The 144,179-nt window shown below is 43.5% G+C and overlaps 1 protein-coding gene across 2 annotated transcripts; it reads left to right on the top strand.

Moving 5' to 3' along the window:
• Nucleotides 1–59,036: 59,036 nt before the first annotated feature.
• LOC139582729 (pleckstrin homology domain-containing family G member 1) lies at nucleotides 59,037–143,594 on the top strand. Of its 2 annotated transcripts, none has more exons than XM_071413005.1 (17): nucleotides 59,037–59,533; nucleotides 95,659–96,194; nucleotides 107,933–108,033; nucleotides 108,793–108,862; nucleotides 123,349–123,395; nucleotides 126,923–127,073; nucleotides 127,468–127,599; nucleotides 128,699–128,881; nucleotides 129,014–129,109; nucleotides 129,818–129,904; nucleotides 130,344–130,377; nucleotides 130,493–130,585; nucleotides 130,696–130,754; nucleotides 132,101–132,292; nucleotides 132,479–132,601; nucleotides 132,756–134,682; nucleotides 140,052–143,594. In XM_071413005.1, exons 2-17 carry the CDS (start codon nucleotides 95,796–95,798, stop codon nucleotides 141,074–141,076), a joined length of 4,719 nt encoding a protein of 1,572 aa, XP_071269106.1. In that variant the 5' UTR covers nucleotides 59,037–59,533; nucleotides 95,659–95,795; the 3' UTR covers nucleotides 141,077–143,594. The 2 variants fall into 2 exon arrangements, with proteins under 2 accessions (XP_071269106.1, XP_071269105.1); XM_071413004.1 differs by lacking the exon at nucleotides 59,037–59,533 and adding an exon at nucleotides 73,624–74,087.
• Nucleotides 143,595–144,179: the final 585 nt, after the last annotated feature.

The raw sequence follows: 144,179 nt of genomic DNA, 5'->3' as shown, positions 1-144,179 counted from the left end.
TGTCCCAGTCTCAAATCTCTGGAAGACTGAAACAGGTTGCCCTCAAGGATTTCCCTGTATTTAGCGCCATCCATCATTCCTCCAATTCTGACCAGTTTCCCAGTCCCTGCTGATGAAAAACATCCCCACAGCATGATGCTGCTGTAACCGATGTGAAATGGCTAGCTAGTTAGCGGTGGTGCGCGCTAATAGTGTTTCAATTGGTGACATCACTCGCTCTGAGACCTTGAAGTAGTTGTTCCCCTTGCTCTGCAAGGGCCGCGGCTTTTGTGGAGCGATGGGTAACGATGCTTCGTGGGTGTCAGTTGTTGATGTGTGCAGAGGGTCCCTGGTTAGAGCCCAGGTAGGGGTGAGGAGAAAGATGGAAGCTAAACTGTTACACTGCCACCACCATGCTTCACTGTGGGGATTATGTTCTTGGGTTTTCCTTGATTGCCAAAAAGCTCAATTTTAGTCTCATCTGACCAGAGTACCTTCTTCCATATCTTTGGGGAGTCTCCCACATGCCTTCTGGCAAACACTAAACTTGTTTGCTTATTTTTTTCTTTATTAAGCAATGGCTTTTTTCTGGTCACTCTTCTGTAAAGCCCAGCTCCTTGGAGTGAACGGCTTAAAATGGTCCTATGGACAGATACTCCAATCTCCGCTGTGGAGCTTTGCAGCTACTTCAGGGTTATCTTTGGTCTCTTTGTTGCCTCTCTGATTAATGCCCTCCTTGTCTGGTCCGTGAGTTTTGGTGGGCAGCCCTCTCTTGGCAGGTTTGTTGTGGTGCGATATTCTTTCCATTTTTTAATCATGGATTTAATGGGGCTCCGTGGGATGTTCAAAGTTTCTGATATTTTTTTATAACCCAACCCTGATCTGTACTTCTCCACAACTTTGTCCCTGACCAATTTGGAGAGCTCCTTGGTCTTCATGGTGTCGCTTGCTTGGTGGTGCCATTGCTTAGTGGTGTTGCAGACTCTGGGGCCTTTCAGAACAGGTGTATATATGTCATTTATGAACATTTTGAACATCTTGGCTCTCTCTAATTCTGTCCTTCTCTCTTTCTTTCTCTCTCTCGGAGGAACTGAGCCCTAGGACCATACGTCAGGACTACCGGCATGATGACTCCTTGCTGTCCCCAGTCCACCTGGCCTTGCTGCTGTCCCAGTTTCAACTGTTCTGCCTGCGGTTATGGAACCCCTACCTGTCCCAGACCTGCTGTTTTCAACTCTTAATTATCGGCTATGAAAAGCCAACTGACATTTATTCCTGATTATTATTTGACCATGCTTGTCATTTATGAACATTTTGAACATCTTGGCCATGTTCTGTTATAATCTCCACCCGGCACAGCCAGAAGAGGACTGGCCACCCCTCTCTAGGTTTGGCCTGGTTCCTCTCTAGGTTTCTTCCTAGGTTTTGGCCTTTCTAGGGAGTTTTTCCTAGCCACCGTGCTTCTACACCTGCATTGCTTGCTGTTTGGGGTTTTAGGCTGGGTTTCTGTACAGCACTTCGAGATATTAGCTGATGTACGAAGGGCTATATAAAATAAACTTGATTGATTGAAACTTGATTGATATATACTGTATACTGAGATCATGTGGCAGATCATGTGACACTTAGATTGCACACAGGTGGACATTATTTAACTAATTATGTGACTTATGAAGGTAATTGGTTGCACCAGATATTATTTAGGTGCTTCATAGCAAAGGGGGTAAATACATATGCACGCAACACTTTTGCGTTCTAAAATCTTTAGAATGTTTTGAAGCAAGTCATTTTTTTATTTCACTTCACCAATTTGGACTATTTTGTGTATGTCCATTACATGAAATCCAAATAAAAATGTATTTAAATTATAGGTTGTAATGCAACAAAATAGGAAAAACTCCAAGGGGAATGAATACTTTTGCAAGGCACTGTATATGCCTGTGTACACTTGAATATTGTTTTACACTGGCTGTGTATCAATTGGAATATAATTTTCAGTAAAGGTGTTTTGTTATCCTTTAGATAAGAAGCCATGATGTCATATTATGCACCTCATGCCACAAATAGAAGCGCTAAAAACCCCATTTCCTTCAGGAAATAACATCATCATCACTTTCATCAACTTTGTGTTTCAGCTTCCCATGTTTTCCACTTTATTTTGGGATTTTCCATCTGCCTTTTGCTTGGTCCTCATTCGTTCTTATTCAGGTCCGAAAAATGGGTTTTCGACACTGGGGAAATCTGGTGCGCCTCTGCTCCTCTCACTGCTAATTAACGTGTGAACTAATTGCAACGCTAACTTTAGCCTAGCGACAGCCTAGTTCCATCTGTCAGCTCTATAAAAAGGATGTTGAGGGAGCTAGCCTATCAGTGACACGGTATCTGTTTTTAGAATGTTCTAGCTAGTTCTATTGCCAGGGGAACTGGTTATAGTGGGTCTTCTCCTAGTTGAACTCAATCTGTGTGAGTTGGACGAATGTACACTGACGGGGGAGAGGGAGACCCACGACTTGCACAGACATAGTTGCAGAATATGCGAAATCCCACGAACGGTTGTATTCAATACAGAAACTTCACGTTTTCCTATTCCCATCGGCCTGATTTGATTTTTATCAAGACAATCAGCAAATTAACCGGATTCTTCTAACTTCCCATAAAAAGTGGGGAATATTTAATACGCCTCAGCGTTGCAAATTGCAAACAGTGCAGTATTGTAGCTAATAAGAGCCGCCTTCCACACTCACCCAGACACCTAATGTCTCAATTTACACACATCTCCCTGTCTCATTGTGAATGGAATGGCATTAAACACGAGTCTCTTTGTGACAGACAGTAGTCAAAGTTGGTCTGAGGTGATCTAGCCCCGGGGAAGTCTGTGACCTAGCCTGCCCGACGTCCCCCTCTCCTGACTGGGATGATGGAAAAAGCAGAGCCCCCTCCCCTGGCCCCCTCTGATGCTGAGAGGGGCTTGACAGCCAGAGCGTGGCGGGACGGGGGAGGGCGGGCGGGAGGGGTGGGGGGATTCCTCATATTGTGGATAATGGGAAATGCAGATGACATGGAAGAGAGGAGAGGGAGGGAGACAGAGAGAGAGAGAGGAGAGGTGGGTACAGGTCAGGTTGAGGATAGTATATCAGATATCTGGGTTGAAGAGAGGGGGTCAGTGGGAGAGAGAAAGGATGGGAAGAGGGAGTGAGTAGCATCCAGTAGCACTCTACTTTTAAATCGCTAACTGTATTTACGTGAACATGCAGCATACAGTGTCACAGGAGATTCTGATCTGAGGTAGTACTCTGCTGGGAAGTTTTCATAGCAGGTGTAAATTGAGACTCTCCCACAGCAGCACTCAGGGCAGGGTTACTGTTGGACACTGATCTCATACAGTAAAACTAAAGGAGTGGTCACTGTAGCTCACCGGCCTGTTGTTCCAGATAAACTAATCTGTGGCCTCTCACGACCAGGGAGGGAGAGTAAATAATAGGATGGTAGGATAGAAGAGACAAGAGGTATGAAGGAGAGAGGGCTAGAAAAGAGGAGAACGGGGGAGAGGGATAGGTACTTCTCATGGGAATCTCTGTCTGTATCACTTTCCCGTTGTAACTGGAAATTTTGATGGTGATGATATCATCATCTGTGGACAGTGCTTGGCACCAGCTGATGATGTAAGACACAGTGTATGAAAGCAAGGGGGCTGGGGCGGCAAGCATGCATCCCCAAGAACAACAATGATCTGAGGATTAGATATGACTTTATTACCTAATGTTCTGTTTGGAGGTTTGATGGATGATCAAACACTTACGGAAGAACACCTGCCCTCAGGTGTGTGTGTCTGTGGTCTCTTGTCCGCTCATGTTTCACACACACACACACACACACACACACACACACACACACACACACACACACACACACACACACACACACACACACACACACACACACACACACACACACACACACACACACACACACACACACACACACACACACACACACACACACAAACTTCAACCCTAACACCATATTTCAAAGTTTAGCACTGTTGATGAAATCACTTCATCATATTCTCACCCTCTCTGACAATATTGACATTGTAAGGTGTTACCGTGTTGCTTTGCCTTTCAAGTTAGATTTAAAACAGAAAAGGATACGTATTATTGTTGAAATGCCATAGAGAGTGGATTTACAGTATGACCACTTGTTCCAATAGCAATCACCTCCCAGGAAACACAATATTCACAGACATATTTTTCCACCAACACCACCAGTATGTGGAGACAATAGTGGAGCTACAGGAAGACCAACAATGCCATCCTTTCACTACCACTGGGATGAAAAGAAGATCATTTAGTTATTGATCAATGCACCCCCAACAAGGCCAATCATAACGGAAAACTGTCTGAAGATTGTTGTATATGGGCACAATGATGGTGATGACAGGGGTAAGGTATCTGCTTCCTGTGTCAATCAGATAGGACCTGTTTTCTCTCTTTCTGCTCCACTGAGTGTGAGATACACATAGAGGACGGGAACAGGGTTTAGTTGTATTACTGTTTGTTACAGACACCTGGGGAATATGGGGGTAAAAGAGCACACGATAGAGTTTCTGTTGATCAGTTCAACTTCAGGCACAACAATCTGAATTGAGCAACTAGAGACTAATAAATATGTCAGTCCCGTTGACTTGAGTATAGCTTAATCAAATACCCCCTCATGGGTGAGCATTTAAAGGGATAGGCCCAGTTATGTCACACCGTGTCAGTCATATTAACAAGCCGAATGATAACAAACACTGATATCTTATGCAGGGTGTACACCATTACCTGTCTATAAACACTCCAGTCCTATCAGGATAATATAACCATCCTTAACCATAAAAATGCTTGGGGTGTGAAGATAACTCTTTATATGTATGGCCCATACACATGGCATTTCACCCTTGCTCGTATGCCACCCTATCTGCAGGCAGAATGGTGTAGTGGGTAGTATGTCCCAGCATTCATCAGAGATAGCATTACACGCCCTCTAAGGCATTTCCTGTGGTGTTTCCTGCTCTCTCTCTCTTTCTGAATTAATGGTCATCAAGCCTTACTAGCCTCTCTCTCTGACGGCTCTCTCTGTATCAGACGCTGATCTCACAAAGGCTCTCTCTTACTGAAAGGCTCTCGCTGAAAGCGTTGGGCTCCCAGTGTTTCTGAGCCGATGGTGGAGATAAGCTTCCCCTGTGTGTGTGTGTGTGTGTGTGTGTGTGTGTGTGTGTGTGTGTGTGTGTGTGTGTGTGTGTGTGTGTGTGTGTGTGTGTGTGTGTGTGTGTGTGTGTGTGTGTGTGTGTGTGTGTGAACTACAAATGTTACAGATCCCACAGCCCATGGCTATACAGTCTGGCAGCTGTGGGTGTGTGTGTGTGTGTGTGTGTGTGTGTGTGTGTGTGTGTGTGTGTGTGTGTGTGTGTGCGTGCGTGCGTGCGTGCGTGCGTGCGTGCGTGATAGAGTTAAATAGTCTAAATGTATTTGTGTGTGTGGAATAATCCAAATATCAGATACCATTTTTCTCTGACTTAGTTCACCCAGAGGTCCTTTCTTTCTACAGTCTCCATAGTCTGCTACAGATAATCTGCATCTTAACCCACCATTTCACCACAACTACACTAGTAAGCACAGGCACACACGCGAAGCACACACGCAAGCACACAGACACACACACAAGCATACACACACACACACACACACACACACAGAACGCTCTGATAATGGTTGTATGGAGTCTGGACTAAGCTTTACAGGCTTTCGGGATTTTATAGCGTCACTGCACTGCCACATTCACTTCAACCAGTGTCTCAGACAACACCTCGTGAGTTTCTGTGTCTTTCAGACAACACGTCATGAAGTTAGAATCACCTTTTGCAGCGATTACACCTGTGAGTCTTTATGGGTAAGTCTCTAAGAGCTTTGCACAACTGGATTGTACAATATTTGAAAAATAAATGATTCAAGATCTATCAAGTTGGTTGTTTATCATTGCTAGAAAGCCATTTTCAAGTCTTGCCATAGATTTTCAAGCCAATTTAAGTCAAAACTGTAACTAGGCCACTCAGGAACATTAAATGTCATCTTGGTAAGCAACTCCAGTGTATATTTGGCCTTGTGTTTTAGGTTATTGTCCTGCTGAAAGGTGAATTTGTCTCCCAGTGTCTGTTGGAAAGCAGACAGAACCAGGGTTTCATCTAGGATTTGGCCTGTGCTTAGCTCTATTCCATACATTTTTATCCTAAAAAACTACCTAGTCATTGCCGAGGACAAGCATACCCGTAACATGATGCAGTCACCACCATGCTTGAAAATATGAAGAGTGGTACTCAGTGATATCTTGTGTTGGATATATAGAACATAACACTTCGTGTTTAGGACATAAAGTTAATTTCTATGCCATATATTTTGCAGTTTTACTTTAATGCCTTATTGCAAATTCATGTTTTGGAATATTTGTATTCTGTACAGGCTTCCTTCTTTTCACTCTGTCATTTAGGTTAGTATTGTGGAGGAACAAAAATGTTGTTGATCCATCCTCAGTTTTCTCCTATCACAGCCATTAAACTCTGTAACTGTTTTAAAGTCACCATTGGCCTCATAGTGAAATCCCTGAGCGGTTTCCTTCCGCTCCGGCAACTGAGTTCGGAAGGACGTCTGTATTTTTGTAGTAACTGGGTGTATTGATACACCATCCAAAGTTTAATTAATAACTTCACCATGCTGAAAGGGATGCTTTTTTTTAAATGTACAGTATATATACCAATAAGTGCCCTACTTTGCGAGGCATTGGAAAACCTCCCTGGTCTTTGTGGTTGAATCTGTGTTTGATATTCACTGCTCGACTGAGGGACCTTACAAATAATTGTACTGTATGTGTGGGGTACAGAGATGAGGTAGTCATTCAAAAATCATATTAAACACTATTATTGCACACAGAATGTGTCTATGCAACGTATGTGACTTGTTAAGCAAATTTCTACTCCTGAACTTATTTAGACTTTCCATAACAAAAGGTTTGAATACTTATTGACTCAAGACATCTCAGCTTTTCATTTTTAATTAATTTGTAAACATTTCTAAAAACATAATTCCACTTCGACATTATGGGGTATTGTGTAACATGCGTTGTTTGAAGGAGACCAAGGCGCAGCGTAAGTGAAACCAAAACGAACGTACTGTTCCATAGGCTAGAAGAGCTGTACAAAAACAAGATCCCACAACATAGTAGGGAAAAAGGGCTACCTAAGTATGAATCCCAATCAGAGACAACGATAGACAGCTGCCTCTGATTGGGAACCACACTCGGCCAAACACAAAGAAATACAAAACATAGAATGCCCACCCCACATCACACCCTGACCTCACCAAATAGAGAAATAAAACGGCTCTCTAAGGTCAGGGTGTGACATATTGTGTGTAGGCCAACAACACAAAATCTCAATTTAATCCATTTTAAATGCAGGCTGTAACACAACAAAATGTGGAAAAAGTCAAAGGGTGTGATAACTTTCTGAAGGCACTGTAAATTACCTAAATGGTGATAATCCTGTGTAACTGTCAGACTCTTCTTCCAGCAGGGCCTGGGTAATGCAATATGCTATTGAATGAAAGACTGTGTGCATTATGGAATAACAACAGTATGTGTATCATTCTGTTCTTAGTTCTACTGACATGTTCTTTGTTGACAACCTGCACTACCCTCTTAGAAAAAATAATTCCAAAAGGAGAACCCTTTTGGGTTCGATGTAGAACCCTTTCCACAGATGATTCTACATGGAACAAAAAAGGGTTCTTCAAAGGGTTCTCCTATGGGGATAGCCAAAGAACCCTTTTAGGTTCTAGATAGCACCTTTTATAGTGTAGTTACATTATGAGATGAAGTCATGAAGTCACTTAAAAGCAAAGCCCTCTGGTCCATCTAATCCTATACAGTACTTGTTTTGAATAGACAAGTGGTATATATGGATAAGTGTGGATGAAAAAGAATCAACAAAAACAAGAAAACACTCAACTAATGCATAACTCATCCATATATTTACATGTACATATTCTCATTCCAATCCTTTAGATTTGTGTGTATTAGGTAGTTGTTGTGGAATTGTTAGATTACTTGTTAGATATTAATGCATTGTCGGAACTAGAAGCACAAGCGTTTCGCTACACTCGCATTAACATCTGCTAACCATGTGTGTGACCAATAACATTTGATTTGATTTGAGAACACACTGATATTAACAAGGGAGCATAAACCAGTGGTGGAAAAAGTACCCAATTTTCATACTTGAGTAAAAGTAAAGATACTTTAATAGAAAATGACTCAAGTAAAAGTGAAAGTCCCCCAGTAAAATACTACTTGAGGAAAAGTCTAAAACTATTTGGTTTAAAATGCACTTAAGTATCAAAAGTAAATGTAATTGCTAAGATAAAAGTAAAAGTATAAATAATTTTAAATTCCTTATATAAAGCAAACCAGACTTGTTTTTTTAAATTTAGGGATAGCCAAGGGCATGGTCCAACACTCAGACAAACGAAGCATGTGTTTAGTGAGTCCGCCAAATCAGAGGCAGTAAGGATGACCAGGGATGTTCTCTTGATAAGTACGTGAATTATACAATTTTCCTGTCCTGCTAAGCATTCAAAATAGTAAAAAGTACACAATTGTCTTTAGGAATGTAGTGAAGTGAAAGTAAAAGTTGTAAAAAATATTAATAGTAAAGTAAAGTACAGATACCCCCAAAAACGACAAGTATTTTTACTTTAGTACTTTACACCACAGACATAAACATTGGTAAACGCACTGCAGGAAGTGTTTATCTCCAATCCAGGAAGTAATCATTGAGTCCCACGGTCCGACTCATCTGAGATAAAGGCCCATATGTACAGAGCCTCATTTCCCTCCATTATGGAATGCTGCCTATTCAGGTTCTAGGGGAATCTAGCTACATTATAGTGTCTGTAGCCATACACTTTGTTGTGTATGACTCAATCCACGTGCCATTACACTTCTATTATATTATTTTCATCCGAATGTCCTTCATTCCTTGTATTTGGATAGTGATTCCATTGCTTAATGTATTTAGGCCTATCCATGACTGGAATGCAATACGGGGTAATATTCCACTGTGGAAACCTCATATTAAAATGAAATATGTGTTAATCATCGGTTATGTTAGCATGCTAGCAACTGACAATTATAGTAGATAATATCTGCTGACTTTCTAATTTACAGATTTACCTGCTAGCTGGATGATCGCTACAGGTTGGAGTTTGTGCCTTTGTGACATATAGCCTATTAGCTCAGCAATATGACTTTCAGCTTTCTGAGGTAGCAGAGTAGATGTCTAATTGCTAGCCTGCTTTTAGCTTAGCAGTTATCTGACTGTTAGCTTTCTTCTTGGGAGGCTACATCCTGTCGAGAAGGAGGACACACAGTACAACAACAAGCTTTTGTCTGACTGTTACCTGAGTAGGGCCTCTAACTGCTTCTCCTTCACAGAGACTTCTGGTTATTTCCATGGATCCACCTGTCTCCAGTTGACTATGAGGTCATCCCTCGACAGGAAAGATAATATGGAGTTGAAAAGGTTGTGAGGCCAGGTTCTGAGGATTACTCCCTGTGGAGGAATCACATCCTCCACCGTCCAGCCCAGATCCTCCGGAACACATTACCCACTAGCCCAAGCTTACTCCTGGCTGTCGGCAGAGGGCATGGGACCTAGACCGTAAATCATGTGATGAAGGGGAATGCTTTCCCGACCTCTTCTTCATCATCTTCATCTGTGAAGAATGAACCAGAAAGGTCAAGGATTTTCTCAGACCTACAAATATGCCACCTAACAGAGCATTTGATCCTTCCGATGGGACCCCCTAAATTGTTCTTAGTTCTTAAACCATTATCAGACCCTAGGGAGACTATGAATAATGTTGTCTTAAGTGCAATGAATACTTCGGGAAACAACCATTAAGATATATTTGATTCAGCTGATCTCTCACCAAAACACTTGAAGATAATCCTATAACCTAGGATCTGTAGCGTAATACACCGGGAGTCAGGAAGCAGGTGCAGAAGGTGAGTTTAATATTGAAATGATACAGATGACCAAACATGAGCCGTGTACAGAACGTGAGAGAAAACAATACTACCTAATGACTGATTTAATCTGAGGGCTAAATAAAGGGGGAATAATTAAGTCCAGGTGTGCGTAATGATTTGGGAGCAGGTGTGCGTAGTCATAGTTGCCAGGACCGGTGGTTAATAGACTGGCGACGTCGAGAGAGGGAGCAGGAGTGACAGGATCTAAGATCAGTTTTGCCTTTCAAATCATAATGAATAATATGATGTGAACAGGGGGAGTCTGATCCTAGATCAGCACTTCTACTCTGAGACGCTTTGTGAATGCAGGCCCAAGTTCAATGTTGTGACCCAGTTTCCCACAGCTAGATCAGTGATGATAGACATGTCCTTCCCCTCATACTGACACTGTTTTCATACCCTTTAGTCTACAATCAGACCACTTGAGTTCAGGAAGTAGGCTAGTGGACTAGGTTTAGCTCTCTTTTTCTCACTGTTCTCCTTTATAACACTATGTGCTCTCTGTTGGCAGTGAAATGAGTAAGTGAGTTTGATTTAATACATAATGTAACAAAAAAGCACAATCAGTAAATCAGATGAAAAGGTTATGATAAAACTGTTTCTGTTATTCCAAATGTTAACAAAGGAATTCTCCAATAACTGCAACGTGTGCACTGAGAGTCAGGAAGCAAGTTCAGGGAGTGAGTGTTTTAATAAATAAACGTAACATAATACCAAACACGAACAACGCACAGACATGACACTGGAACAGAAACAATAATGCCCGGGGAAGGAACCAAAGGGAGTGACACACAGTTGAAGTCAGAAGTTTACATACACCTTAGCCAAATACATTTAAACTCAGTTTTTCACAATTCCTGACATTTAATCCTGGTAAAAATTCCCTGTCTTAGGTCAGTTAGGATCACCACTTTATTTTAACAATGTGTAAAGGAGTGGACCAAGGCGCAGCGTTGTGAGCGTACATACTTGTTTATTTAACGATGTCGCCAACAAAACAATAAATATCCAAACGACACGTGACGCCAATGTAGTGCATCCAGGCAACTAAACATGGACAACTACCCACAAAACCATCATGGAAAATGGCAACCTAAATAGGCTCCCCAATCAGAGACAACAATAAACAGCTGTCTCTGATTGGGAACCCATTCAGGCCACCATAAACCTACATACCCCTAGACAATACAAAATCCCCATAGATAACCAAAAAACCCTAGACAAGACAAAACCCCCCTAGACAATACAAAAACTAAACAAACCACCCCAAACAGTTCAATTTTTCTTTCATCAGACCACGGGACATTTCTCCAAAAAGTATGACAAATGCAGTTGCAAACCGTAGTCTGGCTTTTTTATGGCAGTTTCGGAGCAGTGGCTTCTTCCTTGCTGAGCGGCCTTTCAGGTTATGTCGATATAGGACTCGTTTTACTGTGGATATAGATACTTTTGTACATGTTTCCTCCAGCAACTTCACAAGGTCCTTTGCTGTTGTTCTGGGATTGATTTGCACTTTTCGCACCAAAGTACGTTCATCTCTAGGAGACAGAACGCGTCTCCTTCCTGAGCGGTATGACGGCTGCATGGTCCCATGGTGCTTATACTTGCGTACTATTGTTTGTACAGATGGACGTGGTACCTTCAGGCATTTGGAAATTGCTCCCAAGGATGAACCAGACTTGTGGAGGACTACAAATAGTCTTGGCTGATTTCTTTTGATTTTTTGATTTTCCCATGATGTCAAGCAAAGAGGCACTGAGTTTGAAGGTAGGCCTTGAAATACATCCACATGTACACCTCCAATTAACTCAAATAATGTCAATTAGCCTATCAGAAGCTTCTAAAGCCATTACATAATTTTCTGGAATTTTCCAAGCTGTTTAAAGGCACAGTCAACTTAGTGTATGTAAACTTCTGACCCACTGGAATTGTGATACAGTGAATTATAAGTGAAATAATCTGTCTGTAAACATTTGTTGGAAAAATTACTTGTGTCATGCACAAAGTAGATGTCCTAACCAACTTGCCAAAACTATAGTTTGTTAACAAGAAATGTGTGAAGTGGTTGAAAACGAGTTTTAATGACTCCAACGTCCGACTTCAACTGTATATAGGGAAGGTAATCAGGGAGGTGATGGAGTCCAGGTGAGTCTGATGACACGCAGGTGCGTGTAACAATGGTGACAGGTGTGCGCCATAATGAACAGCCTGGTCACCTGGAGGCCAGAGAGGGACACGTGACAATAACATCATGTTTTTCTTCCACTGTGCAATGACCTTAGCAACGTACCTGGACTGCATATCTAATCAAATAGATTATAAAATCAGATATAAAAAAATCTAGACAGTTGATGACATTGCTGTCATCATTCTAAATTCACGTGGGTGCATTTGATTATCTACGTAACCCATTGTTTAGGCCAAACAAAGGAACAATGGAATAAAACCATGATGCACTTGCTAATATAATACGTTCCAATCATTTGGTTTAATGTTTTTACTTTTTCTTTTTTTAGCTTTGAAAATGAAAAAAACAAAAGACAAAATACCTTTCCTAGGTTCATCCCCTGTTTGTGCATTTGACAAGGCCAACCACAAACACTGAAAACACTGAGATCATATAGGACAGTTTTCCTGTGTACATTCAAAATGAGCATGTACCTCACATGAATGATAGCACTCAGACAGAAGAGTAGCAATGTGTAGTAACGTAGAGGTAATGTGATGGCTCAGTAGTGTGAACTCAATAAAGACTGTCTGTCTATACGATTACATAGGACCATTGAGAATCTCATTGATGTAATTGGTGTGTCCGTCTCTGCCCGTGCCTAGTGACAGTTGGAGTTACTGAAGCCTCAACACGCCCTCAGGCTCAACATGGATGGTCCTCTTAACTCAGTGTTTTCCGAAACTCTCTTCCAGTACCCCCAGCCAGTTCCACTTATTTAATGTAATGCTCCGTCGATGTAATCTAGTACACACCCTTAGGCACTACATGGATGGATGGCCCCAATGGACTGGCCATGAACTGAGGCTAGCCAGTTCTGCTTGGGGGTTGGTTTGGGGCATTGTGGTAGTGTATTACTGACCTCTGTATACCAAAGTCCAAAACTAGCCATCTAACTTTTGAACTGATAACAATACAAATGCAGTATAGGCATTGACTTCTTCAGGGGGACATACAACTGGTAAACATGAAAGAAAATGTCATATCCATATTCCTGATCTTTTGAGCAAAATTGAATCACAATTGAACAACTGGTGAAGCGGAACACACAAATAATAGAATAATATGATAAACAATAATCTGTAAATCAATCAATCAAATTGATTTATAACGCCCTTTTTTACATGTCACAAAGTCCTTATACAGAAGTGGAAGTGTCATCAATTCTAACATGAAGAGACCTTGTCATAAAATATTCTCTCTAGACATCAGAGGAATCAGACGTCACTGTGATGTCATGTTGAAACCCTCTGGATCTATGTCTTGTGTCCACATCTACATTGAGTTAAAGGCATTCCAGAGGCTCAAGTTTATTTTTTAAAATATTTTTTTTCACCTTTATTTAACCAGGTAGGCTAGTTGAGAACAAGTTCTCATTTGCAACTGCGACCTGGCCAAGATAAAGCATAGCAGTGTGAACAGACAACAACACAGAGTTACACATGGAGTAAACAATAAACAAGTCAATAACATAGTAGGGGGGAAAAAGAAAATCTATATACAATGTGTGCAAAAGGCATGAGGAGGTAGGCAATAAATAGGCCATAGGAGTGAATAATTACAATTTAGCAGATTAACACTGGGATGATAAATCATCAGATGATCATGTGCAAGTAGAGATACTGGTGTGCAAAAGAGCAGAAAAGTAAATAAATAAAAACAGTATGGGGATGAGGTAGGTAAATTGGGTGGGCTATATACCGATGGACTATGTACAGCTGCAGCGATCGGTTAGCTGCTCAGATAGCAGATGTTTAAAGTTGTTGAGGGAGATAAAAGTCTCCAACTTCAGAGATTTTTGCAATTCGTTCCAGTCGCAGGCAACAGAGAACTGGAAGGAAAGGCGGCCAAATGAGGTTTTGGCTTTAGGGATGATCAGTGAGATACACCTGCTGGAGCGCGTGCTACGGGTGGATGTTGCCATCGTGACCAGTGAACTGAGATAAGGCGGCGCTTTACCTAGTATAGCCTTGTAGATGACCTGGAGCCAGTGGGTCTGACGACGAACATGTAGCGAGGGCCAGCCGACTAGAGCATACAGGTCGCAGTGGTGGGTGGTATAAGGTGCTTTAGTAACAAAACGGATGGCACTGTGATAAACTGCATCCAGTTTGCTGAGTAGAGTATTGGAAGCTATTTTGTAGATGACATCGCCGAAGTCGAGGATCGGTAGGATAGTCAGTTTTACTAGGGTAAGTTTGGCGGCGTGAGTGAAGGAGGCTTTGTTGCGAAATAGAAAGCCGACTCTAGATTTGATTTTGGATTGGAGATGTTTGATATGAGTCTGGAAGGAGAGTTTGCAGTCTAGCCAGACACCTAGGTACTTATAGATGTCCACATTGATGTGATGCCACTGGGAAGAAAGGTTTGTTTCATAAATGGAAGAAATGGAAATGCCACTCATACCAGTAAGCAATAATGTCATGTCATTCTTGGTCCTTATCTCTTGTTTAGTTGAACTCCAGATTGTACTTTCCCCATTATATTTGTGCCTTTCGATATTATTTAATGTCCTGAATAAATCATAAAATATCAAGTGAATCATTATTGGAAAGAAATGGAATACAACAAGAATGTCAATTCAAGGATGGTATTTAGACTTTTTTTAAAATTCAGCTTTGGGTGTAGGCTACATGAATGATTGAATAAGGCTGCATTTGAGACAGTGGACCTAGGACCTATTTGGATCTTTAATTGAAGCTCGTTCCTTCAGCACACATGACCCCTGAGCTAGACACCTGCAAATAATTAATGTATGCATGCGCGTATTCAACGGAATATTACATGTCAAAGTACATACCTTGATTATGAACTTCTATTCATGAAAATGGCCAATTCATTTGATGAAAAAACATTGTTGTTTCCTCAGAGCGTCGCTGCTGGCGGTTGTTTACCGAAGTTTTGCAGGTAAAACGGAAGCTCAATGAAGAACAGCTTCTCTCCCGTGAGAGTGAATACGTTTTCACGGACAGGATGTCGAAGGTTAGGACGGTCAAATCCTTTCAAAGCGTCAAAGAAAGCAAGTAAGTGCTGAATACGTGTTTAATCTGAAATGCTATTCTGCACATGATTGGGGAAAGACATTACAAACTTGTTCACTGTTCTGAACCTATGAAGACATCGCTAGTTGCCTCATCAGGACCCAGTGACGGTTAGATGATTGACACTTCATCTCAACATTCTTGCAGACGTCTGAAATATCGTCATAGCCAGTCCACTCTGCATGTGGTCGTGGATAAAAAGTTTCGAGGCGCTTTCCAAGGGTGTGTTTGAAATGTACTCAAAGACAAGTTAAAGTTACACACATGGCTATTATGTTGAGTTTATGTCCAGAGGGTCTGTCATTGAAGATTTAGATCAACACCCTGTTGTCGTTTTCTCTAACATCCCAGGAATTGTCATGGAACACTGAAGGCTATACAGCAGAATTGATCTTTGGTACCTTTTGCTGACCATGTGCAGGCAAAATGTGTGACTGGGAGATGGGTGCCATGTGCAGTATAGGTTTGTTGGCTTTGTGTGTGTGTGTGTTAATGTAATAATACTTGGCACTGGATTCAGAAGGGTAGTTTCTGTACATGACATACATAGTTTTTTGATTGTTGTTGTAGTGGAAATATTGTCAATTTTTGTGCCATTGACAAGATTTGCAGAGAAATGGCCTTTTCTGCTTTCTCTGAAGAGTGCTAGAGGTGACTTCATCAGCATAACAGATCAGAAAGAAATCCTACACATAGTACCAGGCCTGAGTAACCATAACTTTCCTTCATTACCTCTGGCTTGTAAAGTGATTGGATAGGTTTCGTCAACATAAATTACACCTATCAAGTCCTTGTATATCAATGGATATGAAGGGAAGGAGTAGGAAACCTGCCTGTCACACCACTGGGATACAGCACCACCTGCCCAGGGAGCCCTACAGCTCTTCAGTCCAGGGTGCAGGTGTTTACACTGGCACTTAAATCTCGTGAGAATGTAACCGGAGAGGAAGTGACCTCACCCCCCCCCCCCCCACTGATCCCCCAGTACTCCCAGTGACACCTCCCTAGTGATTTACTGGTGCTCTAATGACGTGCTCGGTTTATACGAGGGGGCAGTGGGGGTGTGGGAGGGGGGTGCGCTTCCAGTGGTTTGTGACAGTTTCACATGGTGGGGGGGGATAGGCGGTAGGTGGACGCGAGAGTGTGTTCAACAACTCTGCATTCTCCAGGCCCCGCCCCTCTTATTCTCGAATGTACAACACCTGATCTAGAATAAGCCCTTCTATCACCACTCCCTGTTCTTTTACTTAGTGGTCACTGTCTGGTGGGAAAGTTGGGAAGACTATGCTGCGCTGTAGCCTGCAGGGCAGATTTAAGAGAGCACAGCCGTCCCTCACTGTGTTCTGTAGCTGTTACTAGGTTGGCTCTTTACAGGGATGGCTCCACTTCCACAGTATGCCTTTGGACCTGTTCCTGTCTGTGTTGTATAACATTTAATTTCTCACTCTCAGAATGACATCCTCAATTAAATGAAATCCACAACCTGCCCTCTGTGTACTGCACTACAGATAGAAAACCTGCTGGAAGCAGAGCTTGAAGTTGAGCTTTTGTGTGAGGGTTGTGTGCGTGTTAGTGTGTGTGAGATGACGGCACCCTGATGTCCACTGAAACCCTACACTTTTATCTCCGCTCTTCTCTAAGGAGTTCCAGATTGTGCTTCAAGTTCAAACACACTGTAGACGGAAGAGACCCAACTGTGACTCTGCCATCAGACATGAAAGGCATATCGCAAATATTTTCCAACACGGGGTAGTATACTTACTGAAGGTAGAGATACTGCAGAGAGATGGGGGGGGGATCGTTTGTAGGTGAATGAATAGGGAGATGGCCTTTGGGAGATTAAACGGAACTGTTGTTTATTCTTCCTGACTTTTTCCTGTATAATACTACTACTATAATCTGTTGCCCAGTGTGATCACCAAATCCTCAGTAGCTTTGGTCTTGGCTGTTTGACACTGTTTTGGGGAGCGTGGGGGGTGGGGCTTAGACCCCCCCCTCTACAGGAGCAGTAGAGGGTCTTTTGTATGGTGGTTCACGACCTTTCACCTGCTACTGGCTAGCCTCCCTGCTGTGAGGTCACGTTTGGGAGCTGAGGCATGGAGTGTACAGGAGGGGGAAGGGAAGTCTGGAGGGGGAAGGTAGGAGAGAAGGGGAATGTAGGGCTGGGCGATATGGCCAAAATATCATATGGTATTTTAAAAATATTTGATGGTATTTTATGTTTTTGATTAATACATTTCTAAATTTGCTTTGTAAGTAGTGCGTGACCCTGGGGTGGCAATATATATATATGTGTGTGTAAACGTCCTCACTGTCAACTGCGTTTATTTTCAGAAAACTTCTTATGCCTGTAGGGGCAGTATTGAGTAGCTTGGATGAAAGGTGCACAGAGGTGCCCATAGTAAACTGCCTGCTCCTCAGTCCCAGTTGCTAATATATGCATATTATTATTCGTATTGGATAGAAAACACTCTGAAGTTTCTAAAACTGTTTGAATGTCTGTGAGTATCTGTGAGTATAACAGAACTCATATATATGGCAGGCAAAAACCTGAGAAAAAATCCAAACAGTAAGTGGGAATTCTGAGGTTGGTCGATTTTCAACACAGCCCCTACAGAACACACAGTGGGATATGGATGAGTTTGCACTTCCTACGGCTTCCACTAGATGTCAACAGTCTGTAGAACCTTGTCTGATGCCTCTACTGTGAAGTGGGGCCGAAGGAGACAGGAAATAGTCAGGTCTACCATGACCTGGCCATGCTCTGACCATGCACGTTCACATGAGAGGGAGCTCTGTTCCATCGCACATCTGAAGTCAATGTAATTCTCCGGTTGGAACGTTACTGAAGATTTATGTTAAAAACATTCTAAAGATTGATTCAATACATCGTTTGACATGTTTCTACTGACTGTTACGGAACTTTTTGACATTTCGTCAGCTTTTAGTGAACGCGCTTTCTGACTTTCGATTTGTTTACCAAACACGCTAACAAAAATAGCGATTTGGACATAAATGATGGACATTACCGAACAAAACAAACATTTCTTGTGGAAGTGGGAGTCCTGGGAGTGCATTCCGATGAAGATCAGCAAAGGTTAAGTGAAGATTTTTGTTGACTGCACAATTTGGCGGGTAACTGTATGGCTTCCTTTTGTGGCTGAACGCTGTTCTCAGATGATTGAATATTGTGCTTTTGCCGTAAAGCTTTTTGAAATCTGACACAGCGGTTGCATTAAGAACAAGTGTATCTTTAATTCTATGTAAACATGTATCTTTCATCAAAGTTTATGATGAGTATTTATGTTATTTAACGTGGCTCTCTGCAATTTCTCCGGATATTTTGGAGGCATTTCTGAACATGTTGCCAATGTAAACTGAGGTTTTTGGATATAAATATGAGCTTTATCGAACAAAACATATATGTATTGTGTAACATGAAGTCCTATGAGTGTCATCTGATGAAGATCATCAAATGTTAGTGATTAATTTTATCTCTAATTCTGCTTTTTGTGACTCCTGTCTTTGGCTGGAAAAATGACTGTTTTTCTGTGATGTTGCGGTGACCTAACAATCGTTTGTGGTGCTTTCGCTGTAAAGCCTATTTGAAATCGGACACTTTGGTGGGATTAACAACAAGATTACCTTTAAAATGGTATAAGATACATGTATGTTTGAGGAATTTTAATTATGAGATTTCTGTTGTTTGAATTTGGCGCCCTGCACTTTCACTGGCTGTTGTCATATCATCCCGTTAACGGGATTGCATTAACATGTGTAAATATTTGTATGAACATAAGATTCAACAACTGAGACATAAACGAAACAAGTTCCACAGACATGTGACTAACAAATGGAATAATATGTTCCTGAACAAAGGGGGGATCAAAATCAAAAGTAACAGTCAGTATCTGGTGTGGCCACCAGCTGCAATATGTACTGCAGTGCATCTCCTCCTCATGGACTGCACCAGATTTGCCAGTTCTTGCTGTGAGATGTTACCCAACTCTTCCACCAAGGCACCTGCAGGTTCTCAGACATTTCTGGGGGGAATGGCCCTAGCCCTCACCCTCCGATTCCTACAGGTCCTAGGGTTCAGGTCCTCCGAGAGAGAGAATTAGAGAGAGCATACTTAAATTCACACAGGACACCGGATAAGAGGAGAAATACTCCAGATATAACAGACTGACCCTAACCCCCCGACACAAACTACTGCAGCATAAATACTGGAGGCTGAGACAGGAGGGGTCAGGAGACACTGTGGCTCCATCCGATGATACCCCCAGACAGGGCCAAACAGGCAGGATATAACCACACCCACGTTGCCAATTATAGGACTTTCTCTCTTTACCATTTGTATATCATATACCTTTGACTATTGGATGTTCTTATAGGCACTATAGTATTGCCAGCCTAATCTCGGGAGTTGATAGGCTTCAAGTCATAAACGGCGCAATGCTTGAAGCACAGCAAAGAGCTGCTGGCAAATGCAGGAAAGTGCTGTTTGAATGAATGCTTACGAGCCTGCTGCTGCCTACCACCGCTCAGTCAGACTGCTCTATCAAATATCAAATCATAGACTTAATTATAATATAATAACACACAGAAATACGAGCCTTAGGTCATTAATATGGTCAAATCCGGAAACTATCATTTCGAAAACAAAACGTTTATTCTTTCTGTCAGGACCCGGTTATGAACTCGGGTCTCCGGTGTGAGAAACAGTCACTTAGCAAACTGAGCCACTAATAGTCGGCAGAACCCAGAAGATGAGGCAGACACAGCAGTACTTGAGACGGTGTTTTAATAAAGTAAAAAAGGAAAGTCCTTCAGGCAAAAGTAATTCCAAGAGAAAAAGGTAATCCTCCAAGTCAAAAGGTAAATCCACAAGTTGGTAGGTACAGCAGGAAAAAACCTCAAAAGATAATCAAAAAATAAACGAGATCAAAAACAGAGTACCTCAAGAGTCCAACTGGAGTAACAAATGTTCACAGCATCGCTGGGGCTGGGTGCTAACATTCAAACACAGAGCAAAGAACTGAGGAAAACTAAGGGTTTAAATACATTCAAGGGAAACGAGGCACAGGTGCAAATAATAACTGGAAACAAGGGAAAACAAAAGGGTCAAAAAAGCACAATGGGGGCATTTAGTGGCGAAAACCGGAACAATCCTGGCCAAATCCTGACACTTTCAGTGAAATACGGAACCGTTCCATATTTTATCTAACGGGTGGCATCCGTAAGTCTAAAGATTTCTGTTAAATTGCACAACCTTCAATGTTATGTCATAATTATGTACAATTCTGGCAAATTAATTACGGTCTTTGTTAGGAAGAAATGGTCTTCACACAGTTCGCAACGAGCCAGGCAGCCCAATCTGCTGCATATACCCTGACTCTGCTTGCACAAAACGCAAGAGAAGTGACACAATTTCCCTAGTTAATATTGCCTGCTAACATGAATTTCTCTTAACTAAATATGCAGGTTTAAAAATATATACTTGTGTAATGATTTTAAGAAAGGCATTGAGGTTTATGGTTAGGTACACATTGGTGCAACGACAGTGCTTTCTTTGCGAATGCGCTTGTTAAATCATCACCCGTTTGGTGAAGTAGGCTGTGATTCGATGATAAATTAACAGGCACCGCATCGATTATATGCAACGCAGGACACGCTAGATAAACTAGTATTATCATCAACCATGTGTAGTTAACTAGTGATTATGTTAAGATAAGTTTAATGCTAGCTAGCAACTTACCTTGGCTCCTTGCTGCACTCGCGTAACAGGTAGTCAGCCTGCCAGGCGGTCTCCTCGTGGAGTGCAACGTAATCGGCCATAATCGGTGTCCAAAAATGCCGATTACCGATTGTTAAGAAAACTTGAAATCAGCCCTAATTAATCGGTCAACCTCTAATATAGACAGGTGTGCCTTTCCAAATAATTTCCAATCAATTGAATTTACCACAGGTGGACTCCAATCAAGTTGTAGACACATCTCAAGGATGATGAATGGAAACAGGATTCACCTGAGCTCAATTTCGAGTCTCATAGCAAAGGGTCTGAATTCTTAGGTTTTTCTGTTTTCCATTTTTAATACATTCGCAATAATTTAATGCTGGATGATTTTATATAATGCTCAGTAACAGGGATGTAAATACATTTGTGCTCAAAATTTGAATAAGCTTTTTGTGCTATATCTAGTTTATGCTATATCTATTTTATATTTTGCCTTCCTTGTTGACTAAAAATAAATAAAACAGAGTCGGGCAGATTACTTGAAAAATTGCATCTAAGTTAACCTACTAATAGGAGTTAGCCACTGTGCAGAATATTTAATATCCTGCATAAGTTATTTTGAACTTTTTTAATAATTCGTTATTTCAATTTGCTCTAAAATCTAACTATTGTATGTCAGCAACATACTGAATATCTCTAATAGATTGGATAAATATTACTAGGCTACTAGTGATCGGCACCAAAATGGAAAGTCTGTCAGTTAATAGGCTGCATTTCTTTCGATATGAAAATCAGAGATAGAAATGTGACTGGCCTGCACAGGTAGGAAAGTGTCCAGACTTTGTGCTGGTTGAACAGTTTCGCTGTTATGGAAGCTTAATTCGAATAAAACATCTGAAAATCATCCCATTGACACCTGATGGGATGATATTCTGATGGTGCACCAAACGGCTGCTGACAAACATTTATCAGCAAAATGGTGTATGTGATTGCAATATCGAACGTTTCTATAGCCTACGCTAACTGAAAGTCACCTTTAACTTGATTCATCATTAACGTGGTTCTTCAATAATTATACATGGACTAACGGACTACTTGTTAGATGCGCTTTTGGTGGCCAGTTGTTTAGTCTGGCATGTATTGTGATAGGCCTATTGTTGACCATCATCAGCTGATCCAGTAAATCATTTTCTGAATGAGTCAAGTGATTAAATTGATATTGTCTGCTTTATTTACAGCAGGTTCTAGTAAGAAAGCATCAAGGTAATGATTTAAAGGAGAAGTGTTCTTTTTTACAACCACATCTAAATGTTTTATGGAAACAGATGTTATAGAAGGGTCCAGGCACATTGTTTTGTGAAATCAGGTTTTTGAGAAACTTACCACAAACAGCGAATCACTTCCTCATTCTCAATGTGTAGTATGGGGGCCTTGAACAAAAACATGAACAAAGGCTTCAAAAACACCCAAATACTTATTTTTAGAAATGGCAAAGCTCACAGTATGGTGATGAAATTGTCATTCCGAACTTCACATGTTTCTGTGTGTCGGATTGGACACCTAGTCCACTGTGTGCAATTGTGTAGGCTATTGTGCAATACCCAATGGTATTGTCCTTTCCATTATTCAGGACATTTTATTTAGAATGACCGCAAATTAGTTGCCGAGTGTGCTTTATAAACAAAAATATCTGCTAATCAGGTTATGAAATGTCATGACAAAGAAATATTAAATTATAGTCCTAGATCAGTGGTCACCAACCTTTTCTGAGTCAAGATCACTTTCAGAGTCCAAAAGCAAGCCGAGATCTACCGCTCAGATAAAAAGAAAAAACATGACTTAATAAACATAAGCCTATGCAACATTAACCAATTAAAAACAGTTCTGTAGCAATGAGGTGTCTGCAGTAGGCTATAGGCCCAATACATTATCACTGCATACTGTCTATGCTTGAATTGCCCTGCCAATGTTGTTCTTCTCAGACAATTTTGAAATTATATTTAACAATGTAAGTATATAATGATAATAGATTATTTGTATTACTTGTGAGGCACAGCTGAAGGACCCTAATTAGCTTTTTTATTTTACTGATGTTCAGTCTGAGGGGAGGGAGCAGCGTTGAGGCTGCCTCTCACCTGACTCACTTCCCTCCGCTCTCCCTCCCTCCGCTCTCCCTCCCTCCGCTGAGAAAAGGGGACACTGTCTTCCAGCTAATGGTGAAACTCAAGTCGCACTGCATTATTTCTGCCTCATGCACCAATTCATGTTGTTTCTCCTATGACCAGAGACTGAAATATTCCTCTATTAAAAAAGACACAAGCTGCTAATAATAACAACGCAAGCTTATCGAAACAACACTTTGCTTTACTCATTCATTGCAGCTGCAGTGCTGGTTGTAGCGTGAGTGGAATTAGGGAGAACTCACATTTAACTTCTTATAAAAAAGTGTTTAACAAAGTGTTGACAGTGTTGAATAACAACTTAACCATGAACTTACTTATAAAAATAGCAGCTGTTTCCTGAGTCACACATCGGTCTAAGGCACTGCATCTCAGTGCTAGAGGTGTCACTACAGACCCTGGTTCAAATCCAGGCTCTATCACATCTGGCTGTGGTTGGGAGTCCCATAGGGCGGTGCACAATTTGCCTAGTGTCGTCCGGGTTAGGGGAGGTTTTGCCCGGGGTAGGCCGTCATTGTAAAATAAGAATTTGTTCTTAACTGACTTTCCTAGTTAAATAAAGGTTACACACACACACACACACACACCACACTGACCCAAAAATTAATTTGTTGGCATTTACGTATGTCCCCATTAACAGTAAAACATAATCAAAACCTATGTCTTTCACTTACTTACTGTGCTGTTTCGTTCATTTCTTCAGTCGTTTCATTCTCAAGCAGGATTTCTATGGAACGCCGTTTGGGTCTTTGCGTGTCAAAAAAGATATATGTCAAATAAGCTTGTTGACCAATAAGGATCTGAATATGACTGCACGTCACAATAATTTAACACGTTCATAAATTTTTTACATAGTAATTACACATTGATTACACTATTACCTGTATTTCATATGTCACAATGGTTCATCGATACGTATGCTATGATGTCGGTAAAGTTGTCTCGCGCACCTATAGTGCTGGTCATTAAAAAAAAGCTAGCTAGCTCATGGATGTAAACAATGTTCTTCCCCAAAAACATAGCAAAACGACATAAGCTACTGAAACGGATATCGTTAGCTAGCTAACTATATAACTAGGTGTCATCACCTAAAATAACCCTAATATATAAGACAGTTCTTATTTGATTACTGGTGGTCGGACCCATCTATCTGCCACAATGAGGATTAGGCACAATAGTGGACTTTGCGGTTTGCCTTCAAAATAAAAGTATGTGGGTCAGATCCAAAACTGGGTGATACCGATGTTGGCATTTTTAGCTAACATCGTCCGATTTCGATATGTTCACCGATTTAAAATAAATAAATATATATATATTTTTTAAATAACATTTATTTGTAAATGTTTTTATTTATTTTATTTTTGTATTTTTTAAATATTGTGCATCCCTAGTTGTTACCTACCCTTACCACCTGGGGGCGGCCCGTCAGGAAATCTAGGATCCAGTTGCAGGAGGAGGTGTTTAGTCCAAGGGTTTTTAACTTAGTGATGAGCGTTGAGGGCAGTATGGTGTTGAACGCTGAGCTGTAGCCAATGAATAGCATTCTCACATAGGTGTTATTTTTGTCCTGGTGGGAAAGGGCAGTGCAGAGTGCAATAGAGATTACGTCGTCTGTGGTTTCTGGGATGATTGTGTTGATGTGAGCCATAACCAGTCTTTCAGACGCATGAAATGGTTAAAAATGGGAACCCTTGTCCTTCCCGCCACTAGGGCAGCTGAATCAAGTTCACCTACCGCCAACAGCACTAAACTGAAAATAAAAAGTTGTATTTTTCATTTTTACATCAAAGTTTGGTAACCGACTACGAATGCCTAGGAGATCGACCAGTCGATCGTGATCGACCGGTTGGTGATCACCGTATAGATCTATTGTTGTTAGACCCAATGTGTGTCTCCTCACTTATATCAATGAATACATGGTGGGGATTGAGATGCACATGTGAGTTGATTCAATTTGAATTATGTGAATATCCTAATGATGATGACATTGATGATGGTGAGAGCCCAGTTACAAATTGACTGTAGTCCCTTAAATCATAGGCTATAGTTACTTACTCTCTAACATCACAATGTTTACATTTCTATAGGCTAGTCATGTGACCGAGTATAATTGAAACTTCCAAACATCTGTACTTTACAGGATCTGTTTTTTTTCACTCTCATTAACTGTTTTATTTTCATAACTGATCAACATTTGGTATGCTATAGCCTATAGATAATATTCTGCCCATATGAACAAACTTATTTTAGGTCAAAAAAGAAGAGCTATGCATGATTTAATGAAAAGCAACAAACAGACACATTGTTTCACATTCCTTAATAAAAGTCTCAGAAACAGGCGACAGGCTATAGAGCTCGCTTCAGTTTCCCCGCCAAATAGGCCTACAAGAAGAACTCAACATATCTGGACGACGTTTAATGTACCAGAGGGGTCTGCGCAGCGTTGTACCTCCACGAAAAGTTTTGCTTGGCAAAAAGACACAAGCGAGAAATTGTCTGCGCTTTAAGGTTCAGATTTGACTTTATATTTGATTCTAATACTATACAACATACTGCCTGTGTTGTGATGTTTTGTGTGTTGGGGTATGGTTGGTATTGAATAGGAGGAAATCAGACTCACCTGTCTGTGTTGTTCCAGGCAAATCCATGACTTCAGCCATGACTTTCTCTTTTAGAAGGAGAAAATAGGAGCAACAAGATGAGGAAGTGAACTTTTGTAAGATATCGCTAACTTAAGATATCTCTGCGCCTAGCCAGAGCACTGTGTGCTTGTTTTAAACCAGAAAGGGGTGGGGGGGGGGCTTCGCTGTTTGTCCTTGCTGATGAGGAAAACACCAAATTGGCCCTGTCAAACTGGCATGTGTTTGTCTTCCTGCACAGCTGAATGGCCTTTCCTGCTTGCCGTACAGCAAAAGGAAGTGAGCTGTGCCAACAAGCAAGACGTTCAGCTTGAACCTGAGCTCGTCATTTTCCTTGCCACAATCAGACATTTTGGCTATTGCACACAATAACACAAAATGCACAAATACAAACACTTATGCATGCACTCACACACTGACTTGTGTACAGAGCATTATAATTTGAGATATGTTGTGAGAATGTAAAGGCCATACTAATACCCCTCTCATTAATTCCATTCATCTGAAGACTAAATGGCAGATATCAGTTTGGAAGCTCCAGGTACTGAAGGCTCTGGTGCCTTTTGAAGCAGAGAACATCCCTACCCTCCCCTCTCTCCTCTCCCTCTGCTCCTGTTGGGATTTTGCATGCAAAAGGGCCTCAATGCAAAGGGTGCTCTTAACCAACATGCAAATCAGTGTGACTTGGTTCATGGCCCTGCTACTCACTCTCCATTGCAACCAGATTGTGTATTAATAATGATGTGGATGTAAAGATTGACAGTTTATGGACAGGAGGGTGTTTGTTTTGTTTGTGTTGCATTAACGTTTGTTAGTGTTGTGTGTGTTGTAGTGGTCACCTGCAGCCTTGATAAGGGGACATCTGCTGTGAGTGCTGCTTCCTGTTGCTCTTTATGGAAACTCTGTCGTCTGACCCACGTGTTTGTTTGTCGAAGGATGGCGGACTGACGAGCATCAGCATTTGTTTCCTGAAGTCCTCAGAAATGTATGTGCCTGTGTGTGTCCAGCCACTGTTTCCGTGGCCCAAACTGGAGGCAGAAAGGGGCAGGCAGGGACCTGTTGGACACTGCTCGGTGCTCGCTGATATTTTTGGTTTGTTGTGTATGAGCGCTGAGCAGTGCACTGCTAGAGGGAGGGTTTGCCCCCACCCCCATCCCCCGTACAAACATCCCAGGATTTCCTTTTGGAGAGCAAATTATTTTGGGGGCCTAGAGTCTGGAATGTCCCTGCAGGAGGGAGCTTTGTGTCAATAATTGAAGTATTTATGCTGTCATAAGGACTGACGGAAATCATTGTCCACTATAGAACAGCTTGCTGTCATAAGGACTGACGGAAATCATTGTCCACTATAGAACAGCTTGCTGTCATAAGGACTGACGGAAATCATTGTCCACTATAGAACAGCTTGCTGTCATAAGGACTGACGGAAATCATTGTCCACTATAGAACAGCTTGCTGTCATAAGGACTGACGGAAATCATTGTCCACTATAGAACAGCTTGCTGTCATAAGGACTGACGGAAATCATTGTCCACTATAGAACAGCTTGCTGTCATAAGGACTGACGGAAATCATTGTCCACTATAGAACAGCTTGCTGTCATAAGGACTGACGGAAATCATTGTCCACTATAGAACAGCTTGCTGTCATAAGGACTGACGGAAATCATTGTCCACTATAGAACAGCTTGCTGTCATAAGGACTGACGGAAATCATTGTCCACTATAGAACAGCTTGCTGTCATAAGGACTGACGGAAATCATTGTCCACTATAGAACAGCTTGCTGTCATAAGGACTGACGGAAATCATTGTCCACTATAGAACAGCTTGCTGTCATAAGGACTGACGGAAATCATTGTCCACTATAGAACAGCTTGCTGTCATAAGGACTGACGGAAATCATTGTCCACTATAGAACAGCTTGCTGTCATAAGGACTGACGGAAATCATTGTCCACTATAGAACAGCTTGCTGTCATAAGGACTGACGGAAATCATTGTCCACTATAGAACAGCTTGCTGTCATAAGGACTGACGGAAATCATTGTCCACTATAGAACAGCTTGCTGTCATAAGGACTGACGGAAATCATTGTCCACTATAGAACAGCTTGCTGTCATAAGGACTGACGGAAATCATTGTCCACTATAGAACAGCTTGCTGTCATAAGGACTGACGGAAATCATTGTCCACTATAGAACAGCTTGCTGTCATAAGGACTGACGGAAATCATTGTCCACTATAGAACAGCTTGCTGTCATAAGGACTGACGGAAATCATTGTCCACTATAGAACAGCTTGCTGTCATAAGGACTGACGGAAATCATTGTCCACTATAGAACAGCTTGCTGTCATAAGGACTGACGGAAATCATTGTCCACTATAGAACAGCTTGCTGTCATAAGGACTGACGGAAATCATTGTCCACTATAGAACAGCTTGCTGTCATAAGGACTGACGGAAATCATTGTCCACTATAGAACAGCTTGCTGTCATAAGGACTGACGGAAATCATTGTCCACTATAGAACAGCTTGCTGTCATAAGGACTGACGGAAATCATTGTCCACTATAGAACAGCTTGCTGTCATAAGGCTGCTGCAATAACATTTAACTGCACTGTTTAGTTTGTCATTCACTCTCTTTCATCCTCATTTTAAACAGGTATTTCCCAACAAGCTAAAAATCTATTTTAAGACCTGAGTATTAAGAGTTTTTTTCCGCAGGATAAAGTCTGTAAATACCTTCTTAACCTTTTTTTTCTCATAGTGACAGCAATGAAGACGTTTACTGTTGTGACATTTTTGAACGTGTTGACGGTTAAACTGCTCCAAAGACATGATCTAGAGATGCATGACTACCAACTGACCTGAGCTCTTTACCCACGGGCCTATATTCAGATCACCTACATACAGAACCTTGCCCTGATTTAAATACAATGCGCACACACACACTGAGGGAGTCTCAAGCTCCAGAAAGCAGGGAAGTCTCAGTTTTAACCCACAAAGCTGAGTGCTAGTATGAAACTTGTACACTATATGAACAAAAGTATGTAGAAACCTGCTCGTCAAACATCTCATTCCAAAATCATGGGCATTAATATGGAGTTGGCCCCCCCCTTTGCTGCTATAACAGCCTCCACTCTTCTGGGAAGGCTTTCCACAAGATGTTGGTAAATTTCTGCAGGGACTTGCTTCTATTCAGCCACGTGCATTAATGAGGTCGGGCACTGACGTTGGGCGTTTAGGTCTGGCTGGCAGGTCAAGTTCTTCCACCAATCTTAACAGATAATTTCTTTATGGACCTTGCTTTATGCACGGGGCACTGTCATGCTGAAACAGGAAAGGGCTTTCCCCAAACTGTTGCCACAAAGTTGGAAGCACAGAATCGTCTATAATGTCATTGTTATGCTGTAGCGTTTAAGACTTCCCTTCACTGGAACTAAGGGGCCTAGCCCGAACCATGAAAAACAGCCCCAGACCATTATTCCCCCTCCACCAAACTTTACAGTTGGCACTATGCTTTTGGGCAGGTAGCGTTCTCCTGGAATCCACCAAACCCACATTCGTCCGTCAGACTGCCAGATGGTGAAGCGTGATTCATCACTCCAGAGAATGCGTTTCTACTGCTCCAGAGTCCAATGGAGGCGAGCTTTATACCACTCCAGCTAACGCTTGGCATTGCACATGGTGATCTTAGGCTTGTGCGGCTGCTCGGCCATGGGAATCCATTTCATGAAGCTCTCAACGAACTCAGTAATGAGTGTTGCAACCGAGGACAGATGATTTTTACACGCTTCAGCACTCGGCGGTCCCGTTCTGTGAGTTTGTGTGGCCTACCACTTCGCGGCTGAGCTGTTTCTCCTTGACGTTACCACTTCACAATAACAGCACTTACAGTTGACCGGGGCAGCTCTAGCAGGGCAGAAATTTGACAAACTGGCTTGTTGGAAAGATGGCATCCTGTGACCTATATTGTGTGTGTGTGTGTGTGTGTGTGTGTGTGTGTGTGTGTGTGTGTGTGTGTGTGTGTGTGTGTGTGTGTGTGTGTGTGTGTGTGTGTGTGTGTGTGTGTGTGTGTGTGTGTGTGTGTGTGTGTGTGTGTGTGTATATATATATTGTAAGTACATATGGTAGCTATTTGGGAGAGAGTCGATTTACTGGTGGAAACTTCAGTCTGATGCACTTTTAAGGCATGGACACACCGGTAGTGTTTGCCAGCCGGGAGTACACATAGAATCGCGTGAAATTGACGGCAGTCAGACATCCACCAGTGGGTGGTCCCTTAGTCTCGAGGTGAGAGCTCACACTGCCCTGACATGGCTGGAATTCACTGGTCAAAGGTCAGAGGTGACTACAGTACTGAAGAGGTTCAGACACAAATCTCCTGACTCATTTTATTTAACATTATGTCAAATCTCAGTGGTTAGTGACTGTTTATCTCACAACTGTAAATAAGTATGTGTGTTCTACACAACAACTACCACTTATAGCATGTAGGAGGGGTTTACAGTAAAAACATGTCACAAAATTACATGGTTAGAAAGAAGAGAAAGTTGTAGCTATTCTTCTACCGTCTCAAATCGCTACCTTTGCGAATACTTTAATACATACCTTGATGATTAGCCTACCTAAATACTTCTCTTGTTAAACAACAATTTTTGAAGAGGCACATTTTTATAACTGCAACTCTTAAATGTATTTGAAATTGTACACACTCTCTCGCTTACAAACACACAATCTGCAGATCTTCAACTTTCTTGAGGCGTGTTCGTGCCCGTGCATGGTGTGTGCGTTTTGTGATGGCCTTGACAAGGGTTTGTCTATACACTTGCCTCTCGTTCATCCCAAAAGGGTGGTGGCATGGCCATGTACATTCAACCCTGAAAGGTCAGAGGTCACCTACTGGGTGAGACTGAAATACCCTGTGGGTGAACTGTAGCGTACTCAATAGGCTAATTCAGGGAACAAGAAGGCAGGCATGATTATTTGAAGGTCTATGTGCTTGTCTGTTGATGGCCACTTAGCCTACTATACAGTAGTGGGGTTGGGGTGGTAGTACAGTGGACTTAGTACATGTTAACATGTAATTTTACAAAATGGAGGATAAACCCAGCCCTGACATTTGAGAGAGGGAGAGAGTGTCTGTTCGGCATGCACAGACAGGTCTTGGACAAGCTCTCTTGTTCTGTTGTCCCTAATTAAGGGATCCTGCTCAGTTCCAACCATGTCACGCCATGCCTACTGGCTAACAGAGCTGTGTTCTGTCCCAATGTACTGGTGCGTCTGTGTGCTTCTCTGTGTGAGGGATGTATGCCACAGGTCTGAGGGTTTGGGATGTCTTAACCCCTGTACAGCACCCCCCCCTCCCCCTCTCTATAGGAGGCCACTTGGCCTATACAGAACAGTGAGTGCTTGTCAGGGGGACGGGTTATACCCCTGTAATTTACCTCTACTTCTCTCTGCCTGAGCATGAAACGTGGCGGGCTTTAGACACTCTAATTGTGTGCGTGCAGTATTTCCCCTATATTAATTTACCCCCGGATCCCCCCAGCAGTGGCCATCCTAGGCGTACGTTTAGAACTGTTAAAGGTTGGCACAGACAGCTGAAGATTAACACCCATATGGTGTGTGTGTCTACTGTGTTAGTCAGGCGATGGGATTTGACACAGCAGCTTAAGCCAATTAAATGTTTCTTTGAGATCCGCACTGTTCAGATGTCCGCTTGTGAAAAGACACCCTTTGTACTCTACTCTTGAGTCTCATGCCATCTCTCTACCATTTTCCCACTGAAAACCTGCCCTCCATCCCAGTCCAGTTACATACCCACAACACACTATTTTAATCCACAAACATTCCTAATAAAACATTTGTGTATGATAATAAAAACAGTCATTAAACAGACATTTTTATATTTGTGCGTCCACAGAATGGCAAACCTATTCCACACTGCAGAGTTCTCAAGACCCACTCTTACCAATGATTAATCTCAATCCCTATGGGGCCTATCGTATTGGCCTCATCATGTTGATAAGTAGTAGTTTTATGGCTATTTAATGACCAATAAGATCTGACCCAGAGAGAGGGTCACCGCCCGACTGGACTGGCAGTTGGAGAATGTTCCCATGGGGCGATTCCACGCCAGCATAGCCCAAAGAGCTTTTGGTAACTCAGATTGTTCTTTCAATTCCCACATAGAAACGTAATCGGGAGGAAGACTTCAAGCACGTAGAATTACCAGAGTGGGCTTTCTGGTATTTTTTAAGATATGACAACATTTTATACATAGATATTGACAATATAGGTCATTAACCAATCACAGCCCCCCTTTAGGATTGAACATTCACCAGTAGAGGGAGTTCCCTTTGAATCCATTTCCCATTCACTGTTTTGGTGGTGCTCATAACATTTATCATCAACTTCAAAATTAGTACAGAGCCCACTCTAAAAAATTATGTACTTGTTGAGTATATTGTTCCAAACAATGTGTCTTTAAAAATTAACAAAATAAAAAAAGGCACTTTTTTGTTGTTGAGTAAATGAATGTGAAATATTGTATTTCAGAATCTAGACATACTCCTTATTTTAGACCACACTAAGGAGTATAATGAAAGCAAGATGTTGTCTGTATTATGTACGGTTCACGGATCATAGGGTCTTACAAGACGCATGTATAGGTCTAAGAAAGGCCTTAAATGGCTACTTTCATCATGATTTCCTAAAATTGTTTGTGATAAATGTAAAATCATGTCTAACATTATTCTTGCCAATGAAGTTTCTATGTTAGAAGTGCCAGAACAATCTGAGATGGGGCAAATATATTTTGGTTCTCCTGGCGTGGAATCTCCCCATGACGACTGGTGGCATTTTTATGCAAGTAGGGCAGATTCCAGCGTTCTAAATTGATCAGTTGTAGCTGAAGTCAAACTGGGAAACTGTGGGTTTTAATGTTGTGGGGAGAACGCATTCCTTCGTCCCAAAAATATTAACTCAGACCTAAAGTGACCATGGGATGAAGCTGTTAGTGGTAGAGGAGACTGCAGAGATGGGGTTATCAGGGATCTTGACCATCACAAGCTGGTTTGATCCAATGGAAAGTCTCGTTTTGATTGTATTCATGTTATTAAGCTGGGACTGACCAGACATAATAAACCCACTTGTCATGTTCACCCCCAAGCCATCAATTTATGGTCTCAAACCTATATAGTTTAGTCTGCTCTGTCCCTAAGCAGGAACCGTAGCTTGCTGGTCCTTGGTACAAAAACCATTTGAGAAACACTAACTGACCCCACAGTTGTAGGGAACCTAGGTTTCTGATGAAAAGCTCTGGCCTACAGTATGGGAATGTCCACTCACTCACTCACTGCTGTCCATAAGGCCTGTATTTGTCTGGCCTCTTTCCATCTCTCCTGTTATGTCTACAGTCTCCTACACATTCTGCACTATTTTTGGCAACCTGTCATTTTAATGTAAATTTGAAAGGCCCTGCCAGGAGAGCGGGGGAAAGCGAAGGGGAGAGAAAGGGGGAGAGTAGCCTCTAAAACAGAAATAAACAGTGGGGCGTGGAGGTTTGCTGTTCTGCGACAAACCATTCCTTTTGGCCCTCCTGTTGCAAGCCTGTTTTGTGGCGCTGCTCGGTTTGGTTAGTGGGATCCATGCAGCAGTAACAGCTGTATTTGGACAGTGCTCAGGGCTACAGTACCAAACAACCACACCAGGCCTGTCACCCCCCCCCCCTGGTCACACCAGCGGTCTGTCTGCTACATAGGGGTTTAGCCTACCTAACGTACACACTTTTTTTTGCATATACTTTTTGGGGGGCCCGTCGCACACTCGTTTTAACACGCATACTATACCTAACACATACTATATTACCTAAACATTTTATACCGGTTCTTAGGGACTGGAAGTTATTTATATTGAGGGATGCCTGGAGGTAATCTGACCTCTTTGTAATGAAAATGGATGTCCCTCCCCCTGAGGAGGAATATATATTTTTACCTAGCATCCTATACAGCATCCGCTGTAGGCCTATTAATAAGGTGGTCGCACAGATGCTTTAGGGTGTGTTCATTGTCTTAGTGACAACTGCAAATAGTACTTCAGTGTAGGCTTCATGTAGCCGAATGGAAAAAATCTAGAAACTCGTATTTTAATTTAAAAATGTAGAAATTCAACAACAAACTCTGTTTAGCCTGTGTATCTTTTTACATGTTGCTCAAGTGGTTTGCAAATGATTTCCATTTTTCGATTGGATGTCAATTCATTTGGCTCTTTTTCACTGTGCTCATCAGTCTGTCCTCTGAAACCATTTTAATAGGCTACACAAGTGCAACAATGTTATTATCACTGGCCTGTGATGCACTCTCTCTCCGCCACTTTCCCCGACAGTTCATTTGGCCTAGGCCTATTTTACATTAAGCAATTAGTAAGAGCAAGCCTGCTTCTCTCCACACATCCTATCAGGCCTAGTATTAAAAATGCAGAAAAGTTCATCTCCTGTAGCTTTTATAGCCTATGACTTTTCCTAGGATTTCATGAGAAGAGGAATAGCGGAGAGTCTTGTAGCCTATAGCCTAATGCTCACGGGAATAGCTAGAAGAGTGAGGCTAGAGTTGTGAAGCCGAAATGAGCAAAATATTAGCTTGATATGAGTGGCCTAATTAGTTAAATATTTACCTGTCAAAGTGTAAGAAAAAAAAGTTGGATTATGAAATGGTAGAGTTGTGCATTCCTCCAGGCTGCGCTCTGCAGCAGTCAGGCACGCAAAACTCCACTATTGATTAGGCCTATGTTTTTAGACAACATTATTCTACCTAGGCTACAACAACACAGTGCAATGAGGAGAATATTATTGTTATCAAGTGAGTACACAATTATTGTCTAGGACTGTAAACTGCATGGTTGTAGGCTAATTTCGGTTTGTATTTTTTTACTCTACTTAAATTCCAAAATGCTGACACATACTGACATTTGAATTGATTTACAAATTACATGACCCTCCCATGGTGAAAATAAATATATAAAAATGTAACCTTTTCGCTGACTGAAATTGAAAAAGCAGGACAGTCTCCCATTTTCTTCGGGTAACAATTGCATAAGTTTCGACAGGTCCCTTCTAAGTAACACATGTGCATTTTACTACTAATACGGAAGGCCATATTACTCCAGCACGCCCGAAGGCCCTGGTACTGTGTACCATACATGTAAAGGAACATTCCAGGTTTAGAACGGGGCTAAAGGTGAGGGTCCCACCTGTACCCTCCCTCCTCCTGGTTTCATGTTAAAAGGCAGTCTAGGGCTGTCATCGCCATCTGTGTTAAGCAGAGCTGTCAGCGCTGTGTGTGTCCCAGCTCTGGAGTGACACCAGCATTCTAATAAGGAACATTCCACAGACAAGGGAATAGAATAGAATTAATGGGAGGTGGGGATTCAATGTGGACATGTAGTGTATCTTTGAGAGCTGGGAATGTGATAAGACGAAATGTGCGCTGTCGTCTGGATTTTAAAAAAAGAAGTTAATTTTATTTAATTTTCAAGATACTGTTTTCAGTATGTTCTGGAGAGGATACTTTGCTATGAGTTTCAGTTGTGCTTCTCAGAGCAGGTGAGTGTATTGAATGTGTTTGTGACAGTGTTCTGGGGCCTAGAGTGTTTTCCAAGTCGGGGTTGGTCAACCTTAATAAAGTATCCTAGACGGGGCACAAACATAAAAGTAATTTATTTCACTGGCATAGAAAAGAAAGAGAGGAACCCCCTCCCTCTAATTTTTTTCTTTGGCTTCCCCTTCACCCTCCCCTACCACTCAGCAGCTGTTTCCCTCACTTTCTTTTGCCCCCGCCAACCCCCTTTCCCTAAATCCCCCTTCTCTCCCCCTCTGCCTGATGGCTTTGTGTGTTTGGCTGGAAACCCCCTCACTACGGCACAGGGGTCCAGTAACCCTCAGAACACTGGGCTGTAGCTAGTCTGTAACTGTGTTTATGGAGAGATAAGCAGAGGATTAGCACAGGGATGGAGGTTTGGCGTCTCTGTGGTCTGTTGGAGATGTTACATGTAACCCCTCCTTGGCTTAAACACCTGCTTTATACTTTCATAGCTGGATTCATGATATTGATATTGTTGTATAGTGTTTTTGTTCACTCTAATTTCCGGTTACATTTGTGCACCAGAAATGTCAGTTGAAACAAGAAAAGCGAACGTGTTTTAAAATGTCTGGCCCTGGGCCGTATCCAGAAAAAGCGGTTTGAAACAGGGAGGTAACCTACTATTCAACTTGTCCAATATGAAACACTTGATTTCTGTTGTAAATCATTTTAAAACATCTTACTACGCTGTGCAGCCTACTGAACACAACCCTGATGTTGACTAGATGTTAGTGTTTGTCACCCAGCTGTGTGGTTGTTTCAGTGTTGTTTATGGAAAAAGGGACTCATGAGTTCTGCTAGTCAGTGCCTAAATTGGAACCATTATAGTGGATTGGCTCAACTGATAAGACTGTTACACATTATGCCTAAATATCAACTCAAACCCAATATTTTTTAGTACGACTTTGATGAGGAAAGATGTAGCATATCCATGGATGTATCACTTTTCATGCCTCAGACTCAAACACATGGTTGAAAAATTCACTACAAATGTTTTCCTGATCGCCAAAAACAGACTAAAAAACACTCTCTCAGTTGAGGACAGTAAATACACAGTGGCTTCATCTGAAATGGAAGCCTATTCCCTACATAGTGCACTACTTTTGACCAGAGACCTGTCTGTGTCCTGGTCAAAGTATAATGCACTACGTAGGGAATAGGATGCCATTTCAGACACACCCAGCTATTATTTGATGCGTTGACGAATGACCATTTCCTGTACGGGGGAGGCAGAAAAATTGCCAAAAACAGCAGCCCTTCCTGTAGTGCCAGCCGAGCAAAGTATCATCATGAAACACGAAATGGTGTCTGTTGTGCTAGGGGAGATGGGAAGGTACAGCATTCCCTCAACAGCTGATCTAGGGCCTGTTTGACTTGTTCTGCTCATAGTCGTTGAGGTTAAGTTTGCAATGAAGAGAGCTGATCCTGAAGTTGGCAGAGCTGATCCTAAATCAGTTGTTAAGGTCCCTAGAGCGGTGTTTCTCAATCCTGGTCCTGGGGACCCAAAGGGGTGCACATTTTAGTTTTAGCCCTAGCACTCGCACACCTGATCCAAATCAAAGTCTTGATGATCAGTTGATTCAAGTGTGTTTAGTTCTATGGCAAACTAAAATGTAGGTCCTCATGCGTCCCCAGGAACAGGATTGAGAAACACCGCCTTAGAGGGTATCGGAAGCATTGTGACATGCCTAAAGACGCCACTCATTTACTGAGGTGAGTAGGGGCTTGGTTGGTGGGGATTCAGAGATAATTTAAAAAAATGGCATCCTTCCTGCACTCAGACCCTGTCCCACCCCTGGCGGTCGTAATGACCCTGGTGTTTACCCCACAGGGGCCATTTTGGGGCAGTTGCTTCTCACAGGAAATGACAGAGTGGGGGGTGAACCGGGGCAGATGCCGTTTTGGTGCTAATTGCTGGTTTTGCCACATTCACCTGTGCTTGTGCACGGCTGTATGCGTATGTATTTGCATAGTGACTGTGTACCTTGTATTAAATGTGTGTGTGATCCCCTAGGTGAAGGCTAAGCTGACATCCTGTAATATTAAGACTGATATGAAACAGACTGGGTGTATAAACAACTGTAATTTGTGGCACTTAGCTAGGTATCCTACTGTACTAATACTAGCCACTGCTTAGCTAGGTATCCTACTGTACTAATACTAGCCACTGCTTAGCTAGGTATCCTACTGTACTAATACTAGCCACTGCTTAGCTAGGTATCCTACTGTACTAATACTAGCCACTGCTTAGCTAGGTATCCTACTGTACTAATACTAGCCACTGCTTAGCTAGGTATCCTACTGTACTAATACTAGCCACTGCTTAGCTAGGTATCCTACTGTACTAATACTAGCCACTGCTTAGCTAGGTATCCTACTGTACTAATACTAGCCACTGCTTTGCTCTGTGTGTGTGTGTCAGAGAGACCGAGACGGGGAAAGGGAGTGAATGGTCAGTGTCAGTATGTAACAGGTGGCATCAGCTTCTGGAGTTTGTCAGTGTAGCTGAGAACAATAGCTGGGGATATCTGTGAATGCTGGCTTTTCTGGCTCATTGTGCAGCAGGAACCCAACAGATGTGTGTGTGGTAGAGAGAGGGAGGGAGCAAGGGAGAACGTAAGACTGAGGAATGATGTGTGTGTGTGTGTGTGTGTGTGTGTGTGTGTGTGTGTGTGTGTGTGTGTGTGTGTGTGTGTGTGTGTGTGTGTGTGTGTGTGTGTGTGTGTGTGTGTGTGTGTGTGTGTGTGTGTGTGTGTGTGTGTGTGTGTGTGTGTGGCCTATCCATTGTGTCCTCGGCCCTCAGCAGATGTGGCCTGAACAATGAACTGGGTAAATAAAAGGAAGTGGCGTATAAATAGCCTCTTACGTCTGCATGATTGGAGTGTGTGTGTGTAGTTCCTGTGTGACATGAATTAATGTGTTTTGGAAGTTCCATGGCAGAGTGTTCTCTAGCTGCAGCATTCTAAACTAGTCTCAAAGGTTAAGGTAGAAGCTTGAACCTTGCTCATGCGCAAATGTCTCTGTTTTTACGATGCCCTGCAGGTCTCTCCTTCCTGTCCGCCTCTTTCTCTCCCTCTCTGGATCCAAAGGTGAACACACTGAGTGGTAGTCGGAGGTGTTGATTTTTGCTTTCTCAGTCAAGGTCAAATTTCTATCCCCTCAGGAGGATGACACCTAGGGCTGGTTTCACACACACTGGTCAACTAAAAACTAAATTTCAGAAAGCAAGAAAAAATTTTTTTTTGTGGCTGTGTGTTATTTTTCTAGTGTTTTCATGTGCGACATTCAAATTCTGAGTTTTGTGCATAGGGCCAGTGTTGTAGTGTAACATGCTGACCACACCGCTAGCGTCTTGCGCTGCAAAATAAATGTACAATTTATTCAATCATTGCATCCAAACTGCTTGTGCGCGTCAACGAGCGTTTGCGTAGCCAGGCGCTAAAATAGAACTTGGTTCTATTTGTGACGCGCTGCAAGTCCCGCCTCTCCCATCTCCTCATTGGTTTTTAGGAGTATACTGTACACCCATGTGGGTGATTGAAAGATGAACTGAGGTCCACAGTCCAGTTGGTGGTGGTAATGCACCTTAAAGTTGGTTGCCAACCACCATATAAAGTCTGAAGAAGAAGAGGCCTGAAGGAAGAGAGATTAAGTTGGTTTACCCTTCTATCTGTGGATTAATTGTCGGAGTAGAGGACCTTATGCATTTCAGGTTAAATAACAACCCAATGTTTATATCCCAGGACAAATTTAGCTAGCAACAGCAAGCTAGCTAGCAAAAGTGCCATAAATGTTTGCTTTTTGACCTGCCCCCAAATTAATATAGTTGGTTCAGAGTTCGTTTTGATATTTCAACCTGTGTGTCCTCATCGCGTCTAGTGTGGGTGGACAAAATCAACATGCACATGATGGCGCACACGGACGAGCGGTCTGGTCAGCATGTAAGAGGCCTATTTTTAATCGGTGATTGAAGCCCTGTTAGGAGCCAGGTCCTAAATCACATCCTGGTTATAAGTGTGCTAGGGAACACAGCTAAATATACTCCAAACACCTTCCCCTTCCCTCATTCCCTCTGTCCCCTCCTTCTCTCCTTCCCTCTGTCCTCACCTTCTCTCCTTCTCTCTGCCCCCCTTCTCTCCTTCCCTTCGTCCCCCGGTCATCTATCTTCTCCTCCTGTATTCAGGGCGCATATAGTGCCAGAAACACTCACTCACACCTACTCAGTTTTCTAGGCCACCTCTTGAGCTGGCCTGCCCCAGTCGGGTAGCTTCTATCTGGGGCTGAACTAGGCCAAGCCTCAGCCTGCCAATGCAGACAATGATTATGGTACGGTACTGTATTATATTATGCTCATCTATAAGAGACAATGAGGTGGATCTCTCTCCCCTTTCTCTCTCTTTTGTGGTAAATTCTAAGTGGATCCCAGAAGAGTGGTGACAAACGAGCTCTCATGTCCTAATGAGCACTTAATTGCAGCTATTACCGCAAACCCATACTCCCATACTAACACACACACTCCTTTCTGCATCTCTATATAACCCTCATTAATCCTATGCATTTCCTCTCTCCCGTTCACATTGTTGCAGATTTTAGTGATAGGTATTTGTTGCCGAACAGACGCATTTCTGAGTCTGTGAACGAATTTCACCTACTATCTAGAGATGTTGACAGGTGGACACACCTCTCACACACACCTCACTCATACACTCACACACACACCTCACTCTCACACTCACACTCACACTCACACTCACACACACACCTCACTCACACACACACACACACCACACACTCACACACACACACCTCACTCACACACACCTCACTCACACACCTCACTCACACACCTCACTCACACACACACACACACACACCTCACACACACACACACACACCACACACACACACACCTCACACACACACACACACACACACACACACACACACACACACACCTCTCACACACACACACACACACCTCACTCTCACACACCTCACTCACACCTCACACACACCTCACACACAGCCACACACAGCCACACACATACACACACACACACACACACACACACACACACACACACACACACACACACACACACACACACACACACACACACACACACACAGCCCCCCCACACACACACACACACACACAGCCACACACACACAGCCACAGCCACAGCCACACACACACACACACACACACACACACACACACACACACACACACACACACACACACACACACACACACACACACACACACACACACACACACACAGCCACACACTGCACACACCCACACACACACACACACACACACACACACACACACACACACACACACACACACACACACACACAGCCACACACACACACACACACACAGCCACACACACAAACATGCTCGTCCTCTTGCTCGCCCGTCCTCTCGCTCGCCCGCCCGCCCGTCCTCTCGCCCGCCCGCCCTTTCTCTCGCTCGCCCGTCCTCTCGCTCGCCCGCCCGCCCGTCCTCTCGCTCGCTCGCCCGCCCGTCCTCTCTCTCTTGCACTCTTTGTCTTTCTTTTCTTTCTTTCGTTCTTTCTTAGCACTGGGCGTCCTAGATCCTGAGTTCTGTTACAGCACCTTAGGGAGCCAGGCGAGGAGGGTTAGAGAAGGGGTGGGTTTGGGCTGGGAGAGCTGGGTGTTGTCATTGAAGTCACAGTTGTCCTATATTAGCAACACACTTGGGCTGAAACGTAATACAGGTAGCCAAGGCTGCAGATCAGTTTAATACATAGTTAGGGAGAGAATGAGGGGGAAGAGAGAGCGAGAGAGAAGTGTGGGTTATAGATTGGAGTGGTGTCAGAACGTACATTCAAACTACTGTGTGTCCTTCTATTAAATCGTGACCACTGGTGTGATGGTGAATAAAGCCTTTGACTGTGTCCCCCCATATCTGTGTGTGATATGATGCAGTGCGAGAGCTCCTGTTCCCATTCGTTACCTCTAGGACTTGATCCAATTAACGCACACACGCACACACACTATCCACCATGGTCAAAGTGCTGCCTAGTTAATCTTACCCTTGACCTACTCTCACAGTACCTGTCAAAGAGGTTTTGAGTTCAGTGCCGGGCTCCTAGGAGAGGAGCAGTCTATCACATGATGCCTGTAGGAAAGTAAGGGTATGCATTGCATTAAGCTCTCACACTCTCACTTCAGAATTAGACGTTCATCCATGTTTCTCAAACGTCAAATTTCGAAGTGGTTCTCTCGGCTAGATGGAGCCTACAGAGATGATCGCCTCGCTTCTAGTCCTTAGAAAACTATGCAGTATTACATTTTTTATGTATTATTTCTTACATTGTTACCCCAGAAAATCTTAAGCGTTATTACATACAGCCGGGAAGAACTTTTGGATATCAGAGCGACGTCAACTTACCAACATTACGAGCAGGAATACGAGTTTTCCGAAGCAGATCCTTTGTTTGCACCACCACCCAGGACATTGGATCTAATCCCAGAGGCCGACTCGAAACAAAGTCGCCACAGAAGAGGTAGATGGAGCGGCCTCCTGGTCAGACTTCGAAGGCATACCCACCGCTTCCGAGTATATTACTTGCCAATGTCCAGTCTCTAGACAAGGTAGACAAAATTAGGGCAAGGGTTGCTTTCCAGAGAGACATCAGAGATTGTAACATTCTCTGTTTCACGGAAACATGGCTCTCTCGGGATATGTTGTCGGAGGTGGTACAGCCACCGGGATTCTTCATGCATCGAGCTGACAGAAATAAACATCTCTCTGGGAAGAAGGGCGGGGGTGTATGGTGAACATACAGGAACATGAGTCCTTTTGTTCACCTGACTTAGAATTCCTTACAATCAAATGCCGACCATATTATCTCCAAAGAGAATTCTCGTCTGTGATTGTCACAGCCGTGCATATCCCCCCTCAAGCCGATATCACAACGGCCCTCAAGGAATTTCATTGGACTCTATGCAAACTAGAATCCATATATCCTGAGGCTGCATTTATTGTAGCTGGGATTTTAACAAAGCAAATTTGCGAACAAGGCTACCGAAATTCAACCAGCATATTGATTGTAGCACTTGTGCGGGCAATACACTGGATCACTTCTACTCTTAACTTCCGCTAAGCATACAAGGCCCTCCCCCACCCTCCCTTTGGCACATTTTTTGCTAATGCCGTCCTATAGGCAGAAACTCTAACAGGATGTGCCCGTGACAAGAACTATTCAACGCTGGTCTGAACAATCGGAATCCACGCTTAAAGATTGTTTTGATCATGCAGACTGGGAAATGTTCCGGGCAGTCTCAGAGAATAACATCGATTTACACGCTGATTCTGTGAGTGTGTTTATGGAAGTGCATTGGAGATGTACCCACTGTGACTATTAAAACCTACCCTAACCTAGGGCTGGGCGGTATACCGTATTTGACTATATAACGGTATTGATGCACGGACCAGTTAGGGTTTTTACTTTACCTTCTATAACGGTATTTTAATGTTTGGTTTGTTAAATGTGATACATCGTGTGTGTAACGTCCATTTGTATAGTTTACTCTGCTACCTGAGTCATCCCTCTCTCCTCTCTGTCTCTCCATGCCGCTTTCCACACAGACCTAGTCCCACCTGTCACTCAAGGAGCACATTTGTTGTTGCTTGACAACGCGACACTTTCATTCAGTCTGCATGGTCAATGCAGCACATGCAACAAAGTGTGTGATGACAATGTTGTTGTTTCCACTTTGATCTTAATATAAATACACAAGCGTTCTATAATTACAATATTTGTGTTTCTTACATCTGCAAACAGCTAGTTTGTATTTTCTTAGCAAGTTAAGCTAAATCGTGTTAGCCACTAATGCTAATCGCTAGTTAGCTGGCTAGCTAAAGAGCTAATAAAAGTACTGAGTCAGAGCAAACATAGCTAGCCAATACAGCCTGATACCAGTGCTGGTGGAGGCCTAAATCAGCATGTTGTTTGTGCAACAGTATCTTCTAAATCAAAGAGGAATAGGCAAAGCATGAATATGTTGGCTACATGAATAAAGATTTAATGTAACCAAAGATTATAGGGTCCCCTAGGAAACCCTGAATATCACTTTGGTTCCAACCCTGTCACAATAACTCGTCCATGGCATTTTCATTTGTCATGTTAAACACTGTATTCAAAGTGCCCACTATTATTTATATTCTAACTATATAATTAGAATAAACATTCTATTTCCATGATTCCAAAAGTTCACCCAAGTGTTTTGATCTGAATCTCAATTGCAACATTTGCTTAAAAATAAGGCCTAGTATTTTTGCCCATATTGTGGCAGTGGGAAATTATCTCAAATGAGTGCAGGAAATGCAGAAATGGATGGAAATGCAGGAAATTATTTTAGGTTGAATTGAACAGTATAAAAGAATCAGAATGGAGAAAGACCGATTTGAAATAATTTAGAATAAATGTGTTGCCACCCTAGGGACACGCACTACTCATAAAGCAAATGTAGAACTTTTATTAATCCAAAACATAAAATACCATCGTACTGTCAATTTGAAAAATACCATATGATATTTTGGCTCTACCCTAACCAGAGACCGTGGATAGATGGCGGCATTCGCACAAAACTGAAAGCTCGAACCACTGCATTTAACCATGGAAATAGGTCTGGGAATATGTCGGAATATAAACAGTTTACCTATTCCCTCTGCAAGGCAATCAAACAAGCGAAATGTCAGTGTAGGGACAAAGTGGAGTCGCAATTCAATGGCTCAGACACGAGACATATGTGGCGGTTACTACAGACAATCACGGACTACAAAAATAAAACCAGCTACGTCACGGACACCGTCTTGCTTCCAGACAAACTGAACACCTTCTTTGCCCACTTGGAGGATAATACAGTGCCGCCAACGTGGCCCACTACCAAGGACTGCGCCCCCCCCCCCCCCCCCCTCCTTCTCCGTGGCTGACTTGAGTATGACATTTAAACTTGCAAGGCTGCCGGCCTCACAAGGCTGCCGGCCCAGACGGCATCCCTAGCCGGCATCCCTAGGCCAGCATCCCGGAGTCACCTCTTCACCGATAGACGTTGAGACTGGTGTTTTGCGGGTACTATTTAATGAAGCTGCCAGTTGAGGACTTGTGAGGTGTCTGTTTCTCTAACTAGACACACTAATGTACTTGTCCTCTTGCTCAGTTGTGCACCGGGGCCTCCCACTCTTTCTATTCTGATTAGAGCCAGTTTGCGCTGTTCTGTGAAGGGAGTAGTACACAGCGTTGTACGAGATCTTCAGTTTCTTGGGGATTTCTCGCATGGAATAGCCTTCATTTCTCAGAACAAGAATAGACTGACGAGTTTCAGAAGAAAGTTATTTGTTTCTGGCCATCTTGAGTCTGTAATCGAACCCACAAATGTTGATGCTCCAGATACTCAACTAGTCTAAAGAAGGCCAGTTTGATTGCTTCTTTAATCAGAACAACATTTTTCAGCTGTGCTAACATAATTGCAAAAGGGTTTTCTAATGATCAATTTGTCACTACTTTCGCTGAATTCGGCTCCTCTCCTTGTTCGGGCGGCGTTCGGCGGTCGACGTCACCAGTCTTCTAGCCATGGCCACTCCACTTTTCAATTGTTCCATGTGTTTTATCTTGTTTCCCCGCACACCTGGTTTACATTCCCTAATCACACTACATATATATTCCCTCTGTTCCCCCCCATGTCTTTGTGTGGAATTGTTTTGTTACGTGTTTTGTGTGACGCGCCAGGCTGGTTTTTCCCCGGGTACTGTGTTTAACCCAAAGTATGTTTAATTGTTAAACATTTGCATCATTGTGACTGTTGTCTCGCTTTTCACTTTTGCCATTGGCTGGAGGTTTTTTGACGCAGTTGCGTCCGTCTGTTGTTGCTTCTGCCAAATAAAGTGTGCGCCTGATATCAACTCTCTGCTCTCCTGCACCTGACTTCTATACCAGTAGCGCACAACCTGACACAATTAGCCTTTTAAAATGATAAACTTGAATTAGCTAACACAACGTGCCATTGGAACACAGGAGTGATGGTTGCTGATAATGGGCCTCTGTACGCTATGTAGATATTCCATTAAAAGTCGTCCGTTTCCAGCTACAATAGTCATTTACAACATTAACAATGTCTACACTGTATTTCTGATCAATTTGATGTTATTTTAATGGACAAAAAATTTGCTTTTCTTTCAAAAACAACAACATTTCTATGTGACCCCAAACTTTTGAACGTAGCAAAATAATCAGTAAAAAAAAAACGAAGCTATTTGTCCTTCGAAGAGTGGGGGTGGTGGAAAAATTAAAATGCTGTTTATTACCTACAGCTCAGCATTCAACACCATAGTACCGTCCAAGCTCATCATTAAGCTTGAGGCCCTGGATCTCAACCCCACCCTGTGCAATTGGGTCCTGGACTTTCTGACAGGCCGCCCCCCATGTGGTGAAAGTAGGAAACAACATCTCCATTTTGCTGAGCCTCAACACTGGGGCCCCACAAGGGTGCGTGCTCAGCCCCCTCCTGTACTCCCTGTTCAACCATGACTGTGTGGCCATGCATGCCTCCAACTCAATCATCAAGTTTGCAGACAACCCAACAGTAGTGGGCTTGATTACCAACAACAACGAGACAGCCTACAGGGAGTAGGTGAGGGCACTCGGAGTGTGGTGTCAGGAAAACAACCTCTCACTCAACATCAACAAAACAAAAGAGATGATCGTGGACTTCAGGAAAAAGCATAGGGAGCACCCCCCTATCCACATCGACGGGACAACAGTGGAGTAGGTGGAAAGCTTCAAGTTCCTCAGCGTACACATCACGGACAAACTGAAATGGTCCACCCACACAGACAGTGTGGTGAAGAAGGCGCAACAGCGCCTCTTCAACCTCAGGAGGCTGAAGAAATTTGGCTTGTCACCTAAAACCCTCACAGACTTTTACAGATGCACAATTGAAAGCATCCTGTCGGTCTGTATCACCGCATTGTACGGCAACTGCACCCCCCACAACCATATGGCTCTCCAGAGAGTGGTGTGGTCTGCACAACGCATCACCGGGGGCAAACTACCTGCCCTCGAGGACAACTACAGCACCTGATGTCACAGGATGGCCAAAAAGATCATCAAGGACAACAACCACCCGAGCCACTGTCTGTTCACCCTGCTACCATCCAGAAGGCGAGATCAGTACAGGTGCATCAAAGCTGGGACCGAGAGACTGATAGAAGCTGTTTATCTCAAGGCCATCAGACTGCTAAACAGCAATCACTAACACAGAGAGGCTGCTGCCTATATACAGATTCAAAATCATTGGCGACTTTAATAAATGGATCACTAGTTACTTTAATAATTCCACTTTAATGTTTACATATCTTATCTCATATGTATATACTGTATTTTTGGGGGGGATGCACGATATATCAGTGAACAATCGGACGATATTAGTTAAAAATGCCAACATTGGCATCGACCCGATGTCTAGTTTAACGCCGAAGTGCAAAACTGACGTCAAAGCTGACGTGCATACTTATATACATGACGTGATGTCACCACATGAAATTTTGCGCTACATGTGCAACACAGCATTCCTAACCTAGCCCACAATGTCTGCTGTGTGGATTGAGCAGCCATTTGAAAGAGTAATACAATTTCAGCGAAACAACTCAAAGGCGAAATCCATTAATGCCAAGATAATGGAATCCTTTGCCCTTCACGATCAACTGTTCTCTGTTTGCTTTCGCCGATTGGTCGAGCACCGGTACACAAGTTGCCCTACCGGAGTTACATAGTAATGGCGTCACTACTATTAGCTTCACAACGTACTATGGATTGCCCTTTGGGTCTTTTGCGTGTCAAAAAAATATACCTGTGAAATTACGCTTTGACGCATTAAATAAGCTTTTAATTTGATGCGTCAAATAACACAGTTCTCTTACAGAATGTTGTGGGTTCTGAATTTGCACGTGCAAGCCAAGCGCCACCACTATCAGTATCACTGTCAAGGCTGTACAAAAAAGTACTCAAACAAGCAAAAACCGGCCACAACGATGTGTTTACAATACCACGTTGATAATAAAGCATTATTTGTTCGACCGCAACTTCTGGGGTAGCTAGCTTTAGCTTGGTACCTAGCTAGCTCCAATACAACCAGCCTGAAAACAATGACCAGTAGAAACTGCAGTCATTTTCATTATTCTTAGCAATGATTTAGGAATCCTTGTAAGTATTAGCTAGGTAGTTCACCTATTGAAATTGAACTTCAGTTCATGAAAATAAATAGCTAGCCAGCTACTTAACCCTGTTGCCCAAAGCTAACGTTATAAGCAGCCAGCTAGCTTCATCTGGCTAGTGAGGCTCTACCGGACCGGGTTATGTGTTGTGAAGCTAGCCACAATAAGGATTAGGCACAATAGTGGAATTTGAGGTTTGCCTTAAAAATAAACGTACCTCCTTTGAAAGTGATGCAGAAGGTTACAATTGGTGTTGTCATGCCATATTTAGACTAGATAATGTTAAACAAAGTTGGAATGAGAAGCAATGAAATGGGGTATCAGTCTACTCGGTGACACCCACAGAACACGGCTGTAAAGAGTCTATGCAATTATTAGCATTGTAGCTCGTCGCAGGACTGTGACTGTGTGAAATCACCTCCCCAGTCAGCCCATTGTGTGTATTGGCATTCATATTGCACTGTATACCTAAGGATTGGGGATCAATGAAATGGGGTATCAGTCTACTCAATACCCAAGATATTTTTTCCCAACGTCCTCCTCAGAATTATCAGACTCCAAAACATCCACGCAGTATTGTTTTTCCTCAGGAATAGTGTTCAATACACATAGGTTGACAATAAATGTGGCTCAATTCACAGTTGTTTCAGAGTCCCACAATAAGATCTACGACGCTAATGTTCTCTGGGAGTCACTGAGTAGACTGATACCCCATGTCATTGATCCACAATCTATAGGTAAGGTTGTACAGTGAAATAAGTATGCCCCCAATGCAATTCTAAAGTATAATACATCCAGCGTGATTTCAACATTTGTCAAATTATTGTCTTTTGTTGATTTTTTTATATAACATTCCAACCTCGTTTAGCTTGATCTATTCAATTATGGCACTATTCTCCTATTTGTATTCATTTGCATCACTGTCAATTACATACTTTTATTTTGAAGGATAACAACAAAGTCCACTATTGTGGCTAATCCTTATTGTGGCTAGCTTCACATAGATGGGTCCGACCACCATTAATCAAATAAGAACTGTCTTATAAATTAGGGTTATTTTTGATGACACCTAGCTATATAGTTAGCTAGCTAACTATAGCTACTGAAACGGATGTAATTTTGCTATGTTTTTGGGGAAGAACATTGTTTGCATCCATGAACTAGCTAGCTTTTTTTTATGACTATGACCAGCACTGTAGGTCCCCGAGACAACTTTACCAGCATCATAGCATAGGTATCGAAGAATCGTTGTGACGTATGAAATACGAGTGATAGTGTAATCAATGTGTAATAACTACGTAAAAAATGTATCAATGTTTTCAATTATTATGTGACGTGCAGTCATATTCAGGTCTTGATTGGTCAACAAGCTTATTTGACACGTCAAATAGACCCGAACAGCATTCCATAGTATGAGGAATCCTGGTTGAGAATGAAACGACTGAACAACGAAACAGCACAGCAAATAAGTGAAAGAAATAGGTTTTGATTGTTTTACTAGTAACACGTAAATGCCAAAAAGTAACTTTTTGGTGTGTGTGTGTGACCTTTTTAACTAGGCAAGTCAGTTAAGAACAGATTTTTACAATGACGGCCTACCCCGGCCATACCCGGACGACACTGGGCCAATTGTGCGCTGCCTTATGGGACGTCCAATCACGGCTGGATGTGATACAGCCTTGATTTGAACCAGGGACTGTAGTGACGCCTCTTGCACTGAGATACAGTTCCTTAGACCGCTGCGTCCGTGTGTGTGTGTGTTTACTATTTAACTGTACTAGAATGCTTAAAAGGCATCAATAATTTTAAATATCGGTATTGTTTGTTTTTTACATGAAACATATGGGGTATCGGCCAAAAATGTCATAACGGTGCTTAACTCATTTTATACTATCTTCTGTATCGTGCCTATGCCGCTTGGTCATCGCTCATCCATATATTTATATGGACATATTCTTATTCCATTCCTTTCGATTTTTGTGTATTAGGTAGTTTTTGTGTATTTGTTAGTCTAGCAATATCTAACAAGAAATCTATCGGAACTAGATGCACAAGCATTTCGCTACACTCGCATTAACATCTGCTAACCATGTGTATGTGACCAATAAAATAAAATGTGATTTTATTTTAAGTATAGGCATTAACTCTAAATGGTTAAGGTTTGGTATAGGCTTAAAAAACACGCCAAAAAAAAACCTTCATCACTGGATTCGAACATGCAACCTTTTGGATTAAAGACAGATGCTTACACCCACCCGCCATCCCCAACTCCTTTGCAAAACCGAAACCTACTTGAAGGTAACAGCGCTCACTGTTGCCCCTAGTGGCCGGTTTCCAAGTCATCTTCTGATGTCCTCAGACATGGATGGACATCGAATACTGACTTGTATTACGGGTGACCTGGCTGCCGCATTGACATTCTGTGTCTGAGGATTCGGGCTAGATTATTCTCCAACCCACCATTCCATTCCTATAGGCCATTTGGTTTAGGAAGTGCTGTGTCAGGATATCACCACATGTTGAAGTTTTTTGAGGCCCTTCCTCACTTAGACCTATTTACTCATCCGGATCTGGTTAACAGGTCGGGCACTGATGTTTTAGGCCAGTGGTTCCCAAACTTGTTATAGTCCCGTACCCCTTTAAACATTCAACCTCCAGCTGCGTACCCCCTCTAGCACCAGGGTCAGCTGTGTACCCCCTCTAGCACCAGGGTCAGCGCACTCTCAAATGTTTTTTGCCGTCATTGTAAGCCTGCCACACACACACTATGTGATACATTTATACATAAGAATGAGTGAGGTTTTTGTCACAACCCGGCTCGTGGGAAGTGACAAAGAGCTCTTATAGGACCAGGGCACAAATAATAATATAATAATAATAATCAATACTTTTGCTCTTTATTTAGCCATCTTACATATAAAACTTTATATGTAAGGTTAATGGTTAATGAGAAGGGTGTGCTTGAAAGGATGCACATAACTCTGCAATGTTGGGTTGTATTGTTTAAATTTTTATTTTATTTAACTAGGCAAGTCAGTTCAGAACAAATTCCTATTACAATGACAGCCTAGGAACAGTGGGTTAAGTACCTTGTTCAGAGGCAGAACAACAGAATTTTACCTTGTCAGCTCGGGGATTCAAACTAGCAACCTTTTTGTTACTGGGCTAACGCTCTAACCACTAGGCTACCTGCTACGTATTGGAGAGAGTCTGTCTTAAATCATTTTCCACACACAGTCTGTACCTGTATTTAGTTTTCATGCTAGTGAGGGCCGAGAATCCATTCTCACATAGGTACGTGGTTGCAAAGGGCATCAGTGTCTTAACAGCTCGATTTGCCAAGGCAGGATACTCTGAGCGCCGCCCTATCCAGAAATCTGGCAGTGGCTTCTGATTTTAAATTCAATTTTCACAGAACTGCTTGTTGCAATTTTGATGTGGCTCTCTTGTTCAGATGGTGGACTGGAAGCAGGGCATGAAAGGGATAACGAATCCAGTTGTTTTTCATCCGTTTGGGAAAGTACCTGCGTAATTGCGCACCCAACTCACTCAGGTGCTTCGCTATATCACATTTGACATTGTCCATAAGTTTGAGTTCATTTGTACACAAAAAATGATACAATGATGGAAAGACCTGTGTGTTGTCCTTGTTAATGCAGACAGAGAAGAGCTCCAACTTCTTAGTCATAGCCTCAATTTTGTCCCGCACATTGAATATAGTCGCGAGTCCCTGTAATCCTAGATTCAGATCATTCAGGTGAGAAAAAACATCACCCAGATAGGCCAGTCATGTGAGAAACTCGCCATCATGCAAGCGGTCAGACAAGTGAAAATGATGGTCAGTAAATACAATTTTAAGCTCGTCTCTCAATTCAAAACAACATGTCAATACTTTGCCCCTTGATAACCTGCGCACTTCTGTATGTTGTAAAAGCGTTACGTGGTCACTGCCCATATCATTGCACAGTGCAGAAAATGCACGAGAGTTCAGGGGCCTTGCTTTAACAAAGTTGACCATTTTCACTATAGTGTCCAAAACGTCTTTCAATCTGTCAGGCATTCCCTTGGTAGCAAGAGCCTCTCGGTGGATGCTGCAGTGTACCCAAGTGGCGTCGGGAGCAACTGCTTGCTGCGTACCACTCCACTATGTCTCCCTGTCATGGCTTTTGCGCCATCAGTACTGATGCCAACATGAGCAGCAGCTACGTTTGGCTACATATGGACCGTTAGTGGAATTCCCGCGAGAGAGAAACGGTTAATGTGATTGGATGTTAATTATTTGACTAGGCTACTTGTATTTGACATTGTGTTGTTATTTCGCTGAAGACTAGATGGTTTCATTTGATTTTTTGGCAGTGAAACGAGGATACTCAGGTGAGGAAAAAAAACTCACACAAATGTATAGCCCCGTTGGAAAATATAAATGGACTGTTTGAAAATGTGAAGATTTATTTGTATTTATTATATATATTTTAAAATGTGAATCACATTTTATTTGGCGTACCTCCGACGGCATTGCACGTACCCCAGTTTGGGAATACCTGTTTTAGGCGATTAGGCCTGGCTCGCTGTCTGTGTTCCAATTTATCCTAAAGGTGTTCGATGGGGTTGAGGTCAGGGCTCTGTGCAGGCCAGTCAAGTTCTTCCACACCGATCTCGACAAGCCATTTCTGTATGGACCTCGCTTTGTGCACTGGGGCATTGTCATACTGAAACAGTAAAGGGCCTGCCACAAAGTTGGAAGCACAGAATCATCTAGAATGTCATTGTATGCTGTAGTGTTAAGATTTCCTTTCACTGGAACTAAGGGGCCTAGCCCAAACCACGAAGCACAGCCCCAGACCATTATTCCTCCTCTATCAAACTTTACAGTGGCACTATGCATTCGGGCAGGTGGAGTTCTCCTGCTATCCGCCAAACCCAGATTTGTCCGTCGGACTGCCAGATGGTGAAGCGTGATTCATCACTCCAGAGAACTGCTCCAGAGTCCAATGGTGGCGAGCTTTACACCACTCCAGCCGACGCTTGGCATGAAACCCCATTTCATGAAGCTTCCAACGAACAGTTCTTGTGCTGACATTGCTTTGAGGCAATTTGGAACTCGGTAGTGTGTGTTGCAACCGTGGACAGACGACTTTTACGTGCTTCAGCACTCTGCTGTCCCGTTCTGTGAGCTTGTGTGCCCACCACTGGACCATTGTGGCTCCTAGACTTTTGTACTTCACAATAACAGCGCTTACAGTTGACCCGGGCAGCTCTAAAAGGGCAGACATTTGACAAACTGACTTGTTGGAAAGGTGGCATCCTATGACGGTGCCACGTTGAAAGTCACTGAGCTCTTCTGTAAGGCCATTCTACTGCCAATGTTTGTCTATGGAGATTGCATGGCTGTGTGCCCGATCTTATACACCTGTCAGCAATGGGTATGTCTGACATAGCCGAATCCACTCATTTGACATGGTGTCCACATACTTTGGTGTGTGTATGTATAGTGTAGATTTCACCTGCATTCACCCAGTCAGTCTGTCATGGAAAGAGCAAGTATTCCTAATGTTTTGTACACTCAGTGTATTTCAGGATGTTATTTGGTCAAATTATCAATTTTGTGTATGTTTTTCCTAGAAACAAGGGTGGCTCAACTTACCCCTTTGGCTCAACTTACCCCACTCTCCGCTACTCTGAATCATGTCTAACAAAGTCCACACATCAGCATAAACATGTCTCTGCGTTGTGAATAACTCTGGAGTTTGTCCTGCAGAGAAGGACTTCCTCCCTCTCTGGCCTGTTCTGGTCAGAAAATCCACCGTTTCCTCCTCATTTGGGAGAGGGTGAGGAAGAATGAGAGAGGGAGGGAACGCTAAAGAGTGAGAGGGAGAGCGAGTTTCTTTTGGTACTGTAAATAATAGACCTCTGAGTTGGACGGCTTTCAGGGCTCCTTTTGTTCACGATGACATCTTAGGTTCCCTGAAGGCTGCAGAGGGCCGGTCTGCAGAGGGCCAGGTTGCAGGTGTTTTCACTGTTCACTGGCAGCATTGGAAACCAGGGGTGTTAACCTAGGATTAATATCAGAGAATATAACCCCCCCCCCATACTGTAGGTGAAAAGCAAACTGCCAACATTCCTCCCGCTTCTTGATCTGGGGCATGCACAAATACACACGCTATCAAACAGTAGCACACATACGTACGATTTTAGCTTCACCCCCCTCTTCACCACCAGCAAATGGAGGAAACTTCACCAAAACTCAACAGGCACTAATGCGTTTTGGCCAGGATTACTGAGGCGAAGGCTGTTTTCATGAACAGCTCTGTGGTAGCGTTGTGGCCTACTCTTTTCTACACTGTAATATAGGTTTTTAATTTTAATAGCAAACGCATGGGTTCCATCTGATGCCCAATTACACATCTATAGTGTGGTGTATTTGAGAGGGACTTAGTACTCCCTAGGTACTCCCTTTAAAAAATGTTTTTATAGAAAATATGTCAAACTGCTTGTCTGTTATTTTCGTGCGTCGGACTTGGCCTGAAATGATCGACCACTTCACTTGAAATTTTGCTTACTCATTCAATGACGTTATCTCTCTATACTGCTGTCACACACAATCTAATTCCAAAGTTCATCATAATCTGACATGAGCTCATTCAGCAGAACCAGGAAGTAAACAATGATACGTGTTAAATGATACCATCATCAGAACAACTCATGAGAATGAAAAGATCCCTGATTAGAGAGAGAATGAAAGGATGGGGTTTCGACTGACTCCTCTGGAGTGACAATGCTACTAAATGGAGATGATTCATGTCCCAGGTGGATGACATCACTTCCTGTTTGATTCCTTAATTTCCAAACATCCGGAGAGGGACAGGAAGGGGTGGGATGGCGTTTCCTGTGGAAGTTTGGGGCGAGTCCGAGGCTGTTATTCGCTCCTCATTACATCTATATTAGGGGTTTATTTTGACTGGCCACTGATTTCCACCAATACCACCTCTAGTGTGCTGCAATATCTCACCTCTCTGTGACAAACACATGTGCGCAGCCAATGACGGTGGGTGCCTTTTGACTCCTACACTCCTAACCTACCTTAGATGGCAAATGTCTCTCCCAAATGCATCTATATTCTCGGATGGTGCACGTGTTAGGTAGATCATATGATATAAGTAGTCAAAACATTGTGTCAATGGATGCACTATCTGCCTCTCTGTAGGTCATTCTAGTATTCCCCTCATAATATGACCCTTGGGGCATCTCCATTCCATCACCCAGAAGCAGTCCTTATTGTGTTGTTTAGGCTATATAATCTTCACTCCCCATCTTTGGCATCCTGTGTTGTGCTAATACATTATTCTGGAGCCCAACCATGGACATTGCCCAAGGATATCATAAGCACCAGCTAATATCTATTATTCTCCTCATCTCTTGTAGGTCTGGGGTATTGTGTGTCGTATAGGCCTGGCACAATTACCATATAATTGTGTAACCATTGATTATGGATGAAGACCGTCTTGAAATTAAAATAACCAACATAATGTTTTTTTTTGGGGGGGGGGGGCATTACAGCTGACTGTAGATGGGACGGCCAGTATTTGTGCGGTGTCCTTTTCTGCGTTAACATGGATTCTTTACAACGTAATGAAACTTTGTTGCTCCTTGCTCAAACAAGCAAGGTGTTGTAGCAAACAAGTCTTTGGTTGCCTAGGCACTGCCCCTTCCCTGCAGTCAGGAGTGGCGTCAGGAGCAGAGGAGAAAATGTGCGTCTTTAAAACAAAATCGTGCTGTTCAAATGATTTATAACGTGTCCGCGGTCATCTGGCTGACCAATAAGTCATCCAAAATGTCATCAACGTCACAGCCCTAGTGTCTTACACATATAGGTATATATGTTTTTAAAGGCCATGTTTGTACTGAGTGTGTAGGCTGTTGTGTATTGTGTGAGTGTTATTCCCTGCTCTCTGGGTGTGGCAGCCTGGTGATTATACAGGTTAAGATAACAGCTGGTGACCCATATCCTCTCTGCCCACAGAGTATGAATAGCTATGGTCGGATCGCCACAGACTATATGTCAGAGTCAATGGTTAACATTACTTACTGTAGTGTGTGTGTGTGTGTGTGTGATATGTGCATACATACAGTGCATGAGTGATTTCCCCAGAAGGATAATTGTCCAGTCCAAGGACTGGCATCCTCACAGTTTCATATTTCTAGAAAATGAAAATCCTTCACTGAGAACATGGAAATGAGGAAGTGAACTGGTGTTGGGAACTGGGCTGTGAGGTATCTGATCCCAGGCAGCCTTGTTGAAGTCAGGAGTGAGGAACGCCATTGGCTCTCAGTGAGGGGACTTTCCTCTGGCCTGGCTGTGCACACTGCACTGAGGATTCAGAACAATGAGGCCCTACTACTCACAATGACTATTCACCCAGATATGCAGTATGTTTTTTATTTGATTTATTTCACCTTTATTTAACAGGTAGGCCAGTTGGGAACAAGTTCTCATTTACAGCTGCAACCTGGCCAAGATAAAGTGAAGCAGTGCGACAAAAACAACAACAGAGTTACACATGGAATAAACAAACGTACAGTCAATAACACAGTAGAAAAATCTATGTACAGTGTGTGCAAATATTGTAAGATTAGGGAGGTAAGGCAATAAATAGGCCATAGTGGTGAAATAATTACAATTTAGCATTAACACTGGAGTGATAGATGTGCAGATGATGATGTGCAAGTCGAGATACTGGGGTGCAAAAGAGCAAAACAAAAATTACAATATGGGGATGAGGTAGTTGGGTGTGCTATTTGCAGATGGGTTGTGTACAGGTACAGTGATTGGTAAGCAGCTCTAACAGCTGATGCTTAAAGTTAGTGAGGGAGATATAGGTCTCCAGCTTCAGTGACTTTTGCAATTCGTTCCAGTCATTGGCAGCAGAAAACTGGAAGGAAAGGCGGCCAAAGGAGGTGTGGCTTTGGGGATGACCAGTGAAATATACCCGCTGGAGCACGTGCTATGGGTGGGGGTTGCTATGGTGACCAGTGAGCTGAGATAAGGCGGGGCTTTATCTAGCAAAGACTTATAGATGACCTGGAGCCAGTGGGTTTGGCGACGGATATGTAGCGAGGACAAGCCAACGACAGCATACAGTTCGCAGTGGTGGGTAGCATATGGGGCTTTAGTGACAAAATGGAGGGCACTGCGATAGACTACATCCAATTTGCTGAGTAGAGTTTTGGAGGCTATTTTGTAAATGACATCGCCGAAGTCAAGGATCGGTAGGATAATCAGTTTTACGAGGGTATGTCTGGCAGCATGAATGAAGGAGGCTTTGTTGCTAAGTAGGAAGCCATTTATAGATTTCATTTTGGATTGGAGATGCTTAATGTGAGTCTGGAAGGAGAGTTTACAGTCTAACCAGACACCTAGGTATTTGTATTTGTCCACATATTCTAAGTCAGAACCGTCCAGAGTAGTGAGGGGGTGCGGGCAGCAATCGGTTGAAGAGCATGCATTTAGTTTAACTAGCATTTAAGAGCAGTTGGAGGCCACGGAAGTGTTGTATGGCATTGAAGTTTGTTAAGTGTCCAAAGAAGGGCCAAATGTATACAGAATGGTGTCGTCTGCGTAGAGGTGGATCAGAGAATCACCAGCAGCACGAGCGACATCATTGATATATACAGAGAAAAGAGTCGGCCCGAGATTCGAACCCTGTGGCACCCCCATAGAGACTGCCAGAGGCCCGGACAACAGGCCCTCCGATTTGACACACTGAACTTTATCTGAGAAGTAGTTGGAGTACCAGGCGAGGCAGTCATTTGAGAAACCAAGGCTATTGAGTCTGCGGTGATAAGAATGCGGTGATTGACGAAAGCCTTGGCCAGGTCTATGAAGATGGCTGCACAGTACTGTCTTTTATCGATGGCGGTTATGATATCGTTTAGGACCTTGAGCGTGGCTGAGGTGCACCCTCAGAGGGTGTGTGTGAGAGGGAGGGAGCGTGCGTGTGTGTGTGTGTGTGTGAGGGAGGGAGCGTGTGTGTGTGTGAGTGTGAGAAAGGAGGCATGTGTGTGAGAGAGGGAGCGTGTGTGTGAGAGAGGGAGCATGTGTGTGAGAGAGGGAGCATGTGTGTGAGAGAGGGAGCATGTGTGTGAGAGGGAGAGTGTGTGAGAGGGTGTGTGTGAGGGAGCGCGTGTGTGAGGGAGCGCGTGTGTGAGGGAGAGCGTGTGTGAGGGAGAGCGTGTGTGAGGGAGAGAGCGCGTGAGAGAGGGAGCGCGCGTGTGTGAGAGGAGGAGCGTGTGTGAGAGAGAGAGAGAGGGAGAGCGCGTGTGAGAGAGATAGGGAGCGTGCGCGTGTGTGAGAGAGAGGGAGCGCGTGTGTGGGAGAGAGGGAGCGCGTGTGTGGGAACGCGTGTGTGTGAGAGAGAGGGAGAGCGCGTGTGTGAGAGAGGGAGAGAGAGAGAGGGAGAGCGTGTGTGTGAGGGAGAGTGCGTGTGTGAGAGAGAGAGAGGGAGAGCGTGTGTTTGAGAGAGAGAGAGAGGTAGAGCGCGTGTGTGTGAGAGAGAGCGCGTGTGTGAGAGAGCGTGTCAGCGAGAGAGGGAGCGCGCGTGTGTGAGGGACTGCGTGTGTGAGGGAGCGCGGTTGTGTGAGGGAGCGCGGTTGTGTGAGGGAGCGCGGTTGTGTGAGGGAGGGCGGTTGTGTGAGGGAGCGTGCGCGTGTGAGAGAGGGAGTGCGCGTGTGAGAGAGGGAGCGTGCGTGTGAGAGAGGGAGCGTGCGTGTGAGAGAGGGAGCGCGCGTGAGGGAGAGGGAGCGCGTGTGTGTGTGTGAATGAGAGAGAGAGGGAGCGCGTGTGAGAGAGAGAAAGGGAGCGCGCGTGAGAGAGGGGGAGCGCGCGTGAGAGAGAGAGAGGGAGTGTGAGAGAGAGAGAGAGGGCGTGTGAGAGAGAGAGAGAGCGTGTGAGAGAGAGAGAGAGAGGGAGCGCGTGTGAGAGAGAGAGGGAGCGCGCGTGTGAGAGAGTGAGGAAGTGTGTGTGTGTGAGGGAGCGCACGTGTGAGAGAGAGAGGAAGCGCGTGTATGTGAGAGGGAGTGCGTGTATATGAGAGGGTGCGTGTGTGAGAGAGAGGGAGCGCTTGTGTGTGTGTGTGTGAGTGAGAGGGAGCGCTTGTGTGTGTGTGTGTGTGAGTGAGAGGGAGCGCTTGTGTGTGTGTGTGTGAGTGAGAGGGTGCACGTGCGCGCGTGTGAGAGAGGGAGCGCATGCGCGCGTGTGAGAGAGGGAGTGCGTGCACGTTTGCGAGAGGGAGCGCGCATGTGTGTTTGTGAGAGAGGGAGAGTGATGGAGAGAGAGCGAGATAGTGAGAAAGTGAAAGAGAGAGGTTTCTCTTGCAGCAGTAATTGGTCAGGATGTGGGCTGGCTGGACGAGCGCTCCCTTCTCTCTCCCCTCCCAGTCGGCTCTGCTCCTTTCTGTTCCGCTCCCATCTGCTCTCCTCGCTTCTCTCCCCTCTCTCTTTGAGCTGACTGACCTCATAGAGGTGGGGACCTGTCTTTCCACTGACCATCCCAATATACAGAATAGCTCTCTGCTTTAGAGCGTGTGCCAGTTTTAGTGTGTGTGTGAGGCAAAACTTCCCGATGCGTGGAGATGGACCTAAACAGTTAAAGGATACTGCGATATCATCAGCGACTGGCTGCCCAAAGGAAAGACTAGCCGTTGGAACAGTCTCAAAGGTGAGGGACTTCCTAACGCTGTTGTTCTGTAATATTGCTATATACTGTACACTTATACTGTGTGACTATGAAACAGACTTTGTCAGGGAGATTCACAGTAGAGGTCTTTTTGAAAGTGTGTATCAGTTTTAAAGTAGTGAATTTGTAAGGCTGAAATATAAGCTGTCATGTGTGATGCAGCTTCTGTGCTGAAGCTGATCTCAACACGAGTCTCCTTTACATTAACTCTAGATGTGGTTTTCCCTGCCAGAGTCTCCTTTACATTAATTCTAGATGTGGTTTTCCCTGCCAGAGTCTCCTTTACATTAACTCTAGACGTGGTTTTCCCTGCCAGAGTCTCCTTTACATTAACTCTAGACATGGTTTTCCCTGCCAGAGTCTCCTTTACATTAACTCTAGACATGGTTTTCCCTGCCAGAGTCTCCTTTACATTAACTCTAGACATGGTTTTCCCTGCCAGAGTCTCCTTTACATTAACTCTAGACATGGTTTTCCCTGCCAGAGTCTCCTTTACATTAACTCTAGACATGGTTTTCCCTGCCAGAGTCTCCTTTACATTAACTCTAGACGTGGTTTTCCCTGTCAGAGTCTCCTTTAATCATGATTGTGGTGGTTGATGCGCCTGGGCTGCTCTGATCTGAAAGGACTCTGTCCAAGGTTTTAATTTAGCCTGGAGCTTATGGTAGCCTTGGATCCCCCTTTAATTAGATGTCAGTCTATTGGTATTATAGCATCTATCCTCTCTTCTGCAGTTAAGGTAAAGGTGTGTGTGTTTGTGTGTCACTGTCTAGTGTCTACTAGTGTCAAACAGTGTATACATCCTTCTGGTTCTCTGAAGCTTCATGTTTGTGTATATGATCATGCGCGGCTGCAGGTTGGCAGGTACAGTATCCCATGGTTAGAGGGCTAGGATGTGTGTGTGATGGAAGGTTGTTGTACTATAATGTATTGAGATGTTAGTGTTTTTTTTGTCTTGTTTTATTGAAATGGAATGAAGACGTGTGTCTGGATCTTAATGTTCTAAGCCTTCTATGATTGAAATGTGATTGATTTGTTTGATGTGGAGGATAATGATGGATTGATAGGGTTTTGGCCTGTTGTTTTGTCATGTTGAGATTGTTGTTGTCTGTCAACCTCAGACTCTAGTATCTCACCTTTCGAACACTAGTGTGTGTGGTTGTTTGTGGTTGTGTGTGTGTGCGCGCGGTGAGAGCGGTAACTGGTGCAGCCAGCCAAACTGCGTCACACACGGAGGACAGAACAACTTGAAAGTACTTTGTCTTAGCCTTGATTTATTTTAACTTCTTACATAATAGAACAGTACTGTTTATGTTTACATTTTGAGTTTCATAAACTCTAAGTTACCAAGGAAACGTGGGTGTTTCATTGAGACGTGTCTGTTCTTCCTATGTCCAGGGGGCTGTGTTAAGTTGTGTTGTAATGGTGGGAGTAGAGAGGGAAGAGGTGGAGGAGAGAGGGTGGAGAGGTGGAGGAGAGGTAGGCCCTTTCACAATCTCTTCCTGCTGGACCCTCATCCTGCATTTTTAATCTGAGTCCAAACACAGCTTCCTCCATATGTCCCCTACACACACACACACACACACACACACACACACACACACACACACACACACACACACACACACACACACACACACACACACACACACACACACACACACACACACACACACACACACACACACACACACACACACACACACACACACACACACGCACACCATCTCTCTCTCTCTCACACACACACACACACACACACACACACACACACACACACACACACACACACACACACACACACACACACACACACACACGCACACCATCTCTCTCTCTCTCACACACACACACACACACACACACACACACACACACACACACACACACACACACACACACACACACACACACACACACACACACACACACACACACACACACACACACACACACACACACCGTCTCTCTCACACACACACACACACACACACACACACACACACACACACACACACACACACACACACACACACACACACACACACACACACACACACTACCATGTCCAGTTGTAACTCTGGCAGCCTCTTCTCTTTCTTGCCCCTTTTAAGTTCCGTGCCCCAGTTCACTTATCCCTCCCTCCCTCCCTCCCTGCTTCCCTCCCTCCCTGCCTCCCTCCCTCCCTCCCTCACTCAGTCACTCACTCACTCACTCACTCACTCATTCACTCACTCACTCACTCACTCACTCACTCACTCACTCATTTCCACTCCTCCCCCCTCATTTCCACTCCTCTTCCGCCTGTAGTGATTTGTTTACTCATTAAGCCGTTTATGTGAATACTAAACACTATACTAGCTACTACCTTTTATAGTATTGGATGTTGCCGTTTCTATTGTGGTCAAAGAGCTGCTGCTGCTGTTGTTTCAGTGGCAATGCTGTTCATTGTTGTTGTTTAGTCTGCTATAAGGCAGAAGCTGCTCCTTGTTTTCCTCATGGGTTTTCCAGTTTCTCTGGTCATCCCAAGGGATCCCTGCTCTTATAGGAGCTTTATTCACAGAGTCTGAATTCTGTCCCCCGGACTCAGACATTCCTGGACTTGTCCCGGCACCGTGGCCAGACTGCTGCACGCTGCTCAGGGAATATGGGAAGCTCATTGTCACGTTCCTGACCTGTTTTCTGTTGTTTTGTATGTGTGTGATGGTCAGGGCGTGAGTTTTGGGTGGGCATTCTATGTTGTGTGTTTCTATGTTGGTTTAGGGTTGCCTGGTATGGCTCTTAATTAGAGGCAGGTGTTTTGCGTTCCTCTAATTAAGAGTCATATTTAGGTAGGTTGTTTCACTGTGTTCGTTGTGGGTGGTTGTTACCTGTCTCTGTGTTTGTGTTCTGCACCAGATAGGTCTGTATCGGTTTTCACGGTTTGTTGTTTTGTTTGTTGTTTGTAGTGTTCACTTGTCGTCAAATTAAACATGTTGAACACTAACCGCGCTGCACTTTGGTCCTCTCCTTCACCCCTGGAAGAAAGCCGTTACACTCATAAGGCAGGAATCTTAGGAAAATAAATTAGACACATTATGGAGGCCACCAGGTGGAGGATAGTGCTTTTTAATTGGTCTGTTTCAGTGATGTCATTTTTTTATTCACTGCTATTCATATGGACTTGAATCGTACTGAAAACCCATATGAAACTCTTGTTGCACTGTTAGGCTTTAGTTGAAGTAGTTGAAATGAACGTTGATATACTGTATCAAACAGTACAGTCAAATATCAAAAGAGAATGTAAGAGGTGAGGTATGCAGAATGAATGATTATGTTGACTTTCCTACAGTGACATTAGGTGAATGTGGACGAGAAGAATGGAGCTTCCCTCAGATCTACAAGTGATCCATCTCTGGGCTGACAGTGTAACAGGGTCACAGAAGGAGGAGAGAAGAGTATCTGTAAATAAATGACCCCTCCCACTCTATCTAGCCCTCAGTACTGAACCCCTCCTCCTCTGCTCCCCAAACTGGTTTACTGTAGAAACACACTGGCCTCATTGTGACTGGCACAGCTGGGAAAACGAAGGAGCTGTCAGGTCGTCTGAGGAAGCGCACACACGCTCACTCTGTGCCGACTGCAATAACAACCACCCCCCTTCCCGTCTGTAGCACCCCCTCCTCTTGGGACAGATGCTAAAGCGCAAAGGGGGTTGGAACGAGCCACTTTTTTCCTTTCGTGCAGAACTTTTCCCCAAAGTTTTGTTTGTCTCTTGTTTTCAAGCTCTCTGATCGTGTGTGTGTGTGTGTGTGTGTGTGTGTGTGTGTGTGTGTGTGTGTGTGTGTGTGTGTGTGTGTGTGTGTACCCTTACCCCACTCCAAGTGTCTGTCTGTCTGAGTGCTATGAGGAATAGAGGGCTTTATTGACGCTCTGCTCTCGGTGCCTCTCTTCACTCCCTTCCTCAGGCTCGGGGGTGAGCTGAGCGCCTGACTGTTGCCATGGTGACCACAGCGCTATAGCCTCAATCATCCTGGCAACCACACAAACCCTCAAACCCTAAGTGTGTGTGTGCATGTGTTTGTGGGTGCTCTGTGTTAGCCATGAAGTGGGGAGAGGCCTTGTGATGGGCTGTTTTCAGAAGAATCGTTTTGCTTCTGAAGAGCCAGAGGGAAAGTGGAGGAGTTGTAAAAAGTTATATTAGTTAGGAGGAAACGAGGGTAAGAGAGGCAAGAGCAGCTGGGTTGTAAGGGTGTCAGATAGGATAGGCTGTGACTGACTGTAGGGATTGGTCCTTAATGAACTGTCCAGACTTCGGAGCAGGAGCGCTGGTCAATGGTGTTGTGTATTTGCTTAGCCGGGGGTGCTCGTTATGTGGCAAGGGGAGAAGGCGGTCGGTGTTTGGGGTTAGGGGGAGAGGGTGGAGGCAGAGGCCTTCATGGGTCAGTGGGTCCCCTTAGTACTAGAGGGGTTGTGCTGCTGGAGATGGACTACTTACTGGAGGTTTCCTGAGACGTGTTGGGGTGGGGGCTCTAGTTAGAGTTCCCACTGAGAGGGTTCACTAGCGTTGTATGGTAACCTACTGACCAGTGACCAGTAAGCTGCACTGACCAGTAGGGGGTAGGGGAGGGGGGCAGTATTATTGTATGGTCAGTAAAAGGGGGAGGGTTTAGGGGACGCCCTGCTGCTGGGACCAGTACCTCTCCTCTGAAGAAGGGGGGCAAATAGCCGACCTACTCGTGTGTGTGCAGAAGCAGCTATTGTCTAAAACGTGTGGTCATTAGCTGGTGTCTGTCCTGACGTGAGCTGAACTGTCCGCAGACTAGGTGATCACTCATAAAAATTGAAAATTGAAATGAAATATTTGTAACCGTTTGTAATAGACAAATGGTGTTCATTTGGAACATGTGGCGATTACCTTGGCTTATGAAAGAAATATACTTCCTGTTGCATTCCATTCTTGTTTGATGCACAGTGTACCTGTATGTGTGCAAACTTACTCACACACTTGTCCCATTACAAACCCATTCTGTGTATATAGGGGGGGGAAACTGAACACTAAACACAAGTAGTGTGCTGGGGGGGTCTTTTGTTTGGGACGGCTACCAGCTATTGATTAGGGCTAACCTTAATCAAGAGAGTGTGAGTGAGAATCTGTGAAATTTGAGAGATAATTCAATTTGAGTAAATTTCCTGCAATTCTCCACATTTTGCCATGGGGAGGAGAAAATATTTGGCAATTTAACAGATTTTCATGCAATTCTACTCATTTTGCCATGGGGAGGAGTTCGGGCTGGGCTATATGACCAAAATCCCATGTCCCCGATATAGGTCATTTCATATCCCGATAACGATACATATCACGATATAGCACATTTTCTGTAAATTCAATGAATAAATAGTTTATATAAAATGACCACATGTTAAGGGCTATTTCTTATTACCTTTTGAATTATACTCAACAACTAAAAAGTACTTACTCATATTTGATTAGTTCTCCTTTTATTTAGAACCTTTGTATTTAGAACGTCCAGTTACGTTTGAGGCAACACACAGCATTTGAGGTGGCCACACCTGTTTTTTCACAGAAACGTTTTGCACAATGTTGGATACAATGAATTTGTATTAGGATATTGAATTTGTTTTCAATATTTTTGAGTGTTTACTGCACAAATTGAATCATTGAATTCATAAATTGAACTTGTTTTTCTTGATTTGAAATGGAATTGAATGAATATTGCATTCAGTTTTAAAACCAAATGTAAATTTAATTGAATATTCAAATTCAATATTTTATATATTCACTTTCAATATGATATTGCGTTCATTGTCTGTGTATCAAGTTCACAAACCATAATTTCAATTTAATCAAAGTTTCGTACAGTTGAAGTGGGAAGTTTACATACACCTCAGCCAAATACATTTAAACTCAGTTTTTCACAATTCCTGACATTTAATCCTAGTAAAAATTCCCTCTCTTAGGTCAGTTAGGATCACCACTTTATTTTAAGAATGTGAAATGTCAGAATAATAGTAGAGAGAATGCTTTAATTCAGCTTTTAATTCTTTCATCACATTCCCAGTGGGTCAGAAGTTTACATACAATCAATTAGTATTTGGTATCTTTGTTTTTATGGCGGTTTTGGAGCAGTTGCTTCTTCCTTGCTGAGCAGCCATTCAGGTTATGTCGACATAGGACTCGTTTTAATGCGGATATAGATACTTTTGTACCTGTTTCCTCCAGCATCTTCAGAAGGTCTTTTGCTGCTGTTCTGGGAGTGATTTGCACTTTTCGCACCAAAGTACGTTCTTCTCTTGGAGACAGAATGCGTTTCCTTCCTGAGTGGTATGACGGCTACATGGTCCGATGGTGTTTATACTTGCGTACTATTGTTTGTACAGATGAACGTGGTACCTTCAGACGTTTGGAAATTGCTTCCAAGGATGAACCAGACTTGTGGAGGTCTACAATTTTTTTTCTGAACTGATTTATTTTGATTTTCCCATGATGTCAAGCAAAGAGGCACTGATTTGAAGGTAGGCCTTGAAATACATCCACAGGTACACCTCCAATTGACTCAAATTATGTCAATTAGCCTATCAGAAGCTTCTAAAGCCATGACATAATTTTCTGGAATTTTCCAAGCTGTTTAAAGGCACAGTCAACTTAGTGTATGTATACTTCTGACCCACTGGAATTGTGATGGAGTGAATTATAAGTGAAATAATCTGTCTGTAAACAATTGTTGTAAAAATTACTTGTGTCATGCACAAAGTAGATGTCCTAACCAACTTGCCAAAACTATAGTTTAACAATACATTTGTGGAGTGGTTGAAAAACGAGTTTTACTGACTCCAAGCTAAGTGTATGTAAACTTCCGACTTCAACTGTATATTCAACTTCTCATCCTGGTACTTTGCCAGTCAGGAAAGGTAGAGCTGAACAGATAGAATCAAACGCTTACTATGGTAAACAGAAACTTCTGGCAGTTTCTGAAGCCAATGTGGCATGTTGAATTCATTTTCTTAAGGTGAATTTGACTCTAGCATTTGAACCATTTTGGCTATCAGCTATTATGACCCCATTCCTGAAAGCTAAGACTCTCTGGTGTTTGGATGTGCGTTCTGTTTCCCTCTATGATGATCACAGGCCAAGTTAGAAGGGAGTGTCACAGAAAAACGCAATTTGTCCCCCATAAGAATGAGTCTGACCCCATTTAGTCGTCTGGTCGATTGTTTGGTCAATAGGCTGTTGGTTGACCAAGATCTGATAGTATTTTCTTAACTTACCACCACTGTGGAGCTTCTCAAAGTAATTTTTTCTTCACCTCAAACAGCAAGTAAAAAGGGGGAAAAAAGGGGAGGGGGGGAATGTAATGCTCTGATCCAGGGGAAACTCATAAAATAGGCCTACCCGATTACTTATTCTTTGCGTAAATTGCCTACAGCTATGTCTATCCTGTCTGGAGCTCATTGGTGCAGGAAACTCTGAGGGCCCAGAATTTTTATACAATGTTGCAAGTTTGCTACTGCCAGCATCAGGCCAGACCAAAGTGAATAGTTGATACAGTACAATGTTTCAAGTTCCTTGCAGACAGGCCATGCGTATCCAATGTGATTTATAAGATATTTATTTTTATCAGGATATTGTCTACCTGCAGGCTGCAATGTTTTTATTTCTTGGCATTTTAGAATTTGGATTAACCACATGATAATGATTTTGAGATAGCTGTTGTAGCCTATTATCGAACTGCAACTTCAGGAGCGTAACAGCAGAATCTGCTAAGGCCAGCAGCAGCAGGAGGAAGAGGGTCGGAAACAGCCTAACCAGAAGGAAAAAAACTATCTTGATCTCTGGCTCCCTCTTGAGTAATTTGTGTCTTAATTATTTAATCACAATGTGCTTAAAGCATCAGACAAGCTCAGTAGCCTATATATTGTTGATTTGACTAAAACACACATATGTGTGTGTGTGTGTGTGTGTGTGTGTGTGTGTGTGTGTGTGTGTGTGTGTGTGTGTGTGTGTGTGTGTGTGTGTGTGTGTGTGTGTGTGTGTGTGTGTGTGTGTGTGTGTGTGTGTGTGTGTGTGTAGGGAAAAATACATGTTTAAATTCTACCTATCAATTGGTCGAAAGGACATACAACTCTAGGTCGATCAAGATTTAGTCGGGGACAGCTCTAATAAGATATAGTTGTCTAGCACCAATATAACTGACTGGGTTCGAAGTCGGGCCTACTGCACAACAACACTTTCTGTGGCAGAAGGATCTGTGCACCCCATTTAATGAGTGCACAGATGAGTGCAACAGAGGTGGTGATGAGTAGCCTCGTAATTACCAGACTGATTACCTTGTGTAGCGAACCATTCATGTAAGCTCGCGGGATCAGGCCGTCTCACGAGGCTGTTTATTTATTTAAAAAAAAAATGTATTTCACCTTTATTTAACCACGTAGGCCAGTTGAGAACAAGTTCTCATTTACAACTGCGACCTGGCCAAGATAAAGCAAAGCAGTGCGACGAAAACAACAGAGTTACACATGGGATAAACAAACGTACATTCAATAACACAATAGAAAAATCTATATACAGTGTGTGCAAATGTAGTAAGATTAGGGAGGTAAGGCCATAATAAGTAATTACAATTTAGCATTAACACTGGAGTGATAAATGTGCAGATGATGATGTGCAAGTAGAGATTAGAGGTCGGCCGACTAATCGGAATGGGCGATTAATTAGGGCCGATTTTCAAGTTTTCATAACAATTGGTAATCGGCATTTTTGAACACCGATCATGGCCGATTACATTGCACTCCACGAGGAGACTGCGTGGCAGGCTGACTACCTGTTATGCGAGTGCAGCAAGGAGCCAAGGTAAGGTGCTAGCTAGCATTAAACGTATCTTATAAAAAACAATCAATCTTAACATAATCACTAGTTAACTCCACATTGATGATATTACTAGTTTATCTAGCTTGTCCTGCGTTGCATATAATCGATGCGGTGCCTGTTAATTTATCATTGAATCACAGCCTACTTCGCCAAACGGGTGATTTAACAAGCGCATTCGCGAAAAAAGCATTGTCGTTGCACCAATGTGTACCTAACCATAAACATCAACGCCTTTCTTAAAATCAATACACAAGTATATATTTTTAAACCTGCATATTTAGTTAATATTGCCTGCTAACATTAATTTATTTTAACTAGGGAAATTGTGTCACTTCTCTTGCGTTCTGTGCAACAGAGTCAGGGTATATGCAGCAGTTTGGGCCACCTGGCTCGTTGCGAACTGTATGAAGACCATTTCTTCCGAACAAAGACAGCCAACTTCGCCAAACGGGGAATGATTTAACAAAAGCGCATTTGCGAAAAAAGCACAATCGTTGCACGAATGTACCTAACCATAAACATCAATGCCTTTCTTAAAATCAATACACAGAAGTATATATTTTTAAAACCTGTATATTTAGTTAAAATAAATTAATGTTAGCAGACAATATTAATCTAGGGAAATTGTGTCACTTCTCTTGCGTTCATTGCACGCAGAGTCAGGGTATATGCAACAGTTTGTGGCTCGTTGCGAACTAATTTGCCAGAATTTTACGTAATTATGACATAACATTGAAGGTTGTGCAATGTAACAGCAATATTTAGACTTATGGATGCCACCCGTTAGATAAAATACGTAACTGTTCTGTATTTCACTGAAAGAATAAACGTTTTGTTTTCGAAATGTTAGTTTACGGATTTGACCATATTAATGACCTAAGGCTCGTATTTCTGTGTGTTATTATATTATAATTAAGTCTATGATTTGATAGAGCAGTCTGACTGAGCGGTGGTAGGCAGCAGCAGGCTCGTAAGCATTCATTCAAACAGAACCATCTTGCATTTGCCAGCAGCTCTTTGCTGTGCTTCAAGCATTGCGCTGTTTATGACAAGCCTATCAACTCCCAAGATTAGGCTGGCAATGCTAAAGTACCTATTAGAACATCCAATAGTCAAAGGTATATGAAATACAAATGGTATAGAGAGAAATAGTCCTATAATAACTACAACCTAAAACTTCATACCTGGGAATATTGAAGACTCATGTTAAAAGGAATCACCAGCTTTCATATGTTCTCATGTTCTCAGCAAGGAACTTAAACGTTAGCTTTTTTACATGGCACATATTGCACTTTTACTTTCTTCTCCAACACTTTGTTTTTGCATTATTTAAACCAAATTGAACATGTTTCATTATTTATTTGAGACTAAATAGATTTTATTGATGTATTATATTAAGTTAAAATAAAAGTGTTCATTGTTCATTCAGTATGGTTGTAATTGTCATTATTACAAATATATATAAAAATCGGCCGATTTAATCGGTATCGGCTTTTTTTGGTCCTCCAATAATCGGTATCGTTTTTTTTTTGTCCTCTAGTAATCGGTATCAGCGTTGAAAAATCATAATCGGTCGACCTCTAGTAGAGATACTGGGGTGCAAAAGAGCAAAGAAAATAACAATATGGGGATGAGGTAGTTGGGTGGGCTTTTTACAGATGGGCTGTGTACAGGTGCAGTGATCGGTAAGCTGCTCTAACAGCTGATGCTTAAAGTTAGTGAGGGAGATAAAAGTCTCTAGCTTCAGTGACTTTTGCCATTCGTTCCAGTCATTGGCATCAGAGAACTGGAAGGAAAGGCGGCCAAATGAGGTGTTGGCTTTGGGGATGATCAGTGAAATATACCTGCTGGAGCACGTGCTACGGGTGGGTGTTGCTATGGTGACCAGTGAGCTGAGATAAGGTGAGGCTTTACCTAGCAAAGACTTTTAGATGACCTGGAGCCAGTGGGTTTGGCAATGGATATGTAGCAAGGGCCAGCCAACGAGAGCATACAGGTCGCAGTGGTGGGTAGCATATGGGGCTTTAGTGACAAATCGGATGGCACTGTGATAGAGTACATCCAATATGCTGAGTAGAGTGTCGGAGGCTATTTTGTAAATGACATCGCCGAAGTCAAGGATCGGTAGGATAGTCCGTTTTACGAGGGTATGTTTGGCAGCATGAGTGAAGGATGCTTTGTTGTGAAATAGGAAGCCAATTCTATATTTAATTTTGGATTGGAGATGCTTAATGTGAGTCTGGAAGGAGAGTTTACAGTCTAACCAGACACCTAGGTATTTGTAGTTGTCCACGTATTCTAAGTCAGAACCGTCCAGAGTAGTGATGCTAGTCGGGCGGGCAGGTGCGTGCAGCAATCGGTTGAAGAGCGTGCATTTAGTTTTACTAGCGTTAAAGAGCAGTTGGAGGCCACGGAATGAGTGTTGTATGGCTTTGAAGCTCGTTTGGAGGTTTCTTAACACAGTGTCCAAAGAAGGGCCAGATGTAACAGAATGGTGTCGTCTGCGTAGAGGTGGATCAGAGAATCACCAGCAGCATGAGCGACATAATTGATATATACAGAGAAAAGAGTCGGCCCGAGAATTGAACCCTGTGGCACCCCCATAGACTGCCAGAGGTCCGGACAACAGGCCCTCCGATTTGACACACTGAACTCTATCTGAGAAGTAGTTAGCGAACCAGGCGAGGCAGTCATTTGAGAAAACAAGGCTATTGAGACTGCCGATAAGAATGCGGTGATTGACAGTCTAAAGCCTTGGCCAAGGGCGATGAAGACGGCTGCACAGTAGTGTCTTTTATCGATGGCGGTTATGATACCGTTTAGGACCTTGAGCGTGGCTGAGGTGCACCCATGACCAGCTCGGAAACCAGATTGCATAGCGTAGAAGGTACGGTGGGATTCGAAATGGTCGGGTATTTGTTAACTTGGCTTTCGAAGACTTTAGAGAGGCAGTGCAGGATGGATATAGGTCTGTGATGAGCATCCTTGGCTGAGACATCAAGACGTGTTAGTTTGACTGATGGGTCTCCTGTGCACCAGGAGTTTATTAGTCATATGCACAGCGTCGCACATGAAATTGCAGGATACAGTGAATTTCTTAAGCTCCGAGCTCTAACAGTTACTCATCACACGAGCATGGTCAGCGAACCACCTGCTACATTTCACCCCCCTTTGACCTCCTCCTTGAAGAGACCCATCCAAGTCACAGGACCAATGCCTAGGCTTTAGCTCAACAGGCTAACAGTCTTAACCCAGTCAGTCACATGTTAGCCTAATAATGACTACCCTTGCCGGAGACTTGAACCTAGACTATGTTTAAGACATAATAACACATGTCAAACTAACATGTCTTCATCACATAAGCATGGATCACCAAACCACGCGAGTAACCTTGCTGGATCTTGAAGACTTGTGTTAGTGTAGCAGATGGGATCTGTGAAACTCTGAAGTGTTGCCCCTTTTTTAATAGCCTTTTTTAATAGCACGATGTGTTGAAACGCTTCAGGAGGGCTGTCACGTGTGTTTGCGAGGCAGATGTCCTGAGTTTGAGCTGTAATCGTTAAGCAAGCAATGTGTTGTCCTTTACATGAACTTCCTGTACTTTTCTCTATAGGCTTTAGCTAAATGGGCTAACACAGTCTTGTTATCTGCAGGAGACCTGGTTTGAACCCAGTCAGTCACAAGTGCAAGATTAAACAGGGAGTGGAAAGACTATCCTTAGAAGGGCTATGAAGGGGCATTTCAACCTATATTCTTATGGGTCCAAATACATATATTTTTTTGTGACACTCCTTTCTAACGCAGCCTGTGATCATCATAGCGGGGAACGTCCATGCTCCAGAGAGACTTAGCTTTCAGGAAAGGGGGTCATAATAGCTAATAGCCAAAATGGTTCAAATGCTAGAGTCAAATTCAGTGTAAGAAAATGAATTCAACATGCCACATTGGCTTCAGAAACTGACAGAAGTTTCTGTTACCACAGTAAGCGTTTGATTTGATCTATTTTCCTCTACCTTTCCTGACTGTCAAAGTGCCAGGATGTTGTCTCTGGTTTTGTTGAATATACATGTCTGAAACTTGGATAAACTTGAAATTATAGTATGTAAACTTGATATACAGAAAATGTATGCAATACCTACCATATTGAAAATGAATTTATAAATATTGAACTTGAATATTCAATTAAATAGAATTTTAGAACTGAATGCAATATTCCGTTTCAGATCATGAAGTACAAGTTACATTTCTGGATTCAATTTTTGCATTACAAATAAAAAAAATATTACATTCAAATTCAATATCCTAATACAAATTCTAAATTATGGGATTCAAATACAGTTTCTGTTGTCACTGAAATCGCACCATAGGGGTAGCGGTGTTTCTGTGCTGTACAATGTAGGCCTACATTGTATGCCCTCCCGATTTTGATACAAATCATCATGATATCATTCTGCCAGGTAGGTCTACTTTGCAGTCAACATTTATTGGGAATGTTTGTTGGGAAATGTTTGTTGGGAAAGAAATGTTCATTCAAACATCGCATGATGACTGCATTGCGCATCGCAAAGTTTCAACCAAGACTTCGGACCAAACTTTTTCAATGCCTGGCCTGCATACCCATTGTTGCCTTAGTTGGCATTTACTGGTTGAAACGTCTTTCCAATCCTACCGATGTTGTTCACTATTCTACTTTGATACACATCAGTCGGGATTAAGAAGTGAGTATACGCAATGCCCACTGAAAAAAAATATAGCCCCCCCCATTGGTATGTGCCCAATTTGATAATTCAACCATGATTACTACAAGTTTATTTAGCTGGCTAGACTAATTTAACCAATCTCAACAAAAAAAATCCTGACATGGACTAATTGAGTCACTGTCAGTTACTGACATATCAAGAGAGAAACTACTGATTCACAACCCCATTTCGAAATTGCACCTTGTATATTCTACTATTCTAACTTTCAACAGAGACAATTGAGACCCCGACTGAGTTCCCCCAAAACATTTTGGTGGTCACGGGCCCCATAGCGGCCAGGGCCCTAAGCGACCGCTAATGTCACTTATACCTGGTGCCGGCCCTGGAGAGGGCACTTACTGTGGAACTCCGGTCCTTGTAATTTGTTGTGGGAGAGAGGGGAGGAGTCAGGGGGAGGGGAAAGCCCAGTGGGGAGGGAACAGGGGAGAGCAAAGGCCATTCAGTCTGATGCACACACAGAGATATACAGACATATACAGAGTGTATGTGCTACCACTAGAGAGAGGAAAAGAGAAATGTAGGCTTCTGAAAGAGCGACCGAGAGCCCAATGAGAGTTTTAGCAAGCCAGCAAAGGAGAAAGAGAGAGAAAGCTATACAGAGCATCAGAGAGAAAGAAAAGGATAGCAAAAGTGGTCAGCTGCTACACCAGTGAGAAGTCTGTCTGTGATAGGTGAAAGAGTGAGTGTGTTGGGAGCAGCGGACTGCACGCTTGCTCCCTGAAGAAGGAAATGTATCGGGCTGACTGAGAGAATGTGAGGTGTGCTGTGGCTGCGGGAACTGGGAGTACTGCGATCAGTATAGTCTGCTCCCTGTGCATATGTGAATTTTCCTGGACTGTTGTTTTCTTATTAACAATTCACTCCTGTTATTTTTGCTGAAGGAAATTCAAAGCCATTATGCCAACTGGTAAGCAGAATTTATTTCAGGTATTTCTAATGTAGACTGTTTTATGTACTAGGCCATTTGAGAGCTCAACATCAGTTGGTTTTGTATGGTTAAAAAATGCCTAGATATCTATTTTTTCCTCAGGTGTTTGATCTGCAGTCAAAGGTGCAACAGAGTTTAGATTTCTTTATCTTTCATATAATATTTTAGTTTTTGTGGTAAACTGGGGGCCTTGTGGTAAATTGAAAGTCTTTGAAGGTGAATGCCTTGATGGTGTGTCTGGTAGGAATGAGTACTCCTATTCATGTTTTTATTCACATGGATGTAAGAGCTGGCTCTGTTTTAGTTCCACATGTATTTCTTGCGTCTGGTAAAGGTCATTTGAATGAAACTTGTGTTGTGTGCTTTTGTCGTCCTTGTTTGGTTGTTGGTTAGTTGTGTGTTGTATCTAGCCCTCTTATTGCTGTCAGTTGTGGTTGTGCGTTGGCTCCATTTGTGTGTTGGTGTGATATCTTCTCCCTGCTGACACTGTTGTGTGAAGTATGTGTGACCTCTTTGTCGAAAGGTTCTCTCCCCTATGCTGTGAACAGTGTTTTCTAGTTTTCCTGCTGAGGCAGTTGAATGAAACATGTTTGCTTTTCCGCAGGGTTGTTGGTTCTTGATATTGTTGTTATTCCATTGCAGATTACGAGTGATTATTTAAAATTCAGATCATCGTTAGTTCCTCTCCTGTAATTTCTCCCCCACAGACGTTGTTCGTAGGTAGAGCCTATTCTCACTGATTTGAGAGGTGGAGGCACAGTTGAAGTCAGAAGTTTACATATACCTTAGCCAACTACATTTAAACTCAGTTTTTTTCAATTCCTGACATTTAATCCTAGTAAGAATTCCCTGTTTTAGGTCAGTTAGGATCACCACTTTATTTTAAGAATGTGAAATGTCAGAATAAAAGTAGAGAGAATGATTCATTTCAGCTTTTATTTCTTTCATCACATTCCTAGTGGGTCAGACGTTTACATGCTACCAAATACTAATTGAGTGTATTGCCTTAAAATTGTTTAACTTGGGCCAAACATTTTGGGTAGCCTTCCACAAGCTTCACACAATAAGTTGGTGGAATTTTGGCCCATTCCTTCTGACAGAGCTGGTGTAACTGAGTCAGGTTTGTAGGCCTTGCTCGCACACACTTTTTCAGATCTGCCCACACATTTTCTATAGGATTGAGGTCAGGGCTTTGTGATGGCCACTCCAATACCTTGACTTTGTTGTCCTTAACCTTTCACGAGTCACCAACCCTGATCCGGGAGCACCCCCCACTCCCCCCCCCCACTGAGTAGCATAGCTAGCATAGCGTCACAAGTAAATTGTAGCATCTAAATATCATTAAATCACAAGTCCAAGACACCAGATGAAAGATACAGATCTTGTGAATAAAGCCACCATTTCAGATTTTTTAAATGTTTTACAGGGAAGACACAATATGTAAATCTATTAGCTAACCACGTTAGCAAAGGACACCATTTTTTTACTCACAACAGTTTTTTCCTGCGTCAGTAGCTATCACTAATTCGACTAAATAAAAATATATATAGCCACTAACCAAGAAACAACTTCATAAGATGACAGTCTGATAACATATTTATGGTATAGCATAGTTTTTTTTGGAAAAATTTGCATTTTTCAGGTATAAATCACAGTTCTACATTGCAGCTGCAATCTGAAATAGTGCCGACCCAGCCAGAACAATTACAGAGACCAACGTCATATAACTAATTACTCATCTTAAAACATTTCAGAAAAATACACAGCGTACAGATATTGAAAGCCCAACATCTGGTGAATCCAAACAATATTTCAGATTTATTAAATGTTTTATAACGAAAACAAAATGTAGCGCTAAATTAGCATAGCTATACCAGGCAGATTCGGCTGGGCGCCCACGGCCAGTTCACATGCACAACAGATATGAAATAACATCGTAAATTGGGTCTTACTATTGCTGATCTTTCATCAGAATGTTGATCAAAGTGTCCTTTGTCAAGATGAGTCGTTGGTTCCGTTCAGAATTGTTCCTTTCCCACTCCATTTAGCACAGGTACTGGTCGAGTGGCACGGATCTCTCAAACGTAAATAAAATCAGACAACGGAACACCGCAAAACTCCCGAAAAAATTCAAATAATCTGATTAAACTATATTGAAAAAACATACATTACGATGATCTGGTCACATGTATCAAACAAACATCGAGACGGAGATAGTTTTCATCCATAATGGCCGCACAACAGAAGACAATCGCAGCTACAAGTCGCACGATTTAGAGAACCGGAAGTTGTCGGTCACGCCAAAGAATTAGCTCTCATTTCACGTCAGTCCCAGATAAACAAGATATTTTTCCTCTGACGTCCTCTTGACACCCAGAGGAAGGCCAATGAGGTGTGTTTCGGGTCATAGGGGGCACGACCATATATAGGCAGAGCGTTGAAGCTGGCATACACATCTTGCTTTTTTCTTCTTGGTCATGGAAAGTGCTGTCAAATGACTTCTGTATCACTCAGAGACAAAATTGAAACGGTTTTAGAAACTAGAGATTGTTTTCTTTCCAATGGTATTATTTATATGCATATAGTAAGAGCAATAATTGAATAAGAGGCAGTTTAATCTGTAGAGCAAATTATGCTAATGGAAAAATAGCACCCCCTGTATTCTCAAGAAGTTTAAGCCATTTTGCCACAACTTTGGAAGTATGCTTGGGGTCATTGTCCATTTGGAAGACCCATTTGCGACCAAGCTTTAACTTCCTGACTGATGTCTTGAGATGTTGCTTCAAAATATCCAAATAATTTTCCTCCCTCATGATGCCATCTATTTTGGGAAGTGCACCAGTCCCTCGTGCAGCAAAGCACCCCCACAACATGATGCTGCCACCCCCGTGCTTCGCGGTTGGGATGGTGTTCTTCGGCTTGCAAGCCTCCCTCTTTTTCCTCCAAACATAACGATGGTCATTATGGCCAAACAGTTATATTTTTGTTTCATCAGACCAGAGGACATTTCTCCAAAAAGTATGATCTTTGTCCCCATATGCAGTTGCAAACCGTAGTCTGGCTTTTTTATGGTGGTTTTGGAGCAGTGGCTTCTTCCTTGCTGAGCGGCCATTCAGGTTATGTCGATATAGGACTCGTTTTACTGTGGATATAGATACTTTTGTACCTGTTTCCTCCATCTTTACAGGGTCCTTTGCTGTTGTTCTGGGATTGATTTGCTCTTTTCGCACCAAAGTACGTTCATCTCTATTGGAGACAGAACGTGTCTCCTTCCTGAGCGGTATGACGGCTGCATGGTCCCATGGTGTTTATACTTGAGTACTATTGTTTGTACAGATGAACGTGGTACCTTCAGGCGTTTGGAAATTGGTCCCAAGAATGAACCAGACTTGTGGAGGTCTACAATTTTTTTCTGAGGTTTTGGCTGATTTCTTTTGATTTTCCCATGATGTCAAGCAAAGAGGCACTGAGTTTGAAGGTAGGCCTTGAAATACATCCACAGGTACACCTCTGATTGACTCAGATTATGTCAATTAGCCTATCAGAAGCTTCTAAAGCCATGACATAATTTTCTGGAATTTTCCAAGCTGTTTAAAGGCACAGTCAACTTAGTGTATGTAAACTTCTGACCCATTGGAATTGTGATACAGTGAAATAATCTGTCTGTAAACAACTGTTGGAAAAATTACTTGTGTCATGCACAAAGTAGATGTCCTAACAGACTTGCCAAAACTATAGTTTGTTAACAAGAAATTTGTGGAGTAGTTGAAAAACGAGTTTTAATGACTCCAAGCTAAGTGTATGTAAACTTCCGACTTCAACTGTATATCCGGTATAGATACAATGGAGGAAGCTTCTCACCGAGGCTGTTGACAGAAGTTTATACTCAAATGTTTTCTGTGTAGAAGTGTCTGTTTGCTAAATTGACATGGAGTTGTTTCCATGCACTGTTTCTATGTAGAGTTCATGTTTTGCATGGGCCATGAATGGGCTGTGTCAGTGGTGTAGTGCCTGGAGAAGTGGCTCGCCCGGCGAAGGGAAGGCCAACCCAACCTGTACTCTGCAAGTAGGCTAATAGTAGGCCTACAATTGAAACAGATACATTAGGCTGTCAGTTAAGTCAGAAATTCAGAGGTTTTTAAAAACAACAAAAGTGGGTGTTCTAAGTCCACAACAATGCGTGAACCACATCGGGATGACTTTTGAGGTCTGGGAAAAATGTAAGACATTTTTATTTTTCATGTAGTTACCCTTTAATTAAACTGTGCTCCAGGCACCTAGCAATGTTGTGTGGTTAGCATTGTTTCTGTAGCGCATATGAGATGGAGTTTGCAAAAGAAATGGACACTGGATTGATGCAAATAATCATGGTATCATTCTGCCAGGTAAGCATAGGCTACTTTGTAGCTTGTGAACATTTAATAGAGATGGTTTCTGGGAAAGCCTTTCCATCTACCAGAAGATGGTTAGGTCTATCATTAGCATCACTATATTTTTCCTGTTTCTTCATTGAATGAAACCTGGACATTTTACTTCATATTATGAGGCATGTCTTACCTTGCTTCAAAGTAACCTATAGCAAAAATACCACCATAGAAACATGGCGGCAATTATTTTATAAAGACTTTATTGTATACGCTGTCCTGTTCTTTCATTGTCTGGCAGCCAAAGACATTATCCTAGTCATATATAAACCCATAATAGTTGTTGCATCTTCAGATCTTCCCTCTTTCTAAACTTCTAACAGATATTTCCATCTCTGTCTATGAAACTGCTTGCAACCGCTTGTATGTGCATGGTGCTTTCCCGCAATTGCATTTTGTAACATTTGTGTGAATGCCCACTGGCTGTGTGCCTATTGCTGCTCTAACAATGTGAAGAAATAATAGTTTATCAACATTTTAAGCTAAACATTCTGATCTGTTATATCAACCTTATTAATTGATACGGCCTATTCCACCACCACACTACTTTGATACGCATCGTGGGGATTAAGAAGTGAGTATATGCAATGCCTTATACCTGTGTATACCCTCCACTGTACACCATTGGGCTATGTTGACTCTCTTTTTAAATTGTGTGTTATTTAATTTCTCCATCTCTGCACTCCTGGTATCTCTGAGGGCCTTTTGTTAGTTGGTGTGTGTTGGTTTCCTCTCCGTACCTGCCTGTCAGTCTGTTTGACAAAGTAGCTGTTTGGGTAGGGCAGAAATGCCATTCTGCAGCCCATGACCCAAATTAGAGCCCTCAGGGGTGGCAGGAAGGGCGCGAGGGGTTGAGGCAGGGAGGCTAGAGGGGGGCATAATTACTATTGAGAGGCTCAGTGGACAATACACCACCAACCTACCCCAGCTCAGTAGGACATCTGCCCCCATACTTAGCTAGCCCTGCTGGGGTAGGGATGGGGAGGGAGCATGGTGGGAGGGTGGGTTGTCAATTTGGGTGAAATTGCTCAAACAAAACAAATCAATATCTTCCCCTTTCACCCTCAAAGTTCTCATGTCTATTGGTGTGTGTATTGTTAAAAGAGAGGTAGGGAGACTGAGGGAGGCTGTGGACAGCAAGCACAGGCTAGTGGGACAGATGCAGACCTTAATAATGTGGGAAGTTGTAAGGGATACTAGGGAGAGAGAGAAGTGAAAATCTATGTCAGGCTTGATGAGAGGAAGGGATAGGATAGGAACGCAACTATTTCAGTTCCTATGGTGTGGATTTCTGTGGGGTGGTGAGATCCAATCACTTTTGAGAATAAGCCCAGTATGTCACATAGTCATAGGAAGGGCGAGAGAGTGTGCCAGGGGGCTTGTTGGTGTCCCAAAGGTGTGTGTGTGTTTGTCTGTCTGAATAAAAGGGGGTGTTAGTGGACTTTTCCCCACAGCAACTCTCTCTCGCCCTCTCCGCTTTCAGCTATACCACCACCCCTCCCCCCTCTGAGCCCTCTCCCACTGTTTTAATAACACAGAATTAACACTATACTAATGTGTCCCATACTGTTATTTTCATGTTATAGACACTACTAAGATACAAGGTGTTCATCTGTTGTTATACACACTATACAGTGCATTCAGGAAGTATTCAGTCCCCTTGACTTTTTACACATTTTGTTACATTACAACCTTATTCTAAAAATGTATTAAATAAATGTTTTCCCTCATCAATCTGCACACAATACACCACAATGACAAAGTGAAAACAGGTTTGTAGAATAAATAAAAAAATGTATTAAAAATAAAAACAGAAATTCAGACCCTTTGTTATGAGGCTCCAAATTGAGCTTGGGTGCATCCTGTTTCCATTGATCATCCTTGAGATGTTTTTACAACTTGATTGGAGTCCACCTGTGGTAAACTCAATTGATTGGACATGATTTGGAAAGGCACACACCTGTCTGTATAAGGTCCCACAGTTGACAGTGCATGTCAGAGCAAAAACCAAGCCATGAGCTCAAAGAAATTGTCCGTAGAGCTCAGAGACAGGATTTTGTCGGCACAGATCTGGGGAAGGGTACCAAAACATTTCTGCACCATTGAAGGTCCCCAAGAACACAGTGCCCTCCATCATTCTTAAATGGAAGAAGTTTGGAACCACCAAGACTCTTCCTAGAACTGTCTGTCTGGCCAAACTGAGCAATCTGGGGTGAAAGGCCTTGGTCAAGAACCAATGGTTACTCTGACAGAGCTCCAGAGTTCCTCTGTGGAGATGTCAAAACCTTCCAAAAGGATAACCATCTCTGCAGCACTCCACCAATCAGGCTGTTATGGTAGAGGGGCCAGACAGAAGCCACTCCTCAGTAAAAGGCACATGACAGCCCGCTTGGAATTTGCCAAAAGGCACCTAAAGGACTCTCAGACCTTGAGAAACAAGGTCTGATGAAACCAAGATTGAACTCTTTGGCCTGAATGCCAAGCGTCTTGTCTGGAGTAAACTTGGCACCATTCCTATGGTGAAGCATGGTGGTGGCAGCATCATGCTGCGGGGATGTTTTTCTGATGCAAGGACTGGGAGACTAGTCAGGCTCGAGGAAAAGATGAACTGAGCAAAGTACAGAGAGATCCTTGATGAAAACCTAATCAAGAGCACTCAGGACCTCAGACTGGGGCAAAGGTTCATCTTCCAACACGACAACAACCCTAAGCACACACCCAGGACAATGCAGGAGTGGCTTCTGGACAAGTCTCTGAATGTCCTTGAGTGGCCCAGCCTGAACTTGAACCCGATCGAACATCTCTGGAGAGACCTGATAATAGCTGTGCAGCGATGCTCCCCATCCAACCTGACAGAGCTTGAGAGGATCTGCAGAGAAGAAACTCCACAAATCAAGGTGCACAAAAAATGTTGCGGCCTTTTAAGCATTCTAGTACAGTTAAATTGTTAACACACACATGGATGCAACGGTCTAAGGCACTGCACTACAGTCCCTGGTTCGAATCCAGGCTGTATCACATCGAGCCGTGATGGAGAGTCCTATATGGCGGCGCACAATTTGGCTCAGCGTCGTCCGGGTTTGGCATTGTAAATAAGAATTTGTTCTTAACTGACTTGCCTAGTTAAGCAAATGTTACATACACACATACACACACGACCGAAAAGCTATTTGGTTGGCATTTACGTATGTCATAATCAAAACCTATTTCTTTCACTTACTTGGAATGCCGTTTGGGTCTATTTGACGTGTCAAATAAGCTTGTTGACCAATCAGGAACTGAATATGACTGCACGTCACATAATAATTTAACGCGTTCATACATGTTTTACGTAGTTATTACACATTGATTACACTATCACTCGTATTTCATATGTCACAATGGTTCATTGATACGTATGCTATGATGCTGGTAAAGTTGTCTCGCGCACCTACAGTGCTGGTCATGGATGCAAACAATGTTCTTCCCCAAAAACATAGCAAAACAACATCTGTTTCAGTAGCTATATAGTTAGCTAGCTAACTATATAGCTTGGGTCATCTAATATAACCCTAATTTATAAGACACTTCTTATTTGATTAATGGTGGTCGCCCCATCTGTGAAGCTTGCCACAATAAGGATTAGCCACAATAGTGGACTTTGTTGTTATCCTTCAAAACAAAAGTATGTAATTGACAGTGATGCAAATGAATATAAATAGGAGAATTATGCCATAGTTGAATAGATCATGCTAAACGAGGTTGAAATGTTGTTATATAAAATCAAAAGACAATTTGTTAATTTGACAAAAATTTGTTGAAATCACGCTGGATGTATTATACTTTAGAATTGCATTGGGTGCATACTTATTTCACTGTACAGCCTTACCTATGGATTGTGGATCAATGACATGGGGTATCAGTCTACTCAGTGACTCCCAGAGAACATTAGCGTCGTAGCTCTTATTGCGGGACTCAAACAACTGTGAATTGAGCCACATTTATTGTCAACCTATGTGTATTGAACACTATTCCTGAGGAAAAACAATACTGCAGGGATGTTTGAGTCGGATAATTCTGAGGAGGACGTTGGGAAAAAATATTGGGTATTGAGTAGACTGATACCCAATTTCATTGATCCCCAATCCTTAGGTAAAGCTGTACACTGCAATATGAATGTCAATACACACAATAGGCTGACTGGGGAGGTGATTTCACACAGTCACAGTCCCGCGACAAGAGCTACAACGCTAATATTTCCATAAACTCTTCACAGTTGTGTTCTGTGGGTGTCACTGAGTAGGCTGATACCCATTTCATTGCTTCACATTCCAACCTTGTTTAACATTACCTAGTCTAAATATGGCATGATTCCACCAATTGTAACCTTCTGCATCACTTTCAAAGGAGGTACTTTTATTTTGAAGGCAAACCGCAAATTCCACTATTGTGCCTAATCCTTATTGTGGCTAGCTTCACAACACATAACCCGGTCCGGTAGAGCATCACTAGCCAGATGAAGCTACCTGGCTGCTTATAACGTTAGCTTTGGGCAACAGGGTTAAGTAGCTGGCTAGCTATTTATTTTCATGAACTGAAGTTCAATTTCAATAGGTGAACAACAAGTGGCTACCTAGCTAATACTTACAAGGATTCCTAAATCATTGCTAAGAATAATTAAAATGACTGCAGTTTCTACTTGTCATTGCTTTCATGCTGGTTGTATAGGTGCTAGCTAGGTACCAAGCTAAAGCTAGCTACCCCAGAAGTTGCGGTCGACGAAATAATGCTTTATTATCAACGTGGAATTGTAAACTCATCGTTCGTGGCCGGGTTTTGCTTGTCTGCAGGCTTTTTTGTACAGCTTTGACAGTGCTACTGATAGTGGTGGCGCTTGGCTTGCACGTGCAAATTCAGAACACACAACATTCTTTAATAGAACTGTGTTATTTGAAATGTAAAATTAAAAGCTTATTTGACTTGTCAAATAGTGTTATTTGACGTGTATCTTTTTTGACACGCGAAGACCCAAACGGCGTTCCATAGTATGGAGTGAAGCAAATAGCATTGATGCTATTCATGGGTAACTCCGATAGGCGAAAGCCAACATCACCCACGACAGAGAACGGTTGATTGTCAAGGGCAAAAAATTCCAAAGATTTCCACTTTGAGTTATCTCGCTGAAATGTTCTTACTCTTTCAAATGACTGCTCGACTTGTTTATTGCTCGATCCACACAGCAGACATTGTGGGCTAGGTTAGGAATGCTGTGTTGCACGTGTAGCGCAAAATTTTATGTGGCATCAGTATCATCTCCAGTTTTTAGTCATGACAGGCCCTCTTCAGGTTGAAATACTGTCGTGCAGATGTTTTTGTTGTTGTTGCAGCATGCTCATGCAGAGCCAAAGCATTAAGTGTGGAATGTTTTTTTTCTTCCCACTCCGACACACACGCATGCGAGTGTGCATGCACACACATGCAATCTCTGAAGTTCACTATGATTCTCTATTTTCTGCTCTCTTTTTCTTTCTATGTCTAACGTCTGTTCTGTAATGTATGGCCCAGTCATGGCAGGTGTGTGTCCGGTATTCTTTCTCCTACTCTCTCTATTCCTTCTGTTCCTTTTGGATTCATTGGGCTGCAGTGTGAAATCCTGAGTGACACTTTAAGTTGTTAAACGTCGGTGAAGATCAGCCCTGCATCTCTATCAGAGAGAGAGACACTTGGAGGACAAAATATCAGAGCCAGAGAGAGAAGAGTGGATCCACTCCGAGGTGTTTATTAGATCCATACTAGCCTAAATATGTTAGGTTGTAGATAAGTCTAATAGTGCAACACTAAGTTAAACTTTCAAGGTAGGACTCCGAACAGTGGGGGGAAAAGGAGGGAGGGAACGAACGGAAGGTTGGCATTTGTGACTTATTTTTTCTCATTTTTTCTCTGTCTCGTGTTCTCTCCCTCTTGGGTTAGTCCTTGTCTGATTTAATCACATTTAAAACCGTTACCATAACGTTGCCGAGGCGGAGAGACTGCTGTAACTCACGGCAACGCCTTTGGCCTATTACAGCTACTCATGTCCCTATGAGTGTCCTCTGCCCCTCCTCCCAGACCCAATACACACCCCACCTTGGGCACTATTTGTACTTGGATGTTGTTGTTACTTGTTTTTGTTTGTGTTCAACTCTCTTATTGCAGACATGTCAGACACCATCCATAATGATTGACTGTCACCACAGATTTAGTGCAATGAGTAGAGGGCAGTAAACAATTGTGTGGCATAGACACTGCTATCAGTTGGCACTGTTGTTCTTCTCTATTGTCCATGCGGAAAACAAGAACACACAAGGTTGATGGAAGGGGAATGTGTGGTCAGACCCTGCCCAGTCAGAGGTGCTCCTCTCTGGGGTGAAGAAACCACATTTGGCCCCTTGGTGAGAGAAGAGCTGGAATTTATTCTTACTTGATTAAGAACCCAGTCCCAGATTCTCTCTACTTTCTCTGTTGTCCCTCTCTATATATAGTAGCTCTATGTATAGACCGACCCCTGACTCCTTGGTATGACAGAACAGCACATCATGGATTCACCTTGATAAGATCTGGGTGAAATCCCTTTTAACCTCTGATGACCAAGCTATGAGAGGAGAGGTCTGTCCATGGCACTCTTACGGCTCCCACAGCACTCCTTTAGCACTTCATATCAATATCACAACTGTTTATCTGTCATATAGCTCATATAAAGTTTATGGACTTAAGATTTCAAGTGACAGTTATGATTGACATGTTGTTTAGCAGTGTAAGAGAACTCTTAGTGTGGGTGAACATCTAGAGATTTGAGAAAGTGAACTAGGCTTGGCACACTCATGTTCTCTGTATTATATGTGCCCTAGTCTGTAAGTACAGTGGGGAGAACAAGTATTTGATACACTGCCGATTTTGCAGGTTTTCATACTTACAAAGCATGTAGAGGTCTGTAATTTTTATCATAGGTACACTTCAACTGTGAGAGACGGAATCTAAAACAAAAATCCTGAAAATCACATTGTATGATTTTTAAGTAATTAATTTGCATTTTATTGCATGACATAAGTATTTGATCACCTACCAACCAGTAAGAATTCCGGCTCTCACAGACCTGTTAGTTTTTCTTTAAGAAGCCCTCCTGTTCTCCACTCATTACCTGTATTAACTGCACTTGTTTGAACTCGTTACCTGTATAAAAGACACCTGTCCACACATTCAATCAAACAGACTCCAACCTCTCCACAATAGCCAAGACCAGAGAGCTGTGTAAGGACATCAGGGATACAATTGTAGACCTGCACAAGGCTGGGATGGGCTACAGGACAATAGGCAAGCAGCTTGGTGAGAAGGCAACAACTGTTGGCGCAATTATTAGAAAATGGAAGAAGTTCAAGATGACGGTCAATCACCCTCGGTCTGGGGCTCCATGCAAGATCTCACCTCGTGGGGCATCAATGATCATGAGGAAGGTGAGGGACCAGCCCAGAACTACACGGCAGGACCTGGTCAATGACCTGAAGAGAGCTGGGACCACAGTCTCAAAGAAAACCATTAGTAACACACTACGCCGTCATGGATTAAAATCCTGCAGCGCACGCAAGGTCCCCCTGCTCAAGCCAGCGCATGTCCAGGCCCGTCTGAAGTTTGCCAATGACCATCTGGATGATCCAGAGGAGGAATGGGAGAAGGTCATGTGATCTGATGAGACAAAAATAGAGCTTTTTGGTCTAAACTCCACTCGCCGTGTTTGGAGGAAGAAGAAGGATGAGTACAACCCCAAGAACACCATCCCAACCGTGAAGCATGGAGGTGGAAACATCATTCTTTGGGGATGCTTTTCTGCAAAGGGGACAGGACGACTGCACCGTATTGAGGGGAGGATGGATGGGGCAATGTATCGCGAGATCTTGGCCAACAACCTCCTTCCCTCAGTAAGAGCATTGAAGATGGGTCGTGGCTGGGTCTTCCAGCATGACAACGACCCGAAACACACAGCCAGGGCAACTAAGGAGTGGCTCCGTAAGAAGCATCTCAAGGTCCTGGAGTGGCCTAGCCAGTCTCCAGACCTGAACCCAATAGAAAATCTTTGGAGGGAGCTGAAAGTCCGTATTGCCCAGCGACAGCCCCGAAACCTGAAGGATCTGGAGAAGGTCTGTATGGAGGAGTGGGCCAAAATCCCTGCTGCAGTGTGTGCAAACCTGGTCAAGAACTACAGGAAACGTATGATCTCTGTAATTGCAAACAAAGGTTTCTGTACCAAATATTAAGTTCTGCTTTTCTGATGTATCAAATACTTATGTCATGCAATAAAATGCAAATTAATTACTTAAAAATCATACAATGTGATTTTCAGGATTTTTGTTTTAGATTCCGTCTCTCACAGTTGAAGTGTACCTATGATAAAAATTACAGACCTCTACATGCTTTGTAAGTAGGAAAACCTGCAAAATCGGCAGTGTATCAAATACTTGTTCTCCCCACTGTATATACATTTACATTTACATTTAAGTCATTTAGCAGACGCTCTATGCTCTGCCGTGTGTGTATATTTTAATATGGGAAAGTATATGCTTGGAGTGGTTCGGAATGACCCTCAGAATCCCTCTGGAATCTCCAGGGCTACTTATAGGGAATGCTGGACTTGGCAAAGCTGTTAGGGGAGACATTATATGACTTCCTAAACATCATGTCTCTATGGATATCGCTGTCATGGAAGACCTGAAGAGGTGACAGTTATATTTATGAGTTGGGGGAAATGAGGTAGGAAGGAAGGAAGGAGGAAAGTAATTAATTAATGAATGGAGGGAGTGAGAGATGGAGAGAGGGGGGAAAAAGTCAGATGTAGAAAGGAAGAGGGTGAAAAAAGTGAGAAAGAAAAGGAGAGGGACACAGGGAGAAAGAAAACAAGGGAGAGGTAGGGGAGGTCTAGAGCTCACAGGCCAGGCCATTGTTCTGAATGGAGCTGAATTAAATTACGTCATGATTTAGACTGAGTCTCTCAGCAGTAGCACTCAACAAGGGTATTGGGGAAAGGGGGAAGGGCTCCCTCCATTTCTCCCTCTCCTTTTTTATCCTTCCTCTCTTTCTTCTCTATTTTGTCTATCCATATTAACTTTCTTTCTCTCTCCTTTCCTTGGGCTCAGACAGATTTGATAGATTAGATATGAATGCGGGAGCTGCTTGTGGATGTTTGTTATTTTGGCGGGTGGGATCATGGTGGTAGGTAGAGAGGATGAGATGTGCATGGAGTGTGTGCGTGTGTGTGTGTGTGTTGGGGGGGGGGTCTTTTGTGTAGTGAGAGATCTGATGGATGAAAGCTGACTCAGGCTGTATTGTGATAGAGGGGGAGAGAGAAAAGGGAGAGATAGAGAAAGAGAGGGCTGCAGCTGCTCTATACACCCTATACAGACCTGATTCTATCTGTGTCATCTGCTGACTACGAAGGCACATAAGTCTCATACAGCAGCCATAGGACATCTGACTGTCAGTCTTCCTTCAGAATCACCTATATTCTCCAAATACATTTGCATGTACAGGAATTTGACTTGTGAAATGGTGCTGCCACAACAAACAGAATATACGGACAGACAAACAGAATATACTGACAAGATATAGAGACACAGAATCCATACAATCCACATACAGTATGTACACAACACACAGCAAAAAACTATGGACTGCACTATGAACACTCTAAGCTACGTTATGAATTGTGCCTGTATATACAGTATGAAGAAATGAGGCATTTTACAGGATGATGTGCAATAGAGTAAATATACTGTGTATATAGGGTCTATTGAGATGAACTAAATGTATATTATGCTATAACATTAAATTTCATTGTGCTCTTGTAACTCATACCACATTTATATAAGTGCTAATGTGTTATGAAGCTTCAGTACTTGTTGATGGAGCACATGAGGCTGTGAAGGTTCTGAAGGATGGGGAATCATGGTTCTCACGGTTGTTTGTTGACCTCTCCCGGGTGAAGGGCACTTCAGCTGGCCATAAAGTGTGGGACTGAAGTAGACTTGTAACAGTGCCTTCAGAAAGTATTCACACTCCTTGACTTTGTCCACATTTTGTTGTATTACAGCCTGAATTTGAAATGGATTAAATTTAGATTTTGTGTCACTGGCCGACACACAATACCAAAGTGGAATTATGTTTTTTAGAAATTTTAACAAACTAATTAAAAATTAAAAGCTGATATGTCTTGAGTCAATACGTATTCAACCCCTTTGTTATGGCAAGTCTAAATAAGTTCGAGTAAACATTTGCTTAACAAGTCACATAATATGGACTAACTGTGTGCAACAATAGTGATTAACATGATTTTTGCATGACTACTTCATCTCTGTACCCCACACACACACACACAATTATCTGTAATGTCCCTCAGTCGAGCAGTGAATTTCAAACACAGATTCAACCACAAAGACCAGGGAGGTTTCCAATGCCTTGCAAAGAAGGGCACCTATTGGTAGATGGGTTAAAATAAAATAAAAAGCAGACATTGAATATCCCTTTGAGCATGGTGAAGTTATTAATTACACTTTGGATGGTGTATCAATACACTCAGTCACTACAAAGATACAGGCGTCCTTCCTAACTCAGTTGCCTGAGAGGGAGGAAACCACTCGGGGATTTCAACTTAAGGCCAATGGTGATTTTAAAACAGTTACAGAGTTTAATGGCTGTGATAGGAGAGCACTGAGGATGGATCAACAACATTGTAGTTACTCTTTCAATACTAACCTAATTGACAGAGTGAAAAGGAAGCCTATACAGAATAAAACTATTCCTAAACGTGAAAAGAAGGAAACCTGTACAGAATAAAACTATTCCAAAATATGTGTCCTGTTTGCAATAAGGGAGTAGGGTAAAACTGAAAATAAATTAACTTTGTCGTGAATACAAAGTGTTATGTTTCGGGCAAACACAACACATCACTGAGTACCACTCTTCGTATTTTCAAGCATGGTGGCGGCTGCATCAGGTTATGGGTATGCTTGTCATCGGCAAGGACTATGGGGTTTATATAGATAAAAATTAATTTTAATAGAGCTAAGCACAGGTTAAATATTAGAGGAAAACCTGGTTCAGTATGCTTTCCAACAGACACAGGGAGACAAAATCACCTTTCAGCAGGACAGTAACCTAAAACACAAGGCCAAATATATACTACCGGTCAAAAGTTTTAACACCTACTCTTTCAAGGGTTTTTCTTTATTTTTTGCTATTTTCTACATTGTAGAATAATAGTGAAGACATCAAAACTATAAAATAACACATATGGAATCATGTAGTTAAAAAAAGTGTTAAACAGCCACCTTTTGCTTTGATGACAGCTTTGCACACTCTTGGCATTCTCTCAACAAGCTTCACCTGGAATGATTTTCCAATAGTCTTGAAGGAGTTCCCACATATGCTGATCATTTTCCTTCACTATGCAGTCCAACTCATCCCAAACCATCTCAGTTGGGTTGATGTCTGGGGATTGTGGAGGCCAGGTCATCTGATGCAGCACTCCATCACTCTCCTTCTTGGTCAAATAGCCCTTACACAGTCTGGAGATGTATTGGGTCATTGTCCTGTTGAAAAACAAATGATAGTCCCACTAAGCTAAAAAACAGATGGGATGACGTATCGCTGCAGAATGCTGTGGTAGCCATGAAGGTTAAGTGTGGCTTGAATTCTAAATAAATCACAGACAGTGTCACTAGCAAAGCACCCCCACACTATCACACCACCTCCTCCATGCTTTATGGTGAGAAATACACATCCGGAGATCATCCGTTCACCCACACTGCATCTCACAAAGACGGCGGTTGGAACCAAAATTCTCCAATTTGGACTCCAGACCAAAGGACACATTTCCACCGGTCTTATGTGTCCATTGCTCGTGTTTCTTGTCCCAAGCAAGTCTCTTCTTATTATTGTTGTCCTTTAGTAGTGGTTTCTTTGCAGCAATTTGACAACGAAGGCCTGATTCACACTGTCTCCTCTGAACAGTTGATATTGAGATGTCTTTTACTTGAACTCAGTGAAGCATTTATTAATGAATAAATGAACTTATCCTTATCCTTATCCTTTTATCCTTATCCTTATCCTTTTAATGAACTTATCCTCTGCAGCAGAGGTAACTCTGGGTCTTCCATTTCTGTGGCGGTCCTCATGAGAGACAGTTTCATCATGGCGCTTGATGGTTTTTGCGACTACACTTGAAGAAACTTTCAAAGTTCACGCAATGTTCCGTATTGACTAACCTTCATGTCTTAAAGTAATGATGGACTGTCGTATTCTCTTTGCTTATTTGAGCTGATACTGCCATAGTATGAACTTGGTCTTTTACCAAATAGGGCCATCTTCTCTATACCCCCCTACCCTGTCACAACACAACTGATTGGCTCAAACGCATTAAGAAGGAAAGAAATTCCACAAATGAACTTTTAACAAAGCACACCTGTTAATTGAAATGCATTCCAGGTGACTACCTCATGGAGCTGGTTGAGAGAATGCAAAGAGTGTGCAAAGCTGTCATCAAGGCAAAGGGTGGCTAATTGAAGAATCTCATATAAAATATATTTTTTATTTGTTTAACACTTTTTTTGATTACTACATGATTCCATATGTGTTATTTCATAGTTTTGATGTCTTCGCTATTATTATACAATGTATAAAATCTTAAAAATAAAGAAAAATCCTTGAATTAGTAGATGACCGGTAGTGTACACTGGAGTTGCTTACCAAGACATTGAATGTTCCTGAGTGGCCTAGTTAGTTTTGACTTACATTGGCTTGATGAACAACCAACTTGACAGATTTTGAAGATTTTTTAAAAGAATAATGCGCAAATATTGTACAATTCAGGTGTGCACAGCTCTTAGAGACTTACCCAGAAAGACTGACAGCTGTAATCGCTGCCAAACGTGATTATAACATGTATTGACTCAGGGGTGTGAATACTTATGTAAATTAGATATTTGTCTTTCATTTTCAATAAATTTGCAAAAAAATGTAGGCCTGGTCTTTGTGTCCTTATTGAGTTAGCCTAAATGTAGGCCAGATTCTGAGAGCCACTGGTTCACTGTGTTGCTGTTCTGGCAGGAAAGGTAGAGCTCACAGCACTAATACCCAGTCTAATCCTTAAACACACACACACACACAGACACACACAGACACACAGACTTAGACATGCACACGCAACTGGAGAAACAGTACCAACTCTGAGGCTTTAGGCCCGTAATTAGAGAGAATTTACACAGATCAGTTTGAACATAATCTGGGCTGAAGATAACCCCAACCCCCCTGCTCACCTCACTCACACTCTACTTGTTCTAGTCACATTTTACCACTGTTACTCACACAGAGTTTGGGTTGTGCAGTGTGCAAGCGCACGTGTAACAGGTTAGGTGTGTCCCGAACAGGGGGTCTGGAAGGTGCAGGGGAAGGGCTGGGTAAACAGAAGTAAGTAAGTCTTCGTCTGTTGTTTGGTTTTCACTAGGGGTAGAAACACATGGTTTCTTTGTGTGAATGTTGCTGGCCCATGCCTAATAGCTCTAATGGCTATAAGGAGTCCCACTAAAACCATTAGCTCAGTTAGCATTATCTCAGGGGTGATAAACCAAATGCATGTAAGAAACACACACGAAACACACAGAGTTCTTCCAATCTCATGGGTGTAAGTACCGTGGAGTGGAGAAGCGTTGAGGTTGCCTCTCACCTGACTCTCCCTCCCTCCGCTCTCCCTCCCTCCACTGAGAAAAGGAGACATAGTCTTCCAGCTGATGGTGAAACTCAAGTCACTGCATTATTTCTGCCTCATGCACCAATTCATGTTGTTTCTCCTATGACCAGAGAGAGTGAAATATTCCTTGATATTAGACACAAGCTGCTAATAAGTTCACTTTACTATACTCATTCATTGCAGCAATCTTGCAACCTTACATTTAACTAGTCCAACGCAATAACGACCTGCCTCTCTCTCGTTGCACTCCACAAGGAGACTGCCTGTTACGCGAATGCAGTAAGCCAAGGTAAGTTGCTGGCTAGCATTAAACTTATCTTATAAAAAACAATCAATCATAACCACTAGTTAACTACACATGGTTGATGATATTACTAGATATTATCTAGCGTGTCCTGCGTTGCATATAATATGACTGAGCATACAAGTATCTGACTGAGCGGTGGTAGGCAGACGCTTTTCGTTGTGCGTCAAGCATTGAGCTGTTTATGACTTCAAGCCTATCAACTCCCGAGATGAGGCTGGTGTAACCGAAGTGAAAGGGCTAGCTAGTTAGCGCGCGCTAATAGCGTTTCAAACGTCACTCGCTCTGAGTTGTTCCCCTTGCTCTGCATGGGTAACGCTGCTTCGATGGTGGCTGTTGTCGTTGTGTTGCTGGTTCGAGCCCCGGGAGGAGCGAGGAGAGGGACGGAAGCTATACTGTTACACTTGCAATACTAAAGTGCCTATAAGAACATCCAATAGTCAAAGGTTAATGAAATACAAATGGTATAGAGGGAAATAGTCCTATAATAACTACAACCTAAAACTTCTTACCTGGGAATATTGAAGACTCATGTTAAAAGGAACCACCAGCTTTCATATGTTCTCATGTTCTGAGCAAGGAACTGAAACGTTAGCTTTCTTACATGGCACATATTGCACTTTTACTTTCTTCTCCAACACTTTGTTTTTGCATTATTTAAACCGAATTGAACATGTTTCATTATTTACTTGAGACTAAATTGATTTTATTGATGTATTATATTAAGTTAAAATAAGTGTTCATTCATTATTACAAATACATTTTTTTAAATCGGCAGATTAATCGGTATCAGCTTTTTTGGTCCTCCAATAATCAGTATCGGTATCGGCGTTGAAAAATCATAATCGGTCGACCTCTAATCTGGATAGACCTGGAAATAGCTGCGCAGCGATCCTCCCCATCCAACCTGACAGAGCTTGAGAGGATCTGCAGAGAGGAATGGGAGAAACTCCCCAAATACAGGTGTGCCAAGCTTGTAGCATCATACCCAAGAAGACTCAAGGCTTTAATCGCTGCCAAAGTTGCTTCAACAAAGTACTGAGTAAAGAGTCTGAATACTTATGTAAATGTGATATTTTTTATTTTATTTTTATACATTTGCAAGAATGTCTAACGTTTTTTGTTTAGTCATTATGCGGTGGTGTGTGTAGATTGATGATGGAAAAAAACTATTGAATCAGTTTTACAATAAGGATGTAACATAATAAAATGTGGAAAAATTCGAGGGGTCTGAATACTTTCCGAATGCATTGTATACATTTTCCAACTATTTTCCATCCCAAAAATGTTGAATAAGATGGAAAGTAGATTGAAAAGGGGTCTTAGAAAACATCTACCAGAAAAGTCATTAAAGGTATTAAAAATACATCAAAACACAACTAAGATCAACACTTATGTTTAGTTTTGGAGAAATGATTTGCCTTCTGTAAGTTTAAGAAATATTGCCTTGTAATTCCGTTACCAAAAACCCACATTACAAGTACAAGTAGACCTGCTAATTAGTTATATATCTTTTTATTTATTTTTATTTTTACTGATATCAAGGTTGATTAAAACTCGTAATTCTGTTACCAAGTCGGAATTACTGAAATTGATTTGGCTACAATGGGAGTTTTCAAGTCTGGACAATCACACTCTCTCTCTCTTCTCTCTCCATGTAATGTCACCTCTCCCAGCTCTTACTGACTCCTACCATGATACCTACCACCTAACCTCTTTCCATTTACTGTAACAAGCATCCTCAACCACTGAGCACCAACCCACAACGGACATCCATGGACTTTGAAAAATTGTTTACATTTGGTCAGTCCGTCCTGGCAAGACCAAATCTGAACCAATCATAGACGTTTGTTTTGCATGATGTACAGTAGAAAACAGTACAGAACAGTAAAGAAAAGTAGAGTACTGTAAAATCACCCCTTGGACCTCCGTTTGCGCCATTTGCACAAGTGTCCCAAAGCTGAGGGAGTGAAAATTATCTAGGGTGTAGGGGCTAATTAGCCTTCAACTGAGCCTGCAATGCTGCCGGCTTCATAGCGAATTGGAATCCCATAAGGCACAGCGTTATTGTTGAGTTTGCGCAATTTCACACAAAAGATTGGAGTGGGGTGCCTAATTATATGACACATGCATTTGTTTGTCTGATGGTGAGACTTGACACATATGAAATACCTCCCAAATTAAATGTTTAACTGTAACTGAGGTTTATATTTTGTAAAACGACAGGGGATTTGTTCATTTGAATTTCATGTTCGTCAGCAACACGTAATAACAGTGGGTCCTCAAGGGCGAGTTGGGAGGGGCGAGGCGGTGGTTTGGGATTCATACCTCTTTCACTTACTCACTCTCTCTGTCTCTCTCTCTCTGGTCTCTGTCTCTCTCTCTGGTCTCTCTGTCTGTCTCTCGCTCTGGTCTCTCGGTCTCTCTCTCTGGTCTCTCTCTCTGGTTTCTCTCTCTGGTCTCTCTCACTGGTCTCTCTGTGATCTGTCTGTCTGTCTCTCTGGTCTCTCTTTGATCTCTCTCTGGTCTCTCTGTCTGTCTCTCTCTCTGGTCTGTCTGTCTCTCTCTGGTCTCTCTGTCTCTCTCTCTCTGTAAATGACTTAGTGTGGTCATCATGGTTTGGTAGAGTGCTTATTTTTGTGTGTGTTCAAAGCCTTCTGGCCATGGTATGAGTTGAGGACATGGTTGTGGTCAGTTTCAGTTAGGCTGGACACTACACTCTCACGACTGTGGTATGGCCTGTTTTTCAGTTGGAATCCTAAACCGATCAGGGGACATGAACAAGGTGTGGGTTTTCTACTTTGGCCTTTCTGCTGAGAGAGAGAGAGGCAGGCTTCCAGTGTCTAGTTAAACTGTGGCCTGGCAAGCTTGCCACTTGGAATCCAGATAGGGACCCTGTGGGAACATAAAGGGGTTCACTTTTTGTTGTTTTATTAGGATGGTTGAGGCGTTTAAGCATCTTCCTGTTTTGTGAGTATTAACAATGTTTACTCTGAACTTGATGAGAGGACAAGGATAAAGGTCTCAATCTCACACTTCCTTTTCTCTCCCTCTCTCGCCTACTTATTTCAGACGATTACACGGATGCCCTCCCTCCTCTCCCAGAGATTCCGGATGCCGGCTCGGTCCTGAGCTCAGTGGGCGTTCCGGGCCGCTTTCGCCACTCCGACATTCACCACACCCCTCTACGCTACTGCTCCGCCCACAGCATGGACTCCTCCCCAGACAGTGCTGAGCGCCCAATCAGCTACGGCTCCACCTCTTCCTCCGCCTCCTCCAGGGATAGCCACTGCTCACTGGGCAGCCGCTCCACTTTAGTCCCCTCCCCTCACTGTCACCCCGCTCCTGACCGGGACTCCGGGGCGATCCGGTTGGAGCTGGTTCCAGCCAGGCAGCTGGGATGTGGGGATGAGGAGGAGAGGAATATTGGAGGAACAGATGCAGGAAAAGGGACTGTTAGACAGGTGTCTGCCCAGACCCCCCAGTCAGACACCAAGGCTGGGGAGAGGAGCTCCCCGGGGCCCAGGGTGCAGTATGTGGACAGGGTGGTTCAGGAGATAATGGACACTGAGAGGACCTACGTACTGGACCTGCAGAGCATCGTACAGGTAAGGAGCATGGTACCACACAACACCACTGGGGAGACACAAACATAGTACTTATCCTTCTTACAGGAGTCTGTCCAGTACTGTGAGGAATGGGGTACCACACAACACCACTGGGGAGACACCAGCTATCACTGCACCTACATACAGCACAGGGGTACACAGCACAGTTTTCAGACTGTTAGGTGAGATGCAAACAGTAGGACAGCGCAGGCAGTGTTTCCCTACTCCAGTCCTCCCAACAGTACATATTGTTGTTGTAGCCCCGGACCAGCACACCTGATTCAACTTGTCAACTAATCATCAAGCCCTCAGTGAGTTGAATCAGGTGAGTTTGCCCAGGACTAAAACAAAAATGTGTTATGTTGGAACTGCTGGAGGACTGGAGATGAAACCCTGTTGGGACTGTTGGAGGACCTGAGATGAAACCTGTTGGGACTGTTGGAGGACCTGAGATGAAACCCTGTTGGGACTGTTGGAGGACCTGAGATGAACCCTGTTGGGACTGTTGGAGGACCTGAGATGAACCCTGTTGGGACTGTTGGAGATGAAACCCTGTTGGAACTGCTGGAGGACTGGAGATGAACCCTGTTGGGACTGTTGGAGGACTGGAGATGAACCCTGTTGGGACTGTTGGAGGACCTGAGATTAACCCTGTTGGGACTGTTGGAGGACCTGAGATGAACCCTGTTGGGACTGTTGGAGATGAAACCCTGTTGGGACTGTTGGAGGACCTGAGATGAACCCTGTTGGGACTGTTGGAGGACCTGAGATGAACCCTGTTGGGACTGCTGGAGGACTGGAGATGAAACCCTGTTGGGACTGCTGGAAGACCTGAGATGAAACCCTGTTGGGACTGCTGGAGGACTGGAGATGAAACCCTGTTGGGACTGCTGGAGGACTGGAGATGAAACCCTGTTGGGACTGCTGGAGGACTGGAGATGAAACCCTGTTGGGACTGCTGGAGGACTGGAGATGAAACCCTGTTGGGACTGCTGGAGGACTGGAGATGAAACCCTGTTGGGACTGCTGGAGGACTGGAGCTAAAACCCTGTTGGGACTGCTGGAAGACCTGAGATGAAACCCTGTTGGGACTGCTGGAGGACTGGAGATGAAACCCTGTTGGGACTGCTGGAGGACCGGAGATGAAACCCTGTTGGGACTGCTGGAGGACTGGAGCTAAAACCCTGTTGGGACTGCTGGAAGACCTGAGATGAAACCCTGTTGGGACTGCTGGAGGACCGGAGATGAAACCCTGTTGGGACTGCTGGAGGACTGGAGCTAAAACCCTGTTGGGACTGCTGGAGGATTGGAGCTAAAACCCTGTTGGGACTGTAGGAGGACTGGATGGAACACTGCAGTGTAGGACAGATACTAGTATATTACTGAACAGCATCATACCAGTCAGGACCTGTGAAAGAAAGAACGGGGGTCAAGATGAGTGTCATAGAGTGTTCATAGACAACACCCATATACAGGAGAAGTTGATTTGGGCGGAAGAGTTGTCGTCAGAGGTCCCAACCAGCAGGAAACTGGTCCTTTCAGAAAGAGATAGAGGGGTGGGTGAGTGAGTTAGTTGTCAGAGAAACTGTTTCCTCACCCCTCCCACCCTGTCACATGGACCAAGATGGATGTCCTTACCCCCACCATCCCTCCTCGCTCCATTCGGGGTGAGGAGAATAGGAATAGGAGAGCGGTGCTGTAGGAAGAGGGATTTAGAGCTGCAATAACAATGTCTAAAGTAGGTTAGCTAAACACTGAGCAGAGATCACTTTAAAGACGTATACTCCCCTTAGACCTGGACCCCCCTAACTCAACTACTCAACAAGACCCCCTTATCAGATCTATGTGGCCAGACACCCACTCTTCCACTACACTTTTAGACAGGACCATAATTTACTCCTTTCTCCCCCCTTATTAATGTCAATCTCTGTTAAGACTTCCAACACTTACGCTATTCATCATCAGTGGATTACATTCAGAGCAGACTGCCCTGCTATATCTAGCGCTTGTCAGCAGGGCCCATATCACTTCACATTAAGTGGGTGTAACACATCGCACTCATTCACCATCATATTCACCACCACCACCAATGTACAGTATAGTGCTACTATCCACCGTGGCCACTCGCCATCAGAGCTGTCACCCTCCACCCATTACCCAGAATCCCCTGCGTGGTGCTTTCCGCAGGGTTAGAGGGGGCGATGGCCCAAACACAAATATTTAACCAGACTCCTGTGGGCTCTCGTGCGCTCCATCTGTCAACGACGGACGGTGATGTGGCCTGCACAAGCAGTGTGTTTGTATTGGTATGTGCATTGATGTGTGTAGTGGTTTGTGTGTGTGGCACATGATGCATGAATATGTACAGTGCATCCCATCAAGCTACACACAATACCCCATAATGACAAAGTGAAAACAGGTTTTTAGAAATGTTTTCAAATGTATTACAAATCAAAAACAGATACCTTATTTGCATAAGTGTTCAGACCCTTTGCTATGAGACTCGATATTGAGCTCAGGTGCATCTTGTTTCCATTGATAATCCTTGATGTTTCTACAACTTGTGGTAAACTCAATTTATTGGACATGATTTGGAAAGGCACACACCTGTCTATATAAGGTCCCACAGTTGACAGTGCATGTCAGAGTAAAAACCAAGCCATGAGGTCGAAGGCCAATTAATAAAGTCGAAGGAATTGTCCGTAGAGCTCCGAGACAGGATTGTGTCGGAGCAGCCACGCTCCCCATCCAACCTGACAGAGCTTGAGAGGATCTGCAGAGAGGAATGGGAGAAACTCCCCAAATATAGGTGTGCCAAGCTTGTAGGGTCATACCCAAGAAGACTTAAGGCTGATGTGCTTCAACAAAGTACTGAGTAAAGAGTCTGAATACTTATGTAAATGTCCTATTTCAGTTTTTTATTTTTAATACATTTGCAAAAAATGTCTAAACAGTTTTTTTGCTTTGTCATTATGGGGTATTGTGTGTAAATTGACGAAGGGAAAAAAACAATTCAATCCATTTTAGAATAAGGCAGTAATGTAAATAAAATGTGGATAAGGTCAAGGCGTCTGAATACGTTCCAGATGATGCACTGTAACTGTGTGAGTAGTACAGGGTAGATTCACCCTGTATATGGTGGTCCTTCCCTGGCTGAATAACTGTGTGAGTAGTACAGGGTAGATTCACCCTGTATATGGTGGTTCTTCCCTGGCTGAATAACTGTGTGAGTAGTACAGGGTAGATTCACCCTGTATATGGTGGTCCTTCCCTGGCTGAATAACTGTGTGTGTAGTACAGGGTAGATTCACCCTGTATATGGTGGTCCTTCCCTGGCTGAATAACTGTGTGTAGTACAGGGTAGATTCACCCTGTATATGGTGGTCCTTCCCTGGCTGAATAACTGTGTGAGTAGTACAGGGTAGATTCACCCTGTATATGGTGGTCCTTCCCTGGCTGAATAACTGTGTGAGTAGTACAGGGTAGATTCACCCTGTATATGGTGGTCCTTCCCTGGCTGAATAACTGTGTGAGTAGTACAGGGTAGATTCACCCTGTATATGGTGGTCCTTCCCTGGCTGAATAACTGTGTGTAGTACAGGGTAGATTCACCCTGTATATTGTGGTCCTTCCCTGGCTGAATAACTGTGTGTAGTACAGGGTAGATTCACCCTGTATATGGTGGTCCTTCCCTGGCTGAATAACTGTGTGTAGTACAGGGTAGATTCACCCTGTATATGGTGGTCCTTCCCTGGCTGAATAACTGTGTGTAGTACAGGGTAGATTCACCCTGTATATGGTGGTCCTTCCCTGGCTGAATAACTGTGTGTAGTACAGGGTAGATTCACCCTGTATATGGTGGTCCTTCCCTGGCTGAATAACTGTGTGTAGTACAGGGTAGATTCACCCTGTATATGGTGGTCCTTCCCTGGCTGAATAACTGTGTGTAGTACAGGGTAGATTCACCCTGTATATGGTGGTCCTTCCCTGGCTGAATAACTGTGTGTAGTACAGGGTAGATTCACCCTGTATATGGTGGTCCTTCCCTGGCTGAATAACTGTGTGTAGTACAGGGTAGATTCACCCTGTATATGGTGGTCCTTCCCTGGCTGAATAACTGTGTGTAGTACAGGGTAGATTCACCCTGTATATGGTGGTCCTTCCCTGGCTGAATAACTGTGTGTAGTACAGGGTAGATTCACCCTGTATATGGTGGTCCTTCCCTGGCTGAATAACTGTGTGTAGTACAGGGTAGATTCACCCTGTATATGGTGGTCCTTCCCTGGCTGAATAACTGTGTGTAGTACAGGGTAGATTCACCCTGTATATGGTGGTCCTTCCCTGGCTGAATAACTGTGTGTAGTACAGGGTAGATTCACCCTGTATATGGTGGTCCTTCCCTGGCTGAATAACTGTGTGTAGTACAGGGTAGATTCACCCTGTATATGGTGGTCCTTCCCTGGCTGAATAACTGTGTGTAGTACAGGGTAGATTCACCCTGTATATGGTGGTCCTTCCCTGGCTGAATAACTGTGTGTAGTACAGGGTAGATTCACCCTGTATATGGTGGTCCTTCCCTGGCTGAATAACTGTGTGTAGTACAGGGTAGATTCACCCTGTATATGGTGGTCCTTCCCTGGCTGAATAACTGTGTGTAGTACAGGGTAGATTCACCCTGTATATGGTGGTCCTTCCCTGGCTGAATAACTGTGTGTAGTACAGGGTAGATTCACCCTGTATATGGTGGTCCTTCCCTGGCTGAATAACTGTGTGTAGTACAGGGTAGATTCACCCTGTATATGGTGGTCCTTCCCTGGCTGAATAACTGTGTGTAGTACAGGGTAGATTCACCCTGTATATGGTGGTCCTTCCCTGGCTGAATAACTGTGTGTAGTACAGGGTAGATTCACCCTGTATATGGTGGTCCTTCCCTGGCTGAATAACTGTGTGTAGTACAGGGTAGATTCACCCTGTATATGGTGGTCCTTCCCTGGCTGAATAACTGTGTGTAGTACAGGGTAGATTCACCCTGTATATGGTGGTCCTTCCCTGGCTGAATAACTGTGTGTAGTACAGGGTAGATTCACCCTGTATATGGTGGTCCTTCCCTGGCTGAATAACTGTGTGTAGTACAGGGTAGATTCACCCTGTATATGGTGGTCCTTCCCTGGCTGAATAACTGTGTGTAGTACAGGGTAGATTCACCCTGTATATGGTGGTCCTTCCCTGGCTGAATAACTGTGTGTAGTACAGGGTAGATTCACCCTGTATATGGTGGTCCTTCCCTGGCTGAATAACTGTGTGTAGTACAGGGTAGATTCACCCTGTATATGGTGGTCCTTCCCTGGCTGAATAACTGTGTGTAGTACAGGGTAGATTCACCCTGTATATGGTGGTCCTTCCCTGGCTGAATAACTGTGTGTAGTACAGGGTAGATTCACCCTGTATATGGTGGTCCTTCCCTGGCTGAATAACTGTGTGTAGTACAGGGTAGATTCACCCTGTATATGGTGGTCCTTCCCTGGCTGAATAACTGTGTGTAGTACAGGGTAGATTCACCCTGTATATGGTGGTCCTTCCCTGGCTGAATAACTGTGTGTAGTACAGGGTAGATTCACCCTGTATATGGTGGTCCTTCCCTGGCTGAATAACTGTGTGTAGTACAGGGTAGATTCACCCTGTATATGGTGGTCCTTCCCTGGCTGAATAACTGTGTGTAGTACAGGGTAGATTCACCCTGTATATGGTGGTCCTTCCCTGGCTGAATAACTGTGTGTAGTACAGGGTAGATTCACCCTGTATATGGTGGTCCTTCCCTGGCTGAATAACTGTGTGTAGTACAGGGTAGATTCACCCTGTATATGGTGGTCCTTCCCTGGCTGAATAACTGTGTGTAGTACAGGGTAGATTCACCCTGTATATGGTGGTCCTTCCCTGGCTGAATAACTGTGTGTAGTACAGGGTAGATTCACCCTGTATATGGTGGTCCTTCCCTGGCTGAATAACTGTGTGTAGTACAGGGTAGATTCACCCTGTATATGGTGGTCCTTCCCTGGCTGAATAACTGTGTGTAGTACAGGGTAGATTCACCCTGTATATGGTGGTCCTTCCCTGGCTGAATAACTGTGTGTAGTACAGGGTAGATTCACCCTGTATATGGTGGTCCTTCCCTGGCTGAATAACTGTGTGTAGTACAGGGTAGATTCACCCTGTATATGGTGGTCCTTCCCTGGCTGAATAACTGTGTGTAGTACAGGGTAGATTCACCCTGTATATGGTGGTCCTTCCCTGGCTGAATAACTGTGTGTAGTACAGGGTAGATTCACCCTGTATATGGTGGTCCTTCCCTGGCTGAATAACTGTGTGTAGTACAGGGTAGATTCACCCTGTATATGGTGGTCCTTCCCTGGCTGAATAACTGTGTGTAGTACAGGGTAGATTCACCCTGTATATGGTGGTCCTTCCCTGGCTGAATAACTGTGTGTAGTACAGGGTAGATTCACCCTGTATATGGTGGTCCTTCCCTGGCTGAATAACTGTGTGTAGTACAGGGTAGATTCACCCTGTATATGGTGGTCCTTCCCTGGCTGAATAACTGTGTGTAGTACAGGGTAGATTCACCCTGTATATGGTGGTCCTTCCCTGGCTGAATAACTGTGTGAGTAGTACAGGGTAGATTCACCCTGTATATGGTGGTCCTTCCCTGGCTGAATAACTGTGTGTAGTACAGGGTAGATTCACCCTGTATATGGTGGTCCTTCCCTGGCTGAATAACTGTGTGTAGTACAGGGTAGATTCACCCTGTATATGGTGGTCCTTCCCTGGCTGAATAACTGTGTGTAGTACAGGGTAGATTCACCCTGTATATGGTGGTCCTTCCCTGGCTGAATAACTGTGTGTAGTACAGGGTAGATTCACCCTGTATATGGTGGTCCTTCCCTGGCTGAATAACTGTGTGTAGTACAGGGTAGATTCACCCTGTATATGGTGGTCCTTCCCTGGCTGAATAACTGTGTGTAGTACAGGGTAGATTCACCCTGTATATGGTGGTCCTTCCCTGGCTGAATAACTGTGTGTAGTACAGGGTAGATTCACCCTGTATATGGTGGTCCTTCCCTGGCTGAATAACTGTGTGTAGTACAGGGTAGATTCACCCTGTATATGGTGGTCCTTCCCTGGCTGAATAACTGTGTGTAGTACAGGGTAGATTCACCCTGTATATGGTGGTCCTTCCCTGGCTGAATAACTGTGTGTAGTACAGGGTAGATTCACCCTGTATATGGTGGTCCTTCCCTGGCTGAATAACTGTGTGTAGTACAGGGTAGATTCACCCTGTATATGGTGGTCCTTCCCTGGCTGAATAACTGTGTGTAGTACAGGGTAGATTCACCCTGTATATGGTGGTCCTTCCCTGGCTGAATAACTGTGTGTAGTACAGGGTAGATTCACCCTGTATATGGTGGTCCTTCCCTGGCTGAATAACTGTGTGTAGTACAGGGTAGATTCACCCTGTATATGGTGGTCCTTCCCTGGCTGAATAACTGTGTGTAGTACAGGGTAGATTCACCCTGTATATGGTGGTCCTTCCCTGGCTGAATAACTGTGTGAGTAGTACAGGGTAGATTCACCCTGTATATGGTGGTCCTTCCCTGGCTGAATAACTGTGTGTGTAGTACAGGGTAGATTCACCCTGTATATGGTGGTCCTTCCCTGGCTGAATAACTGTGTGTAGTACAGGGTAGATTCACCCTGTATATGGTGGTCCTTCCCTGGCTGAATAACTGTGTGAGTAGTACAGGGTAGATTCACCCTGTATATGGTGGTCCTTCCCTGGCTGAATAACTCTGTGTGTAGTACAGGGTAGGTTCACCCTGTATATGGTGGTCCTTCAGGCTTCTCCAAACGAACTCACAGAGAAACCTGGAGAACGCCTTTCATCCCTTTCCCCCTGCTCCAGTCCCGGACATGGGACACATCTTTCATCCTATTCCCCCTGCTCCAGTCCCGGACATGGGACACATCTATCATCCCATTCCCCCTGCTCCAGTCCCGGACATGGGACACATCTTTCATCCCTTTCCCCCTGCTCCAGTCCCGGACATGGGACACATCTTTCATCCCATTCCCCCTGCTCCAGTCCCGGACATGGGACACATCTATCATCCCTTTCCCCCTGCTCCAGTCCTGGACATGGGACACATCTATCATCCCTTTCCCCCTGCTCCAGTCCCGGACATGGGACACATCTATCATCCCTTTCCCCCTGCTCCAGTCCTGGACATGGGACACATCTTTCATCCCTGCTCCAGTCCCGGACATGGGACACATCTATCATCCCTTTCCCCCTGCTCCAGTCCTGGACATGGGACACATCTTTCATCCCATTCCCCCTGCTCCAGTCCTGGACATGGGACACATCTATCATCCCTTTCCCCCTGCTCCAGTCCCGGACATGGGACACATCTTTCATCCCATTCCCCCTGCTCCAGTCCCGGACATGGGACACTTAGATGTTGACCAGGAAAAATCACAGCGCCTCTGGGAATTCTCAACAGAGGCTTATGGGGTTCCAGAAATGGAATATGGAGGAGTTAACATGTCCTAGTGAACTGGTTTTCATGTGGGCGTATGGAGTGAGGAGACTGGGTGTCAGTGTATGTTAGATTTAGAGAAATTGAGAGAAAGTTTGTATGTCTTAATGTGTAACGTGGGGAATCGTCAAATTCCGTTTATATTGAGTCTCAAACGTTTGAGAAGCATAGCTGGAGGTGTGTGTGCGTGTGTTTTGGAATTGTGTGTGTTTCAAGATGTGCGTGTTTGGTTTTGCTATCCTTGTGGGGACCAGACGGGGTGGGGTTTAACACTTTGTGTGTGTGTGATCAGGCTCAGACTAGGCTGTGTTGATTGACTGGGTCAGGGCAGGTCACATGGCTAATAAAGCAGCACCTTACACCTTAACCATGGCCAACAACCACAACCCTAAACATGACCCTGGTCCCGTACCGTGACTCCACCGACCACCATTATCCTAACTTAAAGCCATAACTCTAACCCCCAAACCTGGCCCTAAACCATTGCCCTGAAACCCCCATATTTGCCCTTTCACCCCTAAATCCTCCAAACTGTCTCCTCTTACCTCAGAACAGTTGAAGTCAGAAGTTTACATACACCTTAGCCAAATTCATTTAATCTCAGTTTTTCACAATTCTTGACATTTAATCCTAGTAAAAAATCCCTGTCTTAGGTCAGATAGGATCACAACTTTATTTTAAGAATGTGAAATGTCAGAATAATAGTAGAATTATTTATTTCAGCTTTTATTTCTTTCATCGTATTCCCAGTGGGTCAGAAGTTTACATACACTCAATTAGTATTTGGTAGCATTGCCTTTAAATTGTTTAATTTGGGTCAAACTTTTTGGGTAGCCTTCCACAAGCTTCCCACAATAAGTTGGGTGAATTTTGGCCCATTCCTCCTGACAGAGCTGGTGTAACTGAGTCAGGTTTGTAGGCCTCCTTGCTCACACACGCTTTTTCAGTTCTGCCCACGAATTTGCTATAGGATTGAGGTCAGGGCTTTGTGATGGCCACTCCAATACCTTGTCTTTGTTGTCCTTAAGCCATTTTGCCACAATTTTGGAAGTATGTTTGGGGTCATTGTCCATTTGGAAGACCCATTTGCGACCAAGCTTTAACTTCCTGACTGATGTCTTGAGATGTTGCTTCAATATATCCACATAATTTTCCTACCTCATGATGCCATCTATTTTGTGAAGTGCACCAGTCCCTCGTGCAGCAAAGCATCCCCACAACATGATGCTGCCACCTCCGTGCTTCCTGTTTGCGATGGTGTTTTTCGGCTTGCAAGCCTCCCCCTTTTTCCTCCAAACATAACGATGGTCATTATGGCCAAACAGTTCTATTTTTGTTTCATCAGACCAGAGGACATTTCTCCAAAAAGTATGACCTTTGTTGCCATGTGCAGTTGCAAACCGTAGTCTGGCTTTTTTATGGTGGTTTTGGAGCAGTGGCTTCTTCCTTGCTGAGCAGCCTTTCAGGTTATGTCGATATAGGACACGTTTTACTGTGGATATAGATACTTTTGTACCTGTTTCCTCCAGCATCTTCAGCATCTTGCTGTGGTTCTGGGATTGATTTGCACTTTTCGCATCACAGTACGTTCATCTCTAGGAGACAGAATGTGTCTCCTCACTGAGCAGTATGACGGCCAGACTTGTGGAGGTCTACAATTTTTTTTCTGAGGTCTTGGCTGATTTCTTTTGATTTTCCCATGATGTCAAGCAAAGAGGCACTGAGTTTGAAGGTAGGCCTTGAAATACATCCACAGGTTCACCACCAATTGACTCAAAAATGTTGTCAAGTAGCCTATCAGAAGCTTCTAAGGCCATGACATCATTTTCTGGAATTTTCCAAGCTGTTTAAAGGCACAGTCAACTTAGTGTATGTGAACTTCTGACCCACTGGAATTGTGATACAGTGAATTATGTGAAATAATCTGTCTGTAAACAACTGTTGGAAAAATTACTTGTCATGCACAAAGTAGATGTCCTAACAGACTTGCCAAAAGTAGTTTGTTAACAAGAAATTAGTGGAGTGGTTGAAAACGAGTTTTACTGACTCCAAGCTAAGTGTATGCCAACTTCCGACTTCAACTGTAGATGGTGTCAGTGTGAGAGAATGTACTTATCCCATCTGTCAATGAGACGGAGACGAGAGGAGAAACAGGATGAGGGACAGTGTGTGTGTGTGTGTGTGTGTGTGTGTGTGTGTGTGTGTGTGTGTGTGTGTGTGTGTGTGTGTGTGTGTGTGTGTGTGTGTGTGTGTGTGTGTGTGTGTGTGTGTGTGTGTGTGTGTGTGTGTGTGTGTGTGTGTGTGTGTGTGTGTGGTGTGTGTGTGCGCGCGGTACCGTGTCTGTGTACGCGTGGAGAGAAAGCTGAGGCGTATAATCACTATTGGTAGCTGAACATGTCATGACTGATGGCTGAGATGGTGGGATAAGATACTGTCTGAACAGACACAGCCTCGGTTCCTTAAACACTTCTCTACAAGCCTCTCACCAGTGTATCCTATTAGCTTTGGACACTGTCCATCTGTGAATACTGTAGGCCCTTAGACATTATGCTGTGTTGGTCAAACAGCCATCTGGACAAAGAGGAGTACCCACTGAATAGTCTCTAGTTAAGTAGGCGGGTTAAGACTGGACTGAAGTCAGGGAGAAGTGGGCTGTGGGCCCAGTTTTTTTTTACTAGACAGGAATGCTCTTCGTCTAAAGCAGATTGAATGTGTGCTGAATAAGTGTGAGAAGTGTATGTGGTCTCAAAGTGTTTACGATGCTGTGTATTTATAAGTGGAGAGTGTTTTCATAGTGTGTGTTCAGAGTGCATGTTGGTGGGGGGTTGGTAGAACGACGCCAGGGAGCATGTCAGTCATACTGTCCCTCTCGCATGACTTGATGAGATATTCCTCAAAACACTTTGATGTGGGGGTCATAACTGACTTCGCTCTCTCCGTGTCTCTATCTGTCGCTGTCTCTCTCTCTTTCTCTGTGTCTGTTGCTCTCGCTCACTTTCACTCAATTCAATATGCTTTATTGGCATGAAATATATTCTGTAATTGGCAATGTATTTCAAAAACCATACATTTAGAAGTCGAAAGTACAATTGCATAAAGTCACATACATTGTTTCTCAAAAAACATATGTTTTCTCTCTCTCTGTAGGATTACCTGGAGTGTATCAGTAACCAGTCTTGCCTGGCACTGAGCTCAGAGGAGAGAGGCTCTCTATTCGGGAACATCAAAGACATCTACCACTTCAACAGGTAAATACACACACACACACACACACACACACACACACACACACACACACACACACACACACACACACACACACACACACACACACACACACACACACACACACACACACACACACACACACACACACACACACACACACACACACACACACAAAAGAAATACAGTGTGCAGTATCCAAAGAATCTACAGAATGAGAACAGTTTGTCTCGCCTGTCGATGTGTGGGGGGCCAGTGACCAATCGACATTGTGTGTCCATGTTGTTTTGTCCATCTGAGGAGTGTATGTTCAAAACCACCAGGTCTGCTGGAAGCCTAGTCACTCAGACTGTCAGCTGTCACATAAAGACTCACAGCTACAGAGAGAGAAAAACCTAGGGAGAATTCACATAGTGAGGGAGTTTGGTTTGACACAAACTCCTTACAAACAGTCACAATGACCTTATTCCCTAGACATGTAACAATGGTTTCACCAGTTGACCATATATCCATCAACCAATAAGAATTAGGGACACACACACACAACCTATTTCAATTCACGGAAGTTACTTTTTGTTGTAAGCAGAGTACCCTAGGACCTAATACTGTGTCCCAAGTTATATTTGTTCCTGAACATTTTTGATGTTTATAACAAAGAGCGATGGGGAGCAGTTTGGTAAGTGTGTAACTGTCAGTTTCTATTCCAATGATTTAATTAAGTGTGTGGTGTGCAAGTGGTTAATGTACTGATATGCTGATGTGATCATTTTTGGGGTTTACAGAGATCTGCTTCATGACCTGGAAAAGTGTAAATCGGACCCTGTGGCCATTGCAGAGTGTTTCGTAGCCAAGGTAGGTCTCTTTCTCTTCTTTTCTCTTCTTTTTCTTTCTTGTTGAAGCCTGTCTGAACAGCTGGTTCGGGACAAAAAACACTCAAAAACATGTAACACACACAACATTATTTAGGTTACAAACTAACCAAAATCGTAATCATACTTAGTCATACTGACAGAGAAGCACAATTTCTGAGGAAATTTAAGGGCCGGCAAAATGTATAATCACCATTTACTGGTGAGGGCTAATGGTAATACTTCAACACCTGAGAAAAAAACAATTCTCCTCTCGTTTCTCTTATCTCTGTGTGTGTGTGTGTGTATAACTGTGTTTGGTCTTCTTTCCAATCCTTTTCTACATTAAATCATTCTATTTCATGATAACTGCATACTACACTTACTCAACAGACGTATCTCTACCAATACCACAATAAGTACACAGTAATCTGTCTGTAACCAGAGTTTATCAGTCTGGACATGCACAAACACACTAGTCATTTCACTGCGGTCTGTGCCAGTGTGTACGATAGTAGCTCTTGTTGAATTTGTATAGTTACCCAGTCCATGCTCCACATATTCATCATCCCCATACCACAATAAATCACTTCAAAAGTATTCATACCCCATGACTTATTCCACATGTTGTTGCTTTACAGTCTGAATTCAAAATTGATTGGCAACAACTCTGGTGGACATTCCGGCAGTCAGCATGCCAATTGCACGCTCCCGCAAATCTTGCGACAACATTGTGTTGTGTGACAAAACTGCACATTTTAGTGTGGCCTTTTATTGTCCCTAGCACAAGGTGCACCTGTGCAATGATCCTGCTGTTTAATCAGCTTCTTGATATGCCACACCTGTCAGGTGAATGGATTATCTTGGCTAAGGAGAAATCCTCACTAACAGGGATGTTAACAAATTTGTGCACAACATTTGAGAGAAAGACGTTTTTTGTGCGTATGGAACATTTCTGGGATCTTTTATTTCAGCTCATGAAACATGAAGCTGACTTTACATGTTGCGTTTTATATTTATATATATACGGAATCAAGGGCCTCCGTGGTTTGTAGGTGGCCTTATCGCAGTCACTTTACACATGTTAAATGTGTGTTTTACTTACATATTTAGTACAGTTTCAATCCTGCACTCTTTTGATTGCAGTTATCCGAAGTAGTGTGTGCCATCACTGTTACGTGACCATAAAATAGAGATTGCGTGCGTTTAGAAACGTTCCCTGATTATTGTAGTGTTGTGTGGGTCATGAATTGGTGTTGGGTCAGTAGCCAGACAACTGCCTGGAAACATTTGTTCATTGCAGACAATCCCCCCCCATCTTAGAGTCACAACTCGGCAAAGCGTTTGAAGGAGCGAAAAAACAGACCATAAATCCCTCTAATCGTCTATCTGCCCTTATGTTCCTTACCCTGCTTTCAGTGAAATGTGTTGAGTAAGCAGCCTAGTCTTTATGGGTCCCTACATGCTGACTGCACCACTGTTGCGCAATTAAAACAAGATCATAATGTTTTATCATCTGGTCTAAAAAGATCTTTCCTCTTCAGCGTTTAGCTGATCTCCTAACCCATAGCTCCTCTCGCCAGTCTAGACCCCTCAGCATGCCAGCCGGTCGATACAGAAGCAAAACCAATTACTATATAACATCCCATAATGGTTTACTCCTATCATAATAATGACGAGCAGCACAGTCTGGAGATGTACTATATATAAATCTAAATCTATGGTAGCTCAGCAGACATCCTCAGGTTCAGTCTCTGCCTTGCTGTTCTGAGATGATCTAAACTTCACTATTAATTAGGGATGGGGGGTTTTAAACAATTTCACTGTTCGAATAGTATCCTGAATTGTTGTTGCATATTCAAAATACATGTGTGTGTGTAGCGAGCAGACGGAAGGAGAGAGATGCCAAGGCGACTCGGCTACAGCCAAGAATAGCTAACTTGTAGCAACCCCAATGTTATTTATCATCCATATAACAGTGCCTGTCTTGACTGGAGTAGCCTAGAGAAGCTAGCTAAATAACAAAGCCAGCCACCTATAGCTAGCCAGGCTAATTGAGGCCACATGCTGCGCTTTCTCCCCAACCCCATTTAGATAAAACAACAGCTATACCGGTTGGTTGCTTGTTATAGCCTACTCCTTCTCATTTCACTAAGATTTGATTCCGTCTTGTATTGCATTAGTGAACTCTCACTCCACTTGTTACACATTTATCTTGAGCCTCTTTGGCCAAGATAAACAACAAGCTACGCACGTGAAGGCACCATGCTTGTCATAACTACATTGGAAAGGTTTTTATTTTATTTAATTAATAATTAGAAATGTTATGGTATATCTTTGAATGTAACAACGTCACATGGATATTTTAATCTAATTTAGAAAATACCTTTTCAGTGTTAGAATCTGTTTAAAATGGGAATATATAAACATTCCTGTAGAAATTAATATTCGCACAAGTATTCGAATACAAATGTCCCGACTATTAATCTATATCTATGTTATATCAGGAGTGATTGATAATGTAATTTAGAAAATGTCCTCACAGATCAAAGATGAGCAGAAATCACAGATTCCATCTCTGCCTTGCTGTATTATCAAATTGTATGTGTCACATGTGCCGAATACAACGGTGTAGGTAGACCTTACAGTGAAATGCATACTTACAAGCCCTTAACCAACAATGCTTTAAGAAGTTCAGAAAAAAAGTGTTAGGTAAAAAATATATAAGTAAAATATATATATAAATATTTTACTTATTTTACATTTACATTTACATTTAAGTCATTTAGCAGACGCTCTTATCCAGAGCGACTTACAAATTGGAAAGTTCATACATATTCATTTTTTACTGAACACTTTTTTTATATATTTTTATATATATACACACAAACAGTTGAAGTCGGAAGTTTACATACACCTCAGCCAAATACATTTAAACTCAGTTTTTCACAATTCCTGACATTTAATCCCAGTAAAAATTCCCTGTCTTAGGTCAGTTAAGATCACCACTTTATTTTAAGAATGTGAAATGTCAGAATAATATTAGCGAATGATTTATTTCAGCTTTTATTTCTTTCATCACATTCCCAGTGGGTCAGAAGTTTACATACACTCAATTAGTATTTGGTAGCATTGCCTTTTTAAATTGTTTAACTAAGGCCAAACATTTTGGGTAGCCTTCCACAAGCTTCCCACAATAAGTTGGGTGAATTTTAGCCCATTCCTCCTGACAGAGCTGGTGTAACTGAGTCAGGTTTGTAGGCCCCCTTGCTCGCACATGCTTTTTCAGTTCTGCCCACAAATTTTCTATAGGATTGAGGTCAGGTCTTTGTGATGGCCACTCCAATACCTTGTCTTTGTTATCCAAACATAATGATCAAAACAAATCAAATGTATTTATATAGCCCTTCTTACATCAGCTGATATCTCAAAGTGCTGTACAGAAACCCAGCCTAAAACCCCAAACAGCAAGCAATGCAGGTGTAGAAGCACGGTGGCTAGGAAAAACTCCCTAGAAAGGCCAAAACCTAGGAAGAAACCTAGAGAAACCTAGAGAGGAACCAGGCTATGAGGGGTGGCCAGTCCTCTTCTGACTGTGCCAGGTGGAGATAACAGAACATGGCCAAGATGTTCAAATGTTCATAAATGACCAGCATGGTCAAATAATAATAATCACAGTAGTTGTCGAGGGTGCAACAAGTCAGCACCTCAGGAGTAAATGTCAGTTGGCTTTTCATAGCCGATCATTAAGAGTATCTCTACCGCTCCTGCTGTCTCTAGAGAGTTGAAAACAGCAAGTCTGGGACAGGTAGCACGTCCGGTGAACAGGTTAGGGTTCCATAGCCGCAGGCAGAACAGTTGAAACTGGAGCAGCAGCACGGCCAGGTGGACTGGGGACAGCAAGGAGTCATCAGGTAATAACCAATGATGGTTATTATTGCCAAACAGTTCTATTTTTGTTTCATCAGACCAGAGGACATTTCTCCAAAAAGTATGATCTTTGTCCCTATGTGCAGTTGCAAACTGTAGTCTGGCTTTTTTATGGCGGTTTTGGAGCAGTGGCTTCTTCCTTGCTGAGCGGCCTTTCAGGTTATGTCAATATAGGACTCGCTTTACTGTGGATATAGATACTTTTGTACCCGTTTCCTCCATCTTTACATGGTCCTTTGCTGTTGTTCTGGGATTGATTTGTACTTTTCGCACCAAGTACGTTCCTCTCTAGGAGACAGAACGCGTCTCCTTCCTGAGCGGTATGATGGCTGCGTGGTCCCATGGTGTTTATACTTGCGTACTATTATTTGTACAGATGAATGTGGTACCTTCAGGCATTTGGAAATTGCTCCCAAGGATGAACCAGACTTGTGGAGATCTACAATTTTTTTTCTGAGGTCTTGGCTGATTTCTTTTGATTTTCCCATGATGTCAAGCAAAGAGGCACTGAGTTTGAAGGTAGTCCTTGAAATACATCCACAGGTACACCTCCAATTGACTCAAATTATGTCAATTAGCCTATCGGAGCTTCTAAGGCCATGACATAATTTTCTGGAATTTTCCAAGCTGTTTAAAGGCACAGTCAACTTAGTGTATGTAAACTTCTGACCCACTGGAATTGTGATACAGTGAATTATAAGTGAAATAGTCTTTAAACAATCGTTGGAAAAATTACTTGTGTCATGCACAAAGTAGATGTCCTAACAGACTTGCCAAAACTATAGTTTGTTAACAAGAAATTTGTGGAGTGGTTGAAAATGAGTTTTAATGACTCCAACCTAAGTGTATGTAAACTTTCGACTTCAACTGTGTATATATATATATTTATATCTATCTGTGTATGTATGTATGTATGTATGTATGTATGTATGTATGTATGTATGTATGTATGTATGTATGTATGTATGTATGTATGTTATGTATGTATATAATGAAAATAAAAGTAACAAATAATTAAAGAGCAGCAGTAAAATAACAATAGTGAGGCTATATACAGGGGGTACCGGTACAGAGTCAATGTGCCGGTTAGTCGAGGTAATAGGTACATGTAGGTAGAGTTAAAGTGACTATGCATGGATAATAAACAGAGTAGCAGCAGCGTAAAAGAGTGGTCTGGGTAGCCCTTTGATTAGCTGTTCAGGAGTCTTATGGCTTGGGGGTAGAAGCTGTTAAGAAGCCTTTTGGACCTTGACTTTGCGCTCCGGTACCGCTTGCCGTGCGGCAGCAGAGAGAACTGTCTATGACTAGGGTGGCTGGAGTCTTTGACAATTTTAGGGCCTTCCTCTGACACCGCCTGGTATAGAGGTCCTGGATGGCAGGAAGCTTGGCCCCAGTGACGTACTGGGCCATACACACTACCCTCTGTAGTGCCTTGCGGTCGGAGGCCGAGCAGTTGCCATACCAGGCAGTGATGCAACCAGTCAGGATGCTCTCAATGGTGCAGCTGTAGAACTTTTTGAGGATCTGAGGACCCATGCCAAATCTTTTCAGTCTCCTGAGGGGGAATAGGTTTTGTCGTGCCTTCTTCACGACTGTCTTATTGTGTTTGGACCATGAAAGTTCGTTGGTGATGTGGACACCAAGGAACTTGAAGCTCTCAACCTGCTCCTCTGATTGTGGACTTTTCCTGTTGTCCTCAATCATCTCCTTTGTCTTGAACAGGTTGAGGGAGAGGTTGTTGTCCTGGCACCACACGGCCAGGTCTCTGATGTCAGGGTTTCTACTGTGGGCCTTTGTAGCTCAGTTGATAGAGCATGGCACTTGACATGCCAGGGTAGTGGGTTCGATTCCCGGGGCCACCCAATACGTAAAATGTATGCACGCATGACTAAGTCGCTTTGGATAAAAGCGTCTGCTAAATAGCATACTGTGTAAATGCCTGTTGTGGTTTAGGACTGAATCAGGAGGACCCAATGTACTGGATATACTTTGGATTGTGTGTGTGCGTGCGTGCGTGCGTGCCAGTCAAAAGTTTGGACACTCAAGGGTTTTTCTTTATTTTTTACTATTTTCTACATTGTAGAATAATAGTGAAGACATCAAAACTATGAAATAACACACATGGAATCATGTAGTAACCAAAAAAGTGTTGAAGAAATCTAAATATATTTTAGATTCTTCAAAGTAGCCACCCTTCCCCTTGATGACAGCTTTGCACATTCTCTTAACCAGCTTCACCTGGAATGCTTTTCTAACAGTCTTGAAGGAGTTCCCACATATGCTGACCACTTGTTGGCTGCTTTCCCTTTACTCCGCGGTCCAATTCATTCAAAATAATCTCAATTGGGTTGAGGTCGGGTAATTGTGGAGGCAAAGTCATCTGATGCAGCACTCCATCACTCTCTTTCTTGGTCAAATAGCCCTTACACAGCCCGGAGGTGTGTTTTGGGTGATTGTCCTGTTGAAAAACAAATGATAGTCCCACTAAGCACAAACCAGATGGGATGGCGTATCGCTGCAGAATGCTGTGGTAGCCATGCTGGTTAAGTTTGCATTGAATCATAAATAAATCGCTGACAGTGTCACCAGCAAAGTACCATCACATCTCCTCGTCCATGCTTCACGGTGGGAACCACACTTGTATACTCCTCACCAATGTCCAGTCTCTAGACACCAAGGTGGATGAAATTAGGGCAAGGCTTGCCTTCCATAGAGACATCAGAGATTGTAACATTCTCTGTTTCACGGAAACATGGCTCTCTCCGGGAATATGTTGTCTGAGTCGGTATAGCCACCGGGTTTGTGTCGCACCGACAGAAATAAACATCTCTCTGGGAAGAAGAATGGCGGGGGTGTATGCTTCATGATTAACGACTCATGGTGTAACCATAACAACATATAAGAACTCAAGTCCTTCTGTTCACCTGACCTAGAATTCCTTACAATCAAATGCCAACCATATTATCTCCCAAGAGAATTCTCGTCAGTTATTGTCACAGCTGTGTATATACCTCCTCAAGCGGATACCACAGCGGCCCTCAAGGAACTTCACTGGACTCGATGTAAACTGGAAACCATATATCCTGTGGCTGCATTTATTGTAGCTGGGAATTTTAAAAATGCAAATTTGAGAACAAGGCTACCTAAATTCTATCAGCATGTAGATTGCAGCACTCGTGCGGGCAATACCCTGGACCACTGCTACTCTAACTTCTGCGATGCATACAAGGCCCTCCCTCGCGCTCCCTTAGGCAAATCCGACCACGACTCCATCTTGCTCCTACCGTCCTATAGGCAGAAACTCAAACAGGATGTAACCGTGACTAGAACCATTCAACGCTGGTCTGACCAACTGGAATCCACGCTTCAGGATTGTTTTGATCACGCGGACTGGGAAATGTTCCGGGCAGCCTCAGAGAATAACATCGATCTTTACGCTGACTCTGTGAGTGACTTTATAAGGAAGTGCATAGGAGATGTTGTACCCACTATGACTATTAGAAATCTACCCTAAACAAAAACCATAGATGGATGGAAGGCATTCGTGCAACACTGAAAGCGGGAACCACTGCATTTAACCATGGAAAGAGGACTGGGAATATGGCCGTGTAGTTATTAACAATGTAGTTATTCTCTCTGCAAGGCAATCAAACAAGCGAAATGTCGGTATAGGGACAAAGTGGAGTTGCAATTCAACGGCTCAGACACGAGACGTATGTGGCAGGATCTACAGGCAATTACGGACTACAAAAAGAAAACTACGAACAACGTCACGGACAACGACGAATTGCTTCCAGACAAACTAAACAGCTTCTTTGCCCGCTTTGAGCATAATTTCAGTGCCACCGACACTGCCCGCTAACAAGGACTGTGGGCCCCCCCTCTCCTTCTCTGTAGCCGACGTGAGTAAGACATTTAAACGTGTTAAACCTCACAAGGCTGCTGGCCCAGAAGGCATCCCTAGCCGCGTCCTCAGAACATGCACAGACCAACTGGCTGTTGTGTTTACGGACATATTCAATCGCTCCCTATCCCAGTCTGCTATCCCCACATGCTTCAAGATGGCCACCATTTTTCCTGTACCCAAGAAGGCAAAGGTAACTGAAATAAATGACTATCGCCCCGTAGCACTCACTTCTGTCATCATGAAATGTTTTGAGAGACTAGTCAAGGATCATATCACCTCCACCTTACCTGCCACCCTAGACCCACTTCAGTTTGCATACTACCCCAACAGGTCCACAGACGATGCAATCGCCATCACACTGCACACATCTGGACAAGAGGACTACTTATGTTAGAATTCTGTTCATTGACTACAGCTCAGCATTCAACACCATAGACCATCCAAGCTCATCATTAAGCTGGAGGCCCTGGGTCTCAACCCCGCCCTGTGCAATTGGGTCCTGGACTTTCTGATGGGCGGACCCCAGGGGGTGAAGGTAGGAAACTACATCTCCACTTCGCTGACCCTCAACACTGGGGCCCCACAAGGGTGCATGCTCAGCATATACAGTGGGGAGAACAAGTATTTGATACACTGCCGATTTTGCAGGTTTTCCTACTTACAAAGCATGTAGAGGTCTGTAATTTTTATCATAGGTACACTTAAACTGTGAGAGACGGAATCTAAAACAAAAATCCTGATTATCACATTGTATGATTTTTAAGTAATTAATTAGCATTTTATTGCATGACATAAGTATTTGATCACCTACCAACCAGTAAGAATTCCGGCTCTCACAGACCTGTTAGTTTTTCTTTAAGACGCCCTCCTGTTCTCCACTCATTACCTGTATTAACTGCACCTGTTTGAACTTGTTACCTGTATAAAAGACACCTGTCCACACACTCAATCAAACAGACTCCAACCTCTCCACAATGGCCAAGACCAGAGAGCTGTGTAAGGACATCAGGGATAAAATTGTAGACCTGCACAAGGCTGGGATGTGCTACAGGACAATAGGCAAGCAGCTTGGTGAGAAGGCAACAACTGTTGGCGCAATTATTAGAAAATGGAAGAAGTTCAAGATGACGGTCAATCACCCTCGGTCTGGGGCTCCATGCAAGATCTCACCTCGTGGGGCATCAATGATCATGAGGAAGGTGAGGGATCAGCCCAGAACTACACGGCAGGACCTGGTCAATGACCTGAAGAGAGCTGGGACCACAGTCTCAAAGAAAACCATTAGTAACACACTACGCCGTCATGGATTAAAATCCTGCAGCGCACATAAGGTCCCCCTGCTCAAGCCAGCGCATGTCCAGGCCCGTCTGAAGTTTGCCAATGACCATCTGGATGATCCAGAGGAGGAATGGGAGAAGGTCATGTGGTCTGATGAGACAAAAATAGAGCTTTTTGGTCTAAACTCCACTCGCCGTGTTTGGAGGAAGAAGAAGGATGAGTACAACCCCAAGAACACCATCCCAACCGTGAAGCACGGAGGTGGAAACATCATTCTTTGGGGATGCTTTTCTGCAAAGGGGACAGGACGACTGCACCGTATTGAGGGGAGGATGGATGGGGCCATGTATCGTGAGATCTTGGCCAACAACCTCCTTCCCTCAGTAAGAGCATTGAAGATGGGTCGTGGCTGGGTCTTCCAGCATGACAACGACCTGAAACACACAGCCATGGTAACTAAGGAGTGGCTCCGTAAGAAGCATCTCAAGGTCCTGGAGTGGCCTAGCCAGTCTCCAGACCTGAACCCAATAGAACATTTTTGAAGGGAGCTGAAAGTCCGTATTGCCCAGCGACAGCCCCGAAACGTGAAGGATCTGGAGAAGGTCTGTATGGAGGAGTGGGCCAAAATCCCTGCTGCAGTGCGTGCAAACCTGGTCAAGAACTACAGGAAATGTATGATCTCTGTAATTGCAAACAAAAGTTTCTGTACTAAATATTAAGTTCTGCTTTTCTGATGTATCAAATACTTATGTCATGCAATAAAATGCTAATTAATTACTTAAAAATCATACAATGTGATTTTCAGGATTTTTGTTTTAGATTCCGTCTCTCACAGTTGAAGTGTACCTATGATAAAAATTACAGACCTCTACATGCTTTGTAAGTAGGAAAACCTGCAAAATCGGCAGTGTATCAAATACTTGTTCTCCCCACTGTATATATATATATTTTTAGTGGATGAGTTAATTTACTTTTACAAGGGCAATATTTTATAGATCTGTTCTATTTCTGTGACTTTGGTTTGCTGTTTTTGGGTCACAGAGTACATGTTAGGATGGAGAGAGAGTGTGTGTGTGTATTAGGAGTGTGTGCGTATTGGTGGGACATCTGGTTGTGTTTAGCTGGCTCTCTGGTGGCAGACTGCTGGAGACTAAAGAGAAGCCTGCTCTTCAATTTACTGCTTTTCCCACGGAGAACCTCCAGGCAGTGTTTGTGTGTGTGTGTGTTCACACATACACATGTACTATAGTATAGTATGTATGTATGTACACTAAAAGTGTGTGTACACCTGCCTTTTCGAACATCTCATTCCAAAATCATGGGCATTAATATGGAGTTGGTCCCCCCGTTCCTGCTATAACAGTCTCCACTCTTCTGGGAAGGCTTTCCACTAGATGTTGGAACATTGCTGCGGGGACTTGCTTCCATTCAGCCACGAGCAGTAGTGAGGTCGGTCACTGATGTTGGGCGATTAGGCCTGGCTCGCAGTCGGCGTTCCAATTCATCCCATAGGTGTTCAATAGGGTTGAGGTCAGGGCTGTGTGCAGGCCAGTCAAGTTCTTCCACACCAATCTCGACAAATAATTTCTGTATGGACCTCGCTTTTTTGCATGGGGGCATTGTCATGCTGAAACAGGAAAGGGCCTTCTCCAAACTGTTGCCACAAAGTTGGAAGCACAGAATCGTCTAAAATGTATTTGTATGCTGTAGCGTTTAAGATTTCCCTTCACTGGAACTAAGGGGCCTAGCCCGAACCATGGAAAACAGCCCCAGACCATTATTCCTCCTCCACCGAACTTTACAGTTGGCACTATGCATTCGGGCAGGTAGCGTTCTCCTGGCATCTACCAAACCCAGATTTGTTCTTCAGACTGTCAGATGGTGAAGGGTGATTCATCACTCCAGAGAACGTGTTTCCACTGCTCCAGAGTCCAACGCCGGTGAGCTTTACACCTATTGAGCCAACGCTTGGCATTGCGCATGTTGATCTTAAGCTTGTGTGCGGCTGCTCGGCCAGTAAAACCCATTTCATGAAGCTACCGACGAACAGTTATTGTGCTGACGTTGCTTCCAGAGGCCATTTGGAACTCAGTGAGATGATTTTTACGCACTTCAGCACTCGCCGGTCCCGTTCTGTGAGCTTGTGTGGCTTACCACTTCGCGGCTGAGCCTTTGTTGCTCCTAGACGTTTCCACTTCACAATAACATCACTTTCAGTTGACTGGGGTGGCTCTAGCAGTGCATAAATGTGGTGAACTGACTTGTTGCATCCTATGACGGTGCCACGTTGAAAGTCACTGAGCTCTTCAGTAAGGCCAATCTACTACCAATGTTTGGCTATGGAGATTGCATGGCTGTGTGCTCGGTTTTATACACCTGTCAGCAACGGGTGTGGCTGAAATGGCCAAATCCACCAATTTGAAGGTGTGTCCTCATACGTGTGTGTGTGTGTGTGCATGTGAGTTATTTTTGGTATGAATAGAAGGGTGTGGCCTTCTATAATTGTACTTTTTTGACTGTATGTCACATGCCCATGTGTGTTGATGGCATCACTTGTTCTTGTTCTCGAGTGTGTACGGTATATGTGTTTGTAGAGTATGAGTGTTTATGTGCAGAGCCACAGGAACCAGACAGCTCCCCAGTCATCTGTCCTCTGTGTTTATGATGCTGTTTCCTGTGATAACTGTCCACTTCCTGTTTCTGGCCTAACCCAGAGTATTTATGGACACATGATGAACACCATCAGGACCAGGGCTATTATCAGTTACGCAACTCCAGGGTCATGTGAATGCTCGACAGCAAGTGGAGGGGGATGACAAAGGAAGGAGGGTATGGAGAGATGGAGAGAGATATGAAAGCTAGAGGGCTAGAGACGGAACATGAGAGATGGTAGAAGATATGTAATGGCATAAGTAGTGAGAGACTGTGATCAAGAGTGAAAGAGCGTGAACAAGAGAGGCAGAGACATTCAGCGTGATGGAGGTAGAGAAAAAGAGATAGGGAGGACAGCGAGGTTCATTCCAGCTTTGATAAGTCATGCTGCCTCTGATGTCTTTAAAGTGCAGGGAGGCATGAGAGGTGGAAACGGACAAATTAAAGGGGTGGGGATGGGAAAATCAGTGTCTACAGCATATAGCGCTCAACATTGCCTTTAAAGGGTCAATCAGAAGTTGCTACATACATTTTGGTACTCATAAATGAATGATATGTACCCACTGATTCTTCAAGATATAACATATAAAGTCCTCATGAGCTTAGTTCAACTGTCGTACCCAATCAGAAACCAAAAAATAAGCTTGTTTTACTCCAATGTTTGTAAACAAAATAAATGTAAACAAACACTTTTATAGTTTTAACCATGTTTTGAGGCTATACATGTGATATCATGGAAGGTCAGTCCTTGCATCCATAGCTGAGAAGTTGAGAACTATGAATTTGAGAGTGGTTACATTTCTCCAGCCCCGTCCTTCAGCTTTTTACCGAAACAGGGGCGGAGAGAACGCTTTGTTACCGTTTCAACTGCTGATTGAAGCTTTAACTTCTCTGGGATATGTGGGACGCTAATGTCCCACTTGGCCGCTAACGTCCCACTTGGCCAAAAGCCAGTAAAAATGCAGAGCGCCAAATTCAAATAAATTACTATAAAAATCCAACTTTCATGAAATCACACATGAAAGACACCAAATTAAAGCTACACTTGTTGTGAATCCAGCCAACATGTCTGATTTCAAAAAGGATTTACGGCGAAAGCACAACAAACGATTATGTTAGGTCAGTACATAGCCACAGAAAAACACAGCCATTTTTCCAGCCAAAGAGAGGAGTAACAAAAAGCAGAAATAGAGATAATATTAATCACTAACCTTTGATGATCTTTATCAGATGACACTCATAGGACTTCATGTTACACAATACATGTATGTTTTGTTCGGTAAAGTTCATATTTATATCCAAAAATCTGAGTTTAGGCGGGACGCTACTGTCTCACTTGGCCAAAAGCCAGAGAAAATGCAGAGCGCCATATTCAAATAAATTACTATAAAAATCTAACTTTCATTAAATCACACATGAAAGATACCAAATTAAAGCTACACTGGTTGTTAATCCAGCCAACATGTCAGAATTCAAATAGGCTTTTCGGCGAAAGCAAACAATGCTATTATCTGAGTTAGCACCATTGTAAACAATGAGAGATAAGCATATTTCAACCCTGTAGGTGCGACACAAAACGCAGAAATAAAAATATAATTCATGCCTTACCTTTGACGAGCTTCTGTTGTTGGCACTCCAATATGTCCCATAAACATCACAAATGGTCCTTTTGTTCGATTAATTCCGTCGATATATATCCAAAATGTCAATTTATTTGGCGCGTTTGATCCAGAAAAACACTGGTTCCAACTCGTGAAACATGACTACAAAATATCTCAAAAGTTACCTGTAAACTTTGCCAAAACATTTCAAACTACTTTTGTAATACAACTTGAGGTATAATCGTAAATAATCGATAAAATTGAAGACGGGATGATCTGTTTTCAATACAGGATTAAAACAATCTGTAGCTAGCTTTCTGGTCATGCGCCTCTAACAAACAGTACACCACAAGTGACCCTGATTCAAAATGGCCGTACTTCTTCATTACACAAAGGAAAAACCCTCAACCAATTTCTAAAGACTGTTGACATCCAGTGGAAGCGTTAGGAACTGCAAGAAGGTCAATTAGAAATCTGTATTCCCAATGAAAATCCATTGAAAAGAGAGAAACCTAAAAAAAAAGATCTGAATGGTTTGTCCTCGGGGTTTCGCCTGCTAAATAAGTTATGTTATACTCACAGACATGATTCAAACAGTTTTAAAAATGTCAGATTGTTTTCTATCCAAATCTACTAACACTATGCATATCTTATCTTCTGCGGATGAGTAGCTGGCAGTTGAATTTGGGTATGCTTTTCATCATTTGGGTATGCTGCCCCCTATCCTAGAGAAGTTTTAAGACATGGATACTGGTAATCAAGGTTCACTTTCATTCTCTGCCTCTAAACTGATGTGAGAGGCCTCCTTATTCTATCCTCAGGAACGCTTGACCACTGACTCACCCAGTGTAACCTCCCCCCTTCCCCTTGACACAAACACTCCATTTAGTGGAAACTCACTCTCACTCTTCCCTGTTGGCACACATTTTACAAGGTTCTAAAAATTCTCTAGTCAATAGAGGAATTTAGGTTGGTTCTAGGGAGGATAGTTTATTTCCTCCACTGCTGCTACTGGCATGAGTGATTTTAGGTACTGATGCCAATGTAACATGAATGTAATTATTTGATCAGGCCCTGATGCTAATGTAACATTAATGTAATTATTTTGTCTTTCTTTCCCAGAGTGAAGAGTTCCACATTTACACTCAGTACTGCACCAACTATCCAAGGTAAGCAACCCCAACTATGACTTCTTACACAAGATTATTTTATGGTACTTGTGTGGTAAAACCAAAGGCTATTGTCTATATTTGGGTGGACAATAAAGTTATATTCTATATTTGGGTGGACAAAGTTATATTCTACTTGTGGGATAAGTTGAGCAATTTTTTACATTGTGCATCACTCTGTCAAGGGAAATATAGTATTCTTTCTAACAAAGTTATCTACATGTAAAACTGTGTACAAAAAATTAGGAACACCTTCCTAATATTGAGTTGCACACCCTTTTTCCTTCAGAACAGCCTCAATTCGTTGGGGCATGAACTACAAGGTGTCAAGTGTTCCACAGGGATGCTGGCCCATATTGACAATGCTTCCCACAGTTGTGTCAAGTTGGCTGGATGTCCTTTGGGTGGAGAACCATTCTTGATACACACAGGAAACTGTTGAGTGTGAAAAACCCAGCAGTGTTGCAGTTCTTGACTCAAACCGGTGCGTCTGGCACTCATATCCATACCCCGTTCAAAGGAACTTAAATATTTTGTCTTGCCCATTCACCCTTTGAATGGCACACATGCACAGTCCATGTCTTGTCTCAAGGTTTAGAAATCCTTCTTTAACCCGTATCCTCCCCTTCATCTACACTGATTGAAGTGAATTTAACAAGTGACATCAATAAGGGATCACAGCTTTCACCTGGATTAACCTGGTCAGTCTGTCATGGAAAGAGCAGGTCTTTATGTTTTGTATACTCCGTGTAGTCTGCCACACTCATTGTGTGTGTCAGAGGATGCTGGTGGTAGGGGCTATAGGAGGACAGGCTCATTTGTAATGGCTGTAATGAAATACATGGAATGGTATCAAACATATGGAAACTCCATTCCATATGACTCCATTCTATTCATTCCATTCCATCCATTACAATGAGCCCGTTGTCCTATAGCTCTTCCCACCAATCTCCTCTGGTGCGTGTTTGACAGTCTGTGTAGTATGAACATATATAGACGTATAATCTTCCTCCTTGTGATCTGGATTTGCATACAGGTGAATCTCACCTTCAAGTTCTTGATTCCCAGAGTGTCGTATATCTTTGTACTGTCTTTATAGAGCTACAGTACCCCAGGGTCTCTCTCTGGGTAGCCCTGATATACATCCCAACCCAACAGGAGTCTGTCTGCCTCACTGCCAGTTAATGCCCCAGCCTCTCTCTCTGGGTAGCCCTGATATACATCCCAATCCAACAGGAGTCTATCTCCCTCTCTATTTAGTTATTTATTTGAAAGGGAGCCTGTTGATAGAGTTACAGCCCCTATTCGGACAGATGGGTATTATATCCGCCACCTTATCATACTCAGTGGCTGGCTTTAATGTTTTATTTCACCTTGTGTGAACGACGTCTTGTCCTAGGAAACCATGTGCGTGTGTGCATGTGGTGTGTCTTGGGGCCGAAAATGTGAGACAATTCTTCACAATGAAGCCTAATGAGAGCAGTGCGTTTCACAATGGTTGTGACACATTACAAGCCGTACACCATTGGCTGCGACGTGTTGTTTTAGCATTGTAATGAAACACACACTTTACATGCTACTACTGACAAGTGATTATTTAGTAGTTGATGGTGATTATTTAAGTAGTTAAATATAGCGTGTGTGTCCACATTCTAGTGCAGCTCTCCACAGGCCTCACATTGTTATCTCTGTGAAACCCAACCTGAGAGCTCAGAATGACGGAGATACATCTACAGCCTCGGTTCCTACTGTAATTGTGTGTGTGTGTCAGTCTGGTCACCAGTCGTTAGCTAGGGTCACCAGCTGTGTGAGGGGGTGGTTGACACACACACACACATACACACACACACACACACACATACAGTGCATTCGGAAAGCATTCAGACCTCTTTACTTTTTTCATTTATTTTTTTTAGCCCTTTTTCTCCCTGATTTCATGGTATCCAATTGGTAGTTACAGTCTTGTCTTATCGCTGCAACTCCTGTACGGACTCGGGAGAGACGAAGGTCGAGAGCCGTGCGTCTTCCGAAACACAACCCAACCGAGCCGTACTGCTTCTAGACACAATGTCCACTTAACCCGGAAGCCAGCCGCACCATTGTGTCAGAGGAAACACCGTACACCTGGTGACCGTGTCAGCGTGCATTGCACCTGGCCTGCCACAGGAGTCGCTAGTGCGCGATGGGACAAGGACATCCCTGCCAAACCCTCCCCTAACCCGGCCGACACTGGGCCAATGGTGAGCCGCCCCATGGGTTTCCCGGTCACGGCCAGCTGCGACAGAGCCTGGACTCGAACCCAGAATCTCTAGTGGCACAGCCTTAGACCACTGCGCCACTCGGGAGGCCCTAGACCCCTTGACTTTTCCCATATTTTGTTACATTACAGCCTTATTCTAAAATGGAGGAAATCGTTTTCCCCCCTCATCAATCTACACACAATACCCCATAAAAAGTATTTTTACATTTTTGCAAATTTATGAAAGAAAAGAAACACATTTACGTAAGTATTCACACCCTTTACTCAGTTCTTTGTTGAAGCACATTTGGCAGTGATTACAGCCTCGAGTCTCTTGGGTATGATGCTACAAGCTTAGCACACCTGTATTTGGAGAGTTTATCCCATTCTTCTCTGCAGATCCTCTCAAGCTCTGTCAGGTTGGATGGGGAGTGTCTCTGCACAGCTATTGTCAGGTCCCCCCAGAGATGTTCGATCATGTTCAGGTCTGTGCTCTGGCTGGGCCACTCAAGGACATTGAGACTTGTCCTGAAGCCACTCCTGCGTGGTCTTAGCTGTGTGCTTAGATTTATTGTCCTGTTGGAAGGTGAACCTTCGGCCCAATTGGAGGTCCGGAGCGCTCTGGAGCAGGTTTTCATCAAGGATCTCTCTGTACATCGTTCATCTTTCCCTCGATCCTGACTAGTCTCCCAGTCCCTGCCGCTGAAAAACATCCCCACAGCATGATGCTGCCACCACCATGCTTCGCCGTAGGGATGGTGCCAGGTTTCAATATTGGTTTCATCAGACCAGAGAATCTTGTTTCTCATGGTCTGAGAGTCCTTTAGGTGCCTTTTGACATACTCCAAACGGGCTGTCATGTGCCTTTTTACTGAGGAGTGGCTTCCGTCTGGCCACTACCATAAATGCCTGATTCTTGGTCACCTACCTGACCAAGGCCCTTCTCCCCCGATTGCTCAGTTTGGCCGGCTCTAGGAAGAGTCTTGGTTTTTCCAAACGTCTTCCATTTTAAGAATGATTAAGGCCACTCTGTTCTTGGGGACCTTCAATGCTGCAGAAGTTTTTTGGTACCCTTCCCTAGATCTGTACCTCAACACAATCCATCTACTTACAAACACTCTGACCTTAAATGGGCCTTTACATGACCTTGCACTGTTCCCTTAGACAGGACTGTGTCTGTGGGATCTGTCATTCTGTATTTTAATTGGGCTACAATATCTGTCATTGTTTCCTAGGATTTATATCATATTTTATTTTTCCTTCTCTCCCTCCATCTCTCTCTCTGCAGGTCAGTGGCTGTGTTGACTGAGTGTATGAGGAATAAGGTGTTGGCTAAGTTTTTCCGGGAGCGTCAGGAATCTCTGAGACACTCCCTGCCTCTGGGCTCCTACCTGCTCAAGCCAGTGCAGAGGATCCTCAAGTACCACCTACTGCTGCACGTCAGTAATACACCTAAGCACACACACACACACACACACACACACACACACACACACACACACACACACACACACACACACACACACACACACACACACACACACACACACACACACACACACACACACACACACACACACACACTGACACCTACATCACACTAGCAAAACCCCACATAAGGCTAACACTCAGACCACAAAGAACTGTGTGTACGGTAATATACTGTATGTAAAGTTAGCCACCAGTCTATTTTTGAACAAGCTAACCCTACTGCCAAGAAATACCGGGCCAACATAGCTGGCTACTGCAGAAACAGATGGTACCCAGTCTAACGTACAGCTATCCGTGTACATTACCCACTCTAACACTGGGTGTGTTTTCTGTCCCCTGTAGGAGATAGCCAACCACCTGGAGAAGGACACAGAGACATATGAGGTGGTGCAGGAGGCCATAGACACCATGCAGAGAGTGGCCTGGCACATCAACGACATGAAGAGGAAACACGAACACGCCGTCAGGCTGCAGGTAAGATTACACTTGCAAATGAACATGCTCACACACATATACACATGCACACATTCTCACACATACCTGCATATGCAGTCAGGATTTTTACTATAGTCTGGTCATGGCAATAGATTTATGTAGAGCAGGTACAAACACACACACACCTGCCATGTTACAAGTTGGCGAACACACACACACACACCTGTCATGTTATAAGTTGGTCAACACACACATTTATTCTGCTCCAACAAATTACATTTGGAATAGTCTGCATCTTAATGGTTTGAATTAGACTGACATTAGTGGCTGTCCACATATCCTACCATTGTTTCCCTAGCTTTCACCAGTCTAGGCTGCTTCCCGAATGGCATGCTATTCCCTACATAGTAAACTACTTTTTATTAAAGCCCTATGGGCCCTGGTCAAAAGTAGTGCACTATATAGGGAATAGTGTTCCATTTGGGACGTAGACTCCGTCTGTCTCCGCTAGGTTATGCAAGACATTGTTTTCCAGGGCTAATGATGGCCTTGCATAACACAGCCGGCAGATAAAAGAGAAAGTAGCTTTATTCAGTGGGGAGGAGGATGATCAGATGAGTGAAGGAATGTGTGTGGAAGTATTTACTTAGGATCTGAGGAAGAGTGCTTAGCTGACCTGTCTAATTCTCTCTGTCCTTTTTTGTCTCGCTCCTCTCCTTCCTCTGTTCTTTTCTTCCTCTCTTCTCCTCCTTCTCATGTCCTTTCCTGTTCTTCTCTTGTTCTCTCACCTGTTTCTCTTAACTCATTCTCATCCTATTCCTCTCTCTCTTTCCCACTCTCCCACCTCTCCTCCTCCGCTCTCTTGCTCTCTCTCTTTCCCTCGCCCTCTCACATACTCTTCCCCCTGTCCTACTCACTCACTCACTCACTCACTCACTCACTCACTCACTCACTCACTCACTCACTCACTCACTCACTCACTCACTCACTCACTCACTCACTCACTCACTCACTCACTCACTCACTCCTCTCCCTCACTCACTCCTCTCCCTCACTCACTCACTCCTCTCCCTCACTCACTCCTCTCCCTCACTCCCTCTCCTCTTCCTCCTCCCTCTCTTCCCTCCCCCTCTCTCAGGAGATCCAGAGTCTGCTGACCAACTGGAAGGGGCCTGATCTGATTGGCTACGGTGAGCTGGTTCTGGAGGGAACATTCCGTCTGCAGCGGGCCAAGAACGAGCGCACACTCTTTCTGTTCGACAAACTGCTGCTGGTCACCAAGAAACGCGAGGAGGCGTTCACCTACAAAGCCCACATCCTAGTCAGTCACAACACTAATGCTAAAATATTTGACAGAAAATACCTCCCAAAACTTCCTAAGGTGTAGCAGTCTTTATACTTCTAACCCAAAGTGAGACTAACCATAATACTAACCATGTCTCCGTCATTATAGTGTTGTAACCTGATGTTGGTGGAAATCATTCCGAAGGAGCCACTCAGCTTCAGTGTGTTCCACTACAAGAACCCCAAACTACAGCACACCGTACTGGTAAAGTGAAACTACACCCCACAAACCAAAATTACAGCATATTCAACAGTCGATTTTACAGCATAGAGTAAAAGTAGCCTGTGCTATCCCACCAAGCTTTGCCAAGCCCACCCCTCCTACGTGCCCAGACATGTTGAATGAGAAGGGCTTGTTGTTTCTCAACATAAGTGTTTTGGAAGGGACTTCAAACACCACCATAATCTGTTTTATGTAACAACACATAAAAGAGTGGAAGGGCATATCCCATTGTTGTTATGGGTTTGTCATGGTCATCTTATACTTCGTTTAAAGCTAGAATCCTTAATTGAAACAATTTCTCCCCGCTCCTGTTTTGCTAAAAAGCTAAGGGATGGGCCTGGAGAAATGTAACCACTCTCAAATTCATAGAGCTATGTATGCAAGGACTGACCATCCATTATATCAAATTAATAGTTTTAACCATGTTTGGAGGCTATACAGTGTTTTGTTTACATTTGTTGTTTACAAACATTGAAATAAAACAAGCTTATATATTGTGTTCTAATGGGGTCCGACTGTTGAACTAAGCTTATGAGGCATTTAGAAGTTATATTCTTCAAGAATAAATGGATATATATCATTAATTTATAAGTACCAAAATGAATGTCGCAACTAAGGATTCAAAATTTAAAGTCTAGTTTAATGTCTCTCTCCTTTTATCCTCTCTGTTGTGCTGTGTTCCGCCCCCAGGCCAAGTCTCAGCAGGACAAACGCATGTGGATCCTACACCTGAAGAGACTCATACTTGAAAACCACCCGGCTAAAATCCCAGCCAAGGTGAGACACGGAGCAAACAATGTGTGTCCTCACTAAGGACATTAACACAACCTTGAGTGGGAGGAGGTGGAATGGTCTCACTCTCCCTCTTTCATTTTCGATCACCCCTCTCGCTCGGTCTTCCTCTCCTCCTCTCTCTTTCACTTTCTCTCTCTCTCCATTTTTTTCTCTCTTTCTTCTCTCCACCTCTCTTTGGCTCTGGTTAAAATGGAAAATGATGCTTTTGTCTGGGGGAAATCCTTGAGAGGGTTCATAGTAATTACATGAAAGGGATCTCTTGTTAAACTTGATGCTTGTAAAGTAGTCCGCTTCTGTTGGAAAAGACTACTGTCTGGTGCCATCTAGTGTCTGGTACCCCCATATCTTCAACTTCAATTATAGGCTTGCTGAATTCTGTAATATGGCGCTCACTTTAGTGTTTTTTTCATCTGTTTTTCAGGCCAAGCAGGCCATTTTGGAGATGGATGTTATGCGTAAGTATCCATTTGATATTGGTTGAAGCCTCTTGTGACTATTGTCAGATCATTAAGTTTGTTGGAGTTTATTTGGGTGCTTGATAACATTCCCTCTCTCCTCTGTCCTCTCCAGACCACCCAGGGTTCCACTACAGTCCTGACGGGGACAAGAGGAGCCCCCACACCAAGGAGGGCTCCACCACTCGACGGGTCCGCAGGAAGTCAGGTGAGAAACAGGAGGGACAGGAACAAGGTACTGTAAATGATCAGTGCTGATGCCAATGGACTGGGCCAGTTTCTCTGACTATGTGACATGTCCTGTCTGTCTCTCCTCAGAGCCTCTGTCCAAGTTACTGAAGAACGCTAAACATGGTGTCAAGGAAGATGGCTCAAAGGTCAGCTTAAACCCACATTAGTAATTTATGGATGGTGACACGATGCTACAGTTACACAAAGAAACAGTGTTATATCCATATAGATCCTATTAAATGAATAGAGGGGCTATGTCATGAACAATCAAAAGTTCCAGAATGGTATGATAATGGGTGCCATTGTGGTCAAGGAGAAATTCTTGTCTTAACATGCTGTCTAGACCGGCTGTTGATTTTGTCCATCCATATCAGACGCGATCAGGACATGCATGTTGAAATATCAAAACAAACTCTGAACCAACTATATTAATTTATTAACTGTATTAACTTGCTGTTGTTAGCTAATTTGTCCTGGGATATAAACACTGTTGTTATTTAACCTGAAATGCACAAGGTTATTTTACTCCGACAATGAATCCACAGATAAAAGGGTAAACCGAGTTATCCTCTCCTCCTCCAGTCTTCTTCGTCTTCTTGTTCTTGTTCTTCTTTGGACTTTATATGGTGGTTGGCAACCAAATTTAAGGTGCATTACCACCCCCAACTGGACTGTGGACCTCAGTTCATCTTACAATCACCCACGTGGGTATACAGTATACTCCTAAAAACCAATGAGGAGATGGGAGAGGCGGGACTTGCAGCGCATCACAAATAGAACCAAGTTCTATTTTAGCGCCTGGCTACGCAGACGCTGGAGAGCAGTTTGGATGCAATGATTGAATAACATGTAAATGTATTTAGCAACGCGACACAAGCGGTGTGTTCAGCATGTGATATCAGTAACTGTGTAACACAATTATTGTAAACCTAAAATATTGTCGTATAATTATAAATAGTTTATACTGGTTTTATATACATTTATGTATAAATAGTCTCTAAAATATATGTAAACAGACTGTAAATGTGTGTTTTTATGGAAAGCTGTTTTTTGGATTTACAACTTGTCTAAGTCCTATCATCAACAGCTTTCAGCCAGTGAATGGCTGTGGATTGACTGCGTTGTTTGTATGGAATGTTGGCATATTGGCAGTTAATTTGAAACATTTATGGAATCATTCAACTTAAACTGGCTGGCTAGCTTGCTAGCAAACATACAGTGCAGATAATCTTCAAATTCATTGTTTTACGCTATATCTTATCACAGCACTGGCTGACCATGGCTGACCAGCTCCCTGACCAAAATGGCTGAACTTTTATACTGTCATAAGAAGGTTCATGTCCATTTTAGTATTATCATTCCTAATTCTATGATTATATCCCCATAATAGAGTAACATTTTCAGATAGTTTAGGTGTTATTTGCAACGGTTGCTACACTCTTCAATCACGCACACATTTAACACTCTCTGGCTTATCACCCTCTCTCTGTAGCGGACGAGTCTGGGTGCCACCCTGCTCTCCCCCGTGTCCCAGCTGGCTCTGGGCACTATTGGTCGTAGCCGCAGCCTGGTCAACCAATCACAGGAGTCCCTGGACCCTGGCGACCATTTTGACCATAGCGACAGGGAGGACGGGGAGGAGCCACACCAGCAGGATGCCGACGATGAGGACGACAGTGGCCTGGTGAGTCTCTCCTACCTACCCACAATGCATCAGTTTGACCTTTGAACAACTTTCTCCTCATTCAAGTTTATCAGATTTGCCTGATTTGATTTTGATCCTTAGCCCCTTGCTCTAGCCTATTTGCAGGTAAGAAGGGATTAGATAGGTAAAGGCATGTTAATTACACAATTTTCTAACTGTGTGCAGGGTGGGGGAAAGAGGCTGCGAGTCCCAGAGAAGTCTAGCAGGAAGAAGTTGAACCAACAGGCGTCTATGGACAGCAGCATCGACCAATGGAAGACCTTCAACATGAGCGCCTCAGACCTACAGGTGACTGACCCTAACAGTGTGATGTGAATGACTAGTAGGAATAGTTGTGTACAGGACTTAACGCAAATGTAATAAAGTTATCGCTAGTACATCTACATTTGCACATTTACAAAATAATGTAATTTACCCTCCCTCCATCTCTCCTTCTCTCCAGAGGGCTAACAAATCTCTTCAGGGAGGTCACCACCCTCCTCTCCTCAGGACGCCCCGTGTGATAGAGGAACCTCCGGACACCCATGTCCCCTCCATGCTGGTCCCAGGGGGTGACCCCCAGACGGTGGGGAACATCTGGGCGGACCACCGTGTCCGCAGAGCCATGTTCCCTACGCGTCAGCGCACCATGAACCCCGACGAGGAGGAAGAGGACATCTACCAGATGTTTGTCCCCACCGAACCTGGCGGGCAAGAACCAGAACCACTTCCTGTTAGGTTAGAGGTCACGTCGTCTCCCAGCAAGACCCAGGGACGACCCTGCAGCTGGCACATGGAGCAGGTTCCCACGGTGCAGATAGACCCTCCATCCACCGGGGACAGCAGAGTGCTGCGGAGAGCCAGCAGCGTGGGGGAGAAACAGACTGGCGGCCGACAGACTGGCGGCCGACAGAGCCCCCCTGGTCAGGATGATGACCAGGAAGGGATGACCCATGCCGAATCATCCAGCAACGACATCTCGGGATCGTCGTCGGCCGAGCAGCTGACAATAGACGACATAGAGAACATTTACGACAACATCAGCTATGAGGACCTGAAGAGCATGGGGCTGATCAGGAGGGAGCAGGAGGGTCGTGGGGCCCAAAGAGAGGCCCCTAGAGACACACAGTGCCCTGGGGCTCTAAACTCAGGGGTCACTGGGAGTATTACAGAGCCTCTCATGGAGCCAGACTGCTTGTCTGACAGTAACCACTCATCCACTGTCCAGGAGGGGGTGCCATTTGGGACGTGTGCCCTGAAGATCGTGGAGGAGGAGAACATCTATGATACTATCTGCTTTAGGCCGCCCCCAGCCAAGGTTGACAGGGATGGGGACAGACCTGTACAGGAGAGGGACAGTCTGTTGCCGTCTGCCTCTGAGCCTGACCTGATGGGCTGTGAGAGCCTGGGGGGCTTCGTGTCTGAGGAGAGCCTACATTTTGGGGAGGACGAGAGGACAGAGGATAACTCCCATCCAGTCCACGGCACCTCCGAACCGGACTACTACTCCTCATCCGCCTCGGAAACGTTCTCCCAACGTTCCCACACCGGTGACCAGATGTCGGAGCAGGTGGACGAGATCTGGAACGATTTGGAAAACTACATCAAGAAGAACGAGAAGAAAGCGGACCGCCTTCCCGCCGCATTTCCCGTGAGTGCCAGTGAGGCCCCCAAGACCTCGTCGGTCAAGAGCAGCCCCAAAAAGAACAGCTCCCAAAAACACAGCTCCCCTACCAAGAGCCCCCCAGCCCGCAATCCCAACCCCCCCACTGTGTCCCCCACTCACCAATTCACCATCCCCATCCCCATCCTCAACTTCCCAGAGCTGCTCAGAGAGGCTACCTTTGAAGATGAAGATCATTACCCCTCCCCCTCTCCCCTCACTCCCCCGTCCCTCCCCCTCCCTGCCTTCCCAGACCCTGCCTCCTCCGGGACAGTCAAGACCATCCGTAACAGACTGGCCCGCCTCAGCAGTGGCAGCTTCCGTCTGGAGGATGATGATGAGCTGGGGGATCTGCCCCAACGGGACCCCAGCCAAAGGGACCCCTCCATCAGGGACCTCCACAGCCTGTTCCCTGGAGAGCTGGCTGGGCTGGGGGGTCTGGACTCCCCCCTGGCCTCCTCTTCTCTCCTTCCGGGGGACTCAGTGGACAGCTTCTCCCAGGAGCTCATGGACAAGACCAAGAACCGTGTGTTCTTGATGGCTCGCCAATACAGCCAGAAGATCAAGAAGGCCAACCAGCTGCTCCGCATGAAGAGCATGGACCCCGGCGACATGGGGTCAGGAGGACGCAACAGGGAGGAGAAGAAGCAGCAGAAAGACCTGGAGAAGAAGCAGAAAGACCTGGCAGCCATTTTGGAGGATAAGAAGCAAGGCGGCGCTGCCATAGGTAACAAACACAATCAGTAGTTGCTTATATAGTCATGATATGTACATCTAACTACAGTCAGGTCAATAATTATTGGCACCCTTGATAAAGATGAGCAAAAAAGACTATATATAATTAATACAAATACTGAGCTATATTGCATGCAAAATGTAAATAAAAAATACATTATTTTATACTAACAATTGCTCAGAGAAATAGATTTTGTTTAACAAGTAATAAAAACAATGTAAAAAAAGATAGTGGTGTAAAGGATTGGCAGCCTGTTTCCAGTACTCCATACCCTCGCCAAGATAATGACACGGACATTTTCTACACCGTTTTTTTATGAGATTGAAGAACACATTGGGAGGGATCTTAGACCATTGTTCCATACAGAATATTTCCAGATCCTTGATATTTATTATTATTATTTAAATTTTTAATATATTTTTAACCTTGATTTAACTAGGTAAGTCAGTTAAGAACAAATTCTTATTTACAATGACAGCTTACCAAAAGGCGTCCTGCGGGGACGGGGGCTGGGATTAAAAAATTGAAATATAAATAAAATATAGGACAAAACAAACATCACGACAAGAGAGACACTACAACACTACATAATGAGAGACCTAAGACGACAACATAGCATGGCAGCAACACATGACAACACAGCATGGTAGCAACACAACATGGCAACAACTTGGTAGCAACACAACATGGTACAAACATTATTGGGCATAGACAACAGCACAAAGGGCAAGAAGGTAGAGACAACAATACATCACGCGAAGCAGCCACAACTGTCAGTAAGAGTGTCCATGATTGAGTCTTTGAATGAAGAGATGGAGATTAAACTGTCCAGTTTGAGTGTGTATTGCAGCTCATTCCAGTCGCTAGCTGCAGCGAACTGAAAAGAGGAGCGACCCAGGGATGTGTGCGCTTTGGGGACCTTCAACAGAATGTGACTGGCAGAACGGGTGTTGTATGTGAAGGATGAGGGCTGCAGTAGGTATCTCAGATAGGGGGGAGTGAGGCCTAAGAGGGTTTTATAAATAAGTTTCAACCAGTGGGTCTTGCGACGGGTATACAGAGATGACCAGTTTACAGAGGAGTATAGTGATGTGTCCTATAAGGAGCATTGGTGGAAAATCTGATGGCCGAATGGTAAAGAACATCTAGCCGCTCGAGAGCACCCTTACCTGCCGATCTATAAATTATGCAATCTAGCATGGGTAAAATGGTAATCTGAATCAGGGTTAGCTGGGGTGAAAGAGGAGTGATTACGATAGAGGAAACCAAGTCTAGATTTAACTTCAGCCTGCAGCTTTGATATGTGCTGAGAGAAGGACAGTACTGTCTAGCCATACTCCCGAGTACTTTTATGAGGTGAATACCTCGAGCTCTAAACCAAGGTGAGGCAAAGTATGGCCCGCAGGTAGTTAGTCTTGTCCCATCACTGCAACTCCCGTATGGACTTGGGAGAGGCAAAGATTGAGAGCCGTACGTCCCCCGAAACATGACCCAGCCAAGCCGCACTGCTTCTTGACACAATGCCTGCTTAATCCGGAAGCCAGCCGCACCAATGTGTCGGAGGAAACACCGTACACCTGGCGACAGTGTCAGCATGCATGCGCCCGGCCCGCCACAGGAGTCGCTAGAGCGCGAGGAAATCTCGGCCTGCCAAACCCTCTCCTAACCCGGACAACGCTGGGCCAATTGTGCCCCGCCTCATGGGTCTCCCAATCACGGCCAGCTGTGGCTGGGATCGAACCCGGGTCTGTAGTAACGCCTCAAGCACTGCGATGCAGTGCCTTAGACTGCTGCGCCACTCCGGAAGCCTCTGCAAATTGATTTTAACAAACAATTGGTCACCAAAAAAATGCATCCCTCCATTGAATTTCAAAATCCCGATATGGCCCTCGAGCCCAAAAAATTGACCACCCCTGCTCTAAAGTCTCAGAGGTAGTAATCACACCTGTGTCAAGAGGGGCATTCTTCTTACCAAAGAGAAACCTAGTTGGACACTTACCAGAGAAAGCTAGTTGGACAATAAGAAAGTTTTGTTGTAGAGCGTTTAACACAAAATCCAGGGAGGGGCCAGCTGAATATAAGACTGTATCATCTTCATATAAATGGATGAGAGAGCTTCCTACTGCCTGAGCTATGTTGTTAATGTAAATTGAGAAGAGCATGGGGCCTAGGAGCATGGGGTACTCCCTTGGTGACAGGCAGTGGCTGAGACAGCAGATATTCTGACTTTTTACACTGCACTCTGAGAGAGGTCGTTAGCAAACCAGGCCTTAGACCCCTCAGAGACACCAAAACTCCTTAGCCGGCACACAAGAATGGAATGGTCTACCGTAATCAAAAGCTTTGGCCAAGTCAATAAAAATAGCAGCACAACATTGCTTAGAATCAAGGGTAATGGTGACATCATTGAGGACCTTTAAGGACACATCCATAACCTGAGCAGAAACCAGATTTCATACCAGAGAGAATACTATAGACATCAAGAAAGCCAGTCAGTTGATTATTGACAAGTTTTTCCAACACTTTTGATAAACTGGGCAAAATAGAAATTGGCCTATAACAGTTAGGATCAGCTTGATCAGAGATGGGCTTGGCGATGATAGGGGCAGCAACATTAAAGAAGAAAACCATGTTTTTTGGGGGTCAAGTTTAAGGAGCTCCTTTAGCACCTCGGACTCAGTGACCAACTGCAGGGAGAAACTTTGTAGCGCGGCATGGGAAAAAGAGGGAGGAGCATTGGGGCTAGACGCATTAGAAAGGGGTGGGAGATGAGGAAATGTTGAACGGGCAAAGAGGCATGGCTGAGTCAAATAGGAATCCTGAATTAATGAAGTGGTGATTAAAGAGCTCAGCCATGTGCTCCTTGTCAGTAACAACCACATCATCAACATTAAGGGACATGGACAGCCGTGAGAAGGAGGGTTTATTCTCCAGGTCTTTAACCGTTTTCCAGAACTTCTTGGGGTTAGACCCATGGAGAGAACTGCTCCTTAAAGTAACTAACTTTGGCCTTGCGATAAGCCTGAATGCACTTATTTGCCTGAACGAGAGCCAATCAGCCTGAGTATGTGTGTGCCGAGTCTTTCTCCAAAGGGAATTCTTGAGGTGGAGTAACTCTGCAAGATCACAGTCGAACCAGGGGTTGACCCTGTTTTTTATGGGGCGTGTTTGTTAACAACACCACTGAAAATATTTTAAAAGAAGGTCCAAGCGTCTTCAAGCTGGTTCTATATGATTTTACAGAGGCCAGGTTATGAAGGAAGGCTTGCTCATGAAAGTTTTTTAGCAAGCATCTATAACAAATCAGGACAGGTTGTTTCACTGAGCAGCCATTACGAACACAGGCTGTAAAACAGTGATCACTAAGGTCATTACAGAAAACACCAGACTGATACCTATCAGGATTATTTGTGAGGATAACATCAAGGAGAGTAGCCTTTTCTGGGTGTTTGGAGTCATACCTTGTGGGATTGGTAACAATCTGAGAAAGATTTAGGGAGTCCCATTGCTTTAGGACTTGGTCAGGGGGTTTAAGCATGTCCCAGTTTAGGTAACCTAGCAGGACAAATTCAGACTTAGTGTAAGGGGCCAGGAGAGAGCTTTAGGGCAGGTAGGGTACAGGCCGGTGCTGATGGAAGACGATAACACCCAGCAACAGTCAACAAAGAGCTATTCGAAAGTTAAATGCTTAAAACCAGCAAATCAAATTGTTTGTTGACAGACTTGGTGGAGACAACCGAGCACTGAAGGTGTTCCTTGGTAAAGATTGCCACTCTACCACCTTTGGGAGATTTGTCTTGCCGAAAAAGGTTATAACCAGAAAGGTTAACATCAGTGTTCAAAAATTAACCACGTCTCAGTAATGACCAACACATATGGATTGCAGCTGTGAACCCACACTTTCACTTGATCCATTTTAGGTAATAAGCTTCTAATGTTAATGTGCAGAAAACCCAGGCTTTTACGAGAGCAGAAATCAGTGAAGCAGATATCAGAGCACAAGTCAGAATTGGGCCTAGCAACAGTAGATGGGCCAGGGTGTACATGCACATTTCCAGATATCATCAGCAGTAATATAATCAGGGCACGGCAGAGAACAGGGAGAGCTCTGCAGTGATGATTTATGACATTTGAATGTGCATTAGATGGCAACAAGATCATATTGTACAGCAATTTCATCAGGTAACATGAATACAAAGTGGTGGTTAGAATAGGATGGGAGGCCAAGAGTCTGTGTAATCAATAGAGAGTCAGAGTACCGAGTGTGGGAATAAACATAGTCTGTCCCACGGTTGGGTAAACAAGCAAGTTCATAGTCATCAAAGCATGCAGGAGTCATAAGGCAAATAGCATAAAGCACAAGAAAACAATATAACGGCTTGGGGCTAGCCATTGTAAGTTCAGAGTCACTCTCCCCAACAGTGCGTGTGTGCTGGAGGCGAGCAAAAGCTCGGGAGAGAGTGGGTAGTGTGGCGAGGGTACCTGTACCAGACGGGCAGACGGTGAACAGATCGCCAGGTGGAATCTAAGCAGCAGTGCAGCAGGCAATGGGAGTAGGTGTCACACCCACTTTGGAGAAGCTTTTTTCTGGAGGCAGAATCCTTGTAGAAAATGCCAGGGGATGGTCTCTGAACAGCGGGAGGGGGCTTCAAAGGCCTCTGGATTTGGGTGGGGTAGGCTGTGAGACTCTCCTGCCATGGCTTTGGCCAAGGCTTTGACACCTCTCACTTCACACCACAGTGCTAATTGAAGTTGTATCTGTTCTGTCCTAGCAAGCTTGGTAGCTTATGGACTGCCCTCTTCAATTCAAACCACAGGTTGTTAATGGGATTCAAGGTCGCCATTTGCTTCCAATGGTCCTGGTGCCCTTGTTAAGGTCTACAGCATCAAGAACTTTAGTACCAGGACATTTTAGCCAAAAACCCGGTTGCCTCTGCCAGGAAAACCTGTGGTTTGAATTGAAGAGGCCAGATATTCTGGAAATATTCTGAATGAAGGAATAGTCTAAGATCGTCCCCAATGTGTTTTCCAATCTCATAAAATATTTTTGTAAAATGCTCAGTGTTGTTATCCTCGTAAGGGGAGGGTGCTAGAGTATTGAAAACAGGGGTGCCAATCATTTTTAGAATAGTTTTTATTACTTGTTGAACAAAATGCATTTTTCTGAGCAATTGTATAAAATAATGTATTTCCCAATTTTATACTGTCTTTTTTGCTCATCTTTATCAACGGTGCCAATAATGTTGGACCTGACTGTGTTTGTTTGGTTAATGAAAGGACTAAACATGAATTCTGTGTATTTTATTAAGGTCACTTTCTCCCACTCTCTCTGTCTCTTTCTTTCTCTCTTTCTCTCTCAGGTGCGAGGATAGCCGAGTACTCCCAGCTGTATGACCAGGTGATGTTTAAAGACTCTCCAGGTCAGGGCTCCAGCAGCCCGGGCCCTCCTGGCTCGCACCATGCCCACCCAGGGCTGGCCTCCTCCCCATCCCTGCCTGAGACCTGCTCCTCCCTGGGCCTAGGGCTGGAGGATGACTGGCTCCTCTCCACCTACAGCAACGGGGAGCTGGCCAGCTTTGTGTCAGAGATACGGTCCTCCACCCCCCAGTGCAGGCTCACAGCAGCCTGCTCCGTACCCACCCTAAAGATCCTACCTCCCTCCCCAGAGACCTCACCCACCCAGCGGTGGAGCTCTTGTGTCTCCGCCCCCAGTGAGAAGGAGGAGCATGTGTACAGTTCTATTAAACGACACACCTCCTTTAACTCCGCCTCCTCTTCCTCGTCCTCCTCTAAACCACCTACCAGCCGCTGCCAGTCTATCTGCTCACTGGGCGACCGGCAGCAGGAGAAGGAGAATGACCTTACCGGGTCCAACCGTAGCCCGGCTGTGGTCCAGAGTTCCTCAGAGAGACTCCATGGTCCCAGTAGTCTGGGCCGGGCCGGTCGGCAGAGCAGCCTCCCGGAGCGGTCCAGTTGCGGTCACGGTCACTCTGACCTCACCCTGCAAGACGGTCAGCAGGTGGTGGTCCTGAACCGTGCCTCCGCGCTGAGCATGCTCACAGCCACCCAGAACTACCTAGCCAACTTCAAGGACAATGGAGACGACGATGACGACGATTACGTGGAGATCCGCTCTGAGGGTGAGAGCGAGCGGGATCAGGACTGCTCCGGGCAGCGTAACAACGGTGGTGGTGGTGGCTCCAGAGGGCCAGCCCAGACCCAGAGTCTGCCCTGCACCCCGTCGAGGTCCTCCTGTGGGCTGACGGACCGGGAGCGTCTACAGGAGTACCTCTGGGCGGAGCAGCCGGCACAGCAGAACCAGCCCAACATCGTCCAGTCACTCAGAGAGAAGTTCCAATGCCTCAGCTCCAGTAGCTTCGCCTGAGTTGCCATGACCACCCACAACACACCACCATATGAACATACTAGTAGATGTAGTTTAAGCAGGTCTGTAGCTTTGCCTGCCTCATCATGACAACAAATAACACTAAACGGCTAGAGATTTGTTGACAAGGAATGACACACTACATGGTAAATTCAACACACTACTGTACGCACAACACTACACACGACACAGGTCTTTAGCTTTGCCAGAGTCTTCAGGACAAAAAAGTTCCAATATGCATTTTTGCCTGATTCACCGGTACAACGTCACACGCAACATGCAATACTGCAGCTTTGCCAAAGTCACATGGTCAAATTTCAACATATCACAAAACAACATGCCAAATACTGCACTTGAGTAGTCATGGCAACATACATGTACAGGAACATATTAGTACTACAGAGGCACTACACAGCCACAGCACTTCTTTACAGTCTTCCATGTCAAGCAGATTGACTTCCGTATCTATTTTAGATAAGTTGAAAAATAACGATGAAACGGTCAAAGTTATCATTTTAGCAAACTGGATGATATTGCTGAGTACAACAGTGTGGCAAGGGGCTCAGAGTGTATGGGCTTTACAATTTAAAGGGAAGCATACAGACCATCTTTTAGAGATGTTGGAAATGAGTATTCCATATACTGTACAGATATTTCTGCTAATTTCTGTTATAAATGGTAAGAAATAGATAACTATCCATTAATTCTAACCGTTCCCCCTTCAACAAAAATACTGACATCCCAAAAATGTAATTTGGTACACTGCTGCAGTCTGCCAGCATCTCTTGATGAGGAAATGGCACTGGCTGAATTTGAGTTATGTTGCTGTAATTAGCTCTTTTGAACACCATGTCATTTTAGTTAACAACCACCTAATCAAGGTTTTCAACTTTTGTTTGAGTTACTTTTTAAAGGTTGTTTTAGCGTATTTAACTTTCTATAGCTGAGCTTACCCCTTATCAGAGGGATGATCCTATGTGACTAGGTGTCAGTGGTACTGTTTTAACTGTGCATAATACAGTGTCAACCAATTTAACACAATCTGTGCAAGCAGCTTAATGAATTTGCAATTAGCTCAGGATTATAGGCTAGGTATGGACAGTTTATCAGCAATAATATAAAGAGGATCCACGTGCCTTTTTAAACATGGAGCCTCCACACATAGTACCTTGCTGTTCATTAGGTTGAGTATATTTTACATTGGGCTGTGGTGATGTAAAGCAGTAGATAGCCTATACCAGTCTTAATATAATGATTGGGTTTTCTCAACCTGCTCAAACGCCTTGGTCATGACAAGGGGATCATGCTTTAAACAGAAAAATCTTAAAATCAAGAGAAAAGTGTGCTGATATTCAATAAGCAGCCGCGATAGGAGTTATCTATTTATTTTGAATCTGTGTGTCTGAAAATGGTAATAAGTATATTTTAGTCTTCTGCATACACTACGTAGGTTGAGTGGCATAGTGCATCTTAATAGGAAGAACTTAAAATGTTATTTTATCTTATTCATTTTAAAATGTTGTTTCTAAGAGGGACCATGGAGGAGAGCGTTGAATGAGTGCAGTACTGTGTTTTGATGTACATTTCTCTTCAACCTCACAGAATTTCAGGTCAGATTTTTTTGTTTACTTCATGGGACACCCCTCACCTTCACACTACTGATCAGCACCCCACCCCTCCCACTCCCTTTCTAAACACGTTATGCCTGAATATCATCCAATCATCCTGATTCATTAAAATATTCACAATAATGTAATGTTAGGATAGATTGTCACATACATTGAGTTTACTTTTTGTTTTAACTCGGACGTCACTTTACAGTTTCAGTAGTGAGGATCCACACTTATTGAGAATTTGTTTCATGTTTGATCTCATCAATGTCTCCAACTTATGTCTTATTTATTTACAACAACAAAAAACTATTCTTGACCCCCACACATTGCTATTATGAAACACCACAGCCAGTTTGTAAATTAGAATAATAACGTTTATTTATTAAAAGGTTGGCTTCTTGATGAATTTCGGGACACTTTGGATAAAATTTGGTTCATTTGTTTACTGTGAATGTTACAAAAAAATGTAGTTTTGTTTTACGCACTGATTATATTTTCCTTATCAAAATAATAAATGAAAAGTTGGAATGCACAATATCATGGCCTACTGTTCATATCAATGTAAATGTATCCAAAACAACTTAAAAATATGAAGTATGTTTCTTTTATTCATTGTATATTTTGTTTCTCATGTTTCACTGGTGGGGATTGTCAACCTTCATTGAAATTGAATTGACTCTTGCACTTTTTATTATTTTTTATTATTTTTTTAAACATTTGATTTGAAAACACTTTGTAAAGATGTACATTTTAGGAGAGTTATTCTTGTATGCCATAGGTTTGCTATATGATGATTTAATGTTTAAGTTAAGTGTACTGTCATTTTTTTTAACTGCTAGTTGGCATTGCTCGATAAAACAAATGTATTTGAGGTCATAAATAAAAGACAATGTGGGTTTCCGTGACTTGTTGAACAATTATTCACTGATCAAATACACCCATGACTGAAAAACCCATGATGGATAATATAAATTCATACACAAGGTTGCATGAGAGCTATTCAGAGCATCAACTGACCAATGATATAGACATTATTTTAGCACAAAGACATCCATATAGGCCTAAGCAATACAGTAAGTAAAACAAGTCAGTAATCAAAGACTACTGTTATCAAATTTTATTTGTCACAAACACATGGTTAGCAGATGTTAATGTGAGTGTAGCTAAATGCTTGTGCTTCTAGTTCCGACAATGCACTAATAACCAAGGAGTAATCTAACCTAACAATTTCACAACTACCTTATACACACACAAGTGTATATGTTAGCTGTGAGAACTACAGATTGTATACAAATGACAGCTGGTTATATTTGGCCTCATGAGGATTTTTAGGATGAGTTCAAAGTGGATGAATCCCCACCCCCCTGCAGAATCAACTGATATAGAAAACTTACTGGTGACTTGCTGTACTTGTTTTTGGTATGGAAAATGCTTGAGACTACAAGCAAGTGCTACAACACCTGCTAAAGTGAGCTGCTACATTTTTTTCT

Source organism: Salvelinus alpinus, chromosome 8 (genome assembly GCF_045679555.1).
Source record: "Salvelinus alpinus chromosome 8, SLU_Salpinus.1, whole genome shotgun sequence".
In the NCBI taxonomy this organism is placed as follows: Eukaryota; Metazoa; Chordata; class Actinopteri; order Salmoniformes; family Salmonidae; genus Salvelinus; species Salvelinus alpinus.
This window is presented reverse-complemented; position numbering and strand designations above follow the sequence as displayed.

Excerpts from the sequence above, each read along its gene's own strand:
- LOC139582729 (XM_071413004.1), top strand. Across the intron at positions 127,600-128,698 it reads AACACGCCGTCAGGCTGCAG|GAGATCCAGAGTCTGCTGAC; the intron begins GTAAGATTACAC and ends CCCCTCTCTCAG. Across the intron at positions 128,882-129,013 it reads CCTACAAAGCCCACATCCTA|TGTTGTAACCTGATGTTGGT; the intron begins GTCAGTCACAAC and ends CCGTCATTATAG.